Source organism: Dendrobates tinctorius, unplaced genomic scaffold (genome assembly GCF_039654945.1).
Source record: "Dendrobates tinctorius isolate UK_male_01 unplaced genomic scaffold, ASM3965494v1 ptg000039l, whole genome shotgun sequence".
NCBI classification, from domain to species: Eukaryota; Metazoa; Chordata; class Amphibia; order Anura; family Dendrobatidae; genus Dendrobates; species Dendrobates tinctorius.
In genome coordinates this window covers 6657651-6801829 of record NW_027361707.1, presented here as the reverse complement: position 1 = coordinate 6801829, position 144179 = coordinate 6657651, and the positions used below count along the sequence as shown (strand labels likewise).

At 47.3% G+C, this 144179-nt stretch overlaps 1 protein-coding gene across 2 annotated transcripts; it reads left to right on the top strand.

Annotated features, from left to right (window-relative positions):
* The first annotated feature begins 52882 nt into the window (after window positions 1–52882).
* LETM1 (leucine zipper and EF-hand containing transmembrane protein 1) lies at window positions 52883–117200 on the top strand. 2 transcript variants are annotated; one of them, XM_073574437.1, is made up of 14 exons: window positions 52883–53139; window positions 54291–54348; window positions 55140–55596; window positions 57733–57876; window positions 57996–58133; window positions 63082–63285; window positions 75784–75903; window positions 80575–80706; window positions 81177–81338; window positions 81694–81834; window positions 85757–85891; window positions 97894–98081; window positions 98664–98820; window positions 115091–117200. In XM_073574437.1, the coding sequence occupies exons 1-14, from the start codon at window positions 53061–53063 to the stop codon at window positions 115241–115243; spliced, it is 2268 nt and encodes a 755-aa protein (XP_073430538.1). In that variant the 5' UTR covers window positions 52883–53060; the 3' UTR covers window positions 115244–117200. The 2 variants fall into 2 exon arrangements, with proteins under 2 accessions (XP_073430538.1, XP_073430539.1); XM_073574438.1 differs by having other exon boundaries at window positions 52887–53139; window positions 98682–98820.
* Window positions 117201–144179: the final 26979 nt, after the last annotated feature.

Here is a 144179-nt window from a genome sequence, read left to right as displayed (position 1 = left end):
CCACTGCCCTGGGTGTGGGGGCAACCCACTTATAAGGTCCAATGAATCTTGACTTGAACTTTGGAGACACAACCTTCATAGGAATATTCCTTGACGACAACCAAACCATATCACCCACTTTAAACCGGGGACCAATGGTCCTATGCCGGTTGGAAAACCGTTGGGCTTTTTCCTAAGAGAGGGACGACTTATTCACCACTTGGTCCCAAATCTGCTGCATTCTCTCTACCACAGTGTCCACACTTGGACAGGTCGAAGATTCCACCTGCCCTGAAGAAAATCGAGGATGAAACACAAAGTTACAGAAAAAGGGCGACATCAAAGTGGCAGAACTAGCTCTATTGTTTAGCGAGAATTCGGCCACGGGCAAAAATGAGACCCAGTCATCCTGATCAGCAGATATAAAACATCTCAAATAGGACTCCAAAGTCTGGTTTGTTCTCTCAGTCTGCCCATTGGTCTGAGGATGAAATGCAGAGGAGAAAGATAACTGAATTCCCAGTTTGGAACAAAAAGCTCTCCAAAATCTGGAAACAAACTGGACTCCTCTGTCCGACACAATGTTCTCATGAATCCCATGCAACCGAACCACCTGTTTTAAAAACAAGGGCACCAACTCAGAAGAAGATGGCAACTTTGGGAGTGGTACAAGATGGATCATCTTAGAAAATCTATCACAAATCACCCAGATAACAGTTATTCTCTGAGAGACAGGAAGATCGGAAATAAAATCCATTGAGATATGGGTCCATGGCTTACTGGGCACCGGCAGGGGCATCAACAACCCACTAGAACGAGAACAGGGTTTGGACCGAGAACAAGTCCCACAGGACTGCACAAAATTCTTGACATCACGAGATAAGGCAGGCCGCCAAAAAGACAGACTCACCAAATCTCTGGTACCAAAATACCTGGATGACCAGCCAATGCGGAGCAATGAAATTCAGACATTACTCTCTTCCTCCACTGGTCAGGGACATACAATTTTCCCATAGGGCAACGTTCAGGTTTGTCCTCCTGAAATTCCTCCAGGGCACATCTCAAATCGAGTGAGATGGCGGAAAGAACTACACCCTCATTTAGAACGGTAGTAGGCTCGGTCACAGTAAGAGAATCTGCAAAGAAACTCCTAGAAAGGGCATCCGCCTTAACATTCTTTAGTGCCCAGTAGAAAAGAGACCACAAAATTAAAACGCGTGAAAAACAAGGCTCACCTAGCCTGTCTAGGATTCAAGCATTTGGCTGATTCAAGATAAATCAAATTCTTGTGGTCGGTGAGGACCACACCTTGATGTCTAGCTCCCTCCAACCAATGTCTCCACTCTTCAAATGCCCATTTCAAGGTCAACAATTCCCGACTCCCCACGTCATAGTTATGTTCAGATGGGGAGAATTTTCGAGAAAAGAAGGCACAGGGATTCATTTTAGAAGTCACTGGATCTTTTTGGGACAAAACGGCTCCTGCACCAATCTCAGAAGCATTTACCTCCACCTGAAATGGGAGTGAGACATCAGGTTGCCGTAGAACCGGAGTAGAAGTGAATCTCCGCTTAAGCTCCTGAAATGCCGAGACTGCCTCTGGAGACCAATTCACCACATCAGTGCCCTTTTTGGTTAGATCAGTCAGTGGTTTGACAATACCAGAAAAATTACTTATAAATTTACGGTAGAAATTAGCAAAACCCAAAAACTTCTGGAGAGCCTTCAAAGATGTGGGCTGAACCCAATCATAAATGGCCTGTACCTTGGCCGGGTCCATTTCAATAGCCAACGGGGACAAAATGAATCCCAAAAATGAAATCCTCTGTATACCAAAGAGGCACTTTGATCCCGTAACATACAGGGAATTTTCCCTCAAAATCCGGAACACAGTCCGGACATGTTCCACATGAGAATCCTCATCCAGATAAATGATCAAAAAACTTATCCACAAAGTCCCGGAAAATATCGTTCATAAAAGATTGGAAGACAGAAGGGGCATTAGTGAGCCTAAAAGGCATCACCAGGTACTCGATGTCCCTCCGGAGTATTAAACTCCGTCTTCCATTCATCCCCGTGCTTGATGCGAATAAGATTATATGCCCCCCTAAGGTCAAGCTTGGTAAACCAACAGGCACTTTTAACTCTGGAAAATAAATCAGAAATCAGGGGTAATGGGTACTGATATTTAACAGTGATTTTGTTGAGGGAACGATGGTCAATAAAAGACCTTAATGAACCATCTCTCTTGGCCACAAAAAAAACCCAGCACCTAAAGTTGAAGAGGATGGTCTAATATGACCCTTCTCCAACGACTCCTTGATATAAGATCGCATAGCATCATGTTCGGGTACCGATAAGTTGAAAAGCCGACCCTTGGGAAATTTACACCCGGGCAATAACTCAATTGCACAGTCATAACTCCTATGAGGAGGCAAAGACGCAGACTTACTCTCACTGAATACATCAGAAAAATGAGCCAAATAATCAGGAATATCATGAGACTGGGGAGAGGTGGAGAAAACAGGAGTGTCACTAAGAACACACTGACAACCCCAACTCACCACAGACACAGATTTCCAGTCCAAAACAAGATTATGAGTTTGCAACCAGGGAAAACCCAGAACAATAGTATCATGCAAATTGTGCAACACCAAAAATTTACAATTTTCTTGGTGGTCCGGGGGGACCCGCATTATCATCTGGGTCCAAAACTAAGGTTTATTCTCCACCAAAGGAGTAGCATCAATACCCCTCAAAGGGATAGGAGTCCATAGGGGTATCATGGGAAAACCACAACGTTTAGCAAAGTATAAATCCATCAGATTCAAAGCTGCTCCTGAATCTACAAAAGCCTTAGCGGAAAATGTAGACAAGGAGCAGATCAGAGTAATTGCCAAAAGGAACTTAGGCTGTACACTGCCCATGGCAAATGTGTGAGCAAAACGTTTTTCTCGTTTAGGGCAGACAGAAATAGTATGAGAGGCGTCTCCACAGAAAAAAAACAACTTATTACGCCTTCTAAACTCCTGACGTTGCGCCCTAGACAAAACCCTATCACATTGAAGGGGTTCAGACATTCGTTCAAAAAGGCGGCAACGCCTCTCGTGTAGTTTTACGTTCACGTAAACGCCGATCAACTTGAATGGCCAATGACATAGAATCGTCAAGACCAGAGGGAACAGGAAATCCCACCATAACATCTTTTACGGTTACTGCCAAACCCTTCCGAAAGAGAGCTGCTAGGGCATCGTCATTCCATTTAGTAAGGACCACCCACTTTTGGAATTTTTGACAATATAACTCTGCAGAATCCTGACCCTGGTTCAATGCCAATAAGGTTTTCTCAGCTTGATCAATAGCATTAGGTTCATCATACAACAACCCCAAGGCTTGAAAAAATGCATCCACATTAGTCAGAATAGGATCTCCAGGTGTCAGAGAAAAAGCCCAATCCTGGGGATCGCCGTGCAGCAGGGAAACGACAATTTTAACCTGCTGCACAGAGCTCCCCGATGAGTTAGGCTTCAAGGCAAAAAATAGTTTACAATTATTCTTAAAATTCATAAATTTAGACCGATCCCCAGAAAACACATCAGGAGTAGGGATCCTTGGTTCAGCAGCATGTGAATGAGCGAGATAGGCGGAAATTCCCCGCACTTCAGCAGCGAGCTGCTCAACCCGATAGGACAATTGCTTAATCTCCATTAAAGAAAAAAATCCTCCTACGGCCCCAGAGAAAAAGAGGAAAAAAATATATAAGAAAAATTGACATTTTTTTTTTTTTTTTTTTTTACAATTCTTTCCTTCTTTTGAGTACCCTAGAGTCTGCGGTTAGGCTGGTGATTCTGTTATGATTGGGTCTCTGAGTAGGAGAGCAAGCCCAAGCTAAGCCACAGAAAACCAGAGAGGTTGGCAACTAAGCAGATTGCAGACCCCTGATCCTATCCACACAACTAGCAGTAGCCGTGGAGCGTGCCTACGATGATCCTACACGCCTCGGCACAGCCGGAGAGCTAACTAAGCCTAAAGCAAGAAAGGGGAAATCTAAACTGCCCCAGAGCAGACCCCAAAGGAATAGATAGCCCCCAAACATATATTTTTGGTGAGACAAGATGAAAACACAAACGCAGGTAGGAAAATAGACTGAGCAAACGAAGGGGCCCACACTGACTAGACAGGACAGGAAAGGAAAGACACTGTCTGCAATCACGCAAAAAACCCTGCAAAAAATGCCCAACACATCTGAGTCTGATGCAAAAATTTCTGAAGTCGCACGACTTCGCCCACTATATCAGCACTCTGGTATATTCTGAAAGCAGAGCAAAAAGAGGCCAATCTAATAAGGGACAAAAACAAACTGGCACAAGCAGTAACATATGGATGGTGATTCAGCACAGCCCCAGCCGGAGCTGGCTGACCCACACAAAACTGAAATAGACAAAACCAGATCAAATGTAAACAGAATAGCAAATGAACACTTAGCTGAATATGCAGGGACTGAGCTGGTAACTAAGACCTCAGGAGGCAGGAAGAAAATCCCCAGCAGGGATAGAGGGAGTCAGCTGTCTTAAATCCCAGTCTGAAACCCCAGATCTCCAATCGTCGTCCTCATTATCAGGTGGCAAGCCTCTGTTAATCAGATCAGCTCCATTACCTCCAGTGACCACCAGAGGGAGCCCAGAAAGAGAACTCGCAACCCCTCTGTCAATTTGACCAGCTCCACTACCTTCAGTCGTAACCAGAGGTAAGCCAGAAAGCGAATTCACAACAGGTGTTCACCAAAAACATCCGGTGGAAGTGTGCTGCAGGGGTCTGGAGTTCTCGCGTATCGGGCCATATTGGGTGGCGGCCATTCCCGGCCCGGGGACTTACCAGCTGGAGTTGCCCCCAGTAATGCCAATACACAACTCATTCCCCAGGTCGGCGCTCTGGAGATTTGTGGTGCCTCCGGAGCATATGTTGCCACCTTCATCAGCCCACGTTTGCCATGAACCTGAGAGTCAGGTGGTTGTTGAGGTGAACTCTGGTGGATCTAGGCGTCCTCACTGTAGGTGTTTTTCTGGTGAGGTGCAGTGTTGAGAGTCCAGAGGCCCCTCATTGAAGGAGGGGTACTGTCACGATCCATTTTTGGATCTGTGTCAGAGTCTGGACGCTCTTATATAAACCTTTTTCCTTTCTGGCCCTCGGGGGTTAATATTGGTTTTTGCCCCCGGTGGCCGCTGGTGTTACTACAAGTTTAGCGAGTCTGCTGGTGGGTTTTTTCCCCCAGTGGCCGCTGGTGTTACTACATGTTTAGTTAGGCAGCAGGCGGTGGCCACTCCCTTCTTCCTATAAAAGGTCTCCAGGTGCTGCAGCTCATTGTTGGTGATATTATTCCTCTTTGGAGACCAACCAAGCTGGAGTCAGGAGAAGGCTGTGTTGCAGTGGAGCTCCAGCTATTCCCTTGTTCTGGTGCCTAAACTGCTGTCCAGGAGCAATGCAGCAGAGCAAGCTAAGTTTGGTTTTTACTTTATTTCTACCCTCAGGTGTCTGTATAATCTTTCCTTGTGTGTTATTGGTGCAGTACACTTTTTCCCCTGTCTCACCTCCTGGGGAGGAGTGTTATGATTGAGTCACCGTAGGAGGCAAAAACAGAAATGCTAGCTAAGTCCAGAAAACCAGAGAAGTTGGCAACTATCAGATTGCAGACCCCTGAACCTATCAACACAACTAGCAGTAGCCGTGGGGGGTTCCTACGATGACCTAGACCCCTCGATCACAGCCGGAGAGATACATAGGCCTAAAGAAGGAAAGGGGAAATCTAACTGCCCCAGAGCAGACCCCAAAGCAATAGGCAGCCCCCCACATATAATGACGGTGAAGCAAGATGAAAACACTTACACAGACAGAAAGACAGGCTGAGCAAAGACGGGGCCCAAAAACTACCTAGATAGGAACGGATAGGAAGGCTGCTGTCTGCAATCTGCCAAAACCCTATCAGAGACAAAAGCCAACAAGCTGATATAAAAATGGCCCTGAAGCAACTAAGCTTCAAAAACTAAATCAGCACTCAGGTACTTTCAGGAGACAGAGCTCACGGAACACTGCACACTCCAGCAGGGAGTGGCAGAATCCAAAAAGCAAGAAAAACAAAAACAAATCTTAAATGCAAAAAGGCAAAACAGAAAACTTAGCTTTAGGAGAGCAGGAATCAGACTGGTGTCCAAGAGTCCACAGAGAAATCACCCGCAGGGCAGAAAGGGCGTAGGCTGCCTTAAATCCAGTCAGAGACTCCACTCAGCCAATCGTCTTCATTAGTCCCAGGTTCACTACCTTCCTTCACTAGAATAGGGAGTTCACCAGGCCTCAGTGACGGAGGGGAAAATGAACTCACAACAGAGGAGGTTGGAGGTTAAGCTCAGGGCTAAACAGGAGATAGGGACAGGTCGGGTACTTGGGCTTCACAACAAGTGTACTCCCAAGTTAAGGAAAGTCAGGGTACCCCCTTAGCCTGAGGGGCAGTTCAGGGGCCCTGGTTCCATGTCTCCTGTTTTAGCCCTAATGTCCCATGACACAGGCAGGTAGGTAGTTTTCAACTACGTGCCTGTTCTTAGGCACAAATTAAAAAAATTAAACATTGAATTTAGATGTGCAGTAAAACTAAGTTACCGTATTAGTGATAAACAGTAGAGTTGAGTGACTTTTGGTTTTTTATGGTCGAGTTTCGTTTCGTGAAACCCGACTTTTCCAAAAGTCGGGTCGAGCAAGATCGGCCGATTATAGGGAAAAGTCGGGGTCGTCCCGAAACACGAAACCCAATGTAAGTCAATGGGGAATAAAAGTCGGCAGTGAGAGGAGGACAGGAAACACACCTACAGTGCTCATTTGAATTCCAAAAGCATCAATTCTTCTTACTTAAGCTGGTCAACCTTAATTAACTTCATAATACAAGTTACGCACTGAAAAATGGGGGTTATTTGGCTAAAGTTGTGGGGGGGTAGGGCTGGCTCCAGGTTTTCATGTGCCCTGGGCGAAAGAGCGCCCCTTTAACACATAATACCACAACTCATAATGCTCCGATACGGCAGAGAAATAGCGGTATAGTACAATGAAAAATACTTCACTTTTTACATCTCATGACGAGGCCCATCTATTTCTCCATACAGAATCATTGGTCCCATATAATGTTTGAAACAGTATATGATGAGCTCCACATAATGCTACAGTATATGTTGGTCCCCATGGATGAAGCTCCACTGTCTTATGGGCCCAAATAATGCTCCAAACATAAAGGGCCCCATTTCTAATGCTCTAGTGTATAATGGGCCCTGTAAATGCTGCTCCAGTGTCTGATGTCCACCTTTGGAATGTTCCCCTGTATGGTGGGCCCCACCTATCATTCTCCAGAGTATAGTGCTCCCCAAAAATTGCTGTCCCAACATTGAAAACAATCAAATAAGTCTCCTCGCTAGGGAATCCCTGTACTAGTCTGGACTCCTCGTCGTCCCCATCTTCCATCTCACTGCACAGTATTTTAACCTTGCAAGTGCTGTGATCCTGAGCAAGCAGGGGGGGCCCACTCGTTGGTGACGGCACTGGCACAGGGCCCCTGATAGTACGGTGGTGTGTCTGATGGCGGGTGGGCCGAACCTGCACTTTCATCTGCAGCTTCCTCTTTGTCACCGTGTAAGATGGAACTGTATATGGGAAGGGTAACCTGAGTTTCATCAGGGTCAGATTCAGGCCGGGTAGCGTGCGAGGGGAATGTAGTGGTCTGGGTCAATGTACCAGCAGATTCATCGAGCAGTGGCTGGGCATCAGTGCACTTGTGTCGCCCCCAGGAGTACGGTCGCCACAGTGGCATTACCTTCTTCCTAGGGAGTGTGATGTCATGCTTGGGAGCAACGAAGGATCTCTCTAGCAGGTTAACTGATTGGGCGGCGTTATTCCCACGAGTCATGACCCTCCAAACAGCGTTCATGAAGGCAAAGTGTTTGTTTTACGTGGGCAGTATGGTTGCAAAGCTGAACCTTAAAGGAATGTCCAGAAGGGCACCACCAGGAGTGGAGCCTACGGCGTAATTTGACTCAACACGGGCAACCTCAACCATGCCAGCTACAGAACAGATGCACACATTGCAAGCTTAATTCCGTTAACGAACGAGACTCCGTCATGCCCCGCGGTCCGAGTCTGGCTTACTAGAGGGACACGTGAGGCTCTGGCACATGAGATTGGCCAATAACTGGTGTGTCATGCCCTTACATGTCCGTGGCTGCATGTGCGCTACACTGAAAAGGCCAGCGTTTGTGGCTTACAGGTGCAGATAACCCGCTGAACAACGTTAGTGATGGGGATCATTGATTACAATTATTACTCGCGAACAATGATTTCCCAGTAAGTGCAGGTCAACCGCAGTTCCGGAATTAGGCCTAACCGTCATTCCTGAAAAAAATGAAAAACTTACGTGTGCAAACCACAGGTGCTGTAGCTTGCTTAACAGCTTGCCAGCCGTTCTCACGCCCAGTATGGGTTACACGTGATTGCACAAAGGTGAGAAAGGGTACCGTATCCCCGGATAACATGTATGGATAGCGTACACATTCAAAAGATATGTCTATACATCAGGAGGCAGGCTCAGACGGTGTAAGGCCCAGTATGGCTTGCAAGTGATTGCACAAAGGTGAGAAAGGGTACCGTATCCCCGGATAACATGTATGGATAGCGTACACATTCAAAAGATATGTCTATACATCAGGAGGCAGGCTCAGACGGTGTCAGGCACAGTATGGCTTGCAAGTGATTGCACAAAGGTGAGAAAGGGTACCGTATCCCCGGATAACATGTATGGATAGCGTACACATTCAAAAGATATGTCTATACATCAGGAGGCAGGCTCAGACGGTGTTAGGCCCAGTATGGCTTGCAAGTGTTTGCACAAAGGTGAGAAAGGGTACCGTATCCCCGGATAACATGTATGGATAGCGTACACATTCAAAAGATATGTCTATACATCAGGAGGCAGGCTCAGACGGTGTAAGGCCCAGTATGGCTTGCAAGTGATTGCACAAAGGTGAGAAAGGGTACCGTATCCCCGGATAACATGTATGGATAGCGTACACATTCAAAATATATGTCTATACATCAGGAGGCAGGCTCAGACGGTGTTAGGCCCAGTATGGATTGCACGTGATTGCACAAAGGTGAGAAAGGGTACCGTATCCCCGGATAACATGTATGGATAGCGTACACATTCAAAATATATGTCTATACATCAGGAGGCAGGCTCAGACGGTGATAGGCCCAGTATGGCTTGCACGTGATTGCACAAAGGTGAGAAAGGGTACCGTATCCCCGGATAACATGTATGAATAGCGTACACATTCAAAAGATATGTCTATACATCAGGAGGCAGGCTCAGACGGTGTTAGGCCCAGTATGGCTTGCACGTGATTGCACAAAGGTGAGAAAGGGTACCGTATCCCCGGATAACATCTATGGATAGCGTACACATTCAAAATATATGTCTATACATCAGGAGGCAGGCTCAGACGGTGTCAGGCACAGTATGGCTTGCAAGTGATTGCACAAAGGTGAGAAAGGGTACCGTATCCCCGGATAACATGTATGGATAGCGTACACATTCAAAATATATGTCTATACATCAGGAGGCAGGCTCAGACGGTGTTAGGCCCAGTATGGATTGCACGTGATTGCACAAACGTGAAAAAGGGTACCGTATCCCCGGATAACATGTATGGATAGCGTACACATTCAAAATATATGTCTATACATCAGGAGGCAGGCTCAGACGGTGTTAGGCCCAGTATGGATTGCACGTGATTGCACAAAGGTGAGAAAGGGTACCGTATTCCCGGATAACATGTATGGATAGCGTACACATTCAAAATATATGTCAATACACCAGGAGGCAGGCTCAGACGGTGTCAGGCACAGTATGGATTTGACGGCCCAGACTACATAGCGGAGGAGCAGGGAGAGGTAAAGATTGCAAATGCTGGGGCCCTGCCCAAGCAAGGGAGGCCCACTCGTGGGCGTCGGTACTGGCACTGGGCCCCTCATAGTACGGCGGTGTGTCTGACGGCGGGTGTGCACCACCACCGTCAGAGACACTTGATTGCACTATGAGGGACCCTGTGCCAGTGCCCGCGCCCGCGCCCAAGAGTCGGCCTACCCACCTGTCCAGGGCAACGGCATTCGCACGGTGTCGTGCGCTAGGTGGTGACCCTGGCCATGGGGGGGGGAGGCAGCACAGTTAGGGAGTTTTAGAAAGTGGCATATGCTGATGTTGGACATTCAGCTGATGCAAAAGGCGAAATAGGTCAAGTCCCAGGAAGAGGTGGACCAAAGCAAGCCATTTTTCTGTCACCCTATGTGTCATCAGGGGAAGGTGGGACAAAATCCTTGGAAACCCATGCATGGTTCCTTTTAATGAAGGTTAGATCATCCACATTTTGGGTTGACAGACGGGTCCTTTTTTCTGTCAGGATTCATCCAGCTGCACTGAAGACTCTTTCCGATAGCACACTTGTAGCTGGGCAAGCGAGCTCCTGTAAGGCATATTGTGCCAATTCAGGCCAGGTGTCCAGTTTAGCAGCCCAATAGTCAAAGGGGAATGACCTGTGTGGGAGAACATTGATATGGGAGGAAAAGTAGTTTGTAACCATAGTTGACAACTGCTGTCTCCTGTCACTTTCCATCGATGCTGTATTACCAGTTGTGTGAGCGGTACTTGAAAAATCAGTCCACAACATTGTCATGAAACCCCTGTCTCCAACGCCACTTCTGCTGTGTGCACCACGAACACCTCTGCCAAGCTGCCCCCGGCCCGTACGGCTCGTGTGAGAACCATCACCGCTGCTGTGTGCTGGGAATGCCTCAAGCAACCGATTTACCAGAGTTGCTTGTTTATTAGCCAATATTAGGTCAAGGTTCTCCTGTGGCATGATGTTTTGTAATTTGCCTTTATAGCGTGGATCCAGGATGCTGGCCAACCAGTAGTCGTCATCGTTCATCATTTTGGCAATGCGGGGGTCCCTTTTTAGGATCCGCAAGGCATAATCTGACATGTGGGCCAATGTTCCCAGTGTCAATGATGCACTGCGAGTGCTGGTTGGAGGAGCACTTTCTGGCAAATCCACATCCCTCCAGTCACGCACAAACCCTGTACCAGACCGTGCCACGCCAACATTTTCACTTGCCCCACGAGATGCATCCTCCTCCCCTAAGTAATCATCCCCATCATCATCCTCCTCCTCCTCTTCTTCCTCCAACTCGTCCAGGAGAGGTCCCTGAGCAGACAATGGCTGAATGTCATCAAGGATTCCCTCCACCTCTTCCTCCTCGTCAACATTGGCTGCAGATGCCTGCTCCTTAAGGTGCGTCAAAGTTTGCATGAGCAGACGCATAAGTGGGATGCTCATGCTTAGGATGGCGTCGTCTGCGCTTACCAGCCGTGTGCATTCCTCAAAACACTGAAGGACTTTACAGAGGTCTTTCAGCTTCGACCACTGCACACCTGTCAACTCCATGTCTGCTCTCATAGTGCCTGGCCGTGTATCCTCCCACAAATGCATTATGGCCTGCCTCTGCTCGCACAGCCGCTCCACCATGTGCAGGGTGGAGTTCCACCTTGTTGCAATGTCGATAATGAGGCGGTGGTTGGGAAGGTGGAGCAATCGCTGCAGCTTCTGCATACGAACGGAGTGTACAGGCGACCGGCGGATGTGCGCGCACAGTCTTCGCACCTTATGGAGCAGGGCTGTTAACTCCGGATAATTTTTGAGGAAGCACTGCACCACCAGGTTCAAGGTGTGAGCCAAGCAAGGTATGTGGCTGAGTTTTGAAAGGGCTATGGCTGCCACAAAATTACGGCCGTTATCACTAACTACCTTGCCTGCCTCAAGATGTACACTGCCCAGCCATGACTCAGTTTGTCGCTTCAAGTACTCGGCCAGCACCTCGGCGGTGTGTCTGTCGCCCAAACACATCATCTGCAACACAGCCTGCTGATGCTTTCCACTAGCTGCTCGATAGGGGGACACCTCGTGTGCAACAGTGGCAGCTGCAGATGGAGTGCTTGTACGACTGCGCTCTGTGGACGAGCTTTCGCTTCTGGAGGAGGAGGAGGAGGAGGAGGAGGGTGGAACGCCTACAGCCAACTGTTTCCTATACCGTGGGCTAGGCAGCACTGTCCCACCACCGCTGTCCCCTGTGGACCCTGCATCCACCACATTAACCCAGTGCGCAGTGATGGACACGTAACGGCCCTGGCCATGCCGACTGGACCATGCATTAGTTGTGAGGTGCACCTTTCCACTCACTGACTGCTTGAGTGCATGGACAATGCGGTCTTTCACATGATGGTGGAGGGCTGGGATGGCTTTGCGAGAGAAGTGGCGACTGGGTAGGTCATAGCGTGGTACTGCATAGGCCATGAGTTCGCGGAAAGCTGCGCTTTCCACCAACCGATAGGGCATCATCTCAAACGAGATTAGTTTGGCAATGTGGGCGTTCAAACCCAGTGTACGCGGATGAGAGACTGAGTACTTTCTTGACCTACTCATAGTGTCTGGGAGGGTGAGCTGGACTTGAGAGCTGCATATGGTAGAAGTAGCGGTGGACAGGGCGGACTGAGAGAGGGTTGATGATGGTGATGGAGTTGGTGTTCTTTCTGATGGCCTAGATTCAGTATTTCGTTGCTATAACAGTGGGATTCCCTGACTGCTGTGGCCTTGCAACGACACCTCAACATTTGCTGCTGTGCTAACCGGTGGGCTTACAGTGGGGGAAACAATGTAGCGTTGCTGACTACCTTCTTTGTGATCAGTTGCACATGTGGCACTTGAGGTTTGGTGTTGTGTCCACGCTTGCAAGTGCATGCTGGTTAAATGTCTAAGCATGCAACTGGTATTCAAATTTTTCAGATTTTTCCCTCGGCTAAAGGTCTTTGCGCACTTCTTACAGATAACCTTGGCCTGATCATGAGGATTTTGTTCAAAAAAGTGCCACACTGCACTCTTCCTACTTTGGCAGACATTTTGCGGCCTAGCACGCTGTGATGTTTTGACCCTCTGGACAAGCTGTCCAGCAACTCTTTTGATTTTTGGAACCTGTCTTTGGAGTGCTCCGGGCCTGCCAGATAACAGCTGTTGCGATGTTGATGTCTGCTGTGGATGCTCCTCATCTGAGCTATTGGAAGCAGCACCCTCTTCCCCCAATGGATGCCAATCTGGGTCAACAACTGGGTCATCCATCACTTCCTCTTCAATGTCATGTGCACCTTCCTCTGTGTCACCGTGTATGGTGGTATAGTGTGCGGGAAGGGGCACCTGAGTCTCATCAGGGTCAGAATCTGGCTCTGTTCACTGCGAGGACAATGTAGTGCTCTGAGTGAATGTACCAGCAGAATCATCTATCAGCGGCTGTGCATCAGTGCACTCCATGTCAGATTCATCTTGGCCTGGGTAATTCACCATTTCACTTGATAATCCAGGCATGGTATGTGAAAACAGCTCCATGGAGTAATCAGTAGTATGGCCTGCGTCATCCTTCAATCTTGGTTGTGGTGAAGGACACAAGGAAAGGTGTGGTTCATGAACATGAGCCTCCAATGACGACTCAGTGCTTTTACTTTTTACAACTTCAGAAGAGGAGGCGATAGAGCTGGAGGCTGAGTCAGCAATGTAAGACAAAACTTTTTCCTGATGCTCTGGCGTTAAAAGCGGTTTGCCAACTCCTAGAAAACTAAGCCTTCGAAGCCTTATGGAGCCAGACGATGACGTAGGCTCAACACCTCCTGCATTCGGTCCTATTTTGCTTTTGCCACTACCATCAGATCCACCACCAACACCATCATTACCAGCTGCCAACCCCCGCCCAATTCCACGGCCTCTTCCACCAGCCTTCCTCATTTTTGGTAGAAATGTAGACAAAATCCAACAAACTATATAGTAATGTAAAACAAGGTACAAGGTGTCTATAGCACAGGGGAGAATTAGATTTTCTGCACACACTAGTGGACACTGGACACTTTTGGATTGTGTGAGGCCCACTGAATATCAGAGCGCTATGTCACAGGCTTGATGGCACAGGTGTGAAAAAAGTGATTACAGGATAAGGGAGATTTTGAATTTCTGTGAGATTTTGAATTTCTGCAGACACTTGTGGACACTGGACACTTGGATTGTGTGAGGCCCACTGAATATCACAGCGCTATGTCACAGGCTCGATGGCACAGGTGTGAAAAAAGTGACTACAGGATAAGGGAGATTTTGAATTTCTGGGAGATTTTGAATTTCTGCAGACACTTGTGGACACTGGACACTTGGATTGTGTGAGGCCCACTGAATATCACAGCGCTATGTCACAGGCTCGATGGCACAGGTGTGAAAAAAGTGACTACAGGATAAGGGAGATTTAGATTTTCTGCAGACACTTGTGGACACTGGACACTTGGATTGTGTGAGGCCCACTGAATATCACAGCGCTATGTCACAGGCTCGATGGCACAGGTGTGAAAAAAGTGACTACAGGATAAGGGAGATTTTGAATTTCTGGGAGATTTTGAATTTCTGCAGACACTTGTGGACACTGGACACTTGGATTGTGTGAGGCCCACTGAATATCACAGCGCTATGTCACAGGCTCGATGCAGCATGTCACAGGCTCGATGCAGCAGGTGTGAAAAAAGTGACTACCGGAAAAGGGAGATTTTGAATTTCTGCAGACACTTGTGGACACTGGAAACTTGGATTGTGTGAGGCCCACTGAATATCACAGCGCTATGTCACAGGCTCGATGGCACAGGTGTGAAAAAAGTGACTACAGGATAAGGGAGATTTTGAATTTCTGTGAGATTTTGAATTTCTGCAGACACTTGTGGACACTGGACACTTGGATTGTGTGAGGCCCACTGAATATCACAGCGCTATGTCACAGGCTCGATGGCACAGGTGTGAAAAAAGTGACTACAGGATAAGGGAGATTTTGAATTTCTGGGAGATTTTGAATTTCTGCAGACACTTGTGGACACTGGACACTTGGATTGTGTGAGGCCCACTGAATATCACAGCGCTATGTCACAGGCTCGATGGCACAGGTGTGAAAAAAGTGACTACAGGATAAGAGAGATTTTGAATTTCTGCAGACACTTGTGGACACTGGACACTTGGATTGTGTGAGGCCCACTGAATATCACAGTGCTATGTCACAGGCTCGATGGCACAGGTGTGAAAAAAGTGACTACAGGATAAGGGAGATTTTGAATTTCTGTGAGATTTTGAATTTCTGCAGACACTTGTGGACACTGGACACTTGGATTGTGTGAGGCCCACTGAATATCACAGTGCTATGTCACAGGCTCGATGGCACAGGTGTGAAAAAAGTGACTACAGGATAAGGGAGATTTTGAATTTCTGCAGACACTTGTGGACACTGGACACTTGGATTGTGTGAGGCCCACTGAATATCACAGTGCTATGTCACAGGCTCGATGGCACAGGTGTGAAAAAAGTGACTACAGGATAAGGGAGATTTTGAATTTCTGCAGACACTTGTGGACACTGGACACTTTTGGATTGTGTGAGGCCCAATGAATATCAGAGCGCTATGTCACAGGCTCGATGCAGCAGGTGTGAAAAAAGTGACTACAGGATAAGGGAGATTTTGAATTTCTGCAGACACTGGACACTTTTGGATTGTGTGAGGCCCAATGAATATCAGAGCGCTATGTCACAGGCTCGATGCAGCAGGTGTGAAAAAAGTGACTACAGGATAAGGGAGATTTTGAATTTCTGCAGACACTGGACACTTGGATTGTGTGAGGACCAATGAATATCACAGCGCTATGTCACAGGCTCGATGCAGCAGGTGTGAAAAAAGTGACTACAGGATAAGGGAGATTTTGAATTTCTGCAGACACTTGTGGACACTGGACACTTTTGGATTGTGTGAGGCCCACTGAATATCAGAGTGCTATGTCACAGGCTCGATGGCACAGGTGTGAAAAAAGTGAATTGTAGAATTGGGCAGAATAGGAATCTCCCTAGAGTGTAGGTCTGTAAGAACGGAACAAGTCCTCCACAGTGACACACAGATAGCTTCACTGTGGCTGTGATAACAGCCGTTACACGGTACTGTGTGAGGAGCGTACACCGCTGTATGGTGTGAATAAATGCACGCTCAGTACCTTAGCAGGACAAAAAAAAAATTGGGATTGCTTTTAAAAAAGCAGTTTGCAGAGCAGTGGGGAAACAGCAATGCAGCTGTCAGGAAGCCTTAGAAGGCAGCCTAACAACCAACACCGCTGATCCACCACAATATAGCCTCCCCTTGCACTGCACACACAGTGACTGGTGTGTTGCACAGGCAAAATCGCTAGCAGCAGAAGCAGTTTTTTTGTCTTCTTCCCTGCCTAACGCTCTCCCTACAGAATCAGCAACCTCTCCCTATGCTAAGATCGGCAGAAGTAAGATGGCGGTCGGCGTGCACGCCCTTTTATAACCCCTGTGACGCCCACCAAAGCAAGCCAATCACTTGCATGCCCTTCTGAAAGATGGTGGCGACCCCTGCCTATGTCATCACGTTGCCCACAGTGTCCGTGGATCCTGATTGGCTGAAAAAGAGTGCTAAACAAACTTTTGAAACGCGACTTTGGCGCGTAAGTCGCCGACCTCGTGGCCGACCTCATCCTAGGGTCGGGTTTCGTTTCATGAAACCCGACTTTGCCAAAAGTCGGCGACTTTTGAAATTGTTCGACCCGTTTCGCTCAACTCTAATAAACAGGATAGGTGATATCCTTGTGGCAAAGGTGACTTGACGGACAGACGTGACTGGCAGTAGGAGGGGACGGTTTGTACACCAGAGACGGAGATTGACAGGATAGAAGGGTGACAGCTAGGAAAGGCAGGATAGGAGGGTGTAGTACTGAGAAGTGACCACAAGATGGCAGGGGAGAGTAGTGTAGGACTATACATCAGCTTATGGCTCGAGAAACGCACAGTCATGGGGGGCAGGGAGATAGGAGCCCGGGAGGGGAATTCCTCTGTGAGAGAGGGGATAAATAGAAGTAGGCAGGGCTTGAGAGGAGTTGGGTGGAGCTCAGAAGAAGACAGGGAAGAGAGTAGAGCTCGGCCAGGGGACAGACAGAGAAGAGACAGTCAGGGGGTGGCCCTGACCCGACGGACCGCAGGACAGGCGAGGTGACGTACCGCAAGACAAGTGAGGCCCCGGGGGTACCGACTGGACGACGACCTCGGACAGGTGAAGCGCTGGGGGTAGATTGGTCTAGGACAGCCCCCCAGTGAAAGATCCGCGAGGTACGTTACTGTGACTGGAACGAAGGCGCAGGTACCCAGGCCTAGAGACAGTGTGAAGAAGCTGCGGTGCGTGTTTGGTAGTCGTCAGGAGGACGATGAATAAATCCGGAACTGTTACACGTGAAATCTGTCTCTGCCTCGTCCTTGAGTCGCCTGGTGTCTGCGCGTCTGAGCAGGGTAAGCAGTGGTGCACCCCCCAATCCCGGCCCCTACCACATCCTACTGATCACTAAGAGTCTGACCTCCGGGAGCTCATCGATTCGCAGAACAGGGCATTTATATTCCGGTTAGAATAGAGCAGCGATGCGTATGCTCTAACGCCGCTCCATTCATGTATTGTGGAGGCTGTTGGGAAAAGTCAAGTGCCCTCATGTCATCCTTGTAAGAGGGAATGAATGGTGCGGTGGTCAAGCAAGAGCACCACCTCTCCATTCTAAAGGGGATAAAAATGCCTCGCTCTGCCGATTGGAGTGTGTCCCACCAATTAGCCCCCAGTGATCATTCATATTGATAAGTGATAACTTGTATACACCAGACCACCTCTTAAAACCTATTATCAGAGGTATAGTTAGGGAAAATTTCCTGACATATGAGGGAGTTATCTATCCCTGCATGTTCTGTCAGTGTCGGTGTTTTGTGCATGTTGAATCATGTCTGGGCATAAAACAAACACAATAAACGTTCAGCCTGATGAAAGCACTGGAAGTGACAGGATGGCAAGTACAGTGCGACTGTACAAAGAAAGTGGGGGATTTGGAGCTTCGTTCTGAAATTAAGGCTGGGATAGAAGGTGTATTCAGCCATTTGGTGGCCTATATCATCCTTTGCTCACAGTATTAAAAAAAAAAAAAAAAAAAGGATACTGTGTAGGACGCTATACAAGAGAGTGCACTTTACTGTAGATTATTATGCAATTAAAACGAAATTATACCAAAGTCTACCATCTGAACTGACGCCAAAAGACTGAGTGAATGGATATGTTTGATATACGCTTAAAACTCCTATATTTGGCATTCATGATAATTATAGACTTTAGGTCCCATTCAGACATCAGTGTTTTATCCGCATTTTTAATGGACAGAACACGTACCCATTATAGTCTGGAGCTGTTCACATGTCTGCACCAATAAAAGTGGAGACATGCCCAGTTTTGATCCACATTCAAGTTGTAAGAAAGCAGCAGGTAAGGTCCTGTATGGCAGGTGTTACTGACTTGTTTTTTTATTGTTATTGGATTTTTGGTTCAGGATTTAGGAGCAACCAAAAGAGCCAGGGTGGGAAAGGTCGCTCCCATGCTCCAGCGTAGCTCTTACATGCATAATTACAGGCAGCTGGTAATAACTCAGCCGAGTGTATTGGAGTTGGAGAAAGACCATTCATGGTGGATAGTCTATGCTAGAGACTGAGAAGTGCTTTTAACCCCTTAAGCCCCAAGGGTGGTTTGCACGTTCATGACCGGGCCAATTTTTACAATTCTGACCACTGTTAATTTATGAGGTTATAACTCTGAAACGCTTCCATGGATCCCGGTGATTCTGACAATGTTTTCTCGTGACATATTGTACTTCATGTTAGTGGTAAAATTCATATAACTTGCGTTTATTTGTGAAAAAAATGGAAATTTGGCGAAAATTTTGAAAATTTCGCAATTTTCCAAATTTGAATTTTTATGCCCTTAAATCACAGAGATACGGCACACAGAAAGCTTAATAAATAACATTTCCCACATGTTTACTTTACATCAGCACAATTTTGGAACCAAAATTTTTTTTTGTTAGGAAGTTATAAGGGTTAAAAATTGACCAGCGATTTCTCATTTTTGCAACACCATTTTATTTTTACGGACCACATCACATTTGAAGCCACTTTGAGGGGTCTATATGATAGAAAATACTCAAAAGTGACACCATTCTAAAAACTGCACCCCTTAAGGTGCTCAAAACCACATTCAAGACGTTTATTAACCCATTAGGTGCGTCACAGGAATTTTTTTAATATTTAAAAAAATGAACATTTAACTTTTTTTTACAAAAAAAATACTTCAGGTTCAATTTTTTTTATTTTACCAAGGGTAACAGGAGAAATTGGACTGCAAAAGTTATTGTGCAATTTGTCCTGAGTATGCTGATACCTGATATGCCTGATATGTGGGGGGAACCACTGTTTCGGCGCATGGCAGACCTCAGAAGGGAAGGAACGCCGTTTGACTTTTTCAATGCAAAATAGGCTGGAATTCAGATCGGACGCCATGTCACGTTTGGAGAGCCCCTGATGTACCTAAACAGTGGAAACCCCCCACAAGTGACCCCATTTTGGAAACTAGACCCTCCAAGGAACTTATCTAGATATGTGGTGATAACTTTGAACCCACAAGGGCTTCACAGAAGTTTATAACGTACAGCGGTACAATTAAAAAATCATATTTTTTCCTCAAAAATGATCTTTTCACCCCCAATTTTTATTTTTCCAAGGGTAACAGGACCCTAAAAGTTATTGTGCAATTTGTCCTGAGTACGCTGATACCCCACATGTGGGTGTAAATAACTATTTGGGTGCATGGCAGAGCTCAGAAGGGAAGCAGCGCCATTTGACGTTTTTGGCTGGAATTGAGATCGGACACCATGTCGCGACTGGAAAACCCCTGATGTACCAAAACAGTGGAAACCCCCCACAAATGACACCATTTTGGAAATTAGACCCCCCAAGGAACTTATCTAGATGTGTGGTGAGAACTTTGAACCCCCCGTGCTTCACAGAAGTTTATAACGCCCGGGCGTGAAAATAAAAAAATCGTATTTTTTCCACAAACGTGATCTGTCACCAATTTTTTTATTTTCCCAAGGGTACCAGGAGAAATTGGACCCCAAAAGTTGTTGTCCAATTTGTCCTGAGTACGCTGATACCCCATATGTGGGAGAAAACTACTGTATGGGCACACGTCGGGGCTCGGAAGGGAAGTAGTGACGTTTTGGAATGCAGACTTTGATGGAATGGTCTGCGGGTGTCATGTTGCTTTTGGAGAGCCCCTGATGTACCTAAACAGTGGAAACCCCCCACAAGTGACCCCATTTTGGAAACTGGACCCCCTAAGGAACTTATCTAGATGTGTGGTGAGCACTTTGATCCCCCCAGTGCTTCACAGAAGTTTATAACGACCGGGCGTAAAAATAAAAATATTGTATTTTTTTCAACTAACATCATCTTTTAGTCCCCATTTTTTTTATTTTCCCTAGGGTACAAGGAGAAATTGGACCCCAAAAGTTGTTGTCCAATTTGTCCTGAGTACATTGACACCTCATATGTGGGAGAAAACTACTGTAAATGACCCCATTTTGGAAACTAGACCCCCTAAGGAACTTATCTAGATGTGTGGTGAGCACTTTGAACCCCCAAGGGCTTCACAGAAGTTTATAATGCTCAGGCATGAAAATAAAAAAATCGTATTTTTTCCACAAACATGATCAATTAGTCTCCATTTTTTTATTTTCCCAAGGGTACCAGGAGAAATTGGACCCCAAAAGTTGTTGTCCAATTTGTCCTGAGTACGCTGATACCTCATATGTGGGAGAAAACTACTGTATGGGCACAAGTCGGTGCTCGGAAGGGAAGTAGTGACGTTTTGGAATGCAGACTTTGATGGATTGGTCTGCGGGTGTCATGTGCGTTTGGAGAGCCCCTGATGTACCTAAGCTATTGAAACTCCCCACAAGTGACCCCATTTTGGAAACTAGACCCCCCACGGAACTTATCTAGATGTGTGGTGAGCACTTTGAACCCCCAAGTGCTTCACAGAAGTTTATAACGCCTGGACGTGAAAATAAAAAAATCATTTTTTTCCACAAAAATGATATTTTTGCCCCCAATTTTTTATTTTCCTAAGGGTAACAGGAGAAATTGGACCCCAAAAGTTGTTTTGCAATTTGTCCTGAGTAGGCTGATACCCCATATGTGGGGTTAAAACACTGTTTGGGCGCATGGCAGAGCTTGGAAGGGAAGGAGCACCATTTGACTTTTTCAACGCAGAATTGGCTGGAATTGAGATCAGATGCCATGTTGCATTTGGAGAGCACCTGATGTGCCCAAACAGTGGAAACCCCCCAATTCTAACTCCAACCCTAACCCCAACACACCCCTAACCCTACTTTCAGCCCTAGCCCTAACCCTAGCCCTAACCCTAGCCCTAGCCCTAGCCCTAATGGGAAAATGGAAATAAATACATTTTTTTAATTGTATTATTTTTCCCTAACTAAGGGGGTTTGATTTACTATTTATGGCGGTTTTTATGTTTGGCAGCTGTCACACGCTAAAAGACGCTTTTTATTGTAAAAATAGTTTTTGCATCACCACATATTGAGAGCTATAATTTTTCCGTATTTTGACCCACCAAGTCATCTGAGGTCTTATTTTTTGCGGGACGAGTTAATGTTTTCATTGGTACCATTTTCGGGCACGTGACAATTTTTGATCGCTTTTTATTCCGATATTTGGGACGCAGAATGAACTAAAACCAGCGTTTCATGAATTTCTTTTGGGGGGTGCGTTTACACCGTTCCGCGTGCAGTAAAATTGATAAAGCGGTTTTATTCTTCGGGTCAGTACGGTTACAGTGATACCTCATTTAGGTCGTTTTTTTATGTTTTGTCAGTTTTATGCAATGAAAACTATTTTATATAAAAAATAATTATTTTTGCATTGCTTTATTCTGCGAGCTATAACTTTTTTATTTTTTTGCAGATGATGCTGTATGGCAGCTCGTTTTTTGCGGGACAAGATGACGTTTTCAGCGGTACCATGGATATTTATATGTGTCTTTTTGATCGCGCGATATTGCACTTTTTGTTCAGTGGTATGATAATAAATCATTATTTTTTGATTCGTTTTTTATTTTTATTTTTTAAGGGGTTCGTTAAAGGGGTTAACTAATGGTTCAGTTTTATAGGGTGGGTCGTTACGGACGCGGCGATACCAAATATGTGTACTTTTATTGTTTTTTTTTTTATTTTATTTTCAAAAAAAGAATTTATTGGGGAATATTTTTTTTTTTTTTTACTAATTTATTTAGCGATTTTTGAAAAATTATTTTTACACTTTTTTTAACTTTATTACATTGTCCCATATGGGAGATCACTGTCCTGTGACAGATCGCTGATCTGTCACATCACAGATCACTGCCGTGGGGGGCTCAGGGAAGCACGGAGGGAGCCCCCTCCCTGACAATGCTTCCCTTTAACCCCCGGTACACCGCGATCGTGTTTGATCAGTCCATGACCGCCCCTGACACATTGTGCCGGGTGTCAGCTGTGATAATCAGCTGACACCCGGCCGCGATCAGCGGCGCTCGCCACGTGGGCGCCGCTGATCGCTATGACGTACTATCCCGTCCCTGGGAATTAAGTCCCAGGGCACATGGATGGGATAGTACGTCTGCTGGCAGAAAGGGGTTAATATCAAATTGGTAGTGTGACCGTTTTATTTACTTTACCTAAGGTCGGGGTCACACTTGCGAGAAACTAACATGAGTCTCGCGTCTCAATACCCGACACTGCCGTCGGCACTCGGACCGGAGCGCTCAGCTGCATAGAAATTCATGCAGCCCCACACTCCGGTCCCGAGTGCCGGGTATGGAAACACGAGACTCGTGCGAGTTTCTCGCAAGTGTGTCCCAGAGAAAGGACTGTTTGGTTATTCATTTGTACTGAAGAAAGGCTGGTTTCTTTTGTGGAGCTGTAAAGTTTATGAAGGACAATAAACTTTATTCTGTTATGATATAAAAACCCTGTGCCGGTGTGTATTCAGGCGGCTACCAGAGAGCCGAAACCCCTACAATGTCCATTAAAAAACTTCGACAGGACACATTTGCAAGCCCAACTCTAAAAGTATGTCTGCCCGCGAGTCCGGAGTCTACTAATGTGCAATCACAAAGCCGCATATGAAACGTCTACTGAGCGTTGATCTTTAGAAAGCTTCTGCCGTACCACGGGGAATTTATCACTCCCCCAGGAATTAAGGAGGTCTTCCCTTTTTTTCAGGAGCCTTTGGGTAAAGGTATGACTAAACCTAATGCACCTTGATCACATGATGTACCATTTTATTTTTTGCTGAATTACTTGGTGCCCCTCCCGAAGAAGTTGTGGGAAATCCGAGCGTTACGTCTGTTTCTATCTGACTGATCACTCGCTCACTGCTCACAAATCATGATATTTTTTTCACTTACTCGATGTGTGACACTCGCCCCAAATAAGGATATGCACCGCACCAATATAGATTTGCATGCACTTTCGGACTGCGTAGGTGAATTTTTTTTTTACCCAGAGCCGTCACCGTGCCAATGTTAAGATTACCAGTTGACATTGTTTTGTAGTAAAACCACTTCCTCCAAGGAGCTGAGCCGTGTAATAATAGCATCGACTTAACCCAACGCTCTCGTAATCATTCACCGGCAATCACACGTGGGTTCTCCATTGTACTGTACAGATTAGTAGGGTTGGATCACACAGAAAATTTATCACTGATGCACAGGATACGCTAAATGGAGGGTCACTTGGCAAGAGATTTAATTAACGGGTGCTCAAGATAAGCACGCATGATCGCAGCTTCATCAAAGACCCCCTTGTGGAAATGCGTGCGTGACCATCACTCCTCTAGACAGTGAATACTTTGGTCTACTGCTTCAGGACCCCCAGCAATCAGATGTTTGTTACTTACCCTGTGAATATGTTGTTTCTACCTGCCATTACTGACCTTGTAGAGGCCACAAGAGGCCACCTTTGGCCTCCATTAGTCCAGTATATCTTTTTGATGGTTTATGGTATAGCATTACTGCCTATTTCTCGGTGATACATAGATATGCCCCTCAGCGAAGTGAAAAGACGTTAATGCTTTCAAAATCCATCTTTGGAAAAGCTGTATCCGACTTCCCAACTGTTAATACTCTCTGACATGGGTTGCCACTTTTTTTTTTTTTAGTTTCGGAGAAGAGGAGTTTCAAATCCCACCAAGGACACCATCTGCAAGGAGTAGGAGTTTGTATGTTCTCCCCATGTTTGTGTGGGTTTCCTCCGGGTTCTCCGGTTTCCTCCCACATTCTAAAGACATACTGATAGGGAATTTAGATTATGAGCCCCATCGGGGACAGTGATAGTGTGGCACCCCCAGGATTATGGTCGCCACAGTGACATTGCCTTCCTCCTATTGAGAGTGATGTCATGCCTGGAAGCAATGAAGGGTCTCTCTGGCAGTTAACCATTGCATACAACACAGTTCCTCTCCAGGCCAGCAGGGGGAGCTCTGAACCAATACTAAGGGGAATAGCTTCTCTCTGGGGGCCAGGAGGGGAAATTAGTTAGTTAGTGTGAGGAGGGCGTCGTGTGCAGACATGGAGAAGAAGAGCTGGGGAGACTGAGGAAAGGGGAGAGCTCAGTCCCAGTGATAGCGCATGATCTGGAGCCTTGTCTCCAAGGGTGTATGGATACTAACGGTCCTGCACCAGAAGCCAGAGGAATAGGAAGCTGTAAATGCCCTATTCCCACATAATCCTCGGAGGCACAACAGCGACGGGTGAGCCAAGAGAGATAGAAGGCTACGGCTGTCTGCCATACGAGTGGAGTGTGGATAACATCAGAAAGGAGGAACTCCAGTGTAACTCAGTACTGGGAGTACTTCATAGAGAGCGCTAGTAAGGAGACTGCACAACCTATCTGCCAGAGTAATTCCTGATTTGCTTCCAGGCTAACCAGCTCCTGTGCCATCTGTACTCAGGACCCTGGACTGCATTTGCCAAGTAAAGGTAAAGAAACTGCAACCTATTGTGTCCTTGCCTTCTTGCTGCAACCTCCCTGGCACTGCTACATCTCTGTGCCTGACACTGAACCTTCCTTCCCAACACCCACCTACACTGCCCTGGGACTGCAGCCCTGCCTGTGGAGGGCTATAGCATCGTTGCTGCGCTACACCATCTGTCCCGGGGATCTGTCTGCAGCGTCGGCTTGACATTTGCCGAGCGCCACAGGTGGCGTCATGAATCATCTATTCATAAACTTTATTCTATCACATCACTCCCTTGCATGGACGCCCAGGGTCACAGACCGGGTCACCGCTGCTGTGACGCTTCCCTGTGAAATACCGGCCCGGTACCGAGTGCCCCGCTGCCCTGCCCAGGATTAACGGAGCCCGGCATCCCGGGGTCCTGTGTGCCAGAGACTGTGTTTGGTGCTATAGACTGTGTGCGTAATTGGTGCCATTGCCGCCATTATCCCGCTGATTAGCGCGCGCAGGAAGAAAAGGGGGCAGACCTTTGTGGGCGGAGCCAGCCGAGAAGCGAGAAAGAAGAAGAGCGTGCGGGAAGTGAGAAGCTGAGGCCTGCAGTTCCGGCGCCCCCTCATCCAGCCGAGGAGCGGCATCCGGTAAGCCAGTGCAACCCCGCGGCCTGGCCCACGTTAACTAGGGGGGAGAGAAAATGTCTGAGGACAACGCCAATGCAGTGGCGGACGCTCCCGCTAACCTCCCAGCGCCGCTGGGCCTCCAACAGCGCCACTGAATCTGGCAGCCAGCACTGCCTCCAGGGCACCGCAAGAATCAGTGCCCACCGCAGCGGTCCCCATAATGCCGCTGTCCATGCCCTATATACCGGGAGCAGCCTGGCTACCACAGTACTCAGGTGAGTCACATACCCTGAGTGAATTCAAAGAGAGACTGTGCAGCTTGTTCGAAGTGTATCCCCTGTCTGAAAGTCAGAAAGTGAACATTCTTATTGGGCAGCTAACAGGTGCAGCGCAGAGAGAAGTAAAAGCCTGGCAGGACACTAATAAAGAGACTGTTAAAAAGATTCTAGCTAAGCTCAGAAGCACCTTTGACACCCGCACTGCAGCTGAAATAAAGATGAGATTCTTTGGATGCAAGCAGAGAGTGCAGGACAGTATACGGGACTATGCTCTTAACCTGCAGGAGGCGCTGCGAGCCATAAAGCAGATGGATCCAGACAGTGTGCAGGACGGAGACAGACTGTTAAAGGAGCAGTTTATTGAACGACTCCTATCCAGTACCCACAGAGCACAGCTGCGCATTATAGCCCTGCAGAACCCTGACCTGGATTTTGCAGACTTCAAGGACAGGGCTATTCGGGTGCTGCATGAACCAACTGTCAGCCGTCCAGCACCCCCTAGGCGCCCAGCGATCACCTACCACCAGGAAACAACATTTTCCCCCCTCAGCCCTGTGGAGGCTGATGCACAGACTCTGGACAATGACCCATCTTCAGAACTGCGTCTTCAGGTCTAGGAGTTGACCAAAGGTATGGCTGCACTTGCCAAAACCGTGCAGTCCCTGCAGGAGTCCTCCAAGGAGAAGATCCAGTTGGCCTCCAGTCCAGAGGAAGTCCCGTGGATGCGGAGGAAGAGGATCCCGCACTCCGAGGGAGGAACAGCGATCGCTGTTGTGAGTTCATTTTCCCCTTCGTCACTGAGGTCTGGTGAACTCCCTATTCTGGTGAAGGAAGGTTTTCTGGACTTAGCTAGCATTTCTGTTTTTGCCTCCTACGGTGACTCAATCATAACAGATCGCTATGACCAGAACGGATGTCCCATCTGTCGTCACTGCACAAAGCAGGCCACCGCAAGATTCTGTCCTTTAAACGAGTAACCCCTGGGGAAGAGGGCCAACCCCCAGGAGTAGGACCACAAGGCCCAAGGAACTGGCGAGCCAAGTATGTTGGAGGGCGACCGGTCCTCCCAGTGGTGATTGATGGCATCCCCATGAACGCTTTGCTGGACACTGGCTCTCAGGTGACCACTATGCCGTATATCCTTTACAAGCGGTATTGGGCTGACTCTGAACTTACCTGGTCAATCTTTTGCCGCAAGTAGGATCTAAAGAGATTACTATTAAAGTGGGGCGAGTAGAGTTAAAATCTCAAAGTCTGATAGTTGTGGATATTGATCGACGAGAATGTAACCCAATGATGACTCTAGGTACCAATGTGATTGAAAATTGTCTTTCCGAGGTTATTGTCTTGTTACAACAGGTGGCTGAGACTGCTGGTTCCAGTGAACAATGAGTCCTGCAGAAGGAGATCAAGGCCCTGATGCAAAGACAGCAGGTAGAACTCTCTGGCGGAGAAATTGGCAGCGTCAGAGTGAGTGATTCTTTCCCAATTGCAATACCTCCCAGATGTGAAATGTTGATTTGGTGTCGGGCAGCCATAGGCCTCAGAGGAAAGGATTACCAGGCAGTGGTAGAACCATTATACTCTGATAGCCGGCCCACTGTCCTGACAGCCAGAGGGGTAGTTGATGTTCGCAAAGGGAGAGTACCTGTACGCCTCTTGAATTGTGGGGAGGAGGAGGCCACAATACCTTGGTATGCCACAGTTGCTAAGCTGCTTACTGTCAGAAACAATGCAATATGGGCAGCAGAGCCCTTGGTCTCATCCGACCAGGTGGAGGACAATGGCTCTGTAAAGCAGCTGGAGGAGTGGTGCCAGCAACTGCAGGTGGGGACTGGCTCCACCCCTTCATACCAAAAGAATGGGGTTTACCGGGTGACTCAGGAGTATGAGCGGGTATTCAGTAAACACCCGCTAGATTTTGGGAAGGCAAAAGGGGTTCAACACCATATCCCCACTGGAGACCATCCACCCATAAAAGAAAGGTACCGGCCTATACCCCCAACACAATATCAATGTGCCAAAAGTATGTGTGGGAAATGAAGGAAGCTGGGGTGATCAGAGACAGTTGTAGCCCCTGGGCAGCTCCATTAGTATTTGTGAAAAAGAAAGATGGTACCATGAGAATGTGTGTTGATTACAGAAAAATTAACAGCATTACACATAAGGATGCCTCCCCATTTCCCAGAATTGAAGAGTCATTAGCTGCACTTAAAACTGCTAACTATTTTTCGACCTTAGATCTCACTAGTGGGTATTGGCAGGTTCCCGTGGCAGAGGCAGACAAGGAGAAAACAGCGTTTACCACCCCAATGGGTCTCTGTGAGTTCAACTACATGCCATTCGGGCTCTGCACCGCTCCAGGGACATTCCAACGGCTGATGGAGTGCTGTCTGGGACACAAGAACTTCGAGACAGTCCTGTTGTACCTTGATGATGTCATTGTTTTCTCCAAGACTTAGGAAGACTATATGAAACACCTGGCTGAGGTGTTTGAAGCCTTGTCCAACTTTGGCCTGAAGGTGAAGCCTTCCAAATGCCACCTCCCGAAGCCCAAGGTTCAGTACCTCGGTCATGTAGTGAGTGCAGAAGGTGTGGCACCGGATCCTGACAAAGTCACAGTCATCCAGGACTGGCAAAAGCCCAACAACCTCCATGAAGTACGTCAATTCCTAGGGCTGGTAGGCTACTATCGAAGGCTCATCAAAGGCTTCACTGAGATAGCAACTCCTATGCAAAATCTTCTGGTGGGTCAGCCCAAGAAGGCCAGAAAGCAGAGTCCTACATTCGAATGGAATGAGGAGCTGGAGAGGTCCTTCACTCGACTGAAGATGGCTCTCACAGGAGATGAAGTTCTGGCCTACCCAGATTATAACCAACCCTTTGTGTTGTATACTGATGTCAGCAACGTGGGACTTGGAGCAGTACTGTCACAGGTACAGAATGGCAAAGAAAGAGTGATCTCCTACGCCAGCAGGAAGCTTCGTCCCACTGAAAGGAACCCTGACAACTATAGTTCCTTCAAGCTCGAGTTCCTCGCCATAGACTGGGCTGTGACTGAACGATTCAAGCATTACCTAGCTTCAGCCAAGTTTACCATCTTCACGGACAACAACCCGTTGACTCACTTGGAAACTGCCAAACTAGGTGCACTGGAGCAGCGATGGATGGCTCGGCTGTCTAACTATGAATTCACCATCAAGTACCGAGCAGGGCGCAAGAATGCCAATGCTGATGCGCTGTCCAGAATGCCCAATCTGCCAGATGCAGGAGAAGACCCTGAGGAACTCGAAGAAGTGGAGTTACCTCTCTTCCACCGGCCAATTGCGGCCCAACGTGCCAAGGGAGTGAGAAACAGACGGTCTATCCTGAAAGAGGCTACCCTAAATCCATTGCCTCACCATGACTGGGCAGAAACCCAGGATAGCGACCCCGCAGTCCGCCTGGTGAAGGAGCTACTGTCACAAGCTGACTCACGCCCGGATTCAGATGCTCCGGAAGAAACCCAGCAGTTGTGGAAGGAAAGAGGCAGACTGTTCATCTATGAAGGAAAGCTGTGTCGGAAGAGTATCAATGCCTGCACTCATGAGTTGGTCTGGCAGGTGGTAGTCCCAAAGAGAGAGGCATCAATGGTCCTGGAAGCATACCACAATGGAGCTGGACACTTCGGATGGAAGAAGTTGGAAGCCTTGCTCCGGGAGAGATTCTACTGGGCTGGTATGAGGAAGGCTATTGAAAATTGGTGCCGGGAGTGTGGACAATGTAACTTACGCAGAAAGTACCGTAACAGCCAGCGAGCTCCTTTGCAGCCAATAATAACCAAGCAACCACTTGAGTTGGTTGCCCTGGACCATGCAAAGCTGGTCCCAAGCCGTTCCGGCTACATTTATGCTCTTACCATCGTTGACCACTACTTGAGATTCCTGGTAGTAGTGCCTGTCAAGGATCAAACAGCCAGGACAGCAGCGAGAGCATTCCAACAGCACTTTTGCCGACCACACGGCTACCCTGAGAGAGTGCTTACAGATCAAGGTCCAGCTTTCGAGACAGAAGTGTTCCAGGAATTCTGTAACTTGTACTGTTGCAAGAAGATCAGGACAACACCGTACCATCCACAGACCAATGGCATGTGTGAAAAGATGAACCAGGTGGTGATTGACCTACTGAAGACCTTGCCTTTGGAAGAGAGGAATCTGTGGCCAGAAAAGTTGCCAGATCTGGTAGACCTCTACAACCACATTCCTGTGAATTCCACCAACTGCACTCCAGCCTACCTAATGAGAGCGAGGCCTGGCAAGTTGCCTATTGATTTGGATATGGGAGTCCTTACCCCTGAAGTAACATCCCCAGATGCTGACTGGGATACAGAAAGGCAACAGCAATATCGAAGGGTACAAGAGTGTGTGGAAAAGAGTCTAGCTCAGGCAACACAAAAACAAGAGACCTACAACCAAAATGCACTTGCAGTTCCCTTGTCACCAGGAGAACAAGTCCTCAAGAGGAAAAGAAGGCTGCATAAATTGGATGACCAATGGGAAGCTGAACCCTACACCGTCTTACCATCGAACTTCGACAACACTAAAGTGTGCCTTATCAGTAAGTATGGAGGTGAAACCTCAGCAGCAGTATCAAGTGATCATCTGAAACTGTGCCCTGACCAGTTAAAAGAAAGGAAGGAAGAACAAAACAATCTTCAGCCCATTGAAGAAGAGGAAAAAAAAGGTCAGCACTGTACTCGGTGAATTCCCTGAAAACTGGACAAGAATGGGTCCCGCCATTGTAGTTCCTGTCCTAACCTTTCCCCAGCCTACTGCAACTGAAGTAGCAGAGATTAAAGAGAACGTTGAAAATCAGGAAATTCAGGCAGCGGATGCCACACCAGCAGTGGAGCCAGAGAATCCTCGCCCTGCCAGTGGTGAATCTGTCATGCCCACAGTCAGTCTAAGAGTTCGCAGACAGCTACTCCCAAGTTTACCCACACAAGAGCTACGTAGGTCTACCCGTGGTACCCAAGGTATACCGCCCATCAGATTTCGCATATAAATAAGTTAAAGTAAATAATGATAGTGTCTAATGTTCTATAGTAATAGTGAATGGTTTAATAAAAATGTAAATATGTAACCTTTCTCAAGTTTTGTGCCTACAGAGACTCTGTAAGAACCTGTATATAGTTCACCAATTGCCCAGGAATGGGACCATGGACATTGGCGCATGGACTTATCGTCATAGGACTCTTTTTGAGCATTTGGCTTTTGTAAATTTTTCCTTTTTGAATCTTGTATACCTATAATTGTTTATTTGTTTATGTTGTTTACATGTTTTTCTTCAGCCCAGGAGTGCTGAATTGCACTGGGGGGGGGGGGGTGGCACCCCCAGGAGTATGGTCGCCACAGTGGCATTGCCTTCTTCCTAGGGAGAGTGATGTCATGCCTGGAAGCAATGAAAGGTCTCTCTGGCAGTTAACCATTGCATACAACACAGTTCCTCTCCAGGCCAGCAGGGGGAGCTCTGAACCAATACTAAGGGGAAGAGCTTCTCTCTGGGGGCCAGGAGGGGAAATTAGTTAGTTAGTGTGAGGAGGGCGTCGTGTGCAGACATGGAGAAGAAGAGCTGGGGAGACTGAGGAAAGGGGAGAGCTCAGTCCCAGTGATAGCGCATGATCTGGAGCCTGGTCTCCAAGGGTGTATGGATACTAACGGTCCTGAAAGGAGGAACTCCAGTGTATCTCAGTACTGGGAGTACTTCATAGAGAGCGCTAGTAAGGAGACTGCACAACCCATCTGCCAGTGTGATTCCTGATTTGCTTCCAGGCTAGCCAGCTCCTGTGCCATCTGTACTCAGGACCCTGGACTGCATTTGCCAAGTAAAGGTAAAGAAACTGCAACCTATTGTGTCCTTGCCTTCTTGCTGCAACCTCCCTGGCACTGCTACATCTCTGTGCCTGACACTGAACCTTCCTTCCCAACACCCACCTACACTGCCCTGGGACTGCAGCCCATCCTGTGGAGGGCTATAGCATCATTGCTGCGCTACACCATCTGTCCTGGGGGATCTGTCTGCAGCGTCGGCTTGACATTTTGCCGAGCACCACAGGTGGCGTCACAAATCATCTATTCATAAACTTTATTCCATCACTTCACTCCCTTGCATGGACGCCCAGGGCCACGGACCGGGTCACCGCTGCTGTGATGCTTCCCTGTGAAATACCAGCCCGGTACCGAGTGCCCCGCTGCCCTGGCGGGCGGTCCAATGATAATGTGTGTGAAGCGCTGTTGAATTAATGGCGTTATATAAATGAGTAAAATAAATAAATAGAAATAAGAGGAGGTGCCTCACTGTTGTTCCGTCCTCAACACACCAGAAATGGACACTCTGCTGGTTTACGTGGCTCTATTTCTGGATTGTCGAGGACAGGATCCAGCAACAGAGACCAGCAGTGACCAGGTAACTGCTGGAACAAGCCCTATAGAGGATGTGGGTGGCTGAATATTAAAGGGGTTCTTTAGCTTTAGGGTACAAGTCTGTGAGGATTCTCTGGTGGCGGCAAGTAGGGATGAGCGAGTATACTCGTTGCTCGGGTTTTCCCGAGTATTTTGGCGTTCCTTTAAGATTTAGTTTGTGTCCACGCAGCTGCATGATTTACGGCTGCTAGACAGCCTGAATACATGTGGGAATTCCCTAACAAACAGGCATTCCACACATGTATTCAAGCTGTCCAACAGCTGCAAATCATTTGCTGCGCGGTCGACACAAATTAAATCTCCGAGCACATCCAAATAATCGGAGATCACTCAAGCATGCTCAGGAAAACCCGAGCAACGAGTATACTCGCTCATCACTAGCGGCAAGTATGTGATTGACATACATGAGGTCAGGTGCTGACTAAAGCAAAGTACTGAAGTGCGCAGGAGCCGGGAAAGATCAGAGAGGCCCAGCGCTTGCGCACTGCAGGACTTTGCTCTGCCCTCAATAGGGCAGAGAAGTACGCCTGCGCAGGAGCGCGATGCCAGGGAGCCATGACGCAAGCAGGAAGGCGGCATCGCAAAAAGATGGGAGGCGCCGGACCTGCGACACCATCAGACCGGACCGCCCCCCCCCCCACCCTGTGAGTATAATAAAAGTTATTTTTCTTATCTTTCAGGTCGGATCAGGGGCTTATCTACAGCACTATAGAATGCTGTAAAAAGCCCTGAAAGGCACTGGCCGTATCTTATATCGGCAAAAAGTGCTGACAGGTTCGCTTTAAAGGTATTGGTTTGGTAATATGGATAGTGTCACGCAGTGACAAAGGACTGTGGGCACCTACCCGATCCCTCGAACTAGGGGCGCCTTCGTCTAACCTTGTCTCTTGGATTACTCCTGAATGTTGATACACCGGGTTCTCTTACCTATCTATGCTCCTATCTTACCCTTATCTGAGCCCTCCCCCACCCAGGGAGGTGAGGGGTTTAAGTGTATAGGAAAACACTAACCAGACAGACAGGGCTAAAGACCCCATCACACACAGCGAGATCGCTAGCGAGACCCCTGATTTTATGTCGCCATCGCTGATCGTGCAGGAACGTCCTGGGCCATTTTTTGATGGTTGGTCTCCCGCTGGCCAGCGCGCATCGCTGCGTGTGACAGCAAGAGATCAACGATCAGCGACACTGGGAGCTGGTATCCAAGGTAAACAGCGGGTATCTAAGAGCCGCGCGGCTCTTAGATACCCGCTGTTTACCTTGGATACCAGCATGCACGCTGGTTTCCAGGGTAAACAACGGGTATCTAAGAGCTGCGTGGTTCTTAGATACCCGCTGTTTACCTTGGATACCAGCTTGCTCGCTGGTCCTGATCGCTGGTGAGTCTGTTTTTGACCTCTCAGCAGCGATCAGCTAACTATGTCCCAGCGATCCCATCCACTTCGGATCGTTGGTGGGATCGCTGTGACATTGAAGTGAGTAACGGGGCCCTAACAGACAGGGATACAAATCAAACTACAATCATACAAATGCACTCACAAAACAACAGAGTGGAAAAAAAGGAGAGACCTCCGAAACCTCAGCACCAGGTTTATCTGGATGTGAAGAGTGAAAAGATCGGATCAACCTGTTCGCATGAACATCAGACGCTGGTACACACATCCTGAGGACCGTAACCCTTCCAATTAACAAAATATTGAAGAGACCGGCGTACCAAGTTTAGAATCGATAATCTTCACTGTATTGAATTCCTGATTCCCATCAACAATGACTGGGGAATGTGGTGGAGGAGATGGTTCAGAGGAAGCAATGTATTTTTTGAGACGTGATCGGTGAAATACATTATGAATCTTAAAAGTGGGTGGCAGAGTAAGGTGAAACACTACAGGATTAACAACAGCAACTCTCTTTTTGGGGCCAAAGAATCTGGGTCCCAATTTCCAAAAGGAACCCTCAATTTAATGTTCTTCGAGGACAGCCACACCTATTCACCAACACACAGATCCCAACCTACTAAGCGTCTCCGATCAGCCATACTCATATTTTGACCTCATCTTTCTCAACCTCTTGCCACGCTGCTGTAATGGGTGAAGAAAACTGTTCCTCTTCAAGTAATCCTGAAGAACAATTCCTATTGAAGGAGCAGAATTGAGGACAAAAACCGTATGCTCTGAAGAACGGGGACTTGCCAGTACATTCAAGACAATGATTATTCCCAGTGAACTCAGCTAAAGGTAATAAGAAACCCAATCCTCCTGATTCTCATTCACAAAGCACCTAAGATATGTTTTAAGATTCTGGTTAACTCTTTCAGTTTGCCCATTAGACTGTGGATGAAAGGTGCATGAAAATGAAAGCTGAATCCCTAAGCGAGCACAAAATGCTTTAAAAAATTTGGAAATAAATTGAAGCCCCCGGTCGGAAAAATATCAGATGGAATTCAATGTAATTTCTCGATTTCTTTAATAAAAATCTTGTCAGTTGGTGAAGCAGGTAGCACAATGAGGGGTCTAGAATGTGCACAATACTGCAGGCAGCTACTGTACATATTCCCGAACATCCTGGTGCACCCTAGACCACCAAAAACGATGAGTAAGAAGATCTGTGGTGGCTTTACTACCAGGATGTCCAAACAAAGCAGGACCAAAGCATGATGTTCACTCAAAATTTTATGATGGAGATTTACACGAATGAACAGTTTACCTGAAGGACAGGCAGCGGGGGCATCCCCCTGAGCCTCTACGACCTCCTCCAGATCAGAACATATAGCAAAAATAACTACATCCTTCTGTAATATAGGAACCGACTTGCAATTACTTCCTCCCACCCGGAAAACGAGCTAAAGCATCCGCCTTAATGTTCTTATCCCCCGACCTATAAGTCAAAATCAGTTGAATGTGGTAAAGAACAATGGCCATCTTGCCTGTCAAGGTATCAGACGTTTGGCAGATTCCAAATACAAAAGATTTTTATGGTCGGTGGTTACCATGACCGGATGAACTACCCATTACCACTCCTCATAGGCCCACTTTATTGCCAAGAGTTCCCTATTACCAATCTCATAGTTTATTTCAGTGGGTGACAGTTTCTTGGAGAAGTATGCACACGGATGCCATTTACTTGGAGACGAACCCTGCGACAATACAGCCCCTACCTCTGATGCGTTAACCTCTACAATGAATGGCTAAGTGATATCCGGCTGTATAAGAATCAATGTAGAAGCAAAACATTTCTATAAAGTAGCAAATGCCTCACTGCCCTGACTGGACTATTTAGAAAAGTCCATCTCTTTCCTGGTCATATCTGTCAGTGGCTTGGCAACTGCCGAAAAGTTCTTGATGAACTTACAGTAATAGTTGGTGAACCCTAAAATCATTTGTGAAACTTTTAAATCTTCAGGACGCTGGATCCATGAGAAAACCAGTGGATGATAAGAAGTACCCCAAAAAAGGATCTTGTCACGGGGTTACTGCGACAGAGAGGAGCCAGAAGACCGCAGCGTGTGATTTTTCCTACTCCTGGGCTGAATAGAAGCACTTCACCTGTATATTAAATGGTGCAAATTTCTTTGGGCAGTGCAGGGGTTAATCTCAGTTGAGAGGTCCTGGAGCGTTTAGGCTCTCAGCTGAGCACTGTTAGCCACTCCTACCTCCTATATAATCTGGGTCTTGGCTAGCACTCATTGTCAGATCTAGGTTATGCTGCATGGCTGGAGGTTGTTGGTGGTTATTATGGGAGATTGGCGTTTAGTGGATTTATCTGTCACTGTTGCTTGGTTTTGAGTGTGTGATAATTCCCTTTCTTCTCCTACTTTGATTTAACCCCATCCTCCACTCCCTGGTGCATTCCTCTGTTATCTTTTTAAGTCTGGTGATGTATAAGACTATGTGCACACGTTGCGGATTCCGCTGTGGGTTTTTCCGCGCGGAAACGCAGTTAAAACCCCAGGTAAAGTGACCTGCGGTTTTCCTGTGGTTTGGTCTGCGGTTTTGCCCTGCGGTTTCACACCTCTACTATGGTAAAGGTATGAAACCGCTGCGGAATCCGCACAAACAATTGACATGCTGCGTTTTGTAAACCGCAGCAAAACCGCGTGGAAAAATCCGCACCGTCAGCACAGCGTTTTTCAAACCCCATAGGGTTTCATTGTACTGTACATGGTCAGCGGAACTGCTGCGTTTCCGCAGGGCAAAAACTGCTGCGGAAACGCAGCAGAATCCGCAACGTGTGCACATAGCCTAATGGTACACTACTACTGCCTTCTTCCCTAGTTGGAGGAAGGGTACAGACTGATTGCGGATTCAGGAACTAAGGCAAGGTACGTAGCCCTGGTTTCTTCACCATTAGAAGTAATTCAGGGAGCAGTGTGAGCTAGGGCACCCCCTAGCGGTAGGGACAGGGAAGGAGCCCCTGGTTCCCAGACACCCAACAAAAGTGTTGTGACATCTCCTGAACTGAAAACATACATTTCTTTGGCTTGACATATAATTTAATGTCCCTGAATATTTGTAAGTTCTGACTAACATGTAGCTGATGTGACTTGAGGCCAGCAAATAAATTAATATGTCGGCCAGATAGACTAAAGCAAATCTACCTGCGAAACGGAAAAAAATGTAATTTACAAAGTGCTGAAAATCAACGGGAGCATTAGTTAACACAAATGGCATAACAAGGTATTCGTAATGTTTCTGTGGTGTATTAAAAGAAGTCTTCCACTCGTCCCCCTCTTTTATACGCATGAGATTAGATGCCCCCGAGGCCCAGTTTAGAATACCACTTAGCTCCTACTATCTGGTTAAAGAGATCCAGAATGAGAGGGAGAGGATATGGAGCTCGAACCGTGATCCGATTTAGTTGACGGAAATCTAGGCGGGGCATTCCCCCCCACATAGCAATCGATTGAGTCCGAGTGCATGACCTCTACACGCAGATATACCCCTCGAATGACCTGAGTAAAATACCTGTGGCTCATGAGTGCAGAATAGTGTTGGGTGAGCGTGCTTGAATAACGTCTATTCCGAGCACATCGGGTGTTATCCGAGTATCTTGGGCGTGCTCGTATACTATGTTCGCGTCCCAGTGGCTGCATTATTTGCGGTTGTTATACAGCCTGAACACGTGGGTATTCCCTTAAAAACAGGAAATCCTTGCATGTGTTGAGGCTGTCTAACAGCCACAAATCATGCAGCCACTGGGACGCGAACATAATATGCGAACACGCGAAGATTCTCGGATAACTCCTGAGCATACTCGGATATGACGTTATTCAAGCACGTTCGCTCATCATTAGTGCAGAATCAATAGTGATTATAGGTATAGGTTTAGACTATTTATTAGGATTTAGACCCTGGTCCTGGACAAACCGGGCGTCACTCAGATTGAACTGTGCCCCACTGTCCAAAAAGGCAGAAGTAGCCACCTTACTTTCTCCCAAATGGCTCTCAGCCAGTAAAAAGATTTGTGACTTACCCACAGAAGAAATATGTACACCCGGGTTGCTGACCTCCCAGCTACTTGGGCTCTGTAGTTTTCCGGTGGCTGATTGCGGTTACGTATAGATGAACAAGTATTTGTGACGAACTGGAAAAACAAATCGTCACCCCAACTGCATGGGTTCCTTGGTAGACTCAGCCCTAGGTTCCATTGACCCCTGACCCCCCTGAAAATAGAGGTGTCTCTTTATGTCTCTGACGTAGATGGCGGTCCATTAGCATAGCTAGATACATGGCTTCTTCCAGGGAAACCGGTGTCTCATACAGAGAAAATACATTATTTACCCTCCCAGAAAGCCTCTGACAGAACTAACTACGGAGCGCGGGGTCATTCCACCTAGAATCCGTAGACCACCTACGGAACTTGAAACAATACTCCTCCGCTGGTAGGTCTCTTTGCTGCAGGTGACGTAGATTAGACTCTACCAGAGAAACATGGATGGTGTCGTCATAGATAAAACCCAGAGCCAGAAAAACATTCTCAACTGTCTGAATGACTGGGAGTCAGATGGGAGAGAAAATGCCCAGGCTTAAGGGTCACCCTGGATAAGAGAGGTTGCAATCCCCAACTGTTGCTCCTCGGTACTCGAGGAATGAGGACGTAATCTAAAATAAAGTTTGCAGGCCTCCCTGAAAACCACAAACTTATCCCGACCCCCAGACAACCTTTCCGGCAAAGCAAACTTGGGCTCCACCATGGGTTGCTTGGGAGCCGCGGGTCCTAAGCCTGGAGTCGAACGCAAGTCTGCCACCTCCAGGCAGAGTTGTTATAGCTGCCCTGCCAAGGCAACCACAGGATCAATAATGGATCCAAAAAGGTTGGACCAGTGAAAATGTCACGTAGTGACAAGAAACTGTAGGCACCTACCTGATCTCTTTAACTAGGGGTGTCCTAGTTTACCCCTGTCACCCGGATTACTCCTGAAGGAGGGTTCTCGTATCTATCTATGCTCCTAATTTACCCTCATCTGATCCCTCTCTCACCCGGAGAGGTGAGGGGCTGAAGTATATAGGAAAACAGTAAAAAGACAGATAGGGCTAACAGACAGGGATAAAAGCAAACTACAATCATACAAATACACTCACAAAACAACAACAAGACAACAACAACAACAACAACAACAACAGAGGAGGTATAGGAAGAGGAAACCAAATGTAAGAGCATAAGGAAAAACACGAAAACCAACTCCACAGAGCAATCTCTAGAAAAACTCTCCAACCGCCAACTCCAAACACTGAACTTTCTCCTTCACCACCAACCAGGAAGTAGAACTATCACTGGCAACTCCCAAGTGCCTTTGGCGAGCATATATACCAGAGGGGAGTGGCCAACACAGAACAGCTAAGGTAATTCAGGATGGAACGCTCCAGGAGATCAGCTGAACTGATTAACCCTTGCCATTACAGCGTGGAAACCTGTACTGTTTAATAGGATGGTGAAGCAGTTCTAATAAGTGCAGGAGTTTGTGTAACCAGATGCCATGATCTTCTGGCCCCTCTCTGTCATGGTATCCCCGTGACAGATATTGTGTATAGTTTGATAGTGGGAGTTGGTGTCTAGGATTAGCCCATAGTGTGATTGACTGAGTTGAAGGTGATTGGCTGAGTTGAAGGGGAAGTGACGATTTCCTGTTAGAGAGTCAGATAGGGCATGGAGTGCATAGAGAAAGAAACTCAGGTCCATTGTGAGCAGTGCAGCATTCTGGGGTGTCCCTAAAGTGAGAAGAGACAGAAGGAAGGGATGGCAAGATCCAGAGCAGAAGTGAATAAGAGACAGAATGATCGATCGGAAACAGATCCTGGGAGAGGATGCCCAGCAGTAAGTCCCAGATTTTATTACTCTTGAAAGTAACGGGTCAAAACAGAACTGAGTATGTGAGAAGAGTAGAAAGTCCCAGGCGGGAGTTCCAGAGCATCAGAGAGCTTGAAGCTGAGTTTGACCATACTGGTACCCTAAGGGGAAAAATTATGCGGAACCGCGGTACGAGTAAAGGACTCTTGCTATGCAGGACTGTAATACTGAGCTGAATTGTGGTGATGTAGCAAGAAATGGTGGAGAAAGAGTACAAGTAGAAAGCGTTAAGATATATATTCCCTGTCATGTTCCCGTTCAATAAATAGTTTATTATGGAATGGTGGTCTCCCTCATTGAACAGTCTTCGCCTTCAAGTAATGTGCCGGGGCGTAAGAGATGAGTACCTTGCCCACAGCTACCACCCCGCGCCACATTGCGTGGCTTTCTCCATTTACTTCTATGGGAGCTCCGAAATTGCTGAGCACGCTTGCTCCTGATACTTTGGCTTAATACAATTTTTCTCAGCCAAAGAGGAAAAGTGCAAGTTTTATCTTGTGAATTTCTTTTGTATTTCATTGATCTGATCGTTAATACTATAGTTGTGAATGTCACCGGGGCACATTCATAACAAGATTTGATTGGACTTGTTCCATTTTTAAAGAAAATTAGCTGCTATATTTCACATCGGTATGGGCTGGGCAAGCCTCCTCACACTTTAACAAAAAAAAAAATGGCATCTGGATGTAAAGGCAGCTACTTCTGATAACTATTTGATACCTCGTCTCCCATTTCCCTCCATGTCTTTGTGAGAGGGAAGCTATTCTTCATGGCCTCTTATGTCAGGACTCCACAGCCTCCCGCTGAGCTTTATTTTTTTTTTTAAGAAGAACTGAACAGATCAGAGGGGCCAGCCGAATATAATGGTCAGGTGGGGGAAGGGACCACACAACGAAATACCATGTCATTAATATAGGGCCCTGGTGCAAAATAAAGCCGCAGATTATTAATGGTAATGTATGCAACACCACTTGGACCTGATGATGCTAAAATTTTACTCCCTTCCAATAAGTAAAATTTGCATAACTTTCCATTTAAAAGTTATTTATTATGCACAGAAGAAAACATCGTTCATTTTTTTTTCCATTCTTTGAATATGAAATAAAATAATTGAATTCTAAAATGCAAACCTGCTCAAGCTGAAAAGGGTCTGTTATGCGGTAACTGGGTTAATAAGCCCCCTGGGTCCTTATCAGAATATTTTAGTTACTTTTTAATTTTTCTTTTTTCTTTTTGTAAATGTTAGGAAAACCCGAATCACATTTTTAATGGGATGTATAAAAATTATGCTGTAAAATCGTATTGTGGATCACTCACAGGGGATTGTTATGTGAAAAGAACCTCAATATTATCATGAAAATATGTTTTTTTTTAATCCCATCTTAACCAGACAAATGCACATTTTTTGCACTTTCGGGATTTTTTTTTTAACCTTTTTTTTACAAGTTTCATAACGTTTTGATTTTTAACTTTTCTGATGACACATCTGTATGAGAGCTTGTTTTTACGGGACAAGTAATAATTATGAATAACATCATTTATTTTACCATATAATGGCATAATGCTGAAAATGGGTAATTTTTTGTTTTAATTGGTTACAATGGTGTAAATAAAACCCAAAACATGCAATTCTGTCCTTGTTTTTTTGGGGTTTTGTTTTTATTACGTTGATGCTGCGGTAAAAATAACCAGGCACCATAATTATTCAGTTTAGTACAAGTATGGCGATACCAAATATGTATAGTTTTATTTATATTTTAGAGGCTAAAAAATTTCCAAACTTTTGTTAAAAATTGAAAAAAAAAATTAATTAGTATTTGTCCCAATTTTCTAAGATCCGTATAGTTTTAATTTTTCAGTCGATGGAGCTGTGGAAGGGCTTGCTTTTTTTGAGTCATGAGTTGTTATTTTTATTGGTGCCCTCTTGGGGTACATACAATATTTCAGTCACTTCTTATTGCAATTTTTAAAAACAGCAAAAAAAGGGGCAGTCATGAGGTCCAAAAGGTACTGAGAACTTTATTGAACATATAATAAATATTTACAAACTGCAAGAAGTGGGGCTAAAAGAAGGAACCTGATGGATCCCAATATCATAGAAAACTTGCCCAGGGTGGGTATGCCAATGAAGAGGAGCGTCCACACAGGTGTATATGTAAACAAATACGTGCTACAGGTCAAATGTCCCAATATGGCTGCATAGAGCTTCACCCATGCTAACGAACAATGTCCATCATAGGATCATATATTATTTGACATATCATAGCCACAATGCTACACAAATAACACAGCAGGGGAAACAATTATTCTTTGCACATATCAAGTCAATCACAGTAACATGTAGGTAAATACCTGATATGAAGTGGAACACCTTCCAGGGCCGACCCACCCGCAATTTTTGCAAAAACTGGAAACTAAAAAATGCAATTCTGGTGTGTTATTATTTATTTTTAACATTTTACTCTTGCTCTATGGCAGGGGTCCCCAACCTGTAGCTCGGGAGCCACATGGGGCTCGCGATCCCATGAATTGTGGCTCGCGACTGTCTGCCAGGTTGGTGCAATAGGTCCAGGTCTAGCTAACAGGATTGAAGAGCACATCTCAAAATAGTGATTTACGTGAGTAGCCCTACACAGAAGAGCAGATCTGGATGCACATATACTGGTCTTAGGGGTTTAGAGATGTTTTAGGTATGGTACGCTGGAGGATGGTACTACCTGTTAGAGGAGGTGCTCATAGCTGGATGTGACAGTGTGTTGGAAGTCCTTGATGGGAGAATACTGAATGGGGGTATTGTGGGAACCCTTGGATCTCAGTGTGATGTTTTGGTGTGATTTCTGTGGAAAAGCTTTGGTTATCATTATACCTGTAATGGGGGCTTTGGTTGACACTACTTTGAAGGAGCTGGGAGCTGGATGTGGCTCGCGACCCTCTCTCAGTGCTGAATGTGGCTCTCAAGGTCAGTAAGGTTGGAGACCACTGCTCTATGGCAAGCATAGGGCCTGCGATGACCTGTTCTCCGGAGAACCACAATGCTCTGGCTGAAGGGCTTGTTTTGCTGGCTGTGGGCACTGTATTAATTCTACTCACAAGCAGCGTTCACTACTGAATGCTGTGGCGCATGCAATGAAGGATCACGTCCTGACACTGGGCAGTTTCAGCTTCAGGACTTTCTCTGTGGGAGGAGATAGCGCTTGATGCACTCTCGTCCCATTGATAAACACAGCAGCAGCATTCCCAGCATCTCCTGTGATGTATCTGCTCCTGTCCCAGCATCTGTTGTGGTGTATATGCTTCTGCCACAGCGTCTCCTTTGATGTATATGCTCCAGCCCCAGTGTCTCTTCTGTGATGTATACAGCAGTATCAATGCCTCCTATGTGTTGTTTACAGCAGAGTTTTAGTGTTTCCTATGTGATGTATATTCAGCAGTCTCAGTGTCTCAATGTGATGTATATAGAGCATTCTTGATGTCTCCTATATGATGTATATATTGAAGCCTCAGTATATCCTATGTGACGTTTATACAGCAGTCTCAGTTTCTCCTATGCAGTGTATATTTAGTAGTCTTGGTGTATCCTATGTTATGTATAGAGAGCAGTCTCTGTGTCTCTTATGTGATATACATTCAGCAGTCTTGGAGTCTCATATGTGATGCACATAGAGCAGTCTCGGGGTCTCCTTTGTGATTTATTTTCAGCAGCCTCTGTATCTCCTATATTACATATACACTGCAGTCTCAGTGTATCCTATGTGATGTTTATAGAGCAGTCTCGGTGTCTCTTATGTGATGTATATTCAGTAGTCTCTGTGACTCCTATATTATGTACATACTGCAGTCTCATTGTATCCTATGTGATGTATATAGAGCAGTCTCAGTGTCTCCTATGTGATATATATTCAGTAGTCTCTGTGTCTCCTATATTATGTACACACTGCAGTCTCAGTGTATCCTATGTGATGTATATAGAGCAGTATGTCTCCTGTGTAATGTTCGCAGCAGTCCTCCCACTAGTTGTGTCTTATGTTATATGAGCAGTGATGAATTTTGCATTTTGAGAAGATCTGGACTGTAATATAGATTTGTTTTCTGTACGGCTTACTGCTGTGAGTTCTTTACAAAACTTATCACAAAGAGTCGCCTGCGCTCCAGTCCATCACAAATTTGGAAAAGCAGTTGCGAGCAGCAACATCATCCATACCACCTAATATCTCTCATCTCAAAGAGAAACCGCTCCAGCCATCACATTAGGGTGCGGTACTTATATGTTTGATCAAATATACCAGGATCATTTTTAAGCTGACATTTTTGTACAGCCCCTGAGTGATGGTATAAATATCCAACTGGCCCCTGGCAGCAAAAAAGGTTCCCCACCCGTGTTCTATGGAATTTACCATACGGGTTAAAGAAATGTAATATCTTCTTATATTGGACTTTTTTGAACACAAGAACAAATGTGTTTATTTGTAAATTGTAGATTATTTAAAGTTTTATAACTTTTTTAAATTCTCTTAAAATTACTGTAAAATTATTGATTTCCTATGGAGACCAGGCACAGGCTGATCTTCATAGGGGTACCAACATGGTGGCAAAGCAACCTTGTGTAAGCAACCCATTGCTGCATCGTGATCATGTCAGAATGATGAGGAATAGCATTTTGGGGAACAATTGGGCCAGGCAATGGGGCCATTTAAATATTGGGGTGAGAGATATCAGGTTATGATTTATTTATTTTAGTTCATACTTTTATTCTTCATAAACAAATTTCTGGGCCATCTTTTCTAGTTCCTCTCTTTTACCTCCAGGAAATCTATCAAGAAACTTAATGTTACCATTCCCCTTTGGTCCAAACACAGTCTGGCACTGACAGCACTGATCAGGGCTGCCACTAGGAATTTTGAGGCCCCATACGGGCAAAATTTTCGGGTTCCTTTGAGACTCCGGCCAGGCTCCACATCAGCCCCGCCTCCACTCTTCGAACCTTCCACAGTCCCACCACCCACTCTTGGAAAAACTCAACTTCTCCACCACATCCTCACCAATCCGATATTAACAGTTCCCATCAAACACCATATCACATTCATAGCCAGCAGCTTTTGTTTTGGCCATTATATATATAAAAAGCAGCCAATTCATTACCAGTCACTGCATCCTCACCCCCCCCCCCGTGTACCTCCCGCTCTAACCCTAACTTCGATTCATTAAGTCTACAGGCCCTTTCCACCCCAATTCAATGTCATGTTTTTCTCTCCCATTCATTATCAACTTCCCTCCCCCACATTCAACACATCATTTACTCCCTCGCCCTCAAAATTCATCATTATTTGCTCTCCCCAAAACATCATTTGCTCTCCCCACCCCCCACCTTCAAATCATCATTTGCTCTCCCCACCTTCAATTCAATTCCTGTCCCCTGTTCCTCACACTCAATTCATCATTTGCAGTCCCCCTCCCCGCACTTTAATTTGCAGTCCCCCTTACTTCATCATTTGCAGTTCCCTATCCCCCCTCAATTCATCATTTGCAGTCCCTCATCCCCCCACTTCATCTGCAGTCCCCCTAACTTCATTTGAAGCTCGCTATCTCCCTCTCACTTCATTTGCAGTCCCCCTCACTTCATCATGTGCAGTCACCCCTCAGACACTCTTCATCATGTGCTTCCCTCTCCTCCACTTCATCATTTGCAGTCCCCCCTCACTCTTCATCATGTGCTGTCCCCCTCTTCCACTTCATCATTTGCAGTCCCCCCTCAGACACTCTTCATCACGTGCAGTCCCTTTCTCCATTTCATCATGTGCAGTCACCCCTCAGACACTCATCATGTGCAGTCCCCCTCCTCCACTTCATCATTTGCAGTCCCCCCCCAGACACTCTTCATCATGTGCTGTCCCCCTCCTCCACTTCATCATTTGCAGTCCCCCCTCAGACACTCTTCATCAGGTGCAGTCCCTTTCTCCATTTCATCATATGCAGTCACCCCTCAGACACTCATCATGTGCTGTCCCCCTCCTCCACTTCATCATGTGCAGTCACCCCTCAGACACTCTTCATCATGTGCTGTCCCCCTCCTCCACTTCATCATTTGCAGTCCCCTCTCAGACACTCTTCATCAGGTGCAGTCCCTTTCTCCATTTCATCATATGCAGTCACCCCTCAGACACTCATCATGTGCTGTCCCCCTCCTCCACTTCATCATGTGCAGTCCCCCCTCAGACACTCTTCATCATGTGCTGTCCCCCTCCTCCACTTCATCATTTGCAGTCCCCCCTCAGACACTCTTCATCAGGTGCAGTCCCTTTCTCCATTTCATCATATGCAGTCACCCCTCAGACACTCATCATGTGCAGTCCCCCTCCTCCACTTCATCATGTGCAGTCCCCCCTCAGACACTCTTCATCATGTGCTGTCCCCCTCCTCCACTTCATCATTTGCAGTCCCCCCTCAGACACTCTTCATCAGGTGCAGTCCCTTTCTCCATTTCATCATATGCAGTCACCCCTCAGACACTCATCATGTGCTGTCCCCCTCCTCCACTTCATCATGTGCAGTCACCCCTCAGACACTCTTCATCATGTGCTGTCCCCCTCCTCCACTTCATCATTTGCAGTCCCCCCTCAGACACTCTTCATCAGGTGCAGTCCCTTTCTCCATTTCATCATATGCAGTCACCCCTCAGACACTCATCATGTGCTGTCCCCCTCCTCCACTTCATCATGTGCAGCCCCCCCTCAGACACTCTTCATCATGTGCTGTCCCCCTCCTCCACTTCATCATTTGCAGTCCCCCTCAGACACTCTTCATCACGTGCAGTCCCTTTCTCCATTTCATCATGTGCAGTCCCCTTCACACACTTCATCATTTGTAGTGCCCCTCCCCCCACTCACTTCATTTGTAGTCCCCCCTCCTCACTTCATAATTTGAAGTCCCCCATCCCCCCACTTCATCATGTGCTGTCTCATGTGCAGTCCCCCTCCCAACCACTTTATCATGTGCAGTCCTCCTCCCCCCACTTTATCATGTGCAGTTCCCCTCCCCCACTTTATCATGTGCAGTCCCCCTCCCCACACTTTATCATGTGCAGTCCCGCTCCCCCACTTTATCATGTGCAGTCCCCCTCCCCCCACTTTATCATGTGCAGTTCCCCTCCCCCACTTCATCATGTGCAGTCCCCCTCCCACTTTATCACGTGCAGTTCCCCTCTTCATCATGTACAGTCACTTTACTTGCTTCATCATGCACAATCCCCCTCATCCCCCTACTTCATCATGTGCAGTGTCCCTCACCCCCCTTCATCATGTACAGTCCCCCTCACCCCTTCATCATGTGCAGTGCCCCTCACCCCCCTTCATCATGTGCAGTGCCCCTCACCCCCTTCATCATGTGCAGTCCCCCTCATCCCCCTACTTCATCATGTGCAGTGCCCCTCACCCCCCTTCATCATGTGCAGTCCCCCTCATCCCCTTCATCATGTACAGTCCCCCTCACCCCTTCATCATGTGCAGTGCCCCTCACCCCCCTTCATCATGTGCAGTCCCCCTCACCCCCTTCATCATGTGCAGTCCCCCTCATTCCCCACTTCATGTGCAGTACCCCTCACCCCCTTCATCATGTGCAGTCCTCTTCATCCCCCCACTTCATGTGCAGTGCCCCTCACCTCCTTCATCATGTGTAGTCTCCCTCATCCCCCAACTTCATCATGTGCAGTGCCCCTCACCCCCTTCATCATGCGCAGTCCCCACTTCATCATGTGCAGCTTCACCCCCCTCCCTCATCACTTCATCATTTGCAGTCCCCCTCCTCCTCCCCTCACCCATTTAATTCATTTTATAAGGAAAACAAAAATGTTTTTTATGCTTACCTCACAGACGTTCCTTTGCAGGCACATCTCCGCTTCTAGCGTATGGTACATGTCGGCGCATACGCAATGACGTAATCGCGTACGTGCTGTTAACTAACCGGAAGTACAGGGCAGACGTAGGGGTGCGGGAGCCGACAAGGTTAGACGACCGTGCACAGTTCCGAGAACTCTCCCGGCCAAAGCACCGACGTGTGGGCTGTAGTGCACAGCACGTTAGTGCACGATGGGGCCCGGTGAGCAGAAGCACAAGAGCGGGGCCCCAGATCCGCAGGTCCCCCTCTGTACTGCTGCTCACCAGGCCCCTTACAGCAGTAAGGGCAGTAATGCCCTGATGGCGGCTGTGGCATTGATTGGACAGACTCACACCGTATACGGACATATCATTGACAAACAGAATGGTAAAGCCCGCTTGTCTATCTAGTCAAGTATTTCCAGGAGGAATAACAGAGAAAAGACACAACGAAGAGAATCAATAAAAAGTGCTCTTATTTGATGGAGAAACATGAAGTCTGGTAAATCTGTTTGTTTTATTATTTCCTATTCAGAACTTTAATTAACCTGCATAGGCATACTGACACGCAAAAGACTGACAGCGGAAGCTATCTAGATTGGAGCATTGCCCTAACCTAGATAATACATGTCAAGCTCCGAGCGATGGGACAAATTTGGCCAACAGGGTGGTTATATTTGGTTCCCACAACACCAGAACTGACACCCCTATGTTGGGGCCATTATTCTGTATGGAGGACTATGTTGGGGCCATTATTCTGTATGGAGGACTATGTGGGGGCCATTATTCTGTATGGAGGACTATGTAGAGCCTATTATTCTGTATGGAGGACTATGTGGGGGCCATTATTCTGTATGGAGGACTATGTGGGACCCATTATACTGTACGAAAGACTATGTCAGGCCTATTATACTGTACGGAGGACTATGTGGGGCCCTTTATTCTATATGGAGGATTATGGGGGGCCCATTTTTCTGTATGGAGTACTATGTAGGGCTTATTATTCTGTATGGAGGACTATGTAGGGCCTATTAATCTGTATGGAGGACTATGTAGAGCCTATTATTCTGTATGGAGGACTATGGGGGGCCCATTATTCTGTATGGAGTACTATGTAGGGCCTATTATTCTGTATGGAGGACTATGTGAGGCCCATTATTCTGTATGGAGGATTATATGAGGCTCATTATTCTGTATGGAGGATTATATGAGGCTCATTATTCTGTATGGAGGATTATATGAGGCTCATTATTCTGAATGGAGCACTATGTGGGATCCATTATTCTGTGTAGAGGAATATGTGGGACTCATATACATACTGTATACTGGTTGGTGTGTGACTTTGTCCAAGTTTTTTATTTCGGCCCTCTGTGTGTTTGAGTTTGACATCCCTGCTCTAGACAGACCAAGAACATCACCACTGATCACTAGACACAGCGGTCACAGAGATAGCAGGGACAGATGGAGACCAGAAGTGCTGCAGCTTAGCCCATTCCTACTGTGGACAATTTTCTGCTTTTGCGCTTTTGTTTTTTCTTCCAAGAGCCATAACTTTTTCCCCCATCCACAGCCATATGAGGGCTTGTTTATTTCCACGGCACATATATACACAGTATATAGTGAGTGAGTGATCCTCTTTATTCATCATGAGGCCAGGCACTCATGAAATGGATTATCCACATAGTTAATGTGCTCCCCCTAGTGGAACATTTGTGTATCGCGTGCTTCTACGTTGCAAGGGCAAAATTTGCAATGAATTCCCCCCAAAAAAGTACAGTAATCACAAGCTGCAGATTTAAAAGTTGCAGCTCAGTTTATGTTTTAAAAATATTTATTAAGACATTAAGGAAGGGGTCAAATTTGGTCATAAAGCGTAAACATATTTTTTCCTTTTTTTTTTCTAAATCATAAGGGTGTGTGCAGACGCTGCGGAATTCGCTGCGGATTAATCCGCACGGATTTTGCAAAAACCGCAGATAAACCGCAGGTCAAAATACCTGCGGATTATCTGCGGTTTTGCCTGCGGTTTGGTAGTGCGGATTCACCATCTCCACAATGGTGGAGATAGGAACCCGCAGCGGATTCCGCAGAAAGAATTGACATGTCAATTCTTTCTGCGGTTTCAAAACCGCAGCAAATCCGCGCGGATTTTTCCGCAACGTCTACACAGCGTTTTTTTTTTACCATTCATTTGAATGGTACTGTACACCGCAGCTAAAACTGCTGCGGGTCCGCAGCGGCCAAAACCGCTGCGGAAACACAGCGGAATCCGCAGCGTGTGCACATACCCTTAAATTCGATTTTTATTTCTATTTTCTACATTCGCATTATGACGGCTTTATTTATTTATTTTTGTGAGAGGAAGTAGCATTTGTCCATGGCACTATTTGGGGGAAGGGGGTTACAGACAACTTAATACCTATTTTCTAATTTGGCACAAAAAATGTAAAAAAAATATTTTGGGGTTGAAGGGAGAAGGGTTGTCATATTCTGAAACCCATAACTATATGTGTTGATAGACAGGAGATGTATTGTTAGGGCTTGTTATTCTCGGGATAAGCTATAGTTTCCATTGGTGCCACTTTATTCACACCTCACTGTGTCCGGTACGTGTGGTGACACTTACACACATAGACTCATTCAAATGTATGGGTCTGTGCACATGTCAGTGTTTTTCCATGGACCGCGCGTCCATGTGCAAAACACACAGACATGTCCGTTTTTTTCCCGGCAGCACGATCCGCGATACGTCCAGCAGATGTGCACAATGATAACACGCAGATGACACGTACTGGCGCCTGGGAAAAAGCAATACAGTCAGTGCTGTTCCCAGGTGCCGGGTGCTGAATCTAGCTCTCATCATCGTCACCTGGTCTCCCTGCAGTCAGCGCGACCTGGTGACAATGATGAGAGTTAGAGTCAGCACCCGCTGTCTGTGCATCGCGCTTATTAAATTAATAAATAAAAATGGCGTGGGGGTCTGCTTTCATTTTCCTAACCAGCTGAGGAAAAGCCAACAGTTAGGGCTGGTGTTAATATTATGGGATGGGGCCGATAGTCATAAAGGTTTCCAGCTTATTAATATCAGCTCACAAGTATTTACTTAGCCTTTACTAGTTAATATAGGGAGGACCCCCCCAAATAAAAATGATGTGGGGTCCGGTCTAATAATACTAACCAGCAAAGGCTAAACAGACAGCTGCAGGCTGATATTAATAGGTTAGGAAGAGGCTCCCTACCAGACTAAGAACATCAGCCCTCAGCCACCCCAGAAATGGTGCATCCATTAGATGCACTAAATCTGAGACTTAGACTTGGCCTGGTGTGGTAGCAAATGGGGTAATAGTTTTAGGTTTAATGTCAGCTGTTCTGTGTCCGCTGACATCAAGCCCTGGGGTTTGTAATGGAGAGGCGTCTATCAGACACCCCCATTACTAACCCCATAGTCAAAATGAATTAAGACACATGCAGAGAAAAGTCCATAACGCTCCTCACCTTCTTTTACCCATTTATTACCCAAAAAATAGAAATAAAATATCAAAGTAATTCTCACCTGTCTGCCGATAATCCATAATGCTGATATCCCACAATGATCCGTATGGGTTGGTGAGCGGTCACATCAGTAATGCGACCTCTCTCCACGACAGCTGGAAGACACTGAGGTGTCTGCTTTTCCCAGGTGCCGGTATGTATCACACTGATGCGGCACACGGGCGGCAAAATGGGGGAATCTTTATCCTGATTAGAATGGAGCAGCAGATCAGACACCGAACCGCCGCTGCATTCATTCGCCTTCTGCTGGAAAAAAATTGGGCACAGCCCAATAGAGAAGGATTGGAGCAGAAGTGGTGCACACGAGCGCTGCCGCCTTCTACCAATCGGTGCAGGGCCGAGCGGTTGGACCCCCCACTGGGATTTTCTTCCACGGTACCTGTACAGTGAGGACGGTATAATCGCAGATGTGTCGCCACAGCAGAAGAATGGCCAACATCTACCGAGCACGTGCCACCTGCCATAGAATAGCCACATGCGTCCATGGGCGGCCAGGCAGGTAAAGCCTCTAACATGCTAAGTGGGACGACTACTCTGGGGACACTATCGCCCCCTCAACTAGTCAAAGCCTCGTTTACAGATCATAAACGGACTTTAGAAATACTTTTTTTTAATAAAGATCTGTTCGTGAGTCGAATGTAATACAGGGACTGATAGGCAGGGTGTCTATATATGGAGACACAACTGCTGCTGGGTCTGAAGGCAGCTGACAGGTTCCCTTTAAATCCAGAAATTCAAAAATATAGAAGTTAAAGGGGTATTCCCATCCCCAAGATCCTATCCAAAAACGTAGTAGGTGTAATAATAATAATAATAATAATAGCAAATATCTCCAATTAGAGATGTAGTATAGTTCTTCTGATTCACTATGTCTCTTTCCACATGTGCAGGGCATTGCAGGACCTTAGGTATCCATAGTTACGACCACTAGAAACTAACCGTCACTTCATTAGTGGAAGTAACCGTGGATACCTAAGGTCCTGCACATGAGGAAAGAGAGATGATGAATCAGAAGAACTATACTACGTGTCTCATTGTAGGTAATTGCTACTATTAGTATTATATTTAGTACATATGGGGATAGGATTTTGGAGATGAGAATATCCCTTTAATTAAAAAAAATTAGAACGTTTTTAAAATATTATATATAAAAAATAATATGAATAAAAAAATGATTTTAAAAAGTTTTTTTTTAAAATAATATGCATAAAAGATAATGCGTTTAAGGCCACGGTCACACGGTCAGTATTTTACCTCAGTATTTGAGGAAAAGTATAAGAGAGACTGGTCACCACTTCTGTATTTATCACCCACTGCTGGTTCTGGCTTACAAATACTGAGGTGAAATACTGACCAAATACTGAACGTGTGAACGACGCCAGTGATGGAAAGGTAATAAAGTTACGGCTCTTGGAAGAAGGGGAAAGCACGGGTCCACTCGTGAAGGGGTTAATTATGTGCAGAAACAAAACCCAAAGAGAGGGGAAAAAAAAGAGAAAATGCCCTCCGCGCGGTGCCTCATGGGTAAGATCCTGCTGTGACCCTTTCTCTCACACACCAATCATCCACAATGTCACAGCGCCCGGCTCTGCCCATTATCAAAATGGCCGCTCGTATAGTTTTGCGAGCCATTGCGCCACCGCTAATCCAAAATGGCCTCTAGAGCGGCACGCGCAGACGCTATCACGTGTCATGACGTCATCGCGTAAGCTCCGCCTCGTTAACCGGCAAATTGTGTCTGCGCATGCTCAGTGAAGGAGCTTGAGGTGGGGATTGTTCTGGCAGCCAGGACATGGGGCAACATTTATCCAGGACTCATCCCCGGGACTGATCTGTCACTGTCACCCCCCTCAGCCGCCGCTCCGCCCGTCCTGACAGCATGGCCGCCCTGCTGGTGAGAGGCTGCGTGCCCAAGTCCTCCTGGGGAGCCCTGTGGAAGCGGGGAGACACCGGCAGAGGTGAGGAGGAGGCCTGGGAGCCTCAGTGTCACACACAGGCTTGGGTCAGAGAGATATATATATATATATATATATATATATATATATATTAGTGGCTTTTTATGGTAGGAGGGATCGTCCGCCCTCACAGGGGACTGTAATGAGGTTTTCTTACTGCACATAAGACTTTTGATGAGTTATATACTCTCCGGTCAGACCATCGCAGGGAGCTCGCTGACAGAGTCTTAGTTGACTCGATTTGCAATCAGCGACTATAAAAGTCAAACGGAGCAAAGCTTTTCACGCAAAAGTGATGTTGGGCCCCAAAAACACCCCGATAGATGATAGTGTCCTCCAATGTGGACAGCTCCTTTCAATCCTTAGCTGTAGTTGGAACTATTATATGTCCATGTAGCATTATCAAAGGCGAGTCCAGTAATACCTGCACATGGCAGCTGCGTTAGTCAGAAATCAGTGATATGCAAATGAGGCCGAAGAGCTAGGGTAGATCCGAAGCCTCTGTCGCTCCAGATCTACCCTAGCTGTTCAGCCTCATTACATATCACTGATTTCTCACTAACGATTCCTTTTAATGGGGTCCCTTGGTGAATGAAGCAGCGGCCTGCTGACAGGCGTTAGTGCATGTGTGGTTAGGACCTCCAGAGGCCGCCTGTCTTGTTACAGCCCTCTTTAAGATTACTTTAGATTTGATACAGGAGGCCGCTCCTCACCACGGCCACATTACACAGGAGCCGCAGCTACTTACTGGTGGAAACTGGTTCTGCTCTGCTATAACACGAGCTGTGCAAGGTCTCTGGCCTCCCAGTAGTTACCAGTACCTGCTTAAAGCCAGACTGGGATGACTGGTGGTTCTAGGCCTGGAGACCTTGGCTGCACCACTGAGAGGTTGGTGGTCCGATGATGGGGGGGGCTTCTCCTGCCCTGCGTCATCCTGGAGGGGATTTGCCTTTTTTTTGTCATCCTCGCTCCCGATGGAAGACATTTAAAGGGATTCTGTAAGATTAGAAATCGGGCCGAGCGCAACTGAGCTGCAGTACCTGGCACCACCCATTGAAAAGGGAGGCGCCGCTCCTGCAGAAACGGAGCAGAGCTTGTTCTCGCGTAGTAAGTGTCTGATTGCGGATCCGTCTCCTTTTTTGTTTCTTTTCCAGGTCTTTTCTCGGATCGCGTTTGTCTTGGCTGCACTTCCTTACGGTTGATAAATCATCGGTGAGTGTTTTATCTCCCCCCGTGGTTGTCCGCCGGTTTATACAATTCCTTGTCTTTACAGTGTCTGTACTGTAATTATGGCCCCGGATCTGCCGACCACCTATTGTATTATTGGGCCCCCCCCCCCCCAAATACAGATGTCAGAGGAGATGAGGATTTCAACTCCCTGATCATTTAGTTCTCAGAGACAAAAGCCACTGGCTACTGAGAATACCTGCACGCTCAGCTGAGCCGAGCACGCATATGTACGGGATGTTTTGGGATTTGGACGTGTATAGTGTATGACCAACCTGCCGGGTCTGCTCTAGGGGTCCGCCACAGCGCCCAGCAGATAGCACTGCAGGCATCTCATGCAAGGAAAGGGCTCTGGGGGGGTGTTGTGGTGTCTCTCTAGATTTTTTAAAAACTGGTAACATCCTGTTCTTTAGTCACCTGACCTGTGAAACCTGTGATTGTCTGCAGTGGTCAGATGACTAGGACAGGACTTGAACACTTCAAGTAGCACGATGTCCCTTTCGTCAGTCGTTAGACCACTGCAGCCAATCACAGACGTCAGCGGTCAGAAGACTGCAGAACAGACCTCATCATTGCCGGAGCCTCCCAGCGGGGGACAGTTCAGCTTATTTTTTTTTCTAATATTTTCCACCTTTAGCCGATCTTTTTGGGATATCTTGAGTTGCTGATTTTGGGGATCCTCCCGGCAGCATTTGCCCGTCCCTTTAATAACAGGGAATATTCCTGGTTTTTCACTCTCTTATCCGTTACTTCTCCATCTTTTCTTTTGCTCCCAGGACGTCTCCCTTTCGGAGTTGCACTGCCGCGCGGCCGGTTTGCATTTGGCTAAGGGACGGGGATAGCAGCTCCTCACGGACTAACGGAACCCAAAGAGCCTACTCTAGAGTCCACGCTTCCTCCCCGGCATGGACAGGCGCGGCCGACGGTCCGGGACCCCACTACGCCTCGGTCCGGGGCTTGCACTCGTCCAGTCCCTTATTCGACGACTCCGTGATAGAAAAATCCTTAAAGTCTTTGAAGGACAAAAATAAGAAGCTGGAAGAAGGCGGCCCGGTGTACAGCCCCACCACGGAGGTGGACGCCGTGAAGAAGTCTCTAGGACAGAGGGTGGTGGACGAGCTCAAGCACTATTACCACGGCTTCCGGCTTCTCTGGATAGACACCAAAATCGCAGCCCGGATGTTGTGGAGCATCCTCAACGGGAGTAATTTATCCCGAAGGGAACGGAGACAGGTAAGAGGGGCCGGGGGGACGCGGGGCGACTGCAGCGTTGGGAGCGTCCGCCATATTGGATCTGTAAAGCGAGCCCTTGCATGTGCGGCGGTGACTGATCTGCGTCCCGGCTCGTCCTTCCCTGCGACATGTCTGCACACAGGCGGCTGAGTCACCCGGGAGCAATTCACTAATTGTTCCCAGCAAACGGCAGGACGGGCTGCCAGCGCTGACGTCTGTCATGCTGTCTGGGATATCAGATCTGTGTTACTTAATGGGGCGAACGCCCGTGTCCCGCGTCCCCGAGCACCTATAATCCTCTCTACACGGAAGATTAGCAGTCATTTAGTATGTACGGTGCCTGATTCCCAAGGCAGGACTGGGATGGCAGTAGGGATTGGGGTAATGAGGGGGATCGCTGGCTTACCCCGGACCTTTCCTTTTTAAGGGATCATTGTAAATTTGTCCTGGACTAGGACATCAGTGTTGTATGGACGCCTGGCGTCCGCAGCGGTCGGCTGTTTTCAGGTCTCTCTCCGCAGAGTGTACGGAGCAGCAGTGCCCCAGTGGTCATTCCTGGGTACCGTAACTCTGCTCCTATTCAAGTGAATGGGAGCTGAGCTGCAGACGGTCACTACACCGTGTGTCCCAGCTCCGTACAGTCACCGCAGGACCTGGTGAACAGCTCATTGGTGAATGTCAGGGCTTGGATCTGGTATTGTTGAACGATTTTAATAATGGGTCATTGGTATCTTTGTTGTGGACAACCCCTTTAAGGAACTGTCTCATGAGTTGGAGCTCAGTCCCAGCTGGTTCCATGCAATAACTAGAATAGCTGCGACTACAATGGACGATGTGTATGATATCTGATCCCTCAGTGGTTTGTTCACTTTGACGTAACAGCTGATTACTGGGGAAGGGAGTCCCCCCACCACTGGCAGCTTTCTGCCTATGCACAGTGTACACAGCTGTCAATCAGTGGTGTGGGCAGGGTTATACAGGGATCAGCAATCAGAGCTCTGCTATATCTGCAGCAGAGAAAACTGTGATTTTTTTTATCACAACTGCAGCAAGCAGCCCAGTTAGTGACCCATAGCTTTGCCTCTTTGGGTGGTCATATTTGAACAGTGATAATGGGATGTGAATACTGTTATAAGCCTCCTGGTGTTTGAAACTGCCGTTTTTTTTTTTTTTCTGAAATTTTTATTTTCTATACAGGCCTTATCCGCTGGCAAGTGCTACTTGTTAGCGACAAATATTACATTGCAGCACTGCAGGCATGCTCCGGCAGCGCCTGGTAACGCGGGTCAGGTATGCCCTGGCAGTGCCTGGTAACGCGGGTCAGGCGTGACCCATGGACCATATGAATCGGCTACTGATTCATGCTGCCTATGCAGGGGTTCTAGAGAGACTGACTAGTCTGGCCGGCTTCTCTCTGCACCACGCCAGTAATGTATGTACATATGGGGAGGCCTGTCAGTTTTGGGTAGAGCGGGGTAGAGAGAATCCAGCAACACAAATTTAGTGACAGGTTCCCTTTAAACTGTCAGCAGAGTCCCCACGCCAGAGGGCAGACATCACCGATGCTGGAGTGGGGAGTGTCGGGGCAGCACCTCTTCTCTGCCGGTCACTTCTGGTCCCTGGAATCCCGCATGAGTTTTCGTGGCCATGTAACCGTGATGTCACTGAAGATCCTTCTCACCCCTTTTTTTTATTTTTTCACCACATGCTCTGCAGTAATCAGACTTGCATTCATCAGTGCAGTTTTTGCTTTGGGTCGAATTCACTCATGGAAGGTTTTGTTGCAGAATATTTCTGCGACCTCTAGTCCGTTCCACTCATCCGAAGAAGGTTATTCCTCAAGTGGAATGGAGCTGATGAGACAGTCGCAGAATTTTCTACTATAAAATCCAACCTCTGATGTTCCTGTTTCAGGTCCACACTCGGCGCTGGTGGAGGAGAAGCAAAATGGGACTAGGATGTTCTAAGTGGCGAAATAAATCTTTTCTACAATGTGTAACTCGGATAGGGCTGATTTACCGTACGTCTGGCACCCGTTTTCTGTCCTTGGTATCACAGCCTTGGCACAGATCGGCGTATGTTGTGCGCAGCTCATGACTCTGATCCTTCATCTCTTCTATCACGCGTCTCTTGCAGTTCCTGAGGATATGCGCTGACCTCTTCCGACTGGTCCCTTTCCTAGTCTTCATCATCGTCCCATTCATGGAGTTCCTACTCCCGGTTGTATTGAAGCTATTTCCAAATATGCTGCCTTCCACTTTTGAGACCACTTCAAAGAAGGTGAGTATCTGACCCAGAGGACCGCACCGCTCTTGGATTTAAGGATGAGTCTTCCCAAAACTAGATGCAGGATGTTCCTCCTTGTCATATTTGCTGTTTTTTTTTTTCTTGCACCCCAGGAGGAGAGGTTGAAGAAAGAGCTGAGAGTGAAGCTGGAGTTAGCAAAATTCTTGCAAGACACCATTGAGGAGATGGCGCTAAGGAACAAGGCCGCCAAAGGGAACGTGACCGCGGAATTTTCTAACTTTTTTCAGAAGGTATGATGCCCCCCAGTAATGAACTCGCAGACACCCAGCACATTGTGGAAATGCTACCCAACATTCTGCAATCATGGGTGCCTAACATGGGTGCATTTTGCAAACTACTCTGGGATTAAAATACTGATTCCAACAAAGGTCTAATGTTCCTGTATAGCCCCCTGTCCCCTCTCCCGAACGCCGCAAAGGCTTTAATTGGTTAAATGATAACACGAAGAGATGTCCCAATATCTCCCTAGAGCCATCTTCTCACCAGAGATCTCTCGCTGCTCACGGTTGGGCGAGGACGGCGATGGTAACAGGCTGTGGTTGGTAAGGGGAGTTGATAACCTGAGGAAAAGCACCTGTGTTCCTCTACCGGGTTGTCCAGGGGGCGAGTGTTGACAGCATCAGGCTGTGATTGATAAGAGGGGTAATAACGTGAGGAAAAGTTCCTGTATCCCTCTACCAGGTTCATAGGATTCTGTGCAGGGGAAGGGCTGTAGAAGTTTGTGATTGGTAAGGAGAGTTGATAACCTGAGGAAAAGTTCCTGTATTCTCTTTCTGGTCTTTGGAGGCTGTGAAGGGGTCACCCCTCATTCAGATCGCAGCCTATTACCCCTATATAGCCTCCAAACAATGGGAAAGCGGATACAGGAACTCTTCCTTGGGATAACACTGTACTGTTACACAGCATCCTATGGATCACAAAGAGGGCTACAGGAACTTTTCTTCAGGTTATCGTCCCTCTTAAGAGTCACAGCCTGAAGAAAAGTTACTGAATCCCTCAACCAGATTCATGGGTTGCTGTGCCAGGGGAAGGGGTGACCATAAAAGACTGATTGGTAAGGGGGGTTGATAACCTGAGGAAAGGTTCCTGTATCTCTCTACCAGGTTCATTTAGATGCTGTGCAGGCGGAGGGATGACAGCAACAGGCTGTGATTAGTAAGAGAGGTAATAACCTGAGGAAAAGTTCCAGTATCCTCTTTCCCATTCCTTGGAGGCTGTAAAGGGGTCATCCCTCATAGAAATCACAGCCTATTACCCAAAGAATAGGACAGCGGACACAGGAACTTTTCCTCGGGATAACACCCATCCTTAGCAATTGCAGCCGGTTACTGTCACAGCATCCTATGAATCAGAAGGAGGGCTACAGGAACTTTTTTCAGGTTGTCACATTCTCCTCTGCCCATTCAGAAAATACATACATGCTCAGGCAAAGTGGGGACCAGCAGGAATGGCAATTGGCTGACAGCTGAGGGAAAGTAAGCCTGTACAGACCTACGTATAAGATGTGACCAGTTTCACGCCGGGCCAGTTGGTGCATCGGAGGTCACAGAACTGTGCGGAGAATGAAGAGCCGCCAGCAGCTGACTTATCTCTCAATGTCCTTTGTCCTTAAGATTAGAAATTATTCCCTGGAAAGGATTCTGCCTCTACAGACAACGCCTTACATAACAGGATCTTATTAACCATTCACTGTTCAAATGCGTTTTATTTATTTATTTTTTTTTAGAAGCTTCACTTTTTTATGTTGATGGAGCGATGTGAGGTCTTTTTTTTTTTTTTTTTTGTATGACAAACTCTAGTTTTTTTTTTTTTCTAAATCAGATAAATTTTTATTTAACCAAAATACAAGGTACAAAACAATAGAAGAAAATTCTCAATGAGAACAACATTAACAATGGTCATTAGTTTCAGAAGTTCCCTCCCTCCCTTCCCCTCCCCCCATTACATACAAGAGCAGCAAATAATGCATGGTGTAACCTAAGATCAGGGTCATCTTCTCTCCACCCAAGGTGTCCACAGTGTCTCAAATGTTCTTATGATTTTTCTCTTAACGTAAATGTTTTTTTTCCATATTCACAATAGTCAGACGGTCTGAAAAATTCCCTCACCGTCGGTGGATCTTCATTTATCCAGTGTCTGGCGATCAGTTTTCGCGCAAAATATAGTAATCTAGCTATTGCCACTTTATATTTATTATGTACCTTGAGCTCCTCCACATATCCCAGTATACACACCACAGGATCCCGCTCAATCCTACAACCATACGCTCCTCCTATGGTGGTACTGAGATTATGTGAAAAGCCCGGACAACCCCTTTAAGCACCGCTGTCCAATATGGGTTCAGATTTGGACACTGCCATAACATGGGTTAAATCATTTTACAGATGGAACAGCACACCAGATGTTTTTTTTTTTTTTTTCACTTGGGAAAAGAAGCAGTTGAAGATTATTTTTAATATTTTAAAAACTTTTTTTTTTCTCCTTCCCCCATGACAGCACCATGGAGAGATGGGATCCGCTCTTCAGGGACAAGAAACCTACAGATAAAAAGGGCGGCACCTCTCCCTCGCATCAGTTGGTTTCCTGTCCCTGACGGGGAACCTTCAGTTCGGCTGTACCTGGATGAAGATGGTCCGGTTCAGGCAGCGAGGCTGGTGTGGTGCCTGAAGCCACCACTGCTGGGACTGAGGGGTATTGCAGGGGGGTGGAGTGCAGTCCCTGCACCAGATCTGGTTGCAGGGCTTAATGGTTTCCGGCCAGTGCTCGTGCAGACACACTGGGGACCTCCAGTGGGACATTCTAAGGAACCAGGCCTCATTAAAAGGTCACTTAGAGGGACACATGACTCTGTCTTTGACCACTGTTCGTTTCCTAAATTGGTGGGGAGATATCATCAATCTGTCCAAAGGGGTCCCTTGGGTAATGAAGGTGTCCCAGGTAGTTACCACCGACGCAAGCCTCGCTCTATGGGGGGCTCACCTGGGTGACAGGGTTACTCGGGGGATTTGGAGAGGACAGGAGCTCGAGGTATCCTCAAACCAAAAAAGAGCTGTTGGCAGTAAGTTATGCCCTGTTAGAATTCCTGGATACTCTGCGAGGTCATCATGTGTGAGTATTTTCGGACCATCAGGTAGTAGTGACCTATATAAACCATCAGGGGGGATCCAGGTCACGTGCTCTAATGGCATAACATCCCAGATTTTCAGTTTGGCTGAAAACAATATCCTAATCCTATCGGCTCTACACATCCGGGGGGGGTAGAGAATAAAATGGCAGATTTTCGGAGCCGCACTCAATTAAGACGGGGCGAGTGGGCTCTGAATGAGTCTGTTTTCGAGCAGATTGTGGAAATGTGGGGCCTCCCGGTCATACAACTGTTTGCCGATATCAACAACAAAGAGGTAGAGTATTTTTGCTCCCTAGATCCCAGAGGGAACCCACAGACCCTAGATGCCTTTATGATCCCATGGAATCAGAGCCTTGGCCTATGGCCTTTTCTCATCCCAGCAGTTCTAAAGAAGATCAGGGAGGACAAGGCGAGAATAATACTGATAGTCCCCTTTTGCCCAAAAAGAACTTGGGTTTTCTTGGCTGAGGATCATGTCGATCACCGATCCTTAGGTTTTACCGAAACTTCCGGACTTTCTTACTCAGGGACCAGTGTTACACCCTCAGGCAGCAAACCTTCATGTGACAGCATGGAATTTGAAAGGGCGCTGTTAAGGGATAGAGGGTTTTCACCAAATTTGGTTTCTACCCTGCTAAAGAGTACGAAAATTTTTACCACTAGAGCTTATGGTAAAACCTGGAGGAAATTCCTATCCACGTTATGGTAAGAATCCAGGATGGGGTTCCAATTACGGCAATCCTGGAATTTTTGCAGAAGGGGTTGGAACGAGGCCTGGAGACCAGCACCTTAAAAGTCAATGTTGCAGCCCTAGGGGCCCTATATATTCAAGACATAGCAGGCAATCCATGGGTAGCGCCATTTATTAGAGCCTCTGTAAGATCTAGGCCAAGAAGCTAGCGCCATGGGAATCTAGTGTTATCATCCTAACAGGTCCTCCATTTGAACCTCTAGATTCGGTCCCTCTCAAAAGTCCTGTCACTCAAAACGGTCCTTGTGGCTTTAACATCAGCCCGGAGGGTAAGCTACAAGCAGGCCTCATCTGCAGATCTCCCTTCATGAAGAACCTAGATGATTATATGGTTATTTAAGGTATGACCCCGCTTACTTGCCCAAGGTAGCCTCTCGTTTCCACAAATCCCAAGAGGTAGTCCTTCCTTCCTTTTGTTCTAACCCTAAAAATAGGGAAGAAGAAACACCTTAGATGTTAGAAGATACTTGGTTCATTACCTGGAGTCCACCCAGGGGTGTAGGAAGGAAAGATCTTTGTGTTTTCAAGGGCCTAGGAAGGGACTCAAGGCCTCCAAAAAAGTACCTTGGCTAGCGTGTAACTAGGAGTTCCATCTTGTACATAGGTCTACACATACTTTCCCTCAGCTTGTCACGTGCATTAGATATTTGTTAGCCAAATGCCACTCCTGCTGATCCCCCATATGCGTGCACAATTTAGCTGAGCATGCATGTATCCTGCAAGTCCAGAGAGGAGAAAGCAGCTGCCATATGCCCCTGCCGGCAGCTTATCTACCCTGAGAGCAGAAGAATTAGTGATCATCCTTCCTGCCCCCCCCCTTCCCAAAAACTGTGCCCTTTTTATGTAAGTTTCCCTAGGGGATTTTTACCTGTGAGGTTGACGGCAGCATTAAGAGATGTCACAGCTAGCTAGCTCCAGTCGCTGCTGTTAGAGGCCTTGCGTGGAGCGGTCTCAGCTCTTCTGCCCCACTCCTTACACCCACTCGGTCTTTATGATAGGTTTTTACCTCCATGGAGCTGGGTAATACCTGCTTCTTATGTTGTGCACAGATTTTTAACCACAAATCGCTAACCTGTTAAATGACTGCTACCTCTCCTGATCTCCCTGCCCCAATATATGTGCACGCTCAATTTTGCTGAGCGTGCATGTCCTCAGAATCTCTCCTGAGAATGGTGTATGGGAAAGCCACACCTATAGGAACGTGATGTGTGACCCATGAGGCTGTTCCCCCTTCCCTTACTTATAGACCGGCACCTGAGAGCGCAGCAGTTTAAGGTATCATCTATTTTTGTACTTCCAGATCCGGAGCACCGGCGAGAGGCCCAGTAATGAAGAGATCGTGCGCTTCTCCAAGCTGTTTGAGGATGAGCTGACCCTCGATAACATGATGCGGCCGCAGCTGGTGGCTCTGTGTAAACTCCTGGAGCTGCAGTCCATGGGGACCAATAACTTCCTCCGCTTTCAGCTGACCATGAAGCTGCGGACTATTAAAGCAGATGACAAGGTGAGCGACGCGCGTCACAGACTTAACATCCTTCTTGGAGGATCCCGCCAGATAGGAGTTCACTGGATTGAAAAAAATGCATCTTTTTTATAGAAAGTCAATTGATGAATTGCCCCAAAATATCTGGAAACCCCTTAGCCCACCCACAAATTAATTAAAAAAGCAACCAAAAAAAGAAACTTGCATAAAATAGACTTTAGATAAGACGCAAATGTAACAGAAGAATTTAATGGAAATCGATAATAAAATCCACAAATGCAGTAATGAATCGGACCCACAGTGTTTAGACGGGTGAGCACATGCTGAACGTAGCGAATAATCTACATCAACTAAGAAAATTTAAATAAACCCCGATGTGGGACATATATTTGCTAGGTGGATGAATGGTGAACCATTCGGAAAAACACTGAAAACCAAAAGGAGAACACCGAACATATGGTCCAAAAGGAAGAAATGTATTGATAAAAGTGTGTTTTATTAGAAAAGAATGGCATACAGCAGGACTGCATGCAAAAAGGTTTCTAAGTTTCAGAACGTGTCCATCAGGTGCGCACACCCCGACGCGCATTTTGGAACATTGCCTACAATCACTCTTACACCTATATCTATTATAAGATTTATTTTTTATATATATATATATATATATATATATATATATATATATATATATATATATATATATTATACACACTAGCTGAAGAGCCCGGCGTTGCCCGGGCATAGTAACTAACTGTGGTTAGTTATAGAAAATTATAGTTATCCTCCATCCCATAGGCCCGTGCCCATATACTCATCATACATATCCTCCATCCCATAGTCGAGTGCCCATACACCCATCACACATCCTCCATCCCATAGTCCCGTGCCCATATACCCATCATACATATCCTCCATCCCATAGTCCCGTGCCCATATACCCATCATACATATCCTCCATCCCATAGTCCCGTGCCCATATACCCATCATACATATCCTCCATCCCATAGTCCAGTGCCCATATACCCATCACACATCCTCCATCCCATAGGCCCGTGCCCATATACCCATCACACATCCTCCATCCCATAGTCCCATGCCCATATACCCATCATACATATCCGCCATCCCATAGTCCCGTGCCCATATACCCATCATACATATCCTCAATCCCATAGTCCAGAGCCCATATACCCATCACACATCCTCCATCCCATAGGCCCGTGCCCATATACCCATCACACATCCTCCATCCCATAGGCCCGTGCCCATATACCCATCATACATATCCTCCATCCCATAGTCGAGTGCCCATATACCCATCACACATCCTCCATCCCATAGGCCCGTGCCCATATACCCATCACACATCCTCCATCCCATAGGCCCGTGCCCATATACCCATCATACATATCCTCCATCCCATAGTCGAGTGCCCATATACCCATCACACATCCTCCATCCCATAGGCCCGTGCCCATATACCCATCACACATCCTCCATCCCATAGGCCCGTGCCCATATACCCATCATACATATCCTCCATCCCATAGTCGAGTGCCCATATACCCATCACACATCCTCCATCCCATAGTCCCGTGCCCATATACCCATCATACATTTCCACCATCTCATAGTCCCGTGCCCATATACCCGTCATACATATCCTCCATCCCATAGTCCAGTGCCCATATACCCATCACACATCCTCCATCCCATAGTCCCGTGCCCATATACACATCCTCCATCCCATGGTCCCGTGCCCATATACCCGTCATACACATCCTCCATCCCATAGTCAAGTGCCCATATACCCATCACGCCTCCTCCATCCCATAGTCAACCATTATGGCATCATAATGCGAACGGTATATTTCCACCTAGTGGTCCGGTTTTTTTTTTTTTTTTACATATAATATTTATCCTGTGCATGAATTATCTTTTATTCAAGTGCAGGCACCTTTTTGCATGTAGAGCTGCCATATACCGTTCTTTTCTAATAAAGGTATTTTTATCCCTTCACTATTCTGCATTTCTTCCTTTTAAGACCGTATGTTCGGTGTTCTCCCTTCGGTTTGTCAGTGTCTGGACGGGGCACAAATCATGAATGACTTTACTCTGTCGCCTCATTGGGGGACACAGAACCATGGGTGTTATGCTGCTGTCCACTAGGAGGCGACACTATGCATAATCTGAAAAAGATTAACTTTGGCTCCTCCTCTGCAGTATACACCCCTGGACGGCGTCAGCCTTCTCCAGTTTTTGCTTAGTGTCGCAGGAGGCACACCTAAGAATTTTATTTTACTCCGTCTTTTTCCTGGATTTTTTTCCAAAGGACTACAGATGAAGAAAAGCGGGTCTCCAGCGAGACTCCCAGCATGGCTCCCTCCTCGGTCCCCCATTAGGGGTACCCGGTTGAGGTCGAGGTGGCTATTCCCCATGTCGCTCCCTCCCCAGTCCCTCGGGTCCTGGTTCGAGGTCGAGACCCCCTTCCTTCCCCAACCCCTTTGGGGTCTGGGTTGAGGTTGAGGAGAGGATGAAGACCCCTGACGGTGACAGACGCACCCTCCCTAATTCCCCGCAGGGGGCATTAGGTTGAGACGTCTCAGGTAGGGTCGGAGTACAGGCATCATTCCGCAGCTTCCAGGGACCCCAGACCAGCTGAGGGATCCTGTTGGGGCCGGGGGAGGGTGCGGACTGGATGGCACAGCAGAGACAGGGCTTTTCTGCTCCCCTGTCTCTGCAGCAGCAGTGGCTCCATAGCGCTCCGGGGGCCCCCCATACAGGAACCGCTACCCCTGCTACCCCCACCGCTATCCAGTCGACCATTCTGGGGGGGTTTGGTACAAAACCGCCCCCCCCCCCGGACTACCGCGCCGCTCTGGAGCCCTCCTGGGCATCAGGCCTCTAATTTAGACCGCGGCTTCGGCCTAGCCGAAGCCGCCGCCTTTTCCCCGCCCCCCGGCCCGCCCCCTGGATGACTAAAATGACACACTGGAGTGTCATAGAAGGGGCGGATTGAGGCAGAAAGGGTGCGTTTTTACACAGCCCAGCGCGCCCTTTTCAGCTCTCCGCCCCCTCCTCCCTCTCCTCAGAGTCCCGGTGGCCATTTTTTTTGGATGAGATCCAGGAGAGGAGCATCACAGCAGTCTCCGGGGGGCACAGAACTGGGATCTGTCGGCGCTGGACCTAGGGGCACACCGGTGGGGTAAGCTCACAGCTGGGTTCTCATTACTCAGCTGTGAATCTATACTTCCTATAAGGCTATCTGTGGGTTCCCTCTGCGTAGCCACCCCTGTACGATCCCTTATAGCCAGCCTCTGTGTACTATGCCGGGCTCAAGGAAGAGAACCAGGCAGGAATGTTTCTATGCATTCTGCACAGCCTGCAAAGCCACGCTCCCTAGTGGCAGCACGTATCCGCACTGCCGGGACTGCATCCAGAACTCTGGGTCAGAACCCCAGGGAGTCCCTACTGACGCTTCAGTGTCACAGGCCACACCGTAATGGGCAACTCAGATGTCACAGTCTATGACACAGTCCATAGACAACCTAACTGCCACATTGCTGCAAGCTCTGCAGAGTCGGGCTCCGGCTATGGACGTTACACAGCAAACGGACAGCTTGTCTCAGGAACATGCTGCTTCCGACTCTCACAGACGTAAGCGGACCCACAGGTCTCGATCACCTGAGTCATCCTATAGCACAAGGTCGTCCCCCTCCAGGGAGAGACAGCGTCATTCCAGGTCTCCTAGGCAGTCTCCTGTCACAGACAGTGCAATTTACCACTGAGATCCCCCATCACAGAAGACCCCGCCCCAGGTCGCCCTCCAGGGATCACCTTAGCGAGGCACAGGATTCGGAGGGCATCTGTGACTCCGACTCGGATAACGAGACGGAGAGGTCCGTGGTACCTTCTCCCCCTAGCAATACAGCGCTAGTTGAGGACATAATCTCTGCCATCCATCGGGTGCTAAAAATTCCAGAGTCGGCCCCGGAAGTCCCGGAACATAGGATTTGCTTCGAAAGTGTTCAGAAACCACCTAAGGTCTTCCCTAATCACCATGAGTTTGAGAAAATACTTACCAAACAGTTTGCGCAGCCTGAGAAAAAATTTGCTAATCGCAAATATTTGGAAGCGAAGTACCCCTTCCCACAGACAGACACCAAACAATGGACAGATCCACCTGAAGTGGACCCCCTGGTTTCGAGGCTAGCAGCGGAGACCTTACTCTCTCTGCCAGATAGCTCAACTCTCAGGGACGCAGCAGACCGGAAAGTAGAAAGCATGGCTCGTTCTATTTTCGAAGCGGCAGGCGCCTCTCTGGGCCCTGCGTTTGCTTCAGTGTGGGCGGCCAAGGCCATCCTGGCTTGGGCCAAAAAACTACAGGAGGGTCTTCAAGCTTCAAATCCTGAGCTCTCGGACCAAGCGGTCCAGATAGCAGTGGTAGCAGACTACATGATTCATGCAGCCCTGGATTCCGCAAGAGGTGTAGCGGGAATAGCATCAAACGCCATCACGATCCGACGCATCCTCTGGCTGCGAGAATGGAAAGCGGATGCCGCCTCAAAGAAGTCCCTCACGCTACTTCCGTATGTTACTGGAAGACTTTTCGGCGAAAAGTTGGACACAATGATAGCCAATGCCACTGGGGGTAAGAGTACCTCTCTCCCTCAACTAAAACCGAAACGCACGTTTAAACGAAGAAACCAGACACGATTCCGATCCTTTCGGAATTCCTCGGGCTGGTCCGTTTCGCGCCCAGCGCAAAACCGTAACAGCTCTCCACGCAGGGACAACCCACGGACGCAGCAGCAACCGGACAGGTCTTGGCAGTCGAAAGCAGGCCAAGCGAAACCCAAGGGAGGAAAACCTCAGAACTTCGCTTCATCATGACTCACGAACTCCGGAAGACACCCCACCAGTAGGCGGCCGACTTTTACTCTTTCAGCAAGTCTGGCTGCCTATTACAGAAGACAAGTGGGTCAGGGAAATAGTGTCTTCCGGATACAAGATAGAGTTCACTTCCGCTCCACCGAACCGGTTCTTCCTCTCTATTCCTCCAACACTACCAGACAAGGCTCGTGCTTTCCACCAAGCGGTCTCCTCTCTCTCCATCAAGCAGGAGTTGTGGTGCTGGTTCCCGCGAACGAGAGATTCCGAGGGTTCTACTCAAATCTGTTCGTAGTCCCCAAGAAAGGAGGCAGCGTCCGACCCATACTGGACCTAAAACAGCTCAACAATTACGTACGGGTCCGTCATTTCCGCATGGAGTCCCTCCGGTCCATCATTGCATCCATGGAGCAGGGAGAATACCTTGCCTCCATAGACATACAGGATGCGTATCTGCACATACCAATTGCCCCCGCCCACCAAAGGTTTCTCAGGTTCGCGATCAACCAAAACCACTACCAGTTTGTCGCCCTTCCGTTCGGACTCGCCACGGCTCCAAGAACGTTCACCAAAGTCATGGCGGCTACCATGGACGCTCTGCACTCAAGAGGCATTCTAGTCATCCCGTACCTGGACAACCCCCTCATCAAGTCTCCCACTTTCAAAGACTGCGAGGTCAGTGTCTCAATCACAATAGACACACTGAGTCGCCTGGGATGGCTAGTCAACCTACAGAAATCGTCGACTATCCCAAGTCAGACTCTAACATTCCTGGGAATGTTATTCGACACCTCCAGGGGCCTGGTGCTCCTTCCCAAGGACAAGACACTGGCCATCCGTCTGGGAGTTCGTACACTCCTTCGCAGTCCTCCTCGATCTCTCCGGTTTGCCATGAGAGTCCTCGGCCGGATGGCAGCAGCAATAGAGGCAGTGCCATTTGCCCAGTTTCACCTCGGGGTCCTTCAACTAGCCATACTCAGATCTTGGGACAGGAATCCCTTATCCCTCGACAGGGAGTACAGGTTGACGTCGTCAACCAGGAGGTCCCTGCATTGGTGGCTCAAACCAACCTCGCTTTCACGAGGGAAGCCCTTTCTCTCAGGACAATGGAAGATCCTGACTACCGATGCAAGCCTGACAGGCTGGGGGGCGGTGCACCTACATCACAGGGCACAAGGCAAGTGGTCACCGAGGGAAGTGACATTGCCCATCAATATTATGGAAATCAGGGCCATCCTCTTGGCACTGAGAGCCTTTCATCACTTGCTTGCAGCCTCGCACATACGGATACAGTCGGACAATGCCACGGCTGTGGCATACGTGAACCACCAAGGCGGGACCCGCAGCGCCCAGGCGATGAGAGAAGTGGCGCATATCCTCCGCTGGGCAGAAGACACGAGGTCGGTACTTTCTGCGGTCCACATTCCAGGTGTAGAAAACTGGGAAGCCGACTTCCTCAGCAGGCAAGGAATGGACTCGGGGGAGTGGTCTCTCCATCCCGAGATTTTTTACCAGATCTGTCAACGTTGGGGAACCCCGGAGGTGGACCTAATGGCATCCCATCTCAATACCAAAGTCCCCAATTTCATGGCCAGGACACACGACCCGCGGTCACTCGGAGCGGATGCCCTGGTCCAGGACTGGTCCCAGTTCCGACTCCTGTACATTTTTCCACCCCTCCCCCTAATCTCCAGGGTCGTGAGGAAGATCAAGCAAGAGGGAGTTCCAACCATCCTCATCGCGCCAGACGTACATGGTACGCCGACATCGTTCAACTTACTGCAGACGTCCCCTGGCGTCTACCCGACCGTCACGACCTTCTGTCACAAGGTCCGTTCTTCCACCAGAATTCAGGGGCTCTCAATTTGACGGCATGGCCCTTGAAACCTGGATTCTAACCCAGGCAGGTTTTTCACCGGCAGTCATTGCAACTATGATCAGGGCAAGGAAGCCTGCCTCCGCCAAGCTCTATTATCGTACCTGGAGAGCTTTCTTTTCTTGGTGCGAAACTCATGGACAAGTCCCACTCCCTTATTCCCTCCCGAAGGTACTAGGTTTTCTTCAATCGGGCCTAGACGCCAAGCTATCCTTAAGCTCGCTTAAGAGTCAGGTGTCGGCGCTTTCAGTCCTTTTTCAAAAGCGCATTGCTATTAAACCGCAAGTCAGGACTTTCATCCAGGGAGTTTCCCGATTTGGTTCCTCCCTACAAACGTCCGCTGGATACGTGGGACCTCAATCTGGTCCTGACAGCATTGCAAGCTCCACCCGTCGAACCTCTTAGAGGAGTTCCACTTTCCATTCTGTCTCAGAAAGTGGTTTTTCTAGTGGCGATCACCTCGTTACGCAGAGTGTCGGAATTGTCAGCACTTTCCTGCAGACGGCCTTTCCTAGCTTTTCACCAGGACAAGGTGGTTCTCCGCACGGTACCATCCTTCCTTCCGAAGGTTGTGTCCAACTTTCACCTCAATGAGGAGATTTCACTGCCATCCCTTTGCCCGGTTCCGGTTCATAGAGTGGAGAAGGCTCTGCATACGCTTGACCTCGTCAGAGCATTGCGGATTTACGTGTCCAGGACTGCACCTTTCCGGAAGTCTGATTCCCTCTTCATTCTTCCGGAAGGTAGTCGCAAGGGGCTGCCGGCTTCCAAGGTACCCTTGCCAGGTGGATCAAGTCCACCATACATGAGGCCTACCGACTTAACAGTTCCCCTCTTCCGGCCGGTATCACGGCACACTCTACAAGGGCAGTAGGGGCCTCCTGGGCCATTCGGCATCAGGCTTCGGCACAACAAGTGTGTAAGGCGGCCACTTGGACCAGCCTACACACGTTTATGAAACACTACAGTGTTCATACCCAGTCCTCAGCAGATGCGAGCCTGGGTAGACTGGTTCTGCAGGCGGCAGTGCCCCAAATTTAGGGATCTGCTAGCACAATATTCGTCCATTGCTTCCCACATAGGGACTGCTTTGGGACGTCCCATGGTTCTGTGTCCCCCAATGAGGCGACAGAGTAAAGCAGATTTTTGTGTACTCACCGTAAAATCTCTTTCTCTTAGCCTCTAATTGGGGGACACAGCTCCCACCCTGTTGCCCTTATGGGCCGTTGTTTTACGGTTGAGTTCTCATATTGTTCTTTGAGCTCGTACATAGTAGCCTTCTTACAGGCATGGTTATGTTATTTGGTTACGTTCCTCCTAATGCTTTGGCACAAAACTGGAGAAGGCTGACGCCGTCCAGGGGTGTATACTGCAGAGGAGGAGCCAAAGTTAATCTTTTTCAGATTATGCATAGTGTCGCCTCCTAGTGGACAGCAGCATAACACCCATGGTTCTGTGTCCCCCAATTAGAGGCTAAGTGAAAGATTTTACGGTGAGTACACAAAAATCTCCTTTTTTTTTTTATTCTGGGACATTTTGCACCATAATTTTGGGGCATTTAGCAGAGTTGATCTTCCTCAGTTTTTTTTCTCTAGCATTAGAAACCTGTACTTGATTTTACACCACACCCAAAGCCAACATTTACCACCTGATGATAAAAGTAAGACCACTGGGGCTACCAGCTGCAATCTCAAGTGATCTTGGCGTTAAAGGACGATTTTAAAATGGGGGGGGGGGGGGAAAAGTATGTGTGTATATATAAAATTACTTTCTAGATTTGAGAAAACACCAAATTTGCTTTACTCACCTGCCTTGGGTCCAACACAGTTTCCACCGCATCTCCCGGTGTGTGATATTGCCTGCAGTGTTGATGATGATTATTATTATTATTATTATTGTTTATTGTTATAGCGCCATTTATTCCATGGCGCTTTATATGTAGGGAGGGGTATACATAAAAACAAGTACAATAATGTTGAACAATACAAGTCATAACTGGTACAGGAGGAGAGAGGACCCTGCCCGCGAAGGCTCCCAATCTACAAGGGATGGGTGAAAATACAGTAGGCGAGGGTAGAGCTGGTCATGCAGCGGTTTGGTCGATCGGTGGTTACGGCAGGTTATAGGCTTGTCGGTAGAGGTGGGTCTTCAGGCTCTTTTTGAAGGTTTCGATGGTAGGTGAGAGTCTGATATGTTGTGGTAGAGAGTTCCAGAGTAGGGGTGATGCGCGAGAGAAATCTTGTATGCGATTGTGGGAAGAGGAGATCTTGTGAGGATCGGCGGTTGCGTGCAGGAAAGTACCGGGAGACGAGGTCACAGATGTATGGAGGAGACAGGTTGTGGATGGCTTTGTATGTCATGGTTAGGGTTTTGTACTGGAGTCTCTGGGCAATGGGGAGCCAGTGAAGGGATTGACAGAGGGGAGAAGCTGGGGAATAGCGGGGGGACAGGTGTATTAGTCAGGCAACGGAGTTTAGAATAGATTGGAGGGGTGCGAGAGTGTTCGAGGGGAGGCCACTGAGCAGGAGGTTGCAGTAGTCAAGGCGAGAGATAATGAGGGCATGGACTAGGGTTTTTGCAGATTCTTGGTTGAGGAACGGATTCGTGAAATATTTTTGGGTTGAAGTCGGCAGGAAGTGGAAAGGGCTTGGATATGTGGTTTGAAGGAGAGATCAGCATCAAGGATTACCCCGAGGCAGCGAGCTTGTGGGACTGGGGAGAGTGGGCAGCCATTTACTGTAATGGATAGGTTCGTTGGGGTCACGTGAGATGGGGGAAAGATGATGAATTCTGTTTTGTCCATGTTAAGTTTCAGAAATCTGGTAGAGAAGAAGGATGAAATAGTGGACAGACATTGAGGGATTCTGGTTAGCAGGGAGGTGATATCTGGTCCAGAGATGTAGATCTGTGTGTCATCAGCATAGAGATGATACTGAAAGCCATGATATTCTATAAGCTGTCCCAGGCCAAAGGTGTAAATGGAGACGAGCAGGGGTCCTAGGACTGAACCTTGTGGGACTCCGACAGATAGGGGGTGAGGAGATGGTGTGTGAGACGCTGAGTGTCCGGTCTGTTAGGTATGATGAGATCCAGGACAAGGCCAAGTCTGTGATGCCAAGGGATGAGAGGGTCTGTAATAGTAGGGAATGGTCCACTGTGTCAAAGGCAGCTGACAGGTCCAGGAGGAGGAGGACAGAGTAGTGTTGCTTGCTCTTGGCGGTTAAGAGGTCATTGGTGACCTTAGTAAGGGTAGTTTCGGTGGAGTGGTATGACCGGAAGCCAGATTGTAAGCGGTCGAAGAGGGAGCAAGAAGAGAGATGGGAGGACAGTTCAAGGTAGACGTGTTGTTCCAGTAGCTTGGAGGCATAGGGGAGAAGTGATATAGGGCGATAGCTAGATACAGAGGATGGGTCAAGAGAGGGCTTTTTGAGGATAGGTGTGATTGAGGCATGTTTAAAGCTTGAGGGGAAAACACCAGTTGTTAGTGATAGGTTGAAGAGATGGGTTAGGGTTGGGATGAAGACTGTGGTGAGGTTTGGGGTGAAGTGGGAAGGGATCGGGTCAAGTGCACAAGTGGTGAGATGTGATCTTGAGAGTAGAGTGGAGAGTCGATCTTCTGTAATGGTGGAGAAGTTGGTTTTGGAGGTGGAGGGCTGGGAAGTTGGGAGGAGGGGCTCTGGGGGTTGTTGACCAAAACTGTCTCTGATGTTATCAATCTTCTGCTTGAAAAATGAGACAAAGTCTTCAGCTGAGATGAGTGGGGAGGGAGGAGAGAATTGAAGGTGTTGAATAACTGTTTAGGTTTGTGAGACAGGGCGGATATGAGCGATGAGAAGTAGGTTTGTTTAGCTGTGGTGATTGTGGTCTTGAAAGTAGTGAGAGACTGTTTGAATGCGATGAAGTGCTCGTTGGAGTGGGATCTTTTCCATCTGCGCTCACCAGCCCTGGAAGCTCGCCTCAGTTCTTTGGTCAGGCTGGTGTGCCAGGGCTGCCTGTTGATTTTGCGAGCTTTGGTATGTGTAAGTGGGGCAGCAGATTCCAAAGCTACAGCTATTGTGGTGTTATGTAGAGCAGCAGCGTCATCCGCATAGTGTAAGGAATGTATATCTGTGAGAGGGAGGAGGGATTCAGAGAATGAGTGTAGATCAAGGTGTTTAAGATTTCTGTGAGGGTGTGAAAGTTTGTGGGGTTGGGTATTGTAGACATGGAGTGGAGAGGGAAGAGAATGTGAGAAGGTTGTGGTCAGAAAGAGGAAGAGGTGAGTTAGAGAGGTTAGATAGGGAGCAGAGGCGGGTGAAGATGAGGTCCAGTGTGTGGCCATCTTTGTGGGTGACTGTAGAAGACCATTGAGTCAGGCCGAAGGAGGAAGTGAGAGAAGTTTAGTGGAAGCTGAGAGGGAAGTGTCAATGGGGATGTTGAAGTCGCCACATGATGATAGTAGGGATGTCCGCGGAAAGGAAATGAAGTAGCCAGGTGGTGAAGTGGTCAAAGAAGGTGGTGGCAGGCCCTGGGGGCCGGTAGATGACAGCCAGTTGGAGGGGGAGTATATGCGCACAGAGTGCACCTCAAAGGAAGGGAGGGTGGCAGTGGGATTGGGGTGAAGGAGCAGGTATCTGACAGGAGAAAACCAACTCCTCCGCCATGTTTGCTGGTGGGGCGGGGGGTGTGAGAAAGGTGGAAGCCACCATATGAAAGTGCAGCAGGAGAGGCTGTGTCAGAAGGGGTGAGCCAGGTTTCGGTGATGGCGAGGAAGGAAAGTTTGGTAGTAACAAAAAGATCATGGATGTAGGAAAGCTTGTTGCAGACAGAGCGAGCGTTCCACAGAGCTCCTGTTAGTGGGACTGGGGGAGCGGGGTCCGGGTGAATGGGTATAAGGTTGGAGAGGTTACGGAAGGTTGTGATAGAGCGTGGATGGGAGGTAGAAATGACTGTGGGAATGTGGTGAGGAGGACCAGGATTTGGAGAGATATCACCAGCAGTGAGAAGGAGCAGAGAAAGTGTTAGCAGGTGGGAGCAGGAGAGGGCATGAGGGGGCTGTCTGTGTTTGGAGACAGAGGATTGTATGTTAAGGAACAGTTTTGAGGAGGAGGCGAGACGGATGGGGAGGATTGAAGAAGAGATGAAAAGTTCCTTACTAGGAGTAGGGATTAGGGGAATTAGCAGAAAGTGAAGGATTATTGGGGTGAAAGTGAAAACAAACATTGTTTACAGTGACTGTGTACAGTTACCTTCAGTTCCAATTCTGGTTTTAATTCTAAAATTTATCTTCACACTTCTAGAACACACTTATAGGAATCACACTGCAGACTGACGTCTATGCAGACTTGAGCTATGCAATATATGTACAACTAAGTGCAGTCAGGTGTGAAGCAGAGAGGAGTGGTCTCTGCTCATCTTGGTCGCACCATTAAGAGTGGACCAGATGCATATGATCAAGCCAGAGTAAACAAGGTCATAAATAACTCTGGGGTAAGCTGGGGTTAGCTGATGTTGATGTCACGTAGCTGGCCCTGCAGCCAATCGGTGAGTTCAGTTATTGGCTTCAGCGTGACCTCACCCCTGCAAAAATCACTGGAAGCAGCAGACTAGGTACCGGACCCAGGGAGGGTGAGTGAAGCTAGGTATTTTCTCTTTAAACAAACTTCAGCTGTAGTTTTCTGAAATTGTAATTTCCCATATTGGAAGAAAAATAGAAACCTCCGTCCGTCTGGAAAACACTTGTTATATTGCTTTGTGTTCTTTTCGGTGACAGCTGATCGCAGAGGAAGGGGTGGACTCGCTGAATGTTAAGGAGTTGCAGGCCGCGTGCCGGGCCAGAGGAATGAGAGCGCTCGGTGTCACGGAGGAACGGTTACGAGAGCAGCTGAAACAGGTTAGAGACTGCTGCAAGGCCTCGTTCGTTGGGAGCAACATTACAGCCGAGGAACCTCGGGGGACACAGATTTTTTTTTTTTTAGATCAGATCTTTTTTTATTAAACATCCAGGAATCAATACAGAAAAAATATGACATCTTATACAGTCATATGTTAAAGTTTGGGCACCCCTATTAATGTTAACCTTTTTTCTTTATAACAATTTTGGTTTTTGCAACAGCTATTTCAGTTTCATATATCTAATAACTGATGGACTCAATTATATTTCTGGATTCAAATGAGGTTTATTGTACTAACAGAATATGTGCAATCTGCATTTTAACAAAATGTGACCGGTGCAAAAGTATGGGCACCTCAACATAAAAGTGACATTAATATTTCGTAGATCCTTCTTTTGCAAAAATAACAGCCTCTAGTCGCTTCATGTAGCTATTAATGAGTTCCTGGATGAAGGTATTTGTGACCATTCCTGTTTACAAAACAATTCCAGTTCAGTTAAGTTTGATGGTCGCCGAGCATGGACAGCCCGCTTCAAATCATCCCACAGATGTTCAATGATATTCAGGTCTGGGCACTGGGATGGCCATTCCAAAACATTGTAATTGTTCCTCTGCATGAATGCCTGAGTAGATTTGGAGCGGTGTTTTGGATCATTGTCTTGCTGAAATATCCATCCCCTGCGTAACTTCAACTTCGTCACTGATTTTTGCACATTATTGTCAAGAATCTGCTGATACGGAGTTGAATCCATGCGACCCTCAACTTTAACAAGATTCCCGGTGCCGGCATTGGCCACACAGCCCCAAAGCATGAAGGAACTTCCACCCAATTTTACTGTGGGTAGCAAGTGTTTTTCTTGGAATGCTGTGTTTTTTAGCCTCCATGCATAACGCCTTTTTGTATGACCAAACAACTCAATCTTTGTTTCATCAGTCCACAGGACCTTCTTCCAAAATGTAACTGGCTTGTCCAAATGTGCTTTTGCATACCTCAGGCGACTCTGCTTGTGGCGTGCTTGCAGAAACGGCTTCTTTCGCATCACTCTCCCATACAGCTTCTCCTTGTGCAAAGTGCGCTGTATTGTTGACCGATGCACAGTGACACCATCTGCAGCAAGATGATGCTGCAGGTCTTTGGAGGTGGTCTGTGGATTGTCCTTGACTGTTCTCACCATTCTTCTTCTCTGCCTTTCTGATATTTTTCTTGGCCTGCCACTTCTGAGCTTAACAAGAACTGTACCTGTGTTCTTCCATTTCCTTACTATGTTCCTCACAGTGGAAACTGACAGGTTAAATCTCTGAGACAACTTTTTGTATCCTTCCCCTGAAAAGCTATGTTGAATAATCTTTGTTTTCAGATCATTTGAGAGTTGTTTTGAGGATCCCATGATGCCACTCTTCATAGGAGAATCAAATAGGAGAACTACTTGCAAGTGGCCACCTTAAATACCTTTTCTCATGATTTGATACACCTGGCTATGAAGTTCAAAGCTCAATGAGGTTACAAAACCAATTTAGTGCTTCAGGAAGTCAGTAAAAAGTAGTTAGGAGTGTTCAAATCAAGAAAATGATAAGGGTGCCCATACTTTTGCACCGGTCAAATTTTGTTTAAATGCAGATTGCACATTTTCTGTTAGTACAATAAACCTCATTTGAATCCAGAAATATAACTGAGTCCATCAGTTATTAGATATATGAAACTGAAATAGCTGTTGCAAAAACCAAAATTGTTATAAAGAAAAAAGGTTAACATTAATAGCGATGCCCAAACTTTAACATATGACTGTATAACCAGTAAATAGTTACATGGAAAGCAGATATTATTTAAAGTGCAAAATTCTTCCTCTGTAAGAAAAAATAGAAAGAAGATCTCAAAACACAGTTACTTATATAAATTGAGCCTACAAACAACATGGCTCCACAAATAAACAAGAAACAAAATTATACAGCAGTGCCTCAGTTCAGTGGGAAAACCACCCCCACCAGTCGCGCCACCTCGCATCATATTTCGCCCCTCCCGCCCCTCGTGGACATCAGATCCGACCCCTCCAGCCCCCTCCCATCGCGCCACTCAAAATCCGCTTCACCCCCTCCCATCGCGCCACTCAAAATCCGCTTCACCCCCTCCCATCGCGCCACTCAAAATCCGCTTCACCACAAAAACATTAGACTTTATTTTTGCTCCCCAAGCACCCCCTCACTGCAAGCACAATAGTAACTGGTCCATCATCGCCTCCCGCACCAACGCGCCCGAGGGAGACCCGGTGACTCCATCCATGGCTGCCAAATTTTGTAAAACTTTCTCAATGCTTTTCTTTTTAAATAAGCCCACCTTTCCAATCTAATGACATTATTTAGTTTATTTTTAAGCTCTGACAATGTTGGTGGCATAGGATTCAACCAATGATATGCCAGTATCTTTCTTGCCTGATACAGGATGCGTGCTACTCCCAGGGCCACTGCAGAGTCCGGGTCAACCCCCTCCTCCCACAAATTCAACAAACATAGACGAGGTGACGGTCGTATTGTGATATGGTATACTTGGGCTATGAGTCCCAGGGTCTGCCTCCTGAAATCCCCAATACGCCCGCACTCCCACATAACATGCATCATTCTGCCCACACCTAACACATTGTGTATGGGGCCTAAGTCCCATTTTAAATAATAAGCTGGGTGTTTTATATACCCTGTGAATGAGATATATATTTGCGAAAGCCGCTGGCACTCAGAAACCGCCAGTTTAGGGATCTGTGCTAGAATGTCGGACCATTGTTCCTCCGTCAGGGGGCCAACGTCCTGTTCCCACTTATTCTTAGCAGCAGTCAGTGGATATGTCTCCAGATGGGCAGGCAATAATCTTTTGTATAATTCAGAGATAAGACCCTTAGAGGACTCAGATGTAAGTAGCATATGTAGTGTTTGATTATGTGTCACTATCACCGGATTTGTCCTTCTCTGTTTTTCTAATGCATGTCTCAGCTGTAAGTACTGATAAAAGAAGACATGTGGGAGGTGAAATTCTGTTCTCAATTGTTCAAAACTCTTAAGAGTGTTATTTTGCAATACTTGAGACACCAGATAAATCCCTTTATCTTCCCATCTTCCGAACCCCACTAATTTTTTAATCTCTTGCAAATTCGGATTCCGCCACAATGGCCAGAACTCCGTGGGCCCATTTATCTTCAAAAGAGACTTACTCCTGTCCCACACCCTAAAAATCATAGCCAAAGTGGGGTATCGTGCCCCATTTATCTGCCGTCGTCCCACATCCAACCGGCAACCTGGATATTTCCATACCGATCCTTCTCTCACAATGTCACCATCACTATCGTACGCTCCGTCTCTACCCCAACCCCTAAAATGTTGCATCTTGGAGGCTATATAGTATATGTATGGGTTTGGCACCGCCAATCCTCCCTTCTCCTTTCCTCGCTGCAGCATCTCCAAACGAACCCTAGCCTGTTTTTTCTTCCAAATTAGTTCCCGGAATAATGTATTTATTTTTGCAAAAAATTCCCTACAGATCCACACCGGAGAATTATGTACCAAATATAGCAATTGTGGCATCATTACCATTTTGATTAAGTTAGATCTACCAATATTCGACAACGGCAGACGACACCAAGCATGTACTTTTGTTCTAAATCGCTGCAACGGGTTCCAGATTTAGAGCCCGAAAATCCTTCAGGGCAGGACTAACAATTATTCCCAGATACTTTAACTCCCGAACTACAGGGACCGGTATCTGCAAATCCGAGAAATCCACCGGGAGAGGGTCTATCGGCATTAAAGCCGATTTGGACCAGTTAATCCGAAGGCCAGACCTCAACCCAAACTCCCAAATGATCCCCATTGCCGGCAAAATCGAGGAATGTACCCTGTCTAAATATAAAAGTAGATCATCCGCGTACAATGATATCCTCAATTCCACATCTAAATCCCGTTATTTCCCAGGACTTCCGAATTGCAACTGCCAATGGCTCCATCGCAGTAGCAAATGGCAAGGGCGAGAGCGGGCACCCCTGTCTAGTACCTCTCCCAAGAGGAAAAGGGGGACACAGATTTTTATTTATTTTTTTCCTCTAGGCTTTGAAAAGTCCTTATTCTTAGTGTTACCCTAATATGTGCGAGATTCGGGGGGAAAGTGGGACAGGAACGGTAGTATAATGTGGGTGATGATTGAAAGAGATTGTCCGGGCTTGGGACAAGTCAGCAGTCAATATGTAACTGCAGATCTCTCCTGATGCAGGCGATTTGCCTACTTGCGGTCACATGCCGACTAGACGTATTCTCTGAAAATGGATAAGTCTAGTCGGCATGTGACCACAAATATGCAGTTCACTTGAAAAAAAAATATAAAGTAAAAAATGACAACAAATGTTAGAAATTGTTAAAAAAAAAAAAAAATCCCTTTACCCCTTCAGCAGCAGTAGAGAAACTCTTGACTTTGGCTAGAAACTTGCCGGATCATGGTGGGTGTGGGAGGGGATTGGAGAATGTGGGTCTTTTTTTTTTTTTTTTTTTTTATTCCTCTTTAATGGCTGGATAACCCATCTATTTTTTTTTTCTAAATGTTTATTACTTAAGGATGTATTTAGCCTAAATAGACGTTTTATAAAAGGGGAGAGTTTTGCCATTCCGAATGTGTCTTTTTCTCTCTCTCCCGTCAGTGGCTGGAGCTGCACTTGAATCAGGAAATTCCCACATCGTTGCTGCTTTTGTCCCGGGCTTTGTATCTCCCCGACACATTGTCACCAGCTGATCAGCTCAAAACAACCCTCCAGACTTTACCCGAAAGCATGGTATGTACATCATCGCCCCCCCCCCTCCGGGGTCAGCCGACGTATGATCTGCGCATGTGACACACGCTCAGCACAGTAATGGAAAGCATACAGCTACCTGTTGTCAAAGTATAGGTCTTTAATTAAAAAAAAAACAACACGCCTCTAATCCGGCGTTCCGCTCTATATATGTCTCTTTGCCAACTTGATAATCCAGAATATTTCTCAAGGTTTTATTTAATGCCGGCGCTTTTTAAAGATTTTACAAAAAAAAAAAGTGTTAAAATATGCTTTATTATTGCAGCCAATTCGCACACACCCTCGCCATTGCAGCGATGATGTCGCATCCATTATCTCGTGACCGCTGCAGGCAATCGCATGCCTCAGCGGTCACTTGCATCTTGGTTGGCTGCGGCGGTCACATAACCGACGGACATATGACGATCCAGGCCCTGGAATAACAAGTACAACTTTTGTCCTCTTCTTCTCAGGCCAAAGAAGCCCAGGTGAAGGTGGCCGCCGTGGAGTGCGACAAGGTGGACAACAAGGCCAAGCTGGAGGCCACGCTGCAGGAGGAGGAGGCAATTAAGAAAGAGAAGGAGATGGAGAGGTTGGCTGAGGTTGCCAAGGAAAGCTTACAGACGGCAGCTAAGGTAAAGCCGGGCTTTCTTATTGGATTGAGAAAATCTGGAATAGCAGCAGCGTGATGATGTGCCGACCCGCCACCGGCGCACGTGACTGGTGGAAATGAAGCCTGCCATTGCGACGATTGCAGCGTCTTAAACCGGAGGACACACACATCAGCCATTGATTTCAATGTGGACGGTGTAATGCCTCCTTTCTCCCTATGATGGCGCTGCAAGAAAACCGAACTCTTTTCTTTCCCCCAGATTTGCAACTAGCTTTGGGGGGTGAGGGATCACAACTACTAGTATTGTTTCCGGCTGTAGTAACTTAGCCACTGAGCCGGCTTATCTCTCACATAGACGCCTTTTTATATCTTCTTAGGTGGAGACCGCTCCGGAGCTGGAATCTGTTTCTGCTGAAGTGAAGATCAGCCAGCCAGAAGGGCTGGAAATATCTCCAGCACAAGCAGCCGACCAAGCGGAGGTGCTGAGGGACACTGCGCCCGTGCTGGAGGGGATCAAGGTTTGTATCCTGCTTTATGGTTCCTTCTGTTAGTGATTGTGTAACGTAATGGGATCCTGACTGTGGACGCACGATGCCTGGTCCACGGGCGGCATGTATCAGACACTGGGTGATCGAAGAGCGCGTATCGGCTGTCAGGTTCCCTTTAAATCTTACAAGTCCAACTACGCTGAAGCCATTAATTGCTCATGTTGACGTTGGGTAGGGAAACATTCACACTGCCCATTCGCCAGGATTGTGCATCTCGTGTACACATGTCCAGCATCTAGATGTCAACTGTGTTTCTAATTAATAGCACTGGGGGATGCAGGGCTGGGGGTGTGCGCCCCGCCACTAGGAGGCTCCACACCAGGTAGAAATGATAGTATTGGCGCTGCCTGGTAGGCTTTACCCGCTCCGCTGACACTAGACAGCACAGTTTTAGCCTAGAGTCTGTAGGAGACTCCTGTTATTATTTTAACAATATAATTTTATTTTATATTATCATAAAATATAATTTTTTTTTTTTTTAGCCCCCCCCCTTCTTTTTTTCCCTTTTACTCTAGGGAGGACACTATGTGCACACCGCAGTAATGTAGCTCTCTGTAGACCCCCACATATCAACCGGTCACCTGTCCCAAGACTTGTGGCGGAGCACAGAGCCGGTAGCTGTTCAATCATGAGGTTACCAAACAGATGACTCTGTGGGGGTCAGAAAATTGAGAATAATTCCACCTCACTCCTCACCCCTCTTGTTCCCTTTCTAAGGGCTCTCCTGTGTTTTATTTTGAGTCATCCATCCTACCTTTTCTCCTTCTTGACACACTCCCTGAAGATGCCGCTCCCTCTTCTACTGACTTCGTGGAATTCCCTTTTGACCACTTACGTGCAGCTGCCATTGCTTCCTTAGGTCGTTTTTGCCCCACTTTGCAGGGTGGTGATAGGTGAAGGGTTCCACTGCCGTTTGGGCTCCCCTTGCACCTCTGCTATTCCACAAATGTTTTTTTTTGGGGGGGGCTTCTGCTGCTGAAATCTACACCATTGAATGAGGCTGCAGCTTTTCTTGCAACTAGGCCATAGCTTTCATCCCACTCGCTGGGCAGCCTGGTCCCTCTCCTAATCCCCCTACTTGCACATGGCAAGTCGGAGAGTGAGCTTTTTGCTATCAGAGCGTTTTGCACTTTTTATTGTGGCCCTTTTTTCTGGGTCTCTTCTGCAGATGTGTAGCCCTGGCCTCCAGTACTCCTGGGAACTTCTTTGCCTGCATTTCATCATCTTAGTCATCCTGCACCATAGAAAATTCTAGTTTTCACTTGAATTTTCCAAGCACCATGTCTCCCACTACTCGTTGCATTGACAATCTATTTTGTTTGCTCATAATGCAATAAAGTTTTCATATGTGGCCAGTGGAGCTCTTTGTACCCCAGTGTGTTACCCACCAAGCCTGCTCAGCTCCCCTCTGATCCATCAAAGCAGCTTTTCAGTCATCCTGTTCCACCTTACTTGTCGCCCTCGCGGCATCTGCAGTCAGCAAAGCCTTTTTGGCATGGGCTGTGCACTTTAATTGGGGATTCTCTTCCAGGGCTCCTCAGGAGGATCTTCTTGATTTCTCTACTCAATTCTGTACACGTCTAAATTCTTTTGGGAGGCTTCTCCTGAGTTGGCACAACATGCAGCCTGTGCTGCAGCCAGTTCTGTGGTTGCTTGAAACTCCCATGTTGCTCAGATTCTGTTCCGCTGACCTGGCTTCCAAATACGCTCCCTTAGTCGGCTCTTTCACAGGTAAAAAACTTTTTGTTAAATACTTAGATCACATCATTGAAGATGCTACTTAGGGGCAGAAGTACTCTGCTTCCCCTGAACCATCAACACTCTACCATTTAGCCAACCCGAGAGCTTTTGCTCCTTTTGACAAGAAGTCCTCTCTACCCTTCAACTCCGCAAAGCTGTAGTTCAAGCCAATACTTTCCTGGCACGCCTGCCCCTAGGCTGTAATGTCCTTCACTGCAAGAACAAGTTGTCACTGTCCGTGTTCCAAATGCGGCACGTTTCCAGGTATACTAACTTGTCTACAGTTCACAAGAAGGATAGATCAGGCGAACACACTTTGGATTTGAAAGATTTTCGTGCGTCTGGAGATTTTGCATGGAATCTCTGCCATCTTTGCTCACATCACTGGAGCTAGGAGAATTCCTCTTAGGCAGAAAAACATGACGGGTGCCTTCACATCTCCATTGCTGGTGTCATTATCAATTTATTTGCTTTTCAGTTTTCAGTCGGTTATTTTCACTTCAAGTTTGTAGCACTTCCATTTGGATTGGCAACAGCTCCCAGTCCCTTCACCAAGGTTTTTGCTTCTCTCATGATGCTCCTCCGTACAGAGGAGGTGGCAGCAGTCATTCCCCCTCTTTGGGAGAATACCTCGTCTAGGGAAAATAACTTGTCCAGTCTCCAAATAGCCTTAGATTCCTAATGCTCCTGGAATTTCAAGGCATGACTTTCAACAACAGGGTGGGTCAGGGTTTCCTAACCCCAAGCAAACTCTCCCTTCTTTGAGCCAAAGTATGTCATTTGTTGGAGACCACTCGCTCCATCTGTTTTTTTGCAGGATGGCCTCAGTCTTTGAGGCGGTTCACTTTGCCCAGTTTTACACTTATCGCTTGGAAGTATTCCATTCTGTCACCTTGGAACAAGTCGGTGGACCCTTTGTATAAACACATTCATCTTCCCTTTTAAGTCTGAAGAGACCTTTGGTGGTTGACAGCCCTTGATATACTTTGACAGATCCTACCTTTCTCTTCAGTGGCAGGTGATGACGACCAACATCAGTTTCTTGAAATGGGCAGTGGTGTTCAACCATCACACCACTCAGGGTGTCTGGCGAAATCTCAATTTCAGATGAACTTTCTGGAACTGAGGGCAATCTTCCTCACTCTCTCCCACTGGTCCTACCTTCTCAGGAACCGTCCGCTTTCAGTACACACGGTCTACTCTATTCCCACTGTTGTGGCCTACCTGAATCATCAGGGGCCATTAGAAGCCATTTAACCATGAATGAAACGGTTAGGATTCTTCACTGGGCAGAGCGTCTCTGTGATACACATTCTCAGCATGGAAAGCCAATCTGCAAACTTTCTCAGCATAGAAATCCTAAATCTGTTGCAGTGAGCTCTCCTCTGTGGTGTTCAGCTAGCTGTGCCTTGGCTGGGGCACTCCCATGGAGGACCTCGTCACAGCCCATCTCAATCTAATTCCCAACCTATGTTGCCAGGTCTTGAGGTCCTTTGCAGCAGATGGACTGGTCTCTTCTTGTTCAGAGTACACCCCCAGGAGCATTTTTTTCCTCCGCCCTCTTACCATTAGGTCAGGACCATAAGTTCTACCTTTCTGTTGCACAAGCCTTCCTCATTGATATTCTCTATTCATGATCCACCAATGGGCCTCAAAGATGATCATTTCCTAATGGATCAGGTTGGTTACTGTGGAGGCCTTACATGGTCAAGGATAAACCTCCGCCCTTTCAGTTTGCAGCTTATTCCGCAAGGGCATTTGGGGACTCATGGGCGGTCAGGCTTTAGGTGTCTATTTTTCAGATTTGCAAGCTCTCTCACACCTTTGTGAATGTTTTTCCCAGCAATATGCGCTCCTGAAGGATGATGATGGAACTTGATATTTAGGTTCAAGGATGATTTTTATTTTTGATTAAAAATAGAATACAACCGGTTTCGACTGCTAAGAGTCTTCCTCAGGTATAAGGGAAAAAAAAATCACCGGGTCTTGAAAGGGTTAATTTTTTATAGGAAATGATGCATGGGAGGAAATATTGCACTGACTCTTGGTGCGACCGACAGATCTGCCCGTCTTTGTACATTTAACAACCTGAATTCCATGACTGCGACGGGCAGCGGGACAATTCTTACTGACAATTGACTTTATCGTTCAGGGTGAAGAAATCACCAAGGAGGAAATTGACGTCCTGAGCGATGCCTGCACCAAGCTCATAGAGCAGAAGAAGCTGCTGACCAAGGAGAAGGAGGAGCTGTCTGAGCTGAAGGATGACGTCCAGGAGTACTGCGAGGTGAGAAAGGGGAGAAAGTTAATGTTCATCTTAACCCCGCTCCTAACCAGGCACGTCTAGATATTTTTTTCATACTTTTTCAAACAATTTTTGCATTTTTTTTTTCATGATACCTGGGGCCTAATTTTTAAGTTATTTTCATACAGACTCTTATTCGACTCATTGGGGGACACAGGACCATGGGTGTAATGCTGCTGCCACTTAGGAGGCTGACAATAAGTAGCCCCTTAAGAGCTCCGCTCTCCCCAAACCAACAACAGGCGGGAACGCGAGGTGTCACCTCCACGAACCCCCTCCTGCTTCGCTTACTAGGGTATGCCTGAGATCTTTAGGGGCGACAGGTCCCTTCTGGGCACAGCTCTCCCCACACTTACAACAAATGGGAGCATGGAGTGTCGCCTCCATGTACTTCCCTCTGCATCCAGGCTCATCCCGCTTTTTATGCCGAACAACAGCCCTGACCCATCCTCGGGGAGTTAACCCCTTGGATGTCCAGACGCTCTTATGGTGTCCGTGCGGCCCCAACTGCATCGCCACTGATGAACAGTGGCAATGGAAGGAAGGCGGATGGTCCATCTGCTCTCTATCAAAGGGACGGTGGATGGAGTGTCCCCTGCACCATCCACACTACAGCAGCTGACCTGTATGCAGAGCAGCCCGGGTCCTGCGCTTCACTTCTCTGTGGCGTTTACATTGGTCCCGGGACACGAACAATAACTCCAGTGGAGGGCTCCTGTAACAGCGTCTTAAGCACTATCCCCCATGGCAGGCATGGCACATACAGACACAGGGCTCCCTGCGCCCCTGTCTCTGCGCCAGCACCAGCTCCATAGTGCCTCATGGGGACCCATCACAGGGCCCTGCTTCCGATTGTGGCCCCACTGCTATCCTGCCTTTCAATCCGGGGGGGTCCGGTTCAGATCTGACCCCCTCCCGGACATCCGTGCCGGCCTGGAGCCCTTTCTGGGCATCGGTAACTAATTTAGGCCGCAGCTTCAACCTAGCTAAGGTCGCCGCCACCTCCGCCCCCCGGCCCGCCCCCGGATGACAAATATGACACTCTACAGTGTCATAGAAGAGGCGGATCGAGACAGAAAGGGTGCGTTTTTACACATCTCTGCGTGCTCTTTCTCAGCTCTCCACCCCCTTCTTCTCCCTCCTCATCCTCTCGGCGGCCATTTCTGCTGCAGGCATCAGCAGCACCACGCCAGCCAGTCTCTGGGGGGCATAGGACTGTGGATCTTCGGCGCTGGACCTAGGGGCACGCTGGTGGGGTAAGATCACAGCTCGGGTTTTTTACTCTGCTGTGAATCCGGATTCCCTGTAAGCCTCTACTATAGGTTTTTCCCTGCATAGCCACCCCTGTAGGGCCCTCTCATAGCCAGCCCTTCCGCACTCTGTGCACTATGCCGGGCTCAAGGTCCAAGAGAACCAGGCAGGACTGCTTTTATGCATTCTGCACAGCCTGCAAAACCACTCTCCCCAGTGGCAGCACGTACCCGCACTTCCGGGACTGTATCCAGAATACTGGGTCAGAACCCCAAGAGGCTCCGACCAATGCTTCAGCGGCTGCTACCATGCTGGAATGGGCTACCCAGATGTCGCAGTCTATGACGCAGTCCATAGGTTAACTAACCTCCACATTGCTCCAGGCTCTGCAGGGTCATGTCTTGGCTATGAGCGTTACCCAGCAAAGGGACAGCTCCACTCAGGGACAGGTCGTTTCTGGCTCTCGCAGACGTAAGCGCACCCACACGTCGCGTTCCTCTGCGTCATCCCATAGCACACGGTCATCCCCCTCTAGGGAGAGACACCGTAGTTCCAGGTCACCTAGACCGTCCCCTAACAGAGACAGACAACGCAGATCTCCACAGCGATCCACGACGACAGAAGGCCTTCGCCCCAGCTCGCCCACCAGGGAACACCTCAGCGATACGCAGGATTCGGAAGGCATCTGTGACTCCGACTCAGACAACGAAACGGAGCGGTCTCTGGTCCCTTGTCCCCCTAGCAATACAGGGCTAGTTGAGGACATAATCTCTTCCATCCATCGGGTGCTGGACATTTCCGATCCAACCCCGGAAGCCCCAGAACACAAGATTTGCTTTGAAGGTGTTCTGAAACCACCTAAGGTCTTCTCTAACCACCTGGAATTTCAGGCGATCCTTACTAAGCAGTTTTCGCAGCCTGAGAAGAAATTCACCAGTCGCAAATATGTGGAGGCTAGGTACCCCTTCCCACAAAAGGACACCAAAGAGTGGATAGATCCGCCCGAAGTGGACCCCCCAGTCTCTAGGCTAGCAGCACAGATCCTCCTATCACTGCCAGATAGCTCAACCCTCAGGGACGCTGCAGACGGGCAGGTAGAACGCATGGCTCGTTCAGTTTTCAAAGCAGCAGGGGCCTCCCCTGCCTCCCGCGTTCACTTCAGTATGGGCGGCCAAGGCCATTCTGGCTTGGGCCAAAAAATGGAAAACTGGCCTCCAAGCTTCAAATCCTGAGCTGTCGGGCCAAGCGGTTCAAATAGCAGTGGTAGCAGATTACATGCTTCATGCAGCCCTGGATTCCGCAAGAGGTGTAGCGGGGATAGCATCAAACGCCATCATGATTCGGCGTATCCTCTGGCTGCGGGAATGGAAAGCGGATGCAGCCTCAAAGAAGTCCCTCACGCATCTCCCGTACCTCTGGACGGCTTTTCGGTGAAAAGTTGGACACAATGATATCCAATGCCACTGGGGGTAAGAGTACCTCTCTCCCTCAACTAAAACCTAAACGCACATTCAAACGGCGTAACCAAACACGATTCCGATCCTTTCGGAATTCTTCGGGCTGGTCCGCCTCGCGTCCAGCACAAAATCGTAACTGCTCTCCACGCAGGGGCAACCCACGGGCGGTGGAGAGGCCAGACAGGAACTGGCAGTCGAAAACAGGCCAGGCGAAGCCCAAAGGAGGAAAACCTCAGAATTTCTCCTCATCATGACTCACGAACTCCGTAAGACACCCCACCCATAGGCGGACGACTTCTACTCTTTCAGCAAGTCTGGCTGCCTATTACAGAAGACAGGTGGGTCAGGGAAATAGTGTTTCCAGATACAAGATAGGGTTCACTTCCAGTCCACCGAACCGTTTCTTCCTCTCTGTTCCACCAAAACCGCCAGAAAAGGCTCGCGGTTTCCCCTCTCCTTCAAATAGGAGTTGTAGTACCGGTTCCCGCGGCCGAACGTTTCTGAGGATTCTACTCCAATCTATTCGTAGTCCCCAATAAAGGAGACAGCGTCCGGCCCATACTAGACCTAAAACAACTCAACAAGTATGTACGAGTTCGTCATTTTCGCATGGAGTCCCTTCGGTCCATCATTGCGTCCATGGAGCAAGGACAGTATCTCTCCTCCATAGACATACAGGACGCATACCTGCATACACTGATTGCTCCCGCCCATCAGAGATTTCTCAGGTTCGCAATCGACCAGGACCACTACCAGTTCGTGGCTCTCACTTTCGGACTCGCCACGGCTCCTAGAACATTTACCAAGGTCATGGCTGTCACCATGCACGTTCTACACTCCAGAGGCATAGTAGTCGTTCCATACCTGGACGACCTCATCAAGGCTTCCACCTTCAAGGACTGCGAGGTCAGCGTCTCAATCACAATCGACACTCTGAGTCATCTGGGCTGGTTAGTCAACTTACAAAAGTCATCGACTACCCAGAGTCAGTCTCTGACCTTCCTGGGGATGCTATTCGACACCTCCAGGGGTCTGGTGCTCCTTCCCAGAGACAAGGCACTGGCTCTCCGTCTAGGAGTCGCATACTCCTCCGCAATCCCCCCCCTGATCTCTCCGGTTTGCCATGAGAGTCCTCGGCAGGATGGCAGCAGCAGTGGAGGCGGTACCATTTGCCCAGTTTCACCTGAGGCCTCTTCAACTAGCCATCCTCAAGTCCTGGGACAGGAATCCTTTCTCCCTCTACAGGGAGTTCCGGCTAACATCGGCAACCAGGAGGTCCCTGCACTGGTGGCTCAAGCCAACCTCACTGGCAACAGGAAAATCCTTTCTCTCAGGTCAATGGAAGGTCCTGACCACCGACGCGAGCCTGACAGGTTGGGGTGCGGTGCACCTACATCACAGGGCAAGTGGTCACCAGTGGAAGCGAACATGCCCATCGACGTCTTGGAAATTCGGGCCATCTTCCTGGCATCGAGAGCCTTTCGTCACTTACTGGCAGCCTCTCATATCAGAGTACAGTCGGACAATGCCACGGCAGTGGCATATGTGAACCACCAAGGCGGGACCCGCAGTACCCTGGCGATGAGAGAAGTGGCACATATCCTCCATTGGGCGGAAGACACGAGGTCGGTACTCTCTGCGGTCCACATTCCTGGTGTGGACAACTGGGAAGCCAACTTCCTAAGCAGACAAGGAATGGACTCGGGAGAGTGGTCTCGCCATCCCAAAATCTTTCGACAGATCTGCCATCGCTGGGAGACCCTGGACGTGGACCTAATGGCATCCCATCTCAATGCCAAGGTCTCCAACTTCATGGCCAGGACACGCGATCCACGGTCGCTCGGAGCAGATGCCCTGGTTCAGGACTGGACCCAGTTCCAGCTTCTGTACATCTTTCCACCTCTCCCCCTGATATCCAGAGTCGTGAGAAAGATCAAACACGTGGGAGTTCCAACCATCCTGATCACGCCAGACTGGCCCAGACGTATATGGTACGCCGACGTCGTACAACTTACAGCAGACATCCCCTGGCGTCTCCCCGACCGTCCCGATATTCTGTCACAAGGCCCGTTCTACCACCAGAACTCAGGGGCTCTCAATTTGACGGCGTGGCCCTTGAGACCTGGGTTCTAACCCAGGCAGGACTCTCAAGGGACGTCATTAGAACCATGATCAGGGCACGGAAGCCAGCCTCCGCCAAGATTTATTACCGTACCTGGAGAGCTTTCTTCACCTGGTGCGAATCTCGCGGCCAGATTTCACTCCCTTATTCCCTCCCAAAAGTCCTTGGCTTTGTCCAATCGGGCCTGGACGCCAGGCTATCCCTGGGCTCGCTTAATAGCCAGGTGTGAGCGCTCTCAGTGCTTTTTCAGAGGCGCATCGCTAACAAGCCGCAAGTAAGGACCTTTCTCCAGGGGGTTTCCCGATTGGTTCCCCCCTACAGACGTCCACTGGAAACGTGGGACCTCAACCTGGTCCTGACAGCATTGCAGGCAGCACCTTTCGAACCCCTTAAGGAAGTCCCACTCCGCATTCTATCACAGAAGGTGATTTTTCTGGTGGCAATCACCTCGCTTCGCAGGGTGTCTGAATTGTCAGCACTCTCCTGCAGACGGCCCTTCCTAGCCTTTCACCAGGACAAGGTGGTTCTCCGTACAGTCCCATCCTTCCTTCCGAAGGTTGTGTCCAACTTCCACCTCAATGAGGAAATTTCACTGCTATCCCTTTGCCCGGTGTCGGTTCATAGAGTGGAGAAGGCTCTGCATACGCTTGACCTCGTCAGGGCTTTGCGTATATACGTGTCTAGGACTGCACCCTTCCGGAAGTCTGATTCCCTTTTCCTTCTTCCGGAAGGCGTTCGCAAGGGTCTGCCGGCTTCCAAAGGTACCCTTGCCAGGTGGATCAAGTCCACCATACAAGAGGCTTACCGCCTTAACAATTCTCCTCTTCCGGCCGGTATCACGGCACACTCTACGCAGGCGGTAGGGGCCTCCTGGGCCATTCGGCACCAGGCTTCGACACAACAGGTGTGTAAGGCGGCTACTTGGACTAGCTTACACACGTTTACGAAACACTAGAGAGTTCATACCCAGTCCTCAGCGGATGCGAGCCTGGGTAGATGGGTTCTGCAGGCGACAGTGCCCCAAGTTTAGGGACCTGTCTACACAATATTCGTCCATTGCTTCCCACCCAGGGACTGCTTTAGGATGTCCCATGGTTCTGTGTCCCCCAATGAGGCGACAGAGTAAAGGAGATTTTTATGTACTCACCGTAAAATCTTTCTCTTAGCCTCTAATTGGGGAACACCGCTCCCACCCTGTTGCCCTTACGGGCCGTTGTTACGGTTGAGTTCTCATATTGTTCTTTGAGCTCGTACATGGTGGCCTTATTACAGGCATGGTTGTTATTTCTGTTAACTTCCTCCTAATGCTTTTGCACAAAACTGGAGAAGGCTGACGCTGTCCAGGGGTGTATACTGCAGAGGAGGAGCCATAGTTAATCTTTTTCAGATTATGCATAGTGTCGCCTCCTAGTGGACAGCAGCATAACACCCATGGTTCTGTGTCCCCCAATTAGAGGCTAAGAGAAAGAGATTTTACGGTGAGTACACAAAAATCTCCTTTTTCACCTCGTACTACCTGCCTAACTGCGTTGCCACGGGGACAGAGTTCGCCCTTCTGCAAGGCCTGTGATCCCGAATGCGCTCAGGAGCCCTCTGCCGCTACTGAACCCAGTGTACCTAGTCCCCTAGTGGGCTTTGTTACTGTCGCAGTCTATGACTTCACTGGCTAAAGCAATTGAGTCCCTCCAAGAACCCTCCACAGTTCGGGGCATTTGTCTGCCTGTCCTAGAAGGTTCTTCCACCTCACGGGAACCGTCGGCCAGCAGGGGCCGTTCTCAGTCAAATACTCCACAGGCTTCTTGGAAACGGGTTCCTAGCACAGCACGTCTCCCGGGCCTTCTTGCTCCTCGGCATTAGTGGGCTCCTTTTCCCTCTCCCCCTCACCCGAGGTTCGCCGTAACCAGGACTCTTGAGTCCGATTCCGACATACCCCTTGATCTAGTGTCGCGGATTATCAAGCGATGGTGGATAGTCTCATTGAGGTCGTCAGCCAGACTCTGAAGGTTGACAAGGACTCTAATTCCCTCCTGGATCATGCAGTGTCCTTCAAGAGGACCAAATCCCGCCTAGTGTATTCTCTAACCATCCCGAATTTCAGGAAATAGTCTGGCGGCATAGGGAGCGACCGGACAAACACTTCGCAGGTCTGAAGCCTCTTGAGGCGAGAGAGCCCTCTTCAACGAATCTGTGGAAGGGCCAAATCCCCTCCAGTTGATCCACCTGGCCACCAAAACCCACCTATCCTTACCAGATGGATCCTCAATTAAGGACCCCAAGGACCGTCAGAGAATCTTGCCTGCTCAGTTTTTGAAGCCTCAGGTTCGGCACCCTCTCCCTCCTTTGCCACGGCGTGGGTAGCTAAAGTTATTCCCTGGCCAGAACCATTCAGGATAGTAACCTCCCCCTGGAGGCAGCGGAGCTGGCCAATCATATCTCCCTGGTTCGGGACTATTTGGTGCACGCTTCCCTGGATGCCGCTAACTGTGCTGTGCTTGCAGCCTCAAACACCGTCACCATCAGACGGGCACTGTGGCTCAGGAAATGGCGAGCAGACTCTCCAAAAAGTCCTTAACGTCTCTGCCTTATCAGAGCGGTCGTTTATTTGGAGGGAAGCTTGATCAGCTTATCACTGACGCCACAGGGGGAAAAAGTAAATTTCTTCTCCAGCAGAAGACTAGGCGACCCTTTCGCCGTCAGCAACAGACGAGTTTCCGGTCCTTTCGCAGCAATCCCCGTTGGTCCACTACGACCACCTCTTCCGAATCGGATTGTCCCCCTCAGGGGGACAGGGGTCCCCAGATTTTGTGCAACACAAACCAGTTGTGGAAAAGCCGACCCAAGCAATCCAGATCTAAGGGATCCAGGTCCCATAGATTCTCGGCTCAATGACTCGCGGGATTATCCGGTCGACACCAGCAAGGAAGGAGGTTGTCTACTCCTGTTTCGTCGTGCCTGGCTCTTTGTCATTTACGAGGAATGGGTCAGGGACCTGGTGTCCTCCGGATACAAGATAGAATTTTCTTCCTGCTCTCCAGCATGCTTTTTCACCTCACGACCTCCCAAAACAGGGGCTCTGGAACACCCTTTCTACCAAGCCATCGATTTGCTACGCCAAGACCAGGTCATCATTCCGGTCCTAGAAAACGAGAAGTTCGAAGGGTTCTACTTGATCTTATTCGTGGCTCCGAAGTATGGAACGGTGCGGCCCCTTCTGGACCTGAAGCTCCTAAACAAGTTTGTCAAGGTCCGGCACTTCTTGATGGAGTCCCTCTGTTCTGTCATCACTTCGAAGGAGAAGGGGGAGATTCTAGCATCCATAGGCATCCGGGATGCTTACCTTCATATCTCGATTTTTTTCCCCCCCGCCAACCCCCCTCGCCAGAAGTTCCTGTGCTTCGCTGTCCGCAAGGAACATTTCCAGTTAACAGCTTTGCTCTTTGGCCTCGTCACCTCCCCCAGAGTGTTCACAAGGGTCATGGTGGCCATTATATCCATTCTACACTCTCGGGGCATTGTTGTTTTGCCATACTTAGATGACCTTCTAATCAAGGGCCCTTCTTTCCAAGCCTGCACGGAGTGCATCCGTATCACTTTGGACACACTTTCTCGCCTGGGCTAGCTAATAAACTTAAACAAGTCTTCCCTATCCCAGCTCAGCAGATATGTTTTTAGGAATGGCCCTGGACACCTCCCAAGGCTTGGTGATTTTTCTTCAAGACAAGGTCTTAGCCCTTCAACTGGGAGTCCAAGCAATTTATCGTCCGTACCCTCACTCCATCTGATTCGGCATGGCGGGTCCTGGGCAAGATGGTGGCAGCTATGGAAGCTGTTCCCTTCGCCCAGCTACGTCCTCTGTGGCATGCGATTCTGGCAGTCCGGGACAGGAGCCCGTTCTCTCTCGACCCCGGCTGTGTCGCTTGTCTCCGCGGGTTAAGCAGGTGAGCAGGTGGTGGATGTTGCGGTCTTCCCTCACCCAGGGGAAATCTTTTCTCCCGATTCAAAGGCTGAAAGTTACCACCGATGACAGTCTTCTCACCTGGGGGGCCGTCTTTCGTCATCACACTGCGCTGGTCGCCTCGGGAGTCGCTTCTTCCAATCAATGTCCTGGAAATCCGGACGATTCGGTTGACCCTGCGGCAGTTCCATCACCTCCTGGCAGGTCGACCCATCCGAATACAATCGGACAACGCCACGGCTCTGGCATATATGATCCATCGGGGGTTACCCGCAGCAGGGCAGCAATGTATGAGGTGGAACGCATTCTCCGCTGGGCTGAGAGTAACCGCTCGGTCATCTCTGCAGTTCACATCCCGGGCGTGGAAAACTGAACGGCAGACTTCCTCAGCCGTCAGGTTCTTGCTTCGGGAGAGTGATCACTGCATCCGGAGGTCTTCCAACAGATCTGTTATCGCTGGGGGCCTCCGGACATGGATCTGATGGCATCCAGACTAAGTGCCAAGGCGCCCGAGTTCATAGCTCGGTCCCGGGATACAGAGGCCAATGGGGCGGATGCACTGGTCCTTCCATTGAGTCAGTTTCGTCTTCTGTATGTGTTTCCCCCACTTCCATTACTGCCGAGGGTCATCAGGAATAGTAAGGCGCAAGGAGTTCCAGTGATCCTAGTCGCTCCGGACTGGCCGCACCGGGTGTGGTACACGGAGTTGGTGCAGCTCGTCGTCGATGTTCCCTATCAACTTATGGATCGACTAGATTTGCTCTCCCAGGGCCCAATTTTCCACCAGAAGTCAATGGCCCTTTGTTTAACGGCCTGGCCGTTGAATCCTGGGTCTTAACCCAAGCTGGGTTCTCCCCAGAGGTGGTTTCCACCATGATCAGCGCTCAGAAGCCAGTATCGGTGCTCATCTGTCACCGCACATGGAAAGCCTTTTTTGCATGGTGCAGAGACTGCGGTCATTCTCCTCTCGTCTTCTCCATCCCCACCAATTTGAAGTTTCTTCAGACTGGTCTAGACTCAGGCCTTGTGCTTGGCTTCCTCAAAGGTCAGATCTCTGCCTTATCAGTTTTATTCCAGCACAGGATAGCTTCCAAGGTGGGCAGCACGGTGGCTCAGTGGTTAGCGCTGCAGCCTTGCAGCGCTGGGGTCCTGGGTTCGAATCCCACCAAGGACAACATCTGCAAGGAGTTTGTATGTTCTCCCCGTGTTTGCGTGGGTTTCCTCCGGGTACTCCGGTTTCCTCCCACACTCCAAAGACATACTGATAGGGAATTTAGATTGTGAGCCTCATCGGGGACAGTGATGATAATGTGTGTACAGTGCTGCAGAATATGTTAGCGCTATATAAAAATAAAGATTTATTTATTTATTTTTTTTTCCAAGCTGCAGGTGAGAGGACCTTCATTAAGGGAGTCTCCCATGTGGCACCCCCCCTATAGAAGGCTGTTGGATGCCTGGGACCTTATCTTGGTCCTCCTAGAGGAGGCTCCTTTTGAGCCGCTACAGGACTTATCTCTGACGCTCCTTTCATGGAAAGTCGACTTCCTTGTCGCAGTTACGTCAATCAGGCGAGTATCTGAGCTGGCCGCTCTTTCCTGTTGAACCCCTTTCCTAATTTTCCACCAGGACAAGGTTGTTCTCAGGCCATCCCTGTCCTTACCCAAGGTGGTTTCTTTTCACCTTAACAAGGACATTGTTTTGCCTAGCACCAGTACACCTTTTTGAAAAGGCAGTTCACACTCTGGATCTGGTGAGGGCCCTCAGAAGGTACGTCTCACGGACGACGTCCTTCCGTAAGATGGATGCCTTATTCGTTCTTCCTGAGGGTCACAAGAAAGGGCTTGCCACTTCAAAATCCACAATAGCCAGGTGGATTCGCTCGGCTATTCAAGAGTCTTACTGTGTCAGAGGCAAGTCTATCCCAGTGGGGATTAAGGCACACTTCACTCATTCAGTGGGTGCATCCTGAGCCATTCGGCACCAGATGTCGGCGGGACAGGTTTGCAAGGCTGCTACTTGTTCCAGTCTGCACACCTTCTCGAAGCATTACAACATTCACACTCAGGCTTCTGCAGATGCGGGTCTGGAAAGATGGATCTTGCAGGTGGCGGTAACGTATCTCTAGGCAAGGCAATTGGTGCGTGGGCTTTGTTCTGGTCTGTCTGTTCCCCACCCAGGGACTGCTTTGGGACATTCCATAGTCCTGTGTCCCCCAATGAGGCGAAGAAGAATCAGTGATTTTTGTGTACTCACTGTAAAATCCTTTTCTCCGAGCCACTCATTGGGGGACACCGCACCCACCCAGTTGGACTGATGCTTTGAACATGTTCTTTGGTTTGACGTTTTTATACCCTTAATTTCCTACTGCTTTGTCACGGAACTGGTTCGGCTGGAGCCAATGTCTGTGTGTATACTGCAGAGGAGGAGCTAATCTTTTTGTGTCTACTTATTGTCAGCCTCCTAGTGGCAGCAGCATAACAGCCATGGTCCTGTGTCCCATGGCCCTGTGTCCCCAAATGAGTGGCTCGGAGAAAAGGATTTTACGGTGAGTACACAAAAATCCCTGTGTTTTTTCAATGTGGGCCCTTTATTTTTTTCACACATTTTTTGTCATTAAAAACCTTTAAGGAAGGGGCGCATTTCAACATTTTTAATACTTTTATTTATTTTTAAACCTGATTTACAATGTAACTGGGGCTGGTATAGCACCCTGGTTACAGGGATAACTCAGTCTTTTGCCTTCATAGCAAAGGTGACTTGATCTCCTAGCACTCAGCAGCTTCTGCTCTCTCCTTATAAACCAGTGTTCAAAGGACCACTGGGTCTGGAGGAAGAAGGTCTTGTTCAGCACTTTGTATAGAGTGATAAAGAAGGCAGAGACGGAAATAAACCATCTCTGTCTTTTATATAAGGAGAATGGCTGTGTCTCACAGCCGCTTCCCCACTCCCTTAGTTGCATGATCTCGTGTAGTTTGCTGTACTATGCAGTGACTTTTTTAGAAGGTCACTGCACAGTATGATGAGGACAGCCTGAACGTTTATAGTCTATGGGCAGTTTAAGATGGTTAAAGGGGGTTACCCGGTGCTTTTCCCTTCCGCATCTGAGGTGAGCGGTGCCAAATATGTTACCTGTCAATCATGCAGGGTTATAAACCTCATCTGCACCACACCTAGATATTAATTTGTGGGAATGTTGCAGGATTTGCAGGAAATAAAGAAGGAACTTTCAAAGTCTGGACAAGAGATGGTGGTGGAAGAGTCGAAGGCGAGTAAGAGGCTGACAAAGAGGGTGAACCGTATGATCGGGCAGATAGACAAAATCATATCTGAGCTGGAGAATGAAGACAAAGTGTTGGATGAAGGAAGTGCTGCGTCTCCTCCAGTTGGGTAAGTGCATGAGACTTGTGTTGTCTTGGGAGATTCTTATAATTTTTTTTTTTGTTTTTCAAATTTTTGTAAGTTTTGGAGACTGGTTACAAGATCCCCTTTTTATCGCGCAATGAACGCCATAAAAATGGAATCCTAAAAACAATGGCAGAATTGTTTTCTTCACCATTTTACTAATTGACTCTGGAAGAAAAAAACTAAAAAATTAGCAAATGACAAATATGAATAATGGTGATAATGTTTTGCTCCAACTGAATTGTAATTTAATCTGTAGTGTTTGCTGCATCAGTTTTACCGTGGCCAGGAGTATGTCGTGTGTGTGTGGTTTTTTGCTGTTGATTTTTTTTCTGTTTTTGTGTCTTGTTTTTTTTTTTATCCTCCTGTGTTCTCATGTAGTCTTGTGTCCCGTTTTCATGTCCATCGTGTTCGTGATCATACAATCACTTCCAGATCTTTTGTGAGCGGCAATCATCAGAGGTCCCCGGCTTAATCGCCTCTCCCTGCTTCCCGTTTCCCCCTTTTTTTATTTTTTGCTCGCTCTTTTCCCTTATTTTAATGGCTATAACTATTTGCTGTACACAGATTGTATTTCGCCTTTAGGGAGAATCTCGTCAGCATTAATGAGCTCATTAACATCATGAGGCACATCCAGAAAATCCCAGAGCAAAAGCTGCTGAGATTAGCCGAGGCTTTGGATGAAAACCGGGACGGGAAAATTGACCTAGATGACGTGGCTAAGGTAAGTGGTGTCCTCCAGTCCTTACGTTAGTAGAAGGTAGAGTTTATTTTACACCTGCTGCGTCTATTAAAGAAGTTGTATCAAGGTTTAAATTTATAACCTATATCCGTGGGATAAGTGATAACATCTCTACCTCTGAGACCCTCACTGATACCAAACACCAAGGCTCTGAAGAGTGCCATGTGAATGGTGCAGTGGTTGAGCATGAGCACGGGCGCGCCGTTCATTCTCTGAGACCGCCAGAGATGCTGATGTACAATGTTCAGATTGATCTTTGACACATTGAAAACGAAGGAAGTGTATGTGTGCATGCTCAACCACCGCTCCCTTCACATGGGTTCAGTGGAGACACAACAGACCACAGGTTGCTCGTGTTACTATGAGCAAGATGGGTGGCCTATGCATGCTCCCATGGCCTGCAACGTCTCCGGACTTGTCTCCTATCGAGCACATCTGAGACGTCATTGGTCGTTAGTTGCAGAAGGAGCTGCCAGCAGCGGATCTTGCTGAACCTTCCTCAGACTAACATTAATGACCTCACTGATGGCAGCTGAGGCTGTAAGTGCCGCGATTTCTCACTTGGTGATCATTCTGAATAAATCCAGATGTTTTGAAAATGTTTCCATATTTTATTTATTTTTTTTTTTTTATCAGTTGCAGATCAGTAACTTGTCTGCATCCTGCGATTTCTATAGTTCCACGTCTTGTCCTTCTTAGTGATATAATTTTTAACCCCTTGACGACCACCGATGCGTATAATGGCAGCCGCCAAGGGGCTTTATTCCCTCACTGCAGTTTTAAAACGGTGATCGGGAATAAGGCAATAGCGCCGCTCAGAGTTGAAAAATCTCTTGTTTCAGAAAAAAGTACGATCCGCTGTAAAAAAAAAAAAAAATCCTTTCTCTCTCCCCTAACCTCACCTCATCTAACATGTCAGAGGAGAGAGATGGTGACACCATTCCCTGGCCTCCCCTTCTCCTCATTCAGCAAAATGGCGATGGCGATAAAGTGAAAAAATTGGGGTTATATCAACACTTAAGAGGCAAAATGTAAATGTTTTTCGTTCCACTTAGAATTGAGAGTCCTCAGTGGTTGATACCTTTTAATGGCTAACTGAAAAGATGGTAACACATTGCAAGCTTTCGAGACTCAGGTCTCTTCATCAGGCACTGACTAATACAAAATCTGAAGAATCACATATTCATGCCCATCACAGCACAGAAAAATTGCAATAGCTAAGACAAGTGACGTGAAGCAGAACTATCAATATGGGAGAGGGAGAAACCTAAATATTGGAACAGTTCATAGATAAGTAGTGTGAAAGTTTTATTGCCCTCTGATGCGGTCTAGTTCTGACCCCAGAAGGTCTGAAGAGCAAATTCCTTCATTGCTGTAAAAAGACATAAATCTGTGTGACACATTCATTCCTGCACTGAGTGTGTCAAAAGTTGTCATAAATTTATACTCCCAGACTCTTCTGTCTCTCTGAGACTTGAAGTTACCTTTCAATACCAGTAATTTCATGTCCGTGGTGCTGTGATCAAGTATACAAAAATGTTTTGCCACAGGTAGATCCATTCTTTTTTCTCTTATTGTGTGACGATGAGCATTCATCCTTGTTCTAAGCTTTTGCCCGGTCTCCCCCACATACAGACCCCCAGTTGGACATTTAGTACAAATAATTAAGTACACCCCATTAGATGTAATGCAGGTGAAAGTACCAGTGATCTTGTAGTCCTGATGTGAGTTGGGGATCTTTATCTTGTCCGTGGTCATTATAAATGGACAGGTTTTACATTTTTTCTGGTTGCAAGGAAAGGTTCCTGCAGCTGTTGGAGAGGACAGGGAGCTTCTGACAATGATGCTTCTTAGATTTGGGGACTGCCTAAAACACAGTAGTGGGGGGGGAGGGGGTCTGGAAATATGGATTGTAATCGGGCATCTTTTTGTAGTAAAGGTTGTTATTTCCGTGCAGCTCCCCTTAGCACCTCCAGATTTGGATTGTAGGTGACCACTAGAGGCACTCGGTTATTTTCTTCTTTAGCTTTGTAATGTAGCAGGTGATTCCTTGACATTCTGGTGGCTCTTGTAATTTGGTTTTGAATTGTTCTTGGATGGTAACCCTGATTCTAAAAGGCGACCAAGGTGTTCGTCTCTATCCGTGGGGTTGGAACATATACGATTGTACCTGATGGCTTGGCTGTAGACAGTAGCTGCTACATGACAAAGCTAAAGATGAAAATAACCGGGTGCCTCTAATGGTCACCTACAACCCAAATCTGGACCCAAGATCACGAAAAATGGAGACGCTACAGGTATCGGAAAATGGCGCAATTTTTTTTTTTTTTTTTTTAACAAACTTTGGATTTTTTTTTTTCAACACCCAAATAAAAAAGAACCTAGACATGTTTGGTGTCTCGTAATGACCTGGAGAATCATAATGGCAGGTCACTTTTAGCATTTAGTGAACATGCTAAAAAAAATCCAAAAAATACTTGTGGGATTTCAATTTTTTTTTTGCAGTTTCAAAGCACTTGGATTTTTTTTTCCCCCATTTTCGAGTACACGACATGGGAAAACCAATGGTGTCGTTCAAAAGTTCAACTTGTCCCGCAAAAAATACGCGCCCTTATATAGCCATATTGACGGAAAAATATAAAAGTTATGGCTCTGGGAAGAAGGGGAGGGAAAACAGAAACGCAAAAGCAAAAAAGGACTCCGGCATGAAGGGGTTTAAAAAAAAAAAAAAAAAAAAATTCCTGACAACAGTTTTGAACAATTTGAGGGATGTTGTTTTTAAACTGGTATCACTTTTTTGACGTCTCCAGTATGGTAGCCCCCCAAAGTCCATTGAAATCTGAATAGGACTCTAAAGGAACCAGGTTTTGAAAATTTGCGAAAAAAAAAGAGAAATTGCTGCTAAACTTTAATGCTTCTAACATCCTAACAAAAAAAAAAAATGGATGTGTTGAAGAATGATGCAGATGAAATGTAGACATGTGGGAAATATTATTTATTATTTTCTACAGCATGACTTACTGGTTTAAGGATATAAAGATTATTTTTAATTTTTTCCAAAATTGCAATATTTTCAGATTGGATTTGCAGAATGGTGGACCCTGTGTTATCTACTGTATATAGGTGTTGTCAGTAGAGTTGAGCGATACCAGCCGATACTTGAAAATATCGGATCGGAATGGATCGGCCGATCTTAAAAAAAAAGTATCGGTATCGCCGATTCCGATACCGGGAACCAATGCAAGTCAATGGGGCCAAAATATCGGAATTAAAAAAAAAACCTTTCTTTCCTTGTAGGTTAATTCTACATGAAGAAAAACAACTAAGAATAATGTAGAATGTATTGTGGGAGGTGGAGGAGACATTAAAGCCATAGAGGTTTAGCCCAATCAAATGGAATAGCAGGAATTAAACTTTTTTTTTTAAAGATGTTAGGAGTTACAAAGATATTGACTATGTTAGCCTCATTTATATTTTGCCAGACATGTATGTCTTCTTCTTCTACTTCCTTTTTTTACATTCTTCTTCTTCTTCTTCTTCTACTTCCTTTTTTTACATTCTTCTTCTTCTTCTTCTACTTCCTTTTTTTACATTCTTCTTCTTATTCCTTTTTTTACATTCTTCTTCTTCTTCTTCTACTTCCTTTTTTTACATTCTTCTTCTTCTTCTTCTTCTTCTTCTTCTTCTTCTTCTTCTTCTTCTTCTTCTTCTTCTTCTTCTTCTTCTTCTTCTTCTTCTTCTTCTTCTTCTTCTTCTTCTTCTTCTTCTTCTTCCTTTTCTTACATTCTTCATATTCTTCTTATTCAACAATTATTATTCTACATATTCAGCTTCTTCATCTTCTTCCTATTCTTCTTCATCATATTCTTGTTTGTGTCAGGCATTCCTGTAGTTGTTATCTAGAAAAGTTAGAAGTTTACACCTTCCGTTCTGCCTGTCACAAAAGATTTACAACAGGATTTGTCCGCGTTCAGTTTGGCCTGCAGAAGCAGGCCTTTTCCAGGGGCACCACGAGGAGGAACGGACTCACCCCCATACACTGCTTAGTCTTCTTCTGCTTATAAATAAGATAATATCATTTGCTCAGAGTATTAGTCTTATGCTTAATGTTCTTCTGCTTTGTTTTTTTTATGCTTCTTTGTCTTCTCTCTCTTGTTGTTCTGCATCTTGGTGGTTGTCTTCCTGTTCTTTGTCCTCTTGAACCAGCTGACGGTACTGGCACCCGGAGGGGCAGCAGAAGGAACAAGAGCCAATGGCACTACCGAGGACCAGCTGACGGTGCTGGAACCCGGTTACTAAGCAGGAGGTACCTGTGCTACAAAGCACTACCAAGGACCAGCAGACGTTGCCGGAACTCGGATACCGAGATGGAGGCACCTAGGCCAAACGCTCTGACGAGAACCAGCTGACGGTGCTGGAACCCGGAGGGGTAGCATAAGCTGCAAGAGCAAATGGAAATAGCGAGGACCAGCTGACAGTGCTGGCACCCGGAGGGGCAGCAGAAGGAATAAGAGCCAATGGCACAACCGAGGACCAGCTGACGGTGCTGGAACCCGGTTACTAAGCAGGAGGTACCTGTGCTACAAAGCACTACCAAGGACCAGCAGACGTTGCCGGAACTCGGATACCGAGATGGAGGCACCTAGGCCAAAGGCTCTGACGAGAACCAGCTGACGGTGCTGGAACCCGGAGGGGTAGCATAAGCTGCAAGAGCAAATGGAAATAGCGAGGACCAGCTGACAGTGCTGGCACCCGGAGGGGCAGCAGAAGGAATAAGAGCCAATGGCACTACCGAGGACCAGCTGACGGTGCTGGAACCCGGTTACTAAGCAGGAGGTACCTGTGCTACAAAGCACTACCAAGGACCAGCAGACGTTGCCGGAACTCGGATACCGAGATGGAGGCACCTAGGCCAAACGCTCTGACGAGAACCAGCTGACGGTGCTGGAACCCGGAGGGGTAGCATAAGCTGCAAGAGCAAATGGAAATAGCGAGGACCAGCTGACAGTGCTGGCACCCGGAGGGGCAGCAGAAGGAATAAGAGCCAATGGCACAACCGAGGACCAGCTGACGGTGCTGGAACCCGGTTACTAAGCAGGAGGTACCTGTGCTACAAAGCACTACCAAGGACCAGCAGACGTTGCTGGAACTCGGATACCGAGATGGAGGCACCTAGGCCAAAGGCTCTGATGAGAACCAGCTGACGGTGCTGGAACCCGGAGGGGTATCAGAAGTTACCCCTGAAAAGCAAAGTTGGCATGCCGCAAGCTGGCCGCAGTTACCGAATCACAGAGTCCTACAGGGGGTGCTTGTCCTACTGGCACTATGGAACAAACCTTTCTTACCAGAACCCGCAGTCCACATAGGAAGCACCTAAACTGCTGGCACCCTAGCCTCGGCTAACCCAACCGCAACACGACATGGCAACTTGGGGTGGCAAACTGACATTGACACTTCCCGGAAACAGCAGGCAGGGCTGGAACCAAGCTGGGCAGGAGGGAGTACCCGTGCCAAAGTCAGTTATGAGCAGCAACTGGCGATGTTGGAGCCCAGGACAAGCACTTAGCAGGCTGAGGCCTGATGTGCTGTCAATTGGGAGGCAGCAGGACAGATTGCCATCAAAACAGCAGGGGAACAGCTGACGTTACTGAACCCCACAAACACAGGAGCTAGTGTTTTACTCTGTGAAGACGGCACTTCCGAGCAACAACTGGCTGTGTTGAAGCCCAGGGACAAGCACGGAGCAGGCTTAGGCTGCATTGAAGAAATTTTAAGATCGGTTGTAGACTACTAATTTGAACCAAGCTCCACTTAGGCCTGTGGATTCACTGATTTTCGTATTTCCCCTGTCCTCCAACCCCGCCAGTTACAGCTCCGAAGTGGCGTCTGCACAATCCACACTTGTTCCTGTGTTACAGGTGTTCAGTCCGGTCAGTTAATCCCCTGATGTGTGTCCGGCAATGTCGCCTGCTCTGTCCACATTCCGATAATGGGAATGTGGACAGAGCAGGCGACATTGCCGGACACACATCAGGGGATTAACTGATCGGACTGAACACCTGTAACACAGGAACAAGTGTGGATTGTGCAGACGCCACTTCGGAGCTGTAACTGGCAGGGTTGGAGGACAGGGGAAATACGAGAGACAGTGGAGCCACAGGCCTAATTGGAGCACGGTTAAAAATCAGTAGTGGTACGACTGTGTAGGCAGCAGGAGACTTTGCCATCCACACAGCAGGGGATCAGCTGACATTACTGAACCCCACTGAGACACGGGAGCAAGTATCTCTTTCCGTGTGGACGGCACTTCCGAACTACAACTGGCTGTGTTGAAGCCCAGGAAATAGGAGGGTGTAGGCAGAGGCCTACTGTATTTTGAATGAGTTTACAGCAGGAGAGACTGCCATCCACAAAGCAGGGGATCAGCTGACGTTACTGAACCCCACTGAGACACGGGAGCAAGTATCTCTTTCCGTGTGGACGGCACTTCCGAACTACAACTGGCTGTGTTGAAGCCCAGGAAATAGGAGGGTGTAGGCAGAGGCCTACTGTATTTTGAATGAGTTTACAGCAGGAGAGACTGCCATCCACACAGCAGGGGATCAGCTGACGTTACTGAACCCCACTGAGACACGGGAGCAAGTATCTCTTTCCGTGTGGACGGCACTTCCGAACTACAACTGGCTGTGTTGAAGCCCAGGAAATAGGAGGGTGTAGGCAGAGGCCTACTGAATTTTGAATGAGGTGACAGCAGGAGAGACTGCCATCCACACAGCAGGGGATCAGCTGACGTTACTGAACCCCACTGAGACACGGGAGCAAGTATCTCTTTCCGTGTGGACGGCACTTCCGAACTACAACTGGCTGTGTTGAAGCCCAGGAAATAGGAGGGTGTAGGCAGAGGCCTACTGAATTTTGAATGAGGTGACAGCAGGAGAGACTGCCATCCACACAGCAGGGGATCAGCTGACGTTACTGAACCCCACTGAGACACGGGAGCAAGTGTCTCTTTCCGTGTGGACGGCACTTCCGAACTACAACTGGCTGTGTTGAAGCCCAGGAAATAGGAGGGTGTAGGCAGAGGCCTACTGTATTTTGAATGAGTTTACAGCAGGAGAGACTGCCATCCACACAGCAGGGGATCAGCTGACGTTACTGAACCCCACTGAGACACGGGAGCAAGTGTCTCTTTCCGTGTGGACGGCACTTCCGAACTACAACTGGCTGTGTTGAAGCCCAGGAAATAGGAGGGTGTAGGCAGAGGCCTACTGTATTTTGAATGAGTTTACAGCAGGAGAGACTGCCATCCACACAGCAGGGGATCAGCTGACGTTACTGAACCCCACTGAGACACGGGAGCAAGTGTCTCTTTCCGTGTGGACGGCACTTCCGAACTACAACTGGCTGTGTTGAAGCCCAGGAAATAGGAGGGTGTAGGCAGAGGCCTACTGTATTTTGAATGAGTTTACAGCAGGAGAGACTGCCATCCACACAGCAGGGGATCAGCTGACGTTACTGAACCCCACTGAGACACGGGAGCAAGTATCTCTTTCCGTGTGGACGGCACTTCCGAACTACAACTGGCTGTGTTGAAGCCCAGGAAATAGGAGGGTGTAGGCAGAGGCCTACTGTCTTTGTAATGCGGAGACAGCAGGAGAGACTGCCATCTCCACAGCAGGGGAACAGCTGGCAGTGCTGAACCCCACTAACACTTGAACGAATGTGTTTGGCTCTGTGGAGACGACACTTCTGAACACCAACTGACGCTGTTGGAGCCCAGGATTAGGCGAGGAGCAGGCTGGGGCCTACTGGATTTTGGCAGGTGAAGGCAGCAGGAGACTTGCCATCTCCACAGCAGGGGAACAGCTGGCAGTGCTGAACCCCACTAACACTTGAACGAATGTGTTTGGTTCTGTGGAGACGACACTTCTGAACACCAACTGACGCTGTTGGAGCCCAGGATTAGGCGAGGAGCAGGCTGGGGCCTACTGGATTTTGGCAGGTGAATGCAGCAGGAGACTTGCCATCTCCACAGCAGGGGAACAGCTGGCAGTGCTGAACCCCACTAACACTTGAACGAACGTGTTTGGCTCTGTGGAGACGACACTTCTGAACACCAACTGACGCTGTTGGAGCCCAGGATTAGGCGAGGAGCAGGCTGGGGCCTACTGGATTTTGGCAGGTGAAGGCAGCAGGAGACTTGCCATCTCCACAGCAGGGGAACAGCTGGCAGTGCTGAACCCCACTAACACTTGAACGAATGTGTTTGGCTCTGTGGAGACGACACTTCTGAACACCAACTGACGCTGTTGGAGCCCAGGATTAGGCGAGGAGCAGGCTGGGGCCTACTGGATTTTGGCAGGTGAAGGCAGCAGGAGACTTGCCATCTCCACAGCAGGGGAACAGCTGGCAGTGCTGAACCCCACTAACACTTGAACGAATGTGTTTGGTTCTGTGGAGACGACACTTCTGAACACCAACTGACGCTGTTGGAGCCCAGGATTAGGCGAGGAGCAGGCTGGGGCCTACTGGATTTTGGCAGGTGAAGGCAGCAGGAGACTTGCCATCTCCACAGCAGGGGAACAGCTGGCAGTGCTGAACCCCACTAACACTTGAACGAATGTGTTTGGCTCTGTGGAGACGACACTTCTGAACACCAACTGACGCTGTTGGAGCCCAGGATTAGGCGAGGAGCAGGCTGGGGCCTACTGGATTTTGGCAGGTGAAGGCAGCAGGAGACTTGCCATCTCCACAGCAGGGGAACAGCTGGCAGTGCTGAACCCCACTAACACTTGAACGAATGTGTTTGGCTCTGTGGAGACGACACTTCTGAACACCAACTGACGCTGTTGGAGCCCAGGATTAGGCGAGGAGCAGGCTGGGGCCTACTGGATTTTGGCAGGTGAAGGCAGCAGGAGACTTGCCATCTCCACAGCAGGGGAACAGCTGGCAGTGCTGAACCCCACTAACACTTGAACGAATGTGTTTGGTTCTGTGGAGACGACACTTCTGAACACCAACTGACGCTGTTGGAGCCCAGGATTAGGCGAGGAGCAGGCTGGGGCCTACTGGATTTTGGCAGGTGAAGGCAGCAGGAGACTTGCCATCTCCACAGCAGGGGAACAGCTGGCAGTGCTGAACCCCACTAACACTTGAACGAACGTGTTTGGCTCTGTGGAGACGACACTTCTGAACACCAACTGACGCTGTTGGAGCCCAGGATTAGGCGAGGAGCAGGCTGGGGCCTACTGGATTTTGGCAGGTGAAGGCAGCAGGAGACTTGCCATCTCCACAGCAGGGGAACAGCTGGCAGTGCTGAACCCCACTAACACTTGAACGAATGTGTTTGGCTCTGTGGAGACGACACTTCTGAACACCAACTGACGCTGTTGGAGCCCAGGATTAGGCGAGGAGCAGGCTGGGGCCTACTGGATTTTGGCAGGTGAATGCAGCAGGAGACTTGCCATCTCCACAGCAGGGGAACAGCTGGCAGTGCTGAACCCCACTAACACTTGAACGAATGTGTTTGGCTCTGTGGAGACGACACTTCTGAACACCAACTGACGCTGTTGGAGCCCAGGATTAGGCGAGGAGCAGGCTGGGGCCTACTGGATTTGGGCAGGTGAAGGCAGCAGGAGACTTGCCATCTCCACAGCAGGGGAACAGCTGGCAGTGCTGAACCCCACTAACACTTGAACGAATGTGTTTGGCTCTGTGGAGACGACACTTCTGAACACCAACTGACGCTGTTGGTGCCCAGGATTACGCATGCCGCATGCAGAGGCCAATGGGCAGCGGTTTTTATGGAGGTTGTGGACTACTACTGATTCTAACCATGCTCCACTTAGGCCTCTGGCTCCACTGTCTCTACTATTTACCCTGGCCTCCAACCCCGCCAGCTACATCTCTGAAGTGGCGTCAGCACAATCTACACTTGTTCCTGTGTTACTGGTGCTCAGTCCCATCAGTTGATCCCCTGATGTTTGTCCGGCAAGTTCGCCAGCTCTGTCCTCATTCCCACTACTGGTTATGGGAATGTGGACAGAGCAGGAGACCTTGCCGGACACACATCAGGGGATAAACTGATGGGACTGAGCCACAGGAACAAGTGTAGATTGTGCTGACGCCACTTCAGAGATGTAGATGGCGGGGTTGGAGGTCAGGGGAAATAGTAGAGACAGTGGAGCCAGAGACCTAAGTTGGGCACGGTTAAAAATCAGTAGTGGTTTGAATGTTGATGGAGCTGGTGACTCTGCCGTCCACACAGCAGGGGATCAGCTGGCATTACTGAACCCCAGTAACACAGGAGCTAGTGTGTTTCTCTGTGCAGACGACACATCTGAGCGACAACTGGCTGTGTTGAAGCACAGGGATTATAGTTCAGGTGGTAGAAAAATGAACACACCAGCAGACCTGGATACAGTTGCCAACCACTAATTTAGTCTGTAAGAGGAATGGCAAAGTCTTTGGAGATCCAGGCCTTGTTCATTTTCAGAAAAGTCAGCCGGTCAACATTATCGGAAGATAGTCGCGTGCGACGGTCTGTTAGTACACCACCTGCGGCACTAAAGACACGTTCCGATAATACACTGGCAGCAGGGCAAGCCAGCACCTCCAATGCATACTGGCTAAGCTCTGGCCATGTATCCAGCTTAGAGACCCAAAACTTGAAGGGGGAAGAGCCATCTGGGAGTACAGCGACAGGGCAAGACATGTAGTCTGACACCATCTGATGGAAGCGTTGCCTCCTGCTGACTCGAGGCGTCGCTGATGGTGTAGACAATTGTGGTGGACACACAAAACTTTGCCACATTTGGGCCATAGTGGTCTTGCCTTGTGCTGCGGCACTGCCTCTGCTCCCTCTTTGTGCAGAGTTTCCTCCACTGCCTCGACGCACAGAGCTGCTTTGTAAAGCACTTGCAACAATGCTGTCGGGTGGAATGGAAAACATTATGGACTGCACCAGTGACTCTTCGTACTCCCGCATTTTACGCTCCCGGTTCAACGTTGGTATGAGCCTTTGTACGCTGTCCCGGTAGCGAGGATCTAGGAGGGTGTACACCCAATAATCAGCCGAGACGAGAATGTGGGCGATGCGGCGGTCGTTTCTCAGGCACTGCAGCATGAAATCAACCATGTGCTGCAGACTCCCAACTGCCAAAGAACCGCTGTCCCCTGTTTGAGGCGTGACCTCGACCTGCTCTGCATCACCCCACCCTCGCTGTACATACTGAGTAGAGGTTTGTGTACCTCCCTCCTCTGGAGAGATGTCTTCCTCCTCCATCGACTCCTCCTCATCCTCCTCACAAAGTGTCCCCTGCCTAGGCCTTTGTGAGGAAACACGTAGCGCAGACTGTCCAGAAGCAGATGGCATTTGGGACTCCTCATCCTCCACCTCTTCTGAAACCTCATCCCTTAGTGCTTGCAGTGTTTGTTGAAGCAGGCAGATAAGGGGGACAGTCATGCTGACTAGTGCATCATCTGCACTCGCCATCCGCGTGGATTCATCGAAGGCACGCAAAACGAGGCAGATGTCCTTCATAGAGGCCCACTCAATGGTGCTGAAGTGTGAACGGCGCACAGTGCGACTTGTTTGCGCCTGATGCAGCTGGTACTCCATGACTGCTGCCTGCTGCTCACACAACCGCTCCAACATATGTAACGTTGAATTCCACCGGGTGGGTAGGTCACATATGATGCGATGTTCTGGAAGGCCAAATCGTCGCTGCAGAGCAGCGAGGCGCGATCTTGCCGTGCTGGAACGTCGCAAGTGAGCGCACTCTATGCGGACCTTGTGCAACAGTGCATCAAGATCCGGATAGTCCCTCAGAAAGCTCTGCACGACCAAGTTAAGAACATGTGCCAGACATGGGATGTGTGTGAGGTTGCCTAGGCCAAGAGCTGCCACCAGATTTCGGCCATTGTCACACACTACCAAGCCCGGCTGGAGATTCGCTGGCCCAAACCACACATCGCTCTCCAGCTTGATAGCATTCCAGAGCTCCTGCGCTGTGTGGCTTCGATTCCCCAAAGAAATTAATTTGAGTACAGCCTGTTGACGTTTGGCCACGGCTGTGCTCATATCGGTCGTAACAGGCTCCTGCTCTGCTGTTTCTGAGGAACTTGAGTAGGAGGAGGAGTCTATGTGTACAGACTGGAGTCCTGCAATCCGTGGCGTTGGAAGAACACGTACAGCGCCACTCTCCAGATCCGTACCCGGCTCCACAACATTGACCCAGTGGGCAGTGAGGGAAAGGTATCGTCCCTGTCCATGGTTACTGGTCCACGCATCGGTGGTCAGGTGGACCTTGCTACTAACGGCGTTTAGTAGCGCATGTTTTATTTTGCCCTCAACATGTTTCTGCAGGGCAGGGACGGCTCGCCTGCTGAAATAAAAGCGGCTGGGCACGTTGTATTGGGGGACTGCCAATGCCATTAAGTCCCGGAAGGTGTCAGTGTCCACCAGCCTGAATGACAGCATTTCAACTGCCAGAAGTTTGGCAATGCCAGCATTCAGAGACTGTGCTCGGGGATGGTTTGCCGAGTAAGGGCGCCTTTTATCCCATGCCTGTGCTACCGATGGCTGTGATGGATGGGAACGTGCTGTTATGGGTGGAATCTGACAGGGTCTCCGGACAACAGTGGCAGAGGTTCTTCCTTGGCGATCCTGTGAGGAAGCCGAACCAGCAGTGTGTGAGCTGGAGGAAGAGGGCCCAACACGAACTGAAGAGGTGGTAGGTGGTGCTGTACGTTGGCCTACGTCTTGAGGGTGTCTATGCAACTCCAACTCGTGCTTGGTGCGCACATGTTTCCACATATTTGTGGTATTGAGGTTGCTGACATTTCTCCCTCTTTTGACTCTCTGATGACACAGCTTGCATTTGACAAAGCAAATGTCATCTGCAACTGTGTCAAAAAAGGACCACGCACTGCAACTCTTGTGAGCGCCCGGTTTGCCTTTGGAAGGAGGAATGCTCCTAACGGGTGCCGAAGTGGAGGGTACAGGCAACCAAGTCTTCCCCCTCCCTCTGCCTCCTGTTTTGGCCGGTAGGGGAATCTCTTCCTCCGAGCTGCTCCCACCACCTTCCTGTTGCTCACGCCATGATGGGTCAAGGACCTCATCATCTTCCCTCCCCTCTTCAAACAGCTGCTTCTCCGGGGTTGTCTCGCCAGCACCGTACGCACCAGAAAGTGGCAACTGAGTCTCGTCATCATCTGATGCGTACTGAGGTGTGCTGACCATAGGCACTGGCCCACTCGCCTCTTCAGATTCAGAGGGACAAAGAAGTTGCGCATCACTGCATACTCCCTCTTCTTCACATTCAGGAATGCTGCTTGGCTGGCCCCCTCTTTCCAAGCCAACAGATTCCGAGAACAGAAGTAGAGATTGTGATGGCTCCTGTCCATGTCTCTCTGACTGCCTGGGCACTTTGGCAGGTGGTGAAGAGACAGATGGTTGCTCTTCGGTGCTCTGACCCTGAGAGGATGCGGAAGTAATTGAAGTCGATGCGTTAGCTGCCATCCATCCGACAACGGCTTCAATTTGTTCCTCCCGCAGCAGTGGGGTACGTTGAGGTCCTACAAAGCTGCGCATAAAGGACTGTTGCCTGCTAAAACTGGGGGATGCTGATCCACTGGTGCCCGCAGCAGGCCCAGAATCCCCACGTCCTCTACCTGTAGAATCCCCACGTCCTCTCCCTGCAGAATCCCCACGTCCTCTCCCTGCTGAAACTCCACGCCCACGCCCACGCCCCCGCGCCTTACTCCCTGCCTTCTTCATCTTGCAAGACTGCTTAAGATAGGCAAAAAAGGACAAAGGGGGGCCTTAGTGTGCTTATTCCTGAACAGCTGGTTACAGGTACAAGAAACACTAATTTTATGAAGTGTGTGTGTGTGGACTAGACTTTAATAGGAGCTGATGTGGCCTACACAAGTTCAAAATGTAGTGTTTGGTGAACTTTTTATGTGGTTTCTTTGTTTGAAACAAACTCAAAGTATGAGAACAAAGAATTGAAACTGATAGTATCACCAACTTTTTGGAGCTATTACAATGCAGGCAGGTAACCTACAATGCAAAAGATGAGGCTCCAAAAAAATTGGGTAATACTAATCTGGCTGCGCCGGCAGGGCACAAGCCAGAAAAAAAGGCTCCTCTATCTACTCCTATATAGTGTTTGCAACCAACCAATGTTGATGGATACGGATGGATGCACACTAATAGGAGAAGAAAAAATGAGCTGCACTCAGAGACAAATATGTGTGAGGCAGTGACGCACGTTGAGCGTCCTACAACCAGACGTAGCTGCAGGACACTCTACTCAGCGTGAGCTGCACTCACACACAGTCAGAGACCTCTCAGACAGCCGTCAACAGTGCAGCTAAGTGGGCACTGGCACTGACAGGCTGCAGAAAGGCTCCGCTGTGTACTCCTATATAGTGTTTGCAACCACCGTAGATGGAGACGGATGGATGCACACTAATAGAAGAAAAAATGAGCTGCACTCAAATAAAAATATGTGTGAGGCAGTGACGCACGCTGAGCGTCCTACAGCCAGACGTAGCTGCAGGACACACTACTCAGCATGAGCTGCACTCACACACAGTCAGAGACCTCTCAGACAGCCGTGAACAGTGCAGCAAAGTGGACACTAGCACTGAAAGGCTGCAGAAAGGCTCCGCTGTCTACTACTAGTGTTTGCAACCAACGTATATGGATACGGATGGAAGCACACTAGATTGAAATTATTTAAAAAATGCAGCTCAAAAAATAAAAGATGTATGAGGCAGCAGTGATCACACTGGGTGGCCTACAGCCTGACGTGGCTGCAGGACCCACTCCACAGCGTGAGCTGCACTCACACAGCCCTTGCAGACAGCTGTGAACACTGCTGCTAGGGCAAAGAACGCTACAGTGGTGGTTTATGTAGCCTGGATAAAGCACAATATTGTTTTTAGAATCGCTATTTCTAACTGTCCCTCACAGTCTTCTACAGCAGCCTGTCCCTAACTGAATTCACAGCAGAGTGACCAGAAATGGCGGCTGCGGTGGCTTTTATAGTGCATCATGACATCATTTCGGCAGCCAATCACAGCCATGCCAATAGTTAACATGCCTACATGCCTAACAGGATGTGCCCACACTTCGGAGGATTCCCATTGGCTTAATCAAAGCAAGCAGGCTCATAGCATGATGGGAACTTCCTATTCCGATTCCGATCCCGGAATCCGATATGAAAAAAGTATCGGAATTAAGTATCGGAATTCCGATACCGCTGATATCGGCCGATACCCGATACTTGCGGTATCGGAATGCTCAACACTAGTTGTCAGTCATTGTACAGGAGGAGGAGGTGAGCTGTGATATCACCTATTGTGAGTGATGGACCCTGTGTTATCTACTGTATATAGGTGTTGTCAGTCATTGTACAGGAGGAGGAGGTGAGCTGTGATATTACCTATTGTGAATGGTGGATTTTGGTATCTGGTAGTATATAGAGGTGTTAGTAATTGTACAGGAGGAGGTGAGCTGTGACATCACCTATTGTTAATGGTGAGTCCTGTGCTATCTACTGTATATAGAGGTGATACCTGTCATTGTACAGGAGGAGCAGGTGAGCTGTGACATCACCTATTGTGGATGGTGGATCCTGTGTTATCTACTGTATAAAGGTGTTATTAGTCATTGTACAGGAGGAGGTGAGCTGTGACATCACCTATTGTTAATGATGGATTATGTTATCTGCTGTATATAGACGTGTTAGTCATTGTACAGGAGGACAAAGTGAGCTGTGACATTGCCTATTGTGAATGGTGGATCCTGTGCTATCTACTGTATATAGAGGTGTTATCAGTCATTGCACAGGAGGGAAAGGTGAGCCGTGACATCAGCTATTGTGAATGGTGGATTTTGTTATCTGGCAGTATATAGAGGTGTTAGTAATTGTACAGGAGGAGGAGGTGAGCTGTGACATCACCTATTGTTAATGGTGGATTCTGTTATCTACTGTATATAGAGGTGTTATCAGTGATTGTACAGGAGGAGGAGGTGAGCTGTGACATCACCTATTGTGAGTTTGTGTTATCTACTGTATATAGTGGAGTTACCTGTCATAGTAATCCTGTGATGATAATGAAACTGCAACTCCAATGCACAGGATAGGACGTATGAGTCTCGTATTGGGTCTAGTACCCAGTGTGAAAATTGCAATGTTTGATGAGATGTTTTCCACATTTCCCCTCTGTCTCCTCTCAGGTCGTGGAACTGATTGACAAGGAGGACATCGACATATCTACCAGCCAAGTTGCTGAGATCATGGAGCTTCTGCAGAAGGAGGAAAAACTGGTTGTGAAAGAGAAAGCGAAAGAAAAAGCCGAAAAGGAGCACGTGGCGGAAGTGCAGAACTAGACCTCACCGATCCATATTCTATGTACACGCACATCTCGTAATTTACCCAAACCGCTGCTACCGTGTTTCTAATGCTTTTTCGGGTGATTTCATTGCCAAGTGAGATATTCGCGTCGTATGGAGTGAAATAAAGGCTTTGTGTACAGTGAGCACCATTCCAGGAGCAGCCGGCTTTGTACCACTTTAGTCAATAGAAAATCCAATGCTATTATATGTTTCACATATATTGCACAATTATATATATTTTTTTTATCAATTTATGGGATCGTAGACTTTTGGCTTCATTTTTCTTTCCATATTAATCAACCTGGTATCCCTTGGATGTGCCATATCCCTATCCGATACCTTTCATCTGCACCCATTGCCGAGTTTTTTTATATAATGCAATGTGTTCTAGGGTTTTGACCATAAAAAGGTCACAGTTTGCACAATTTGTCATGAAAAATTGAGACACTTTATGCTATTTTTGGGCATTCCCAGGTGAATATTTAGTCACGTGACCTGTTGGGACCTATAGAGGATATAGCAAAATGGAGGGATGTGCATGACCCATAGAAGCTGTAGTAAAATTTTGGCATCTGTATAGTCTTTTTATAGGATATGGAATATGTAAGTAATAACCCTGTGCTGCATGATGGGTGCCCATAGGGAAAAACTAAAGGATGTTGGTAGGTACCCATGGCAGTGCCATTGGGGAAAGAGTAAAGACTGTTCATATTCCTGTGTTGGTAAGTACCCATGGCAGTGCCCATAGAGACTGAAGTAGAAAAGTGCAAATTCATATATGTTGAGGTTCTCTACATTCATTCAGTCCGATGTATGTAGAAAAGGCATCTTCAAGGGATACCAGGCTCTTTATTATGGCCAGAAGCAGCTGGTAGATACGTTTCCTACAAACCAATCCATCCATTTTGGTTTTGTTTTTGGGAGTGTAGCAGAACCTTTAAAAAGGGGGTTGTCCAGGATTAGAAAAGCAAGGTGACTTTATTTAAAAAAAACAAACAAACAAACAAACTGCACCATCCCTGATCAATAGGTTGTGTCTAGAGCTTAGCAAAAAAGCATTTGAAGTACCCCGGTCTATGGCAGCCAGACCAGGGCTGTGCAAAGCTCCTTGATCAGCACTTTAGTGCCGGCCATGATGTCACATGAGACCTAGTGACTGGGTCTCACTGGAACCAAGTAATCGCTGAAGGCTCCCAAAATGTATTTAATATTGCAGCAAATGCCAAATCACTTGGAACTGCAATACCAGACACAACCAATGTACAGGTGGGGCGCTGTTTCTAGTAGAAGCAGGCATTTTTTTCCAGGTGTGAAAAACCCCTTTAAATAAATAAAGCTGCTTTCTGTGCACGCTCTCCAAATCCTAAAAATTTAAAGGGACTCTTCATTATCGCTGCTCTTGGTTATGGGCTTTAAGCATCCAGTCATGACCTAGCGGCTGTATTGAAAATGCTCTTTAATTTTTTTTTTTTTTTTTGTATATTGCCCTTTAGCTTTATTTTTAAACCTATTAATTTAACTTTCCGCGGCTGCCTCCCCGGGGGGCAGAGAATGTATTATTGTGAAAATTTATATTTTTTTCTCAATTGCCTTTATTCATTTCCTAGGAAGAATCGTCCTATTTATTTGCGGCCCGGTCCTGCGGTGCTTTTTTTTGTGTGTTTTAAAGCCAGGAATGTAATATTATATATTTTTTTTTGTAATATTATTTCTATGCATTTTAATTCGGCAGCACACATCTTCATCTAGTCATTAGTGGATATTGTCCAATAGTTTTTATACTGATTATATTAATAATACGGATCTGCGATGACTCTAATCTTCCTGTGTATGATTGTAAATAAGATAAATGGCGGTGTGACGGGTGAGCGGACGGCGGCTCGCCCCCGGGGGTTCCTGTTTCTCTTACTGCTGCTTTGCTAATAAAACAATGTCTGTAGAAATATCCGGACGAATGTCCCACTGTGTATATTCTTATTTTAGAGAACTTTCCAAAATTGGTGATTTCTACCCTAGAAAGACCACCAAATCCGTAGCCCGTGCTGCGCCATCTTACTGGACGCTTCCAATCCATCTCTTGCCTAGAGATCAAAATGGATCTTTTAGTATAAACTATCTTGGCTTTTATGTGTATCTGGAGGCGATCTACATGATTGTGCTTAAAGACAAAGGAGACAGACTATTATGAGTGTTATGTAGTACCATGTTTCTCCTGTAGTGGCCGCCTTTATGCCAGTAGGCCCTTAAGGGGGGTAATAATCAAAATAAATCACCCCTATACTTTGTAAAGAAACCTAAAGATTTCTTCTCATATACTTTTTATGCTTTCTTTCCATTGTACGCTCTCTTGCTTTCGAGCATACGCGCTCTTTCGTTTGCTCGCGCTCTTGCTTTCGAGCATACGCGCTTTCGTTTGCTCGTGCTCTCTTTTGCTTTCGAGCATACGCGCTCTTTCGTTTGCTCGCGCTCTTGCTTTTGAGCATACGCGCTCTTTCGTTTGCTCGTGCTCTTTTGCTTTCGAGCATACGCGCTCTTTCGTTTGCTCGCGCTCTTTTGCTTTCGAGCATACGTGCTCCTTTCGTTTGCTCGCACTCTCTTTTGCTTTCGAGCATACGCGCTCTTTCGTTTGCTCTCACTCTCTTTTGCTTTCGAGCATACGCGCTCTTTCTTTTGTTTGCTCGCGCTCTCACTTTCAATCACCAGCGCTCTCTCGCTTTCACGGCTGATTTTTCTCCAAAAACCACGTTGCAGCTCAGCCCCATAGTCTTCCGTAGAGCTGGTCTGCAATACTAAGATGTGACCCATGGACCAGTCGTGCGATCTATGAAAGAAAATGGTCAAGTTTGTAATATTGGGCAACCCCTCTAAGTGTTTGATATGCAAGAGAGTGTCACGTGACCTCTCAGATCTGAAAATGGCTAAGAGGAGGAAGCTGTTTTCCAGCTTATTTTAGGAGGTGATTGGGAAGTTGTAATTGCAAGGAGGGAACGCAGAAGCCTTATAGGACGCAAGTATCAATTCTTTCTTTGGTTTCCTGCCTACATGGAGTCAGAAACCTCATTTAATAGTCTTGTGTAATATACAGGGTCTAGGGCTGCTGCCCTAAAGAACGACCAACATTCTTTCTTGGTCCTTGGGACAACCAACGTTCTTTCTTTGGTCCTTCTGTTTACAGCTGCCCTAGATCTATTTATGTTGTCTAACAAGAAAAAAACAAAACTGCAGTTCTATTCCCATCAGACTACACGAGGTTTGTTTTGTAGTCTGTCGCCATGGAGACGCTTGTTTGACTACACGAGGTTTGTTTTGTAGTCTGTCGCCATGGAGACGCTTGTTTGACTACACGAGGCTTGTTTTGTAGTCTGTCGCCATGGAGACGCTTGTTTGACTACACGAGGTTTGTTTTGTAGTCTGTCACCATGGAGACGCTTGTTTGACTACACGAGGTTTGTTTTGTAGTCTGTCGCCATGGAGACGCTTGTTTGACTACACGAGGTTTGTTTTGTAGTCTGTTGCCATGGAGAAGCTGAAAGATGCAAAACAAGAAAAAAATGTATTGAAGATAAATGCACCAGTTCCACCAAGGTTAACTGCATAAAGTTAGAGTGGTTTGGATCAGACACCTTTATTATCCATCCACTGGATAGGTGATAGATGCTCGATCAGTGGGGGGTCTTCTGCTAAGACCCCCACCTCTTATCGCTGTCTGCTGTTACCCCCTTCCCTAACTTCCGACCAGATTAAGGCAATCATGAACTGTGACCATAGAGGGAGCTTGGAGGAATATTTAAAGGGGTTGTCCATCGCTGCTTGCTTAGACATTGGGAGGTGATCTGGGCTGGAGACATCACATCTGTACATACCCGCCGGGACGCATACTTGATCGTGACATCCCCTTTAAACCACTTCCGCCTATTAGCCGCCTGCTCGTGTGCTCCCCAAAGATTTGCTGGAAAGTACGATGATTGGTCCATGTAATAGGGGTGGTGGTCAGTGCTTCTGATGACCCTGCGGGTCCTTCATGACAGTTGGTCATCAGTGAATTGAAACAAAAAAAAAAAACTTCTCTCCAAAAACATCCACCGACCAGAAAGTTGCACTTGCACTGATATCATTATTTTTTTGTATAATCTTTGGTGTATGACTTTAAATTAAACCTGTTTTTGCCTTTCATCCGTTGATGTTGTTGTGTTTTTTATTTTGATGTACTGAATGTATTAATATTTACATTTAAAGGGGTTGTCCGGCCGTTTGATATTGATCGCCTATCTACAGGGGGGGGTGGGGTCTGATATCCGGCACCAACAATCGGGTGGGATTAGCTGTAAACCTTGAACGGAGCTTCGCTGTGCAGTACAGATCAATGTGTGCAAGCGGCTGCCGATTGATGAGGGTTCCCTGGGTGTTGGACCCCCCACTGATATATTGATGATCTATCCTGTGGGTCTTGTGTTAATGTTTTGGGAAGGGGGTCATCACGTGTGGAGGGAGCTCAGGAGCGGAGTTCCCTCCACACGTAGCAGATACCAGTTACATTACATCAAGCCGACATCTGTCTCTTAACAGTGAGTTTAACCATTTTAATGTCTGAGCGGCACCCCCCCCATCATGATTGATGGGTTAATAAGACAGCTGGGGGTCTGCTGAAGACCCCCCTTCCAAATCGCTCACCAATAGGACAATCTTAGGACACCAAGATTTTCACAATATACTGCAATGTTACAGTATCTATATAATTGCCTTAAATTGTCTGTCATCCACTTCCGCTTGGATGTCCCCGAATCCCACAGTCCACCGCGCCGCATCGGAAGTACGCCGACCGCCATATTGGAATACCCAAGTGATGGGTATTCCAATATGGCACCCGCTGGTGGTACCAGGCCCTTCAACAGTACCACCAGCAGGACACTGCCGGGACCCCCCCCCGCCGCTAACGGACCCGCCGCTGCCTGCCCGCCCACCTCCGTGCAGTCACAGCCGGCAGGAAAGGCCGCGGCTTGCGGCCTGTGCTGGAGATGGGGTGCGGGTGCCCTCTGGTGGCGCCGCACCTCATCTCCAGCACAGGCCGCAAGCTGCAGTCTTTTCTGCCGGCGGCCTGCCGCCGCCGGACCCGCCGCTGCTTGCCCACCGTGTATATATATACACACACACACACACACACACACACACACACACACACACACACACACACACACACACACACACACACACACACACACACACACACACACGTACACACACACACACACGTACACACACACACACACACGTACTCGCATATACATACACACGTACACGTGTACCCGTACTCTCTCTCACACACACACGTACTCGTACTCACGCGCACACGTACTCGTACTCACGCACACACGTACTCGTACTCACGCACACACGTACTCGTACTCACGCACACACGTACTCGTACTCACGCACACACGTACTCGTACTCACGTACTCACGCACACACGTACTCGTACTCACGCACACACGTACTCACGCACACACGTACTCGTACTCACGCACACACGTACTCGTACTCACGCACACACGTACTCGTACTCACGCACACACGTGCTCGTACTCGTACTCACACACACACGTACTCGTACTCACACACACACACACACACACGTGCTCGTACACACACACACACACGTACGTACTCGTACTCTCTCACACACACGTACTCGTACTCACACACACACACACGTACTCGTACTCACACACACATACTCACATACATACACACACGTACTCTCACACACATACTCATACACACACGTACTCATGTACGCACACACACGTACTCTCACACACACGTACTCATGTACGCACACACACGTACTCACACACACACACGTACTCACACACACACACGTACTCTCACACACACACACACGTACTCTCACACACACACACACGTACTCTCACACACACACACACGTACTCTCACACACACACACACACACGTACTCTCACACACACACACACACACGTACTCTCACACACACACACACACACGTACTCACACACACACACGTACTCACACACACACACGTACTCACACACACACACACGTACTCACACACACACACACGTACTCACACACACACACACACGTACTCACACACACACACGTACTCTCACACACACACGTACTCTCACACACACACACGTACTCTCACACACACACACGTACTCTCACACACACACACGTACTCGCACACACACACGTACTCTCACGCACACACACACGTACTCTCACGCACACACACACGTACTCTCACGCACACACACACGTACTCTCACGCACACACACACACGTACTCTCACGCACACACACACACGTACTCTCACGCACACACACACACGTACTCTCACGCACACACACACACGTACTCTCACGCACACACACACACGTACTCTCACGCACACACACGTACGTACTCTCACGCACACACACACACACACACACACACGTACGTACTCTCTCTCACACACACACACACACACACACACACACACGTACGTACTCTCTCTCTCACACACACACACACACACACACACACGTACGTACTCTCTCTCTCACACACACACACACACACACGTACGTACTCTCTCTCACACACACACACACGTACGTACTCTCTCTCACACACACACACACACGTACGTACTCTCTCTCACACACACACACACACACGTACGTACTCTCTCACACACACACACACACGTACGTACTCTCTCACACACACACACACACGTACGTACTCTCTCTCTCACACACACACACACACGTACGTACTCTCTCACACACACACACACACGTACGTACGTACTCTCTCTCTCACACACACACACACACACACACACGTACGTACTCTCTCTCACACACACACACACACACACACACACACACACACACACACACACACGTACGTACTCTCTCTCACACACACACACACACACACACACACACACACACACACGTACGTACTCTCTCTCACACACACACACACACACACACACGTACGTACTCTCTCTCACACACACACACACACACACACACACACACACACACGTACGTACTCTCTCTCACACACACACACACACACACACACACGTACGTACTCTCTCTCACACACACACACACGTACGTACTCTCTCTCTCACACACACACACACACACACACACGTACGTACTCTCTCTCACACACACACACACACGTACGTACTCTCTCTCTCACACACACACACACACACACGTACGTACTCTCTCTCACACACACACACACACACACGTACGTACGTACTCTCTCTCTCACACACACACACACACACACGTACGTACGTACTCTCTCTCTCACACACACACACACACACGTACGTACGTACGTACTCTCTCTCACACACACACACACACACGTACGTACGTACTCTCTCTCTCACACACACACACACACACACACACACACACGTACGTACGTACTCTCTCTCACACACACACACACACACACACACACACGTACGTACTCTCTCTCACACACACACACACACGTACGTACTCTCTCTCACACACACACACACGTACGTACTCTCTCACACACACACACACACGTACGTACTCTCTCTCACACACACACACACACGTACGTACTCTCTCTCACTCACACACACACACGTACGTACTCTCTCACACACACACACACGTACGTACTCTCTCTCACTCACACACACACACACACACACACGTACGTACTCTCTCTCACACACACACACACACACACACACGTACGTACTCTCTCTCACACACACACACACACGTACGTACTCTCTCTCTCTCACACACACACACACACACACGTACGTACTCTCTCTCTCACACACACACACACACACGTACTCTCTCTCTCACACACACACACACACACACACACACGTACGTACTCTCTCTCACACACACACACACACACACACACACACGTACGTACTCTCTCTCACACACACACACACACGTACGTACTCTCTCTCTCTCACACACACACACACACACACACACGTACGTACTCTCTCTCTCTCACACACACACACACACGTACTCTCTCACACACACACACACACACACACACACACACACACGTACGTACTCTCTCTCACACACACACACACACACACACACACACACACACACACACACACACACACACACACACGTACGTACTCTCTCTCTCACACACACACACACACACACGTACGTACTCTCTCTCACACACACACACACACACACACACACACACACACGTACGTACTCTCTCTCACACACACACACACACACACGTACGTACTCTCTCTCACACACACACACACACACACACACACACACACGTACGTACTCTCTCTCACACACACACACACACACACACACACACACACACGTACGTACTCTCTCTCACACACACACACACACACACACGTACGTACTCTCTCTCACACACACACACACACACACACACGTACGTACTCTCTCACACACACACACACACACACACACACACACACACACGTACGTACTCTCTCTCACACACACACACACACACACACACACACGTACGTACTCTCTCTCACACACACACACACACACACACACACACACACACACACACACGTACGTACTCTCTCTCACACACACACACACACACACACACACACACACACACACGTACGTACTCTCTCTCACACACACACACACACACACACACACACACACACACACGTACGTACTCTCTCTCACACACACACACACACACACACACACACACACACACGTACGTACTCTCTCTCACACACACACACACACACACACACGTACGTACTCTCTCTCACACACACACACACACACACACACGTACGTACTCTCTCTCACACACACACACACACACACACGTACGTACTCTCTCTCACACACACACACACGTACGTACTCTCTCTCACACACACACACACACACACACACACACGTACGTACTCTCTCTCACACACACACACACACACACACGTACGTACTCTCTCTCACACACACACACACACACACACGTACGTACTCTCTCTCACACACACACACACACACGTACGTACTCTCTCTCACACACACACACACACACACGTACGTACTCTCTCTCACACACACACACACACACACGTACGTACTCTCTCTCACACACACACACACACACACGTACGTACTCTCTCTCTCACACACACACACACACACACGTACGTACTCTCTCTCACACACACACACACACACACACACACACGTACGTACTCTCTCTCACACACACACACACACACACACACACACGTACGTACTCTCTCTCACACACACACACACACACACACACACACGTACGTACTCTCTCACACACACACACACACACACACACACACGTACGTACTCTCTCACACACACACACACACACACACACACACGTACGTACTCTCTCTCACACACACACACACACACACACGTACGTACTCTCTCTCACACACACACACACACACACGTACGTACTCTCTCTCACACACACACACACACACACACGTACGTACTCTCTCTCACACACACACACACACACACACACGTACGTACTCTCTCTCACACACACACACACACACACACGTACGTACTCTCTCTCACACACACACACACACACACACACGTACGTACTCTCTCTCACACACACACACACACACACACACACACACACGTACGTACTCTCTCTCACACACACACACACACACACACACACACACACGTACGTACTCTCTCTCACACACACACACACACACACACACACACACGTACGTACTCTCTCTCACACACACACACACACACACACACACGTACGTACTCTCTCTCACACACACACACACACACACGTACGTACTCTCTCTCACACACACACACACACACACACACGTACGTACTCTCTCTCACACACACACACACACACACACACACACACACACACGTACGTACTCTCTCTCACACACACACACACACACACACACGTACGTACTCTCTCTCACACACACACACACACACACACACACACACACACACACACGTACGTACTCTCTCTCACACACACACACACACACACACACACACACACGTACGTACTCTCTCTCACACACACACACACACACACACACACACACACGTACGTACTCTCTCTCACACACACACACACACACACACACACACACACACGTACGTACTCTCTCACACACACACACACACACACACACGTACGTACTCTCTCTCACACACACACACACACACACACACACACACACACACGTACGTACTCTCTCTCACACACACACACACACGTACGTACTCTCTCTCACACACACACACACACACACACACACACACACACACGTACGTACTCTCTCTCACACACACACACACACACACACACACACACACACACACACATATATATATATATATATATATATATATATATATATATATATATATACACCCTACCCACTCACTTCCCTCCCGATGCGATAGCATCGGGCACACCTCTAGTATAGTATAAGCGATCAAATGATCGTAGGCGCAAGTTCCCTTAAGGGGACTAAAAATTCAACATTTTCGGTACTGCCCAATTGTAACAACCCATAAAGCTATACAAATACACACAACTCACCTTCTACCCCCCCCCCCCCCCCCCCAAGCTCCCTGTAGATCCCTTTTTTGTAGCAAGGATGTCTCTTTATTCCTGTAGACAAAATTTCATTTTTTTTTTTTTTGGATAACTGAAAATTATTTCTAGAATAAGTCAAATATCATTTTACTGTGTGCTTCCGTCTGTAGACCTTATAGTTCATGCAATTTTTTTTTTTCCTAAATCTTTGTACTGCCAATAGTAAACACTAGATGGCACTCCAAGACTGAAACACCATCAGATCCTCCACTGTACCTGTTCACATTATGGACGTATAAATGAGAGGCTCCTGGTAGAATTATGATTTAAGATATTATATGGTGGAAAGCCCCATTAAGTGATTGAGTTGTCAATTATGGAGCCATTTAGAGATATTCTGAAATATGGAGGATTTCACTTTTTTTTGGGGGGGTCATCTTTTTGCCCTCCTATGATTAGAAGACTGAATTGAGTTTTTTTTTTTTTTTTTTTCCATTAGCCTGGCCAAAAAAATGGGCTTCTGAATTGAATGTTTGTCCGATGTCCCTAAAAGTTGGGAAGAAAACCCCTATTCTCCCATTTTAGCACATGTGGATGGGAAGGAGTAGTTGTTGGCTGAATAGGCTTCTGGGCACCTTCAGAGGCACTCGCCAGCAGCACCCCTTGTCCTATATCTTGCCCATCGTCTCCATACCCTGGTGATCAGTGAATCCCAACCTGTTGCAAAAACTTTCCTTTGCGAAGGCATGCTGGGAGGTGTAGTCTTTCCGTTCTACATCCATTTCACTATGCATCTCACTCCGGCCATACGAGAAATAACGGCAGCTTTTTCTTTTCATTGTGCGCCATTTTACATAATTACATTTACATTTTAATCATGGTTCACCCCCCCCCACCCCGACGCGCGTCTTGTTGATTCATGAGCCGCTTCCTCTGTCTGCGCGACTAATAAAATAAATGGAGACTTATTGGACTGGAAAGGCATCGAGGAAGCATTTTATCAAACACAAATAGCGCTGGGTAAGCAGAGAATACAGTCGGGTCCTGTGCGGAGGCAGACGACAATCACACTCATTTTCTGTAGTATCCTGCCTGCAAATATCCTCTGATCCCAAGCAGTTCCAGTAAAAAAAATATAAAGGTAAAAGCCGCGTAACGTGGACGAACGTAAACAAATCAGCGGGGAAATAAGGAGGAAACGTCAAAGAGACCCACAGACGGCACCGGTCACAAGGATTCTGTTATTTCTCTAAGTTACCATTGTGTCCCATGTTATGTCGCTTATCTTCCTGGTACATGGATGGAACTCAAGAACTTCAGTGAATACTGACACTGGCAGAGCAGGATGGATGCAGAAGTAATAATGCAAGGTTGTATCTTTTATTGGTGATGTCTGCTGTACCATCCTGCTCTTCCTGGTGCATGAATGTAAAGCAAGAAGTGCAGTGAAGACCGACACCCAGGCAGAGAGGGGGACTGGATGGACTGTAGGACAAGGATTTTGCCGCACGTTCCCCTTCTATATCCCTGCAGTGTAGTTTCAAACTGCATCCTATTCGAGTATGATCTATGTTGCTGTCCATCCTGATCCTCCTGGTGCATGAACAGAATGCGAGAAGTACAGTGAAGACTGACACCCAGGCAAAGCAGTAAGAGGAAGATAATAGAGGGTGAATAGGAAAATCAAGATGATCAACAATGCATGTTTGTTTCTATTATACCCTATCATTTCCACTATACTGTTCATCCTGCTCCTCCTGGTGCATGAACGAAAAGCAAGTACTACAGTAGAAGACTGACACCCAAGCAAACTCGGTAACAGATAGATAAGGGGAGGCCAAATAGCAAAATCAAGCTGGTCAGCAATTCACATTTGTTTCTATTATACCCTATCATTTCCACAGTACTGTTCATCCTGAACTTCCTGGTGCAAGAATGGAAAGCAAGAACTACAGTGAAGACTGACACCCAGGCGGAGCAGTAGGTGATAATGACAAATTACAGTGCAGCTCTAACCTTTGCTATCCTGACTTCCCATTGCACGAATATAATGCCAGAAATTCAGTGAAGACTGACACGTGGGCAGAAAGTAATAAAGGAGACCTTGGAAAAGTATGATCCTTCAACACTGGCGGATTTAGGGCCAGTAAAAAGCGCTGTGCAAAAGTAGATCATCTGTTGATTAATGGTCTGTTCATAAAATAGTAAATTAATAAATCAATAAAAATCTAAATATTATACTGGAAAATGATAAAAACAAACTAAAAATGAATAAAAAAATATATAAATTGAGAAAAAGTCCCTCCAAGAAATAAAAAAGTAAGCTCATAAAATGCTAAAAACAAATGCAAAAAAATTCTAAATCCATAAAAACAAATACATAAAACACATAAAAAAATAAAAAATGATAACAAATGAATAAATTGTAACTTAAAATCTAGAAATATTACAAATAAATGAAAACAAACTAAATATAAAGAAAGAATTTAAACTCATAAAATCATAAACCTAAAATGAAAATAAAAAGGGAAAAAGAAAAGAAAAACAGTTTTGTTATATATATATTTGAGAAAATAAAATAATAAACATAAAAAAGAAAAAGGGAAAAAAAAGGAAAATCAATGTTATTATCTATTATTGTGAGAATAAAATAATAAATATGTAACAAATAAAAAGGAAAAAAAAAAATGGAAAATTACTTGTATTTATTAATATTTCTGAAAATAAACTAATATTAACAATAAAAAGGAAAGATGGAAAATCAGTTTTATTTATATGTGCAAAAATAAAATAATAAATTATAATAAAAGGAAAAAATGGAAAATCTGTTTTATATGTGCAAGAATAAAATAATAAATATAATAAAAGGAAAAAATGGAAAATCTGTTTTATTTATATTTGTGAAAATAATGTAATAAATACTTTATACAAAAAAAGGAAAATCTTGAAAATTTGTTTTATTTGTGAAAATAAAGTAATAAATATAAAAAAATAAAAGGAAAATATTTAAAATTAGTTTTATTTATTTATATTTGTGAAAATAAAGTATTATAAAAAAATAAAAAGAGTAAAATAATAGAAAATTAGTTTGGTTATCTATTTTTATGGAAATAAAATAAACAAGTTTTTCGGTTTTTTTTTACTTATTTTTTTTATCTTTATTATTTTATTTCCATAAAAATAGATAAACATAAAAAAAAAAAAAAAAATTACCTTTATTGTCTATCTTGGTGACTTTTATTATATAGTCGATATTGCCCATATTTTTCTATTTTTTTTGTTAACCATTTCACTACATTAATTGCTCAAAAAAAGCCAAAACAAATCCGCTCATAATTTACTCGTAAAAAAACGTGTTTTTTAATAAAAAATTTTTCCAATATTTTTCCACCTGAAAAGGTTCATTATAGCAGCAGTTTCTATAGCGGAAAAAAAAAAAAAAAGGAACCAAAAATGAACAACTTATAATTTTTATGCTCGCCGCGCCGTTTCGCCTCGCCGTTTCGTCACGCTTCCGTGGGCTTTTTCTGCAAAAATTACCTGTTGAGCCCATGTGACTGTGATTGAATCATGACTCCTGTGACTGGCGAGAGGTATTTCATCACTTGGGGGTCAGATGTAACACAGAGACGTGATTTATAAGTTATTACTGCAATAGACGTCCGCGCCGAGCAGCGAATGAGAAGGTCCGATTCTGGCAGGATGAATGAATCCAGCCTGTGTTCCATGGAGGCTCCCATGTCGCGGCCGCTGGTGACGAGCTAATAGTAGGAATGTTTAGATTACGCCCTCACCTCACTCATCGGCGGAGAGGCTGCCTCTTAAATCATACTTACATTAATTAAGCCAGTAACGCAGCGTGGCTGCATATATTTTCATACCCAATCCAAACAAGCCCATATGGCGTAACAATCTCCAGTGCAAGCGTTCGGCGAGCTCGGCAGCCCATATGTCTTCATTTATAGGAGGATGGAGGAAACAGATGCTTCATAGGCTTAATAAAAATATATTTCGCTCTTGTCCGCACTGTTGCGTTCCCTAATTCAGGCTATCATTCTCATATTCGGCTGTGCGGGCAGTGGCATTGGATTCTGAAATTGTCAGGCGTCACATATTAAAAAAAAACTAAATAGTCATGGATAACCCCTTTAAAAATTTTTTTGCTAGAATGCATACATTTGGGGCTAAAAATCTCTAAATATTTTGTACCGTTTGGCTTTTACAGGCACTTTAATATGGTCATAAATAAGCTAAAAAAAAAACAAAAACAGATCTCACTGACAGATTCTCAGTTAACTCATTCTGCAGCAGAGTACAGAGGATATACAGTGGGTACGGAAAGTACTCAGAACACTTTAAATTTTTCACTCTTTGTTTCTTTGTAGCCATTTGGTAAATTCAAAGAAGTTCATTTTTTCTCATTAATGTACACTCTGCACCCCATCTTGACTGAAAAAAACAGAAATGTAGACATTTTTGCAAATTTATTGAAAAAAGAAAAACTGAAATATCACATGGTCATAAGTATTCAGACCCTTTGCTCAGACACTCATATTTAAGTCAGATGCCGTCCATTTCCTTGTGATCCTCCTTGAGATGGTTCTACTCCTTCACTGGAGTTCAGCTGTGTTTAATTAGACTGATAGGACTTTATTTGTAAAGGTGCACACCTGCCTATATAAGACCTCACAGCTCACAGTGCATGTCAGACCAAATGAGAATCATGAGGTCAAAGGAACTGGCCAAGGAGCTCAGAGACAGAATTGTGGCAAGGCACAGATCTGGCCAAGGTTACAAAAGAATTTCTGCAGTAATCAAGGTTCCTAAGAGCATAGTGGCCTCCACATTCCTTAAATGGAAGAAGATTGGCACCACCAGAAGTGTTCCTAGACCTGGCCATCCAGCCAAACTGACCAATCGTGGGAGAAGTAAAGAAGAACCCCAAGATCACTGAGGCTGAGCTCCACAGATGCAGTAGGGAGATGGGAGAAAGTTCCACAAAGTCAACTATCACTGCAGCCCTCTATCAGTCGGGTCTTTATGGCAGAGTGGCCCGACGGAAGCCTCTCCTCAGTGCCAGACATTTGAAAGCCTGTATAGAGTTTGCTAAAAAACACATGAAGGACTCCCAGACTATGAGAAATAAGATTCTCTGGTCTGATGAGACAAAGATAGAACTTTTTGGTGATAATTCTAAGCGGTATGTGTGGAGAAATCCAGGCACTGCTCATCACCTGCCCAATACAATCCCAACAGTGAATCATGGTGGTGGCAGCATCATGCTATGGGGGGTGTTTCTCAGCTGCAGGGACAAGATGACTGGTTGATTTAAGGAAACATAAATGTGGTCAAATACAGAGATATCCTGGATGAAAACCTCTTCCAGAGTGCTCTGGATCTCAGACTTGGCCGAAGGTTCACCTTCCAACAAGACAATGACCCTAAGCACAAAGCTAAAATAACAAAGGAGTGGCTTCACAACAACTCTGCGACCATTCTCGACTGCCCAGCCAGAGCTCTGACCTAAACCCAATTGAAAATCTCTGGAGAGACATGAAAATGGCTGTCCACCAACGTTCACAACCAACCTGACGGAACTGGAGAGGATCTACAAGGAAGAATGGCAGAGGATCCCCAAATCCAGGGGTGAAAAACTTGTTCCATCTTTCCCAAGAAGACTCATGGCTGTACTAGCTCTAAAGGTGCTTCTACTCAATACTGAGCAAAGGGTCTGAATACTTATGACCCTGTGATATTTCATTTTTTTTTTTTTAATAAATTTGCAAAAATTTCTACATTTCTGGATTTTTTTTTCAGTCAAGATGGGGTGCAGAGTGTACATTAGGGTGACCGCAAAAAATCGATGTCGGAATTTTGTCCGTCTGGACCCCACAAAACGATTCCCCTTTCCAGATATTGAGAGAGCCAAAATTTGAGCTCGATCAAACGACGTTAACCCGTGCCGCTCGTCGCTCAAAGTTTGAAAAAATCCAAATTGAGGTATTTTAAGATTTAGGTATTTTGCATAGTCTGTTAGACTATAAAGAATGTGACAACAACATTGCAGAAATAGCCCTGACCAAATTTTCGAACCATTTGTGGTATTTGAATGCAGAGTTGGTGGGATTATCGTGTTTTGATCCCACCATTACAGACAATGAAAAGTTGTTAATGGCTAATAAATTGCTCAGTAGCACAGATCAGAGCACGCTAGGGTTGTAAATCCAAAAGTTAGGAAAGAAAAATTAAAAGAGGTAGGAAGTAACCGACTTTAACGACCTTCTGACAAAAGATGAAGAACAAAAGCAATATGTCCTGCAAGTTGTAAGCAAATGCCGAGCATTATATTCTGACGTTTCAAAAACTACTTTAACAAAAGCTCTAGAATAGATTAGATAACTATGTAAAATTATCAACTCATGTAGGTTAGCGTGCTCTGATGGTTCATCTGTGCTACTGAGCAATTTATTAGCCATTAACAACTTTTCATTGTCTGTAATGGTGGGATCAAAAAACGATAATCCCACCAACTCTGCATTCAAATACCACAAATGGTTCGAAAATTTGGTCAGGGCTATTTCTGCGATGTTGTTGTCACATTCTTTATAGTCTAACAGACTATGCAAAATACCTAAATCTTAAAATACCTCAATTTGGATTTTTTTCAAACTTTGAGCGACGAGCGGCACGGGTTAACGTCGTTTGATCGAGCTCAAATTTTGGCTCTCTCAATATCTGGAAAGGGGAATCGTTTTGTGGGGTCCAGACGAACAAGATTCTGACATTTTTTCCCCCCCATATGAGATCCGGTCACCCTAGTGTACATTAATGAGAAAAAAATGAACTTTTTCGAATTTACTAAATTGCTGCAATGATGCAGAGTGAAAAATGTAAAGGCGTCTGAATCCTTTTCATACCCACTGCAAAAAGCAATCAATGCAAAAAATTTTAATGATACCCAATGGAAAAAATAATTTTTAGCCCCAAATACATGTTTTCATGTTTTTAGGCAAAAAAAATGTGATCAAAGGTGAACAACCATTTTAAATGGAGGTTGATGCTTAATGAGAATAAGGGCTCTTGCAGACATCAGTTTGTCCGGTACATGTGGTGACGGTTTTCACATGTACCACAGACACTTACACATGTAGACCCATTCAAGTGAATGGGTGTTTGCACTTTGGGAGAATTTTCCAAGGAAGAATGGATGAAAATCCCTGAAAACAAGAATTGAAAGACTCTTGTCTGGCTATAAAAAGTGTTTTCAAGCTGTGATACTTGAAAAAGGGGGTGCCATGCAGGGTGCCCAAACTTTTGCATTCTCACATTTTCCTAATATACATTATATCGCAAAATTGTGTACACCCCTCACATTTTTGTAAATATTTTATTCTATATTTTCATGGGACAACACTGAAGATATGAAAAATGAGGATGAATGAACTCATATAGATCAACATCCAACACTGGAGACACCATCACATGTTTCTCAACGCAGTGATTTTAGGGCAATGCCCTCACCCTTATGGGAAATATGTAAATATATGCAAAACACAAGCCGCGGAGACACCATCACATGTTTCTCAACGCAAGCAATGACTAGCCAGGTCTTTCCCCGGGAAGGAACAACCAAGGGAAGGGTAGTCTCCAATGAAGGAAACCACCTATTCCAAAACATGGTATCCATCCACAGACAGCTGTTTCGGGGTATTGCCCCTCATCAGTGTGGAGTAGGAAACTGGCCAGTAGGAGCAATGCCTAGTAGAAGACTGTGAAAAATGAGGATGAATGAACTCATAGAGATCAACATCCAATAGTGCGGAAAAATGAGGATACCATGTTGAGAAACATGTGATGGTGTCTCCGCATTGTTGGATGTTGATCTCCATGAGTTCATTCATCCTCATTTTCACAGTCTTCTACTAGGCATTGCTCCTACTGGCCAGTTTCCTACTCCACACTGATGAGGGGCAATACCCCGAAACAGCTGTCTGTGGATGGATACCATGCTTTGGCATAGGTGGTTTCCTTCATTGGAGACTGCCCTTCCCGTGGTTGTTCCCTCCCGGGGAAAGACCTGTCTAGTCATTGCATGCGTTGAGAAACATGTGATGGTGTCTCTGCGGCTTGTGTTTTGAACACTGAAGATATGACATATATTATAGGCAACATATGATGCTCCATATATAAGTGTATGATGGGCCCCATATATAATGGGCCCTGTGGAGACACGGGTAGGCAGGACCCTCGGTCCGCTAGCCGAAACCGCATGGACCAGGGATTGTCCCACCGCAAGCCTGCTCTTCCTTTAACATGGGCAAAACATTACTCAGACCACACAGGGTGAGGGTAAAACAGTATGGCAATACTTTATTGAACCACAAAACAGGCAGATAACAAGTAGAACAGTCCCAGCAAAATACTCCAAGATGGTGCACAATACAGAGTCTCACCCTTCTGCTGACTCACTGGAATAAGAGCAGCTGTGACTTCAGAGCTTCCACGCTCGACTACCCTACCTGTGGCACACACAGAGAGGAGGTAACAGCAAGCGTAGGAATAAGTACAAGGCCAGTTGACTGGAAGGTCACAACCTGGCTTTTCCGAACATCTCCATGGAACCAGGCGACCGGTAGGTACCAATCCTGTCTTTCTCCAAACGTATCCATGAATTCACAATGGTCAATGGAGCAGATCTGTATTCTTCCAGCCAGGGCCGAAGTCCCCTAAGTCAGCAACCTGTACAATAATAAATCTGTGTCCCTCATGATAGAGCCATGATGTCTTGGCTGCAGTCCTGTAGAGTCCCTGGATGTCTGGATGGCTTGGCTGAATGTCTGGCTCTCTCTGTCTCTGAGAGGCATATAACAACCCTGTTTATGTTTAACAAGTGTTCTTCAATACAGCATCACAGATAAGAGGAAGAATGGTGATGACCAAATCGTATTGTTTGATTAAGTACCGTTTTATTATAAGATGCACCTGATTATAAGACGCACCCCCAAAATTTGGTGAAGAAAAAGAGAAAAAAATATTTTTTTATGTTAAATGGAGGTCTGTCTTATAATGCCAGTGTCGGTCTTACAAATCATATATATGTCCCTTATCCTGGTATCTATATAACCCCCATCCTGTGACATGGCCCCCTTGTGCTGGTACATGGGCCCCCCCCTATGCTGCTGGTACATAGTCCCCTCATCCCAACCTGGATATGGCACGCACATGGCCCCCCCTCGGTCACTATATGCCCCCTGCTGACACGCATATGGCCACCCGGTCACTATATGCCTCCCTGCTGGCATGCACATGGCCCCCCCTCGATCACTATATGCCCCCTGCTGACACGCATATGGCCACCCGGTCACTATATGCCCCCCTGCTGGCATGCACATGGCCCCCCCTCGGTCACTATATGCCCCCTGCTGACACGCATATGGCCACCCGGTCACTATATGCCCCCCTGCTGGCATGCACATGGCCCCCCCTCGATCACTATATGCCCCCTGCTGACACGCATATGGCCACCCGGTCACTATATGCCCCCCTGCTGGCATGCACATGGCCCCCCCTGTCTATATTCCCCCCCTGCTGGCAAGCACATGGCCCCCCTGTCACTATATTCTCCCCTGCTGACACGCACATGGCCCCCCCAGTCACTATATGCCCCCCCTGCTGGCTCCGTGATTCCACCTTCCCCGTGGCTCTTCCTGTGTCTGTGCCAACATCCTCACCAGACCACATTCATCCTTTCACTATTGCCACTTTCCCTCTGCGAGGGCGCGCGGCTGGAGCTGCTCATACAGGGACTTCATCGTAGCTTCAGGACCTTCCGTCATGTGACCGCAGTGCACACTGGGAGTAACGTGACCGCAGGTCCTAGTGGTCACGTGACGGAAGGTCCTGAAGCTACGATGAAGTGCCTGCATGAGCAGCTCCAGCCGCGCACCCTCGCAGAGGGAAAATGGCAATAGTGAAAGGATGAACGCGGTCTGGTAAGGATGTCGGCGCAGACACAGGAAGAGCCACGGGGGAGCTGGGAGCACGGAGCCATCATTGGAGTTAAGTGTTTGTTATTTTATCATGTTCGTGACAGCAGGGGGGAATATAGTGAAGGGGGGTCATATCCATGATGGGAGGGGGGAGAGTGCAGGCACATGCAATATGCGCCACTCCCCTGTAAACCAACTCGGCGTGGCTTCAGCACCGAGGTGATGGACAGCGGGTGCGGTGACTATTACATGAGGCTAATGAGCAGGAGCACGTGACCTCCCGCTGTCTCTGCTGCCCGCAACAAGCCCACCCCAGCCCCCTGACACCACGCCAGAGCCGCCCCCCTCCTCTACAGCACACAGATTCGGATTATAAGACGCACCCCCCACTTTCCCCCAAAATTTGGGAGAACAAAAATACGGGAGTCTACTTGCATAGATTTTCCTCGGTTTTAAAAGTCATCAAAGATAAGTGCACAATATGTTACATCAAATGCCAACTTACAAGTCAATATTACAGGCATATACAAACAAAAGTCTGTTTTCTTGACCACATAAATTCAAAAGTCGACATATAGATAACAGTCTATTCTTCTTGGCTTGCTAAAAATTGTCATCTGGTTAATTAAGATACAATGCTGTGTCTCCACAGGCCCCATAAAATGGTCCCCATATATTGCTCCAAACAAAAAAAAATGAAATACTCACCTCTCCTCGATTGGCAGCTGCTCTGCTCCAGACTCCTCAGCTTCGCCGTCTTCTGGCTCTCTGCACTCTGACTTCTCAGGCAGAGAGTGCACAGTATTGACGTCATCGCACTTCTCACCTGAAATGTTACAGTCAGAAGACATGAAAGATATCGCAGCGGAGGAACAGGGATAGGTAAGTATTACTAGTATCGGGGCCCTGAGCAACCTGGGGGGCACTCGCGGGCGCCAGCACTGGCACAGGCACTTGGCTCCCATAGCACGTCGGTGGGTCCAACTCCAACTCCGAGTGGGTCCTGACCGCCTGCTCAGGACCCTGGAACTTGTCCGAATGAGCCGGGTGCTGACGTCAACCCTGGCACGTGCTCAGCATCATATTCAGAGGTTGACTTTTCAAATTAGACGTACAAGTGCTGCCAGCATAGCTGCAAAGGTTACAGGTGTGGGGGGGTCCGCTTGTCAGTGGTCAGACCATACACATTGCTACAGAGGTTACAGGTGTGGGGGGTCCGCTTGTCAGTGGTCAGACCGTACACATTGCTGTAGAGGTTACAGGTGTGGGGGGTCCGCTTGTCAGTGGTCAGACGATACACATTGCTGCAGAGGTTACAGGTGTGGGGGGTCCGCTTGTCAGTGGTCAGACCGTACACATTGCTGCAGAGGTTACAGGTGTGGGGGGTCCGCTTGTCAGTGGTCAGACGATACACATTGCTGCAGAGGTTACAGGTGTGGGGGGTCCGCTTGTCAGTGGTCAGACCGTACACATTGCTGCAGAGGTTACAGGTGTGGGGGGTCCGCTTGTCAGTGGTCAGACCGTACACATTGCTGCAGAGGTTACAGGAGTGGGGGGTCCGCTTGTCAGTGGTCAGACCGTACACATTGCTGCAGAGGTTACAGGTGTGGGGGGTCCGCTTGTCAGTGGTCAGACCATACACATTGCTGCAGAGGTTACAGGTGTGGGGGGTCCGCTTGTCAGTAGTCAGACCATACACATTGCTGCAGAGGTTACAGGTGTGGGGGGTCCGCTTGTCAGTGGTCAGACCATACACATTGCTGCAGAGGTTACAGGTGTGGGGGGTCCGCTTGTCAGTGGTCAGACCATACACATTGCTGCAGAGGTTACAGGTGTGGGGGGTCCGCCTGTCAGTGGTCAGACCATACACATTGCTGCAGAGGTTACAGGTGTGGGGGGTCCGCTTGTCAGTGGTCAGACCATACACATTGCTGCAGAGGTTACAGGTGTGGGGGGTCCGCTTGTCAGTGGTCAGACCATACACATTGCTGCAGAGGTTACAGGTGTGGGGGGTCTGCCTGTCAGTGGTCAGACCATACACATTGCTGCAGAGGTTACAGGTGTGGGGGGTCCGCTTGTCAGTGGTCAGACCATACACATTGCTGCAGAGGTTACAGGTGTGGGGGGTCCGCTTGTCAGTGGTCAGACCATACACATTGCTGCAGAGGTTACAGGTGTGGGGGGTCCGCTTGTCAGTGGTCAGACCATACACATTGCTGCAGAGGTTACAGGTGTGGGGGGTCCGCTTGTCAGTGGTCAGACCATACACATTGCTGCAGAGGTTACAGGTGTGGGGGGTCCGCTTTTCAGTGGTCAGACCATACACATTGCTGCAGAGGTTACAGGTGTGGGGGGTCCGCTTGTCAGTGGTCAGACCATACACATTGCTGCAGAGGTTACAGGTGTGGGGGGTCCGCTTTTCAGTGGTCAGACCATACACATTGCTGCAGAGGTTACAGGTGTGGGGGGTCCGCTTGTCAGTGGTCAGACCATACACATTGCTGCAGAGGTTACAGGTGTGGGGGGCCCGCTTTTCAGTGGTCAGACCATACACATTGCTGCAGAGGTTACAGGTGTGGGGGGTCCGCTTGTCAGTGGTCAGACCATACACATTGCTGCAGAGGTTACAGGTGTGGGGGGTCCGCTTGTCAGTGGTCAGACCATACACATTGCTGCAGAGGTTACAGGTGTGGGGGGTCCGCTTGTCAGTGGTCAGACCATACACATTGCTGCAGAGGTTACAGGTGTGGGGGGTCCGCTTTTCAGTGGTCAGACCATACACATTGCTGCAGAGGTTACAGGAGTGGGGGGTCCGCTTGTCAGTGGTCAGACCATACACATTGCTGCAGAGGTTACAGGTGTGGGGGTCCGCTTGTCAGTGGTCAGACCATACACATTGCTGCAGAGGTTACAGGTGTGGGGGGTCCGCTTGTCAGTGGTCAGACCATACACATTGCTGCAGAGGTTACAGGTGTGGGGGTCCGCTTGTCAGTGGTCAGACCATACGCCACCACACACTGCATTCAATTGGTCTGCATGGCTCTCTTCCTAGAAGGAAGCCTCTTCTACAGATGATGCACGAGAAAGCAAAAAAAACAGTTTTCTGAAGATAATCAGACTAAGGACAGCCGCAACACAACACACAGGCAATCCATGCATATGTTGCAGCTGTTGAACAGCCACGGCGACTCGAACATATTATTCAAGCACACCGCAGACACTCAGCACCTGAGCATGCTCAGATAACACCTTATCCGAGCACGTTCGCTCATCACTAATGAACACGCATTGGGTCTACAGAACGGAACGTGTGAAAAACATTGAAAAACAAGCTTGTTGCTGTGATCTTGGGCAGAACAGTCATGGCGGCAGCTTTACAAATAGCCATGTTCGGTGATAGTTGGTGAATCATTTGCTGACAATTTTAATGCGGGGCTTAATATTTTCTCAGAAAGTGGAGGCAGAAAAGTAAAAATATATGAACTTCTGTATAAGATACAGTGATTTGTTGATGTGTCAGGCAGCCGGCACCCGCCATGTATCCGGTAGCTCCTTTCACCGGCTACTTCCCAGTTTCCATTTTCTTTGCCTAAGACTATGAAGGGGTGAAAGAAGAAGAAACAGTCGTTCAGGTCCAGCAATCACTTGACTTTCCCGTCTGGGTAACGACCTTTCTTTATATACATAAAAGATGTATCTGCTGTACAGTACACTGCCTCCACGTGCTGCACAGAATTGTTTTATTTCTATTCAAGCCTGGCAGCAGGACATTTAATGTCTCTGCTTTCCTCTGAACTCCAGACATAACTTGCAGACAGTTTTTTTTTTTTTTTAGAAGAAGGCAGCCATGTCTTTCTAATCCTGGACAACCCCTTTAAATATAATTTTATTTTTTACTAACTACATGTATTGCATAAGATTTATAAAATCATTTATGAGGAAAAATGGCTTTGTTGCCCATAGCAACCAATCACAGTGCAGCTTTCATTCCTTACAGTGCCTTTGAAAAATGAAAGCTATGCTGTGATTGGTTGCTTTGGACAACATTGGCAGTTATTCTTTTAGACAGTTTCATAAAGCTGTTGCCGGGGCGGCCATATTGGCGACCCAAGCTCCTTTCTTGTTTTATCTGTATATATCTGTCCAACAGGGTGTGTTTAATTGACAGAGAAATGTAAAAGATAACTGTTCCAAGGACAAGACAGTCTTATCTGCCTCATAGGATCCTGTCTTGTTGCTTCACCTTCAGATAAAGCTGCCATTACAACAGCCACCTTTTAAAGATAATAAGGTGACTCTGCTCATACTGTCCCAGTCTATACAGTAAAGGCCTCATTCACTTCACATTTTTATGTTTCACAAAAAATGGTCCTGACATACCCTCTAAACATGATCCCTAGGAATATAAAAATAGGTTGCAATTTATTTCTAACGCGTTCCTAGGTCAAACGGACCTCTTCGCCCGAGCAAGAGATCCGTTCGTCATAGAAATGCGTTGAGAATAAATTCCAACCTATTTTTATTCATCTTTTTCCTGTGAATTCTTCACCAGTCGCGCATGACACCCGCTTTTTTCCTTTTTGGTATATAACTATAAAAAATATAACTATATTTATCCCACATGTTGAAAAAAATTTAAAATAATAGAGTCTACAATTTTTATTACTTTTCAGTCCCAAAAAAATTAAATAAAATGTGATAAAAAAAGTCCCAAAATGTACAGCTTACAACACAAAAACAAGCAAACAAATAAACCCTCACATCACTTTTTTTGATGGAAAAATAGAAAAGTTATGGGTTTCAGAATTTAGAAAAAAAAAACCTCTCCAAATTTTATTTTTTGCTTTTTTTATTTCTTGTAAGCAGTAACACTGTATATTTTCTAAATTTTTTTTATTATATAAATTTGGGAATTGCCCTAATCGTACTGAACCGCAACAATTAGAGTTAAAAAGTTATTTCTACCCTATAACAAACACCGTAAAAACTAAACTAAACCTGAGCAATAAAATGATGGAAATGTTTTTTTTTTATTATTCCATCCCACTTAGAAATTTTTTTCCCCCAATTTTCTGTACATGGTATCAGTAGAATGGTGTCATTCCAAAAAAAAAAAGAAAAAAAAAAATCTTCATGTGATTTAGTTGACTAGAAAAAAAAAGTTATGGAAGAAAGGAAGGGAAAAACAAAAATGAAAAAATGAAAAATGGCCACAGCGGGAAGGGATAGGACAAATTGGCCACAACTGCCTTTTTCCAAAGATCCCATAGATAAAGAATAGAGCGGAGCTCGATAATGTAGACCACCGTTCCATTTAAGATGGGCTGAAAAGTTATGGAAGAAAGGAAGGAAAAAACAAAAATGAAAAAATGAAAAATGGCCACAGCGGGAAGGGATAGGACAAATTGGCCACAACTGCCTTTTTCCAAAGATCCCATAGATAAAGAATAGAGCGGAGCTCGAGAATGTAGACCACCGTTCCATTTAAGATGGGCTGAAAAGCTATGGAAGAAAGGAAGGAAAAAACAAAAATGAAAAAATGAAAAATGGCCACAGCGGGAAGGGATAGGACAAATTGGCCACAACTGCCTTTTTCCAAAGATCCCATAGATAAAGAATAGAGCAGAGCTCGAGAATGTAGACCACCGTTCCATTTAAGATGGGCTGCACAGTCTCATCCCCAGGATCACTGGGGGTCCTAGAGGTCAGAACCCCAACCATCAGCCACTTATCCCCTATTCTGTGCATAGGGGGCCAGTTTTTTTTGGAAAAACCCTTCAATCTATCAGCAGCTTGGACCGCCGGTAGAAAAGTGATGAAGTGCTAGAAGGAAGGCAGAAAACATAAATCTTCCAGGATGTGGGCATCTTGTAACAAGCACCATATTGCATCCAATGATAACACCAGTACAATTAGAATTTGCTGATTTATGGATGGACGCCCTGTGAGTTGGACCTGGCACAAGATAACAATACATTAGATACGTGCTGTACCCGCGTTCAGATGTGGAGGGGATCTCATTTCTGCTGTGAGCAGCATATCGGGTTGTGTTAAGAGTATAAAGCAAACTTTCTGGTATGTGCTGAAATCACCGAACCTTCATGCTCCATGATATGCTAGTAATTTCTTTTACGGAACAAATGGAACATTATACCTTGAATCTAGAAATTCTGATTTAAATTGCCAGTTGATAGTGTTGGAAGACTACTCTTCCCATCATACGTCAGCTCATTAGTAAGTCGTAGTCGTTAATTTCTGAGCTTTGGTAGTGGCTATATACCACAGTGGTAAGATTCACACTTCTGCACCCTAGGTATGATAAAGTACTCCATTTGGTGATGCAGGGGGGGATGTGATGGGGTACAAACCCGGGCAACGCTAGGACAAAGCCTGCACTTATTTCTGAAAATTTCTTCTTCAGGTGGACAGAGGACTTGAACTCTAGTACCTCCTAGTGGGAATAATGATCCTAAAAGTCAATATTGACCCTATAACGAGCCTTCCCACAGGACTTAGGATAAAAAGCCAAAGTAGAAACTCTATTTGCAGACACATGTTTCAGGGTGTTTGCCTCTCATCTGTACAAAACAGCAGATGTGATTTGGCTGGGTGAGTGGCTTCTAACAGAGTTACTAAAATGGAAAATTTCTACTTGTGGACAGTTTCAAGCCGGCGTAAGGAGACTTATAGGCCATGCAATGCTATTCTTGGAATTAAAAATGCAAATAGCCTCTTCAGAGAGAGAGAGGACTTGAGCTCTAGTGCCACCTATTGGGGGTAGAAAAAACTGAATTTTCACTTCTTAACTGGACTTGTCTGATTTAGAATTCCTTGAGTCGGGAATTACTTGTTAATGCAAGCGAGTCTCCTGATTAGGAACCATATTAGTCAGAGTGTCTGCAAAGAGAGTGTCTCTTGCTTTGAAGGCCCCGATAAGTGCAAGCATTACATAGAAGGAGAAATGTTACTCCTTGGATCCCAGTCAAAGCTTCTCATTACAGCCAAATCAAATCTCATACTTTGCACCGACAAGGGGCAACACCCCGAAACACTGAGCCTGCAAATTGAGATTTTGGTTTGGATTTCATTCTAAGTCACATGGCAAGGCTCGATAAAGGGTCAATAGTGACTTTTAGGATTGCTACTTCCAATAGGTAGCACTATAGTTCAAGTTCACTTCCTCTCTAAAGAGGCAATTTGCATATTTAATTTCTCAGAGGAACACTGCATGGCTTTTAAGCCTCCTCATATTGGCATGCCAGGACTGGTATGTAACTCTCCACAAGAAGAAACAACACCCCTTGGATCCATATATAGCTAATTTATTTCCATTTGAAATCCTAAATTTTGCCTATGGGGGTGCTGTAGAGGAATTCTTTCACAGTTTACTGCTAATTGCTTAAGATTTCAATAGCATTATTCTCTGTGGTCAGCCTTTGATTAGGAGACCCTATTCCCATTCTCCTGCTCTGGCATAGGAAATAGACAACGAAGATGATGTTGTCTCATGATCAAAACTACCTGCAGAGTCTCCATTGCACATATGAACAGAGTTTAAATAGGATTGTTTAAAGTCTTATCCTAAAAGCCCCCATGCACATTGTAACGGGGTCTCACAAGCTGGAGTACCTCTTTCAGTACCACCCCGTGTTTTCGGAGGTCCGCTCTGCATTGGCTGGAGTCTGAATGAATGACACTGGCTGGAATTCCTTGGTTACATGGGCGCATATAAAAGATCACTGCTTCTCCACGTATTTCCAGTCTGACAATACTTTACTCACAGGACACAGAATATATCACACAGCTACAGAGGGCAGGCCAATAGAAAAGCGGCAGGCTAGACATGCATTACAAAAGCCGCAGGTGTCCGGAGCCTGCCGATGTTTACTGTGGGAATTATAAAGGTGGGAGGAGGGCGGACAAAAGGAGAATATCGTGTCCCCTCTGCCCAGGGGCGCAGCCTGTGGGCTGATGCATTAGGGACATGCATCTCACATAGAACCTATTATACATACATATAACTGCACAACATATTCTGGGTGCTGAGTGGTTCTATAACACGTAACACACATGACAATAAAGCCATTTGAACTGGATGACCATCTAATTTGTATAGGGGTCTACCGACTCTCCACATCAGGTGATGTCTGGGAGAGAAAGATCAGACATGTTTTTTTACACTGCCCAATTCTTTTGATTTTCCAAGAGAGGTGTATAGAA

Bases quoted from the DNA above. Each gene is read 5' to 3' on its own strand.
- LETM1 (XM_073574437.1), top strand. From the start codon at position 53,061: ATGGCCGCCCTGCTGGTGAGAGGCTGCGTGCCCAAGTCCTCCTGGGGA. The intron at 75,904-80,574 runs GTTAGAGACTGC...CTCTCCCGTCAG, and splicing joins TACGAGAGCAGCTGAAACAG to TGGCTGGAGCTGCACTTGAA. The intron at 98,082-98,663 runs GTAAGTGCATGA...TGCTGTACACAG, and splicing joins GCTGCGTCTCCTCCAGTTGG to ATTGTATTTCGCCTTTAGGG.